This window comes from Daktulosphaira vitifoliae, unplaced genomic scaffold (assembly GCF_025091365.1).
Source record: "Daktulosphaira vitifoliae isolate Bord-2020 unplaced genomic scaffold, ASM2509136v1 Scaffold_5, whole genome shotgun sequence".
Classification (NCBI taxonomy): Eukaryota; Metazoa; Arthropoda; class Insecta; order Hemiptera; family Phylloxeridae; genus Daktulosphaira; species Daktulosphaira vitifoliae.
This window is the reverse complement of record NW_026099576.1, coordinates 11,029,764-11,173,942: the sequence shown is the minus strand read 5'-3', so window position 1 is coordinate 11,173,942 and position 144,179 is coordinate 11,029,764. Positions and strand designations below refer to the sequence as shown.

The 144,179-nt window shown below is 31.6% G+C and overlaps 9 protein-coding genes and 1 long non-coding RNA gene across 14 annotated transcripts in view; 5 read left to right on the top strand and 5 right to left on the bottom strand.

Annotated features, from left to right (window-relative positions):
• Window positions 1-9,624, top strand: part of LOC126907808 (polyprenol reductase) — a 38,418-nt gene extending 28,794 nt beyond the window's left edge. For 2 of the 4 annotated variants that reach the window (XR_007704620.1, XR_007704621.1), the window contains one exon: window positions 9,584-9,624. The gene's annotated coding sequence lies outside the window, so the exon portion shown is untranslated. The remainder of the gene's footprint in view (window positions 1-9,583) is intronic. The other 2 variants (XR_007704617.1, XR_007704622.1) reach the window with 2 other exon arrangements.
• Window positions 9,625-19,703: 10,079 nt separating this feature from the next.
• Window positions 19,704-27,363, top strand: LOC126907800 (histone-lysine N-methyltransferase, H3 lysine-79 specific-like). The gene is made up of 2 exons (XM_050689404.1): window positions 19,704-21,068; window positions 26,301-27,363. Exons 1-2 carry the CDS (start codon window positions 20,438-20,440, stop codon window positions 26,792-26,794), a joined length of 1,125 nt encoding a protein of 374 aa, XP_050545361.1. The 5' UTR covers window positions 19,704-20,437; the 3' UTR covers window positions 26,795-27,363.
• A 4,172-nt stretch (window positions 27,364-31,535) lies between these two features.
• On the top strand, window positions 31,536-71,530 carry LOC126907815 (uncharacterized). Its single transcript, XR_007704624.1, has 5 exons — window positions 31,536-31,935; window positions 32,131-32,214; window positions 44,047-44,185; window positions 44,256-44,394; window positions 70,127-71,530. It is a non-coding gene; the product is annotated as an uncharacterized LOC126907815 (long non-coding RNA).
• A 2,985-nt stretch (window positions 71,531-74,515) lies between these two features.
• LOC126907801 (uncharacterized) lies at window positions 74,516-77,759 on the top strand. 2 transcript variants are annotated; one of them, XM_050689406.1, is made up of 3 exons: window positions 74,516-75,592; window positions 75,669-75,993; window positions 76,071-77,759. In XM_050689406.1, the coding sequence occupies exons 1-3, from the start codon at window positions 75,404-75,406 to the stop codon at window positions 76,223-76,225; spliced, it is 669 nt and encodes a 222-aa protein (XP_050545363.1). In that variant the 5' UTR covers window positions 74,516-75,403; the 3' UTR covers window positions 76,226-77,759. The 2 variants fall into 2 exon arrangements, with proteins under 2 accessions (XP_050545363.1, XP_050545362.1); XM_050689405.1 differs by lacking the exon at window positions 74,516-75,592 and having other exon boundaries at window positions 75,630-75,993.
• A 4,898-nt stretch (window positions 77,760-82,657) lies between these two features.
• LOC126907804 (uncharacterized) lies at window positions 82,658-83,823 on the top strand. The gene is made up of 2 exons (XM_050689408.1): window positions 82,658-83,576; window positions 83,642-83,823. The coding sequence occupies exons 1-2, from the start codon at window positions 82,700-82,702 to the stop codon at window positions 83,710-83,712; spliced, it is 948 nt and encodes a 315-aa protein (XP_050545365.1). The 5' UTR covers window positions 82,658-82,699; the 3' UTR covers window positions 83,713-83,823.
• Window positions 83,824-86,816: 2,993 nt separating this feature from the next.
• Window positions 86,817-88,721, bottom strand: LOC126907809 (uncharacterized). Its single transcript, XM_050689414.1, has 2 exons — window positions 87,171-88,721; window positions 86,817-87,109 (listed from the first exon to the last, which is right to left on the bottom strand). The coding sequence occupies exons 1-2, from the start codon at window positions 87,535-87,537 to the stop codon at window positions 86,823-86,825; spliced, it is 654 nt and encodes a 217-aa protein (XP_050545371.1). The 5' UTR covers window positions 87,538-88,721; the 3' UTR covers window positions 86,817-86,822.
• Window positions 88,722-91,651: 2,930 nt separating this feature from the next.
• On the bottom strand, window positions 91,652-92,890 carry LOC126907807 (uncharacterized). Its single transcript, XM_050689412.1, has 2 exons — window positions 91,942-92,890; window positions 91,652-91,869 (listed from the first exon to the last, which is right to left on the bottom strand). The coding sequence occupies exons 1-2, from the start codon at window positions 92,819-92,821 to the stop codon at window positions 91,817-91,819; spliced, it is 933 nt and encodes a 310-aa protein (XP_050545369.1). The 5' UTR covers window positions 92,822-92,890; the 3' UTR covers window positions 91,652-91,816.
• A 10,020-nt stretch (window positions 92,891-102,910) lies between these two features.
• LOC126907805 (uncharacterized) lies at window positions 102,911-104,056 on the bottom strand. The gene is made up of 2 exons (XM_050689410.1): window positions 103,146-104,056; window positions 102,911-103,061 (listed from the first exon to the last, which is right to left on the bottom strand). The coding sequence occupies exons 1-2, from the start codon at window positions 104,023-104,025 to the stop codon at window positions 103,000-103,002; spliced, it is 942 nt and encodes a 313-aa protein (XP_050545367.1). The 5' UTR covers window positions 104,026-104,056; the 3' UTR covers window positions 102,911-102,999.
• Window positions 104,057-107,478: 3,422 nt separating this feature from the next.
• Window positions 107,479-108,637, bottom strand: LOC126907806 (uncharacterized). Its single transcript, XM_050689411.1, has 3 exons — window positions 108,195-108,637; window positions 107,677-108,129; window positions 107,479-107,592 (listed from the first exon to the last, which is right to left on the bottom strand). The coding sequence occupies exons 1-3, from the start codon at window positions 108,619-108,621 to the stop codon at window positions 107,531-107,533; spliced, it is 942 nt and encodes a 313-aa protein (XP_050545368.1). The 5' UTR covers window positions 108,622-108,637; the 3' UTR covers window positions 107,479-107,530.
• Window positions 108,638-110,527: 1,890 nt separating this feature from the next.
• LOC126907803 (uncharacterized) lies at window positions 110,528-111,882 on the bottom strand. Its single transcript, XM_050689407.1, has 2 exons — window positions 110,962-111,882; window positions 110,528-110,890 (listed from the first exon to the last, which is right to left on the bottom strand). Exons 1-2 carry the CDS (start codon window positions 111,839-111,841, stop codon window positions 110,820-110,822), a joined length of 951 nt encoding a protein of 316 aa, XP_050545364.1. The 5' UTR covers window positions 111,842-111,882; the 3' UTR covers window positions 110,528-110,819.
• Between the last annotated feature and the right edge of the window lie 32,297 nt (window positions 111,883-144,179).

Sequence of the window (144,179 nt, the reverse complement as noted above, 5' to 3'; positions counted from 1 at the left end):
AAGGTTGCCGTGTTTGAAATACGGCGAAGGGATAAACGTGATACAAAACATCGTTACAATAAAATACTCGTCGAGCTAATCGATAACCGCTCGCGCATTATGACCATTTATCGAACTTCCGGTTTGCTGGAGGATGGCAAAGTACACCGGATGGTATTAATTAAAAATCCAGATGGTGTGTCCGACTCGCCTCCTTGTGCACACAGACCGAACGTACATGTCCTTTCCGGTCTTCAGTGCCCTTGATGTGATGATTTTTGCGTTTTTCTCTGTGTGTACTTACCAGGCACACGTTTTATTTATTTACTCTGTGAGATTTTTACCCGGGCTCCATATGTAATCTTAAAACTAAATAACCCGAACAAAGGCTTTAAAATGGGGAATATTTACTCATTGTAAACATTAACAACTATATACATTTTTTTCAATGGGCCTAAGGATCATTCATAAGTAAGCGTTGATTGTTTACACAAGATGACTGTATAACGCAACATTCCACGATTCCCCGTAGCTCGGCTGTATATCTCAATTCTGAATAATTTCTCTTCGGATTAACTCTATTTCAAAATATCAAAAAGAAAAAAATAGCGCTGTATTACTTTTTATTAAAAAAAAAAATCATTTTATATCTTTATTGGTCACATTTTTCTATCAAAACTTCAGCATCAGAAACTATTGACGACGGTATTTGATGAAAAACTGATTATAAATATAGTTTTTATTTTTAATACTACTGGCCGCCTATTGTTAGTTCATTACTGCTAACTGAATACAGTATAATTAAATGAAAACTACAGAAAGTTTTTCATTAAACTTATTAATTTAGCTACGAGTTTTATAATATGGTTGAAATATTGAATTTTTATTATTGTGATTGCTATTAATCAATGTACACTTATTTTTCCGTCAGATGACCTCGTTTCAATTATTTAAATATCTATTTTAATATGTTATACTTCGTTTAAAGTATAACTTATTATTTTTCAGTCATAAATTTTCCCAAGGTTAATTTTTGTTACTTAATTTTACAAGAATGCGATTTGTCGTTTTTGACAATCCATTTTTTTATGTTTTAAATGAAAATCGTCCGACTAGTTGTTGTTTCAAATCAACTTCCTATTCTTTTCGTATTAACGCACCGGCTGTTAGTAAACATAATTTTAACAGAGCTAAATTATGTTCAATTTTTTTAACACAACATTTTTACGATAATACAAGTTGGATTAGCATATAATTTGTAAAACTCATTTATTATTTAGCATTATTAATATTTGATTTAATGAATATTAAACGAAAGCGGAGGAAAGAAGCACATTATTAATTTGGTGAAATTCGGTTACAATATTATAATATCAAAAATCTACTTATGACTCATTGATTATTTATTCCCGTGAACTAGGATATAGTGTTTTGCTGTGTACTGGTCATAAAATATGAATGATTATGTTATTTATGACTAGATTCTTTTGTATATATTATACAATTAGCATTGCTCTACCACGCCTGATAGTTTTTTACATGTAAGCATTACTACATTATGGTAAGTTGGCTAGTCGTTTACTAAACATAAAACCACCCAAGTTTAGTACGCATATATAGATATCGACTTTCGAATAGAAACATTGTTGAGAAACAGTTATATTAAATTATAATGTTTCCGTGTTTTGTAAATGGCAATCTCTTTAATTATCATTCTCTGTAAAATGTTATTTAAATTATTGATACTATAAAATTATATATGATATTATAATGTCAATAATTTAAATAGCCCATATATATGTGGGCTGACATGATTAATTGAATTTATCTGGTCAATAGCAAAAAATTGATAAAAATATTGAAAAAACCTTATCCAGTTATGACTTTTTTAATTATAAGCTTAGGAAACTATTTTTAATTCTTCCTTCTATTTTTTCGACTTCTATTTATAAATTAACATTATACTTGGACTTCATAACACGCAACGATGACTGCTGACTCAACTGTAATAATACAAAAGAGCTATTTTATAACTATGAGCTTATAACGAGTTTATACACATCTAAAACTTAATGCATCTTGGTTCCTCTAATGAGAGTTTGTGTCGACGTTGTGGGATGTACTCAAACTCGGTACGATCAGTTATTAATCATTTTTAATAATATGAGTGACCAATTTAGATAGTAGATAATTTATATTGAAAACCCGAAAACGAATCACAGAACAATTGTTTGGAATTTGCGGCAACGAATGCACTGAATAATTGGTATTCTTCGATTACAATTACTAATGTAATTGTAATTACATTAATTATTGTTAATTACAACATGAATTTGCTGTCATGGTCGCGTTTTAAAGGGTTTTCATGAATATAAACTATTTTGATAAATTTATACTTTACTGAAAAAGTACTGGAGCAAGTTGTGCGTGTGATGTGTACACGCAATGTACTTCAACCAGAAGAATATGACTCAGTGAATTTTTTACTGATGACATGACAAACCGTGAAATTTCTTGTGTTTATCCGTAATGAAATTTGATGATTGTTCAAAAGTGTTTATTTAAATGCGAATTGTAATGTAACTAATACGTCCTCGTTGAGTATCTCGAGAGATCATTCCATGGAATCTAATGCTGCAACAATGTTTCAAATCATTTATTCAGTTGAATTTTGTTTGCGCGGCCATCATTAATCACCTATAATATAACTGATGGGCACATAATAATTGCATTTATTATAATTATTATTGGAACTTAATGACTATGAATCATCTCTCTGGTAGGTAATTCATTTCATATGTAGAAGCATCAGCAGTTTCGTATGTATTCATTTTATTATTAATGATGGATATAAAAAAGTTAGCTAGCGTTTATGTTTTAGTTTAACAGCATTTGAGTTCTATAAATTAATGACCCTAGTAAAACAATAGTAGATTAGATAGGAAAATTAAAATATCTCAAATAACCATTAATTTATTGATTAACTTATTATTCATATTTAGCTCGGTCAAAGCATTCAAGTATGATTTGTAATTAGTCCTTGTCAGATTTTTGTAAAGTAATAAATAAAGCTTTTGATTTATAAATATATTTCTTAATGCATTAATATATTTAAAAAAATTAAAAATAAATAAAATCAATCCAACACCACAAAAGGTATCTATTTAGTGCTGATGATAAAAACATTGTTTTAGAAATATCAGTTAATAAGCACTGATATTTTTCTAATTACTTTTTGTGCTGTTGGTTTAATAAAATTTATTTTTAATTAATTAATTAAAAGTAATCAATTATAATTTTTTTCAGTTATTTTAATTATTTTTTTTAAACTACCTAATTGTTTGTTAATATTTTCTCGATTATATTATTATTAATTAACGATTGAAGTTAAAAAAATAGTTGCTTATCAATAATATTATAAATTTAATTAGTCGAATTAATTTTTCAATCTACGCATCTTTTAATTTTTACACTCGGAACAGTTGTACTGCGACTTCATAATACATATGGGTGATAATTTCCGATGTTTTTTTTCGAAACTCGTTTTAGATTTTAACGCGAATACTGAACCGAATGTAATGTAGTAATAGAGTGCGAAAAGTACCCTATAATCTTTATGGCTCTAAAGCACGTAACATGTAAGTATCGGTGGAATTACAAGACATTAACATAGATAATGGTCGGTAAAAATATGGAGATAACGTTGTTTGGAATTTAGTAATAATGCCTTAAGCCACAAAAGCTACAAAAAATTGCTCACGGCACGGCAGAAACAGCGTGGTACCATAAAAAAGCCAATAGAAACCTTACACTCTAGTACCGATAAAAAAGATTAAAAAAAAGTTTAATCAATAGACGGGTTCTATTAAGCTTGGAGGAATTTATAAATTATTAATAATTGCCACTCGGTCTGGTGAACGACGGATGATTTATGTGATGGGCATCGTTATCGCGGTTTTGAATAGTTTTGCTTCTTGAATGTCTTGATCAATTCAAACTGCCTTAGGTCGCGGCCATTGCAAGTACATTTTATCCTCGAGCGTGTTTTGCTTGCTCTCAATACCATTTATTGATCATTTTTGTAATGCTCGAGTGCGAGCAAATTGTAAATGAACGATTGTGTGCACAATTTTTTATTGTATTGAAAACGACGGTGACGTCCGCATAACGTTTGTGTGTCGTGTCCTTGGTGAAAGCCGTTGGCACTTTTTTTGTCGGTTTCTCCGACGTGAGACTGACTGTTTACAATAATTGAATTAATATAATGAGAATACTATTGTTAAATAGACATTTTATTGTACATTTTTTGCTGTTCTATTGTACGTAATTAATTAATATAAGTACCAAACAAGAGTAACAGTTCTATACTCATTATGTTTGTATATTTATTATGCAATTGTATTCTGTACTTATAGTTAAAGCGGATACAGCGCATCTGTTAGTTTTTATTATAAACTTTAAATGTCATATATATAGTGCCAGCGAAAAATAAACAAAACATTATAAAAATGTACATTTACTTACACATCATTTTATAATCGATGTGCTCAGAGTCTGCGTTTGTTTTTAATAACATAATTTAAATACTATAATAATATTCAGTAACAGCTGTTTAATCGGTAGAATTGCGTATGTTTACTGTTATAGATGAAAATATACGCTGCACCGTCAAATATTTGTTCGACCAGGACATTCCATACCCGTTTATTATTTTTTTGTTCATATTTTATCATTTAGTACAACGGGAAATGTCGATTTTGTCAGACGACTGTGGCGGCCTGTGCGCGATTTATCAAAAAATAAATGTATAAAAAAAAAATACCGAATTAACCATTTATCATTTTTATTAAACGACAATGAAAAAAATTCTATAACTGCCTCCCCTCCGCCTTCCTTATACACCCTACACGGGCATCGTTGTTCGTTTTTAAATCGTTCTGTGAATATAATAGTATTAATACCAGGCGATTATCATACTCACCGCTTGTGTGTATATGCGGCGTTTGTAGATCGAGTATAAATCAATATTCAGTGAAGTTTAAAAGCCGAGTCTTAAATTTATTTTTGGCAAACACAATGAATTTGTTGGAGAACTAGTTTATTTTGTTTCGTGTCAAGCGCACGTTATGGGTCAAAAATAATTGATGAGACAAAACTATTTAGTAATTTATTGTTCATACTGATACTGTCAAATCATTTTTATTGAAGAAGTTTGTAATTAAAAAGTTCAAAATGTTATTAAGTACTTTTCCCCTTACAATCGTTTAAGATTGTTTGCAGTATATTTTTATGGCGAGGAAATGACGTAGCCAGTCAAAGTTATGAAGTTAAATGATTCTTTACTCAACAATACACTTTAAGTTATTCAATATTTAACGAAATGGGTGTTGGCATCGGTTAACCTAATTGTCTTTAAAAATAAGCGGAGCCAATGACTTTAAAAATTCCTAATCGTGTGTTAGGTGATATTAATTAACACGCAGTCATATAATTATTTGAACAATCAAGACTAAGTAAATGGACATTGCTAGACCAGGCTAAATGCTTTCACGGTGTGTTCCTTTTCCAGGTTTCTTTTGAGCGATTTGATTGTAAAAATGTATTGAAGAAGTTAAGGATTATGCAAAAAATATTTAAATATTACTTGTTACATTAAGCTCATAATTAATTAATCTGCTATAACTTAAAACGAAAGACGAAAATGGCTAATATTTTTTCGAATTTATCTTGTATCATTCGGATTAAAAAAAGTAATTTATTAATTAAACTGGCGAAAATTAATTTTATTAATAACATTTTATTTCATATTCTTCCGTTAACACTAAAATGATAAGGTATCATTACTTAGTATTTAAATGGATATTTTGACAATAGTTAAATTTAAAACTAAAGGAATTAATGTTGTACTTTAAGCCTGTAATCAGTAAAAAGATAATGAATCTTATTAGAATAGTTACTCTGTATAAATTAAAATCAAGATTTTTTTCATTGATGTTTTGTTTTTATCGAATACATTGAAATGTTTATCTTACTTTTCATCTTTTAAACTATACATTCTTTATTTATTTCGGGATTTCTTCTTTGATACGATCTGATATGTTTTCATTCGATGTGCAAGTATATCTCGAATTTCTTCATAGGTAACTATCCCCTATGGAATGTTTGTTTTTGAAGTATTGCTCTTCCCGTTTCCGTTCCTTATCTTTAGATTCTTTAATTTCTTCTAGTTGTGCACAGCAATCGTCACGTCATGCTCTTTGAAAAAGTAAGCCCCTGGGATGTACCGCTATGGCGGGTGATGGGTACGCATTAAGGGATCTAAGATCTTTGGTTGATAATTGGACACGTTTTTTTCCCTTCCTTGTTTCCTTTATTGGTTCTGGGTTATATTTTCCTAGGACCATACCACCCTCGTATTATAGCGCAATGTGCACTCACGGAAAATCGTATATATATATATATATATAACCTATATAACCTCATTAATAGTGAGAGAAGTAAGTGTCGCATGCAATCCATCTTGTAGTTGAAATCATCGCGAAATATATACTCAGAGAATACAGCCCTTTCTAGATAGTAATTCACAAATATTTGACGATAGCATTACTCAGATTACACGTTTAACATCTTTCTTTGAAAAATATAGAAAATTTATAAGAGTTAAATTTTGGCTTGAGAAAATATCGCATGCAAACAAATGTCAACAAATTTACTATTTTTCGGTTTTGTATAATTTAATATTTTTATTTACATTCTGGTGATTAATTTTATAAAATAAAAATAACAACACAAAACCTATGATAAAAGTGATCACTGTTATTATTTTTAATTATGCGTTTGATTAGTTTTTTATAATGATTTTGCCGTTCTATCCAATAAAAATACTTACTGTCACAATGGCCGTGTCCCTCCTGAGACCTCTGACTCTTTATTAATGTATTTTATTTATAATGCACAGCCTGACTCAGAATTCCGTCCCCATGGGCTTCGGAGGGAACAGATTTCACGGAGAACCCCATGAGTTTTTATAATTGACCTAATGCGGTAAGGTAGGCGTTTCGTGCATGTGTATTTGTATTGATATAAGCCATAAATATATTTTTACAGCCTGTCAATTATGCAAATCGGCTGAGGGCGCAAGTGAATTTTAAAACCACGACTTGCAATGTTTATGATAACGTATCTATTTTGTTAGTTTCTATTAAAATGTCAACTAAACACGAATACATTAAAACGTTGCAGTAGATCTATGTGGGTTGCAATTGCTATACATTGATTTTTTATATATACACTGTCTACAGAATAAATACTAATATTGTAAATTTTTTTCGCCGGTAATAACGCGTTCATTAGTTTTAATGTAATCAGCTAAAAATGCAAAAACCATTACTGTTCTATATGTACACTCTACTTGATATTCTACTTAATCTTAGATTTAGAAACTCTGGCGTTTTAAATAGAATATACTTGAAACACGAAAGTGTAAGTATATATTATGTACTTAACTAAAAAAAATTCATGGTAACAGTAAATAGTTGTTAGGGTACGACGTATGCCTATCCTGACAACAATAATTTTTATGCATATATTCTAGTAACAATTTACATTAGTGTTGTGTGTAAATTTATTTTAATATATTTTGTGGTGTCTATGTACATTTTTAATGAGTAGTTTATAATACCAAACGCATTATTTAAATGTAAATTTCATTACATATATTCTCTATAAATATTTAATCTATAATTATCTTTAATTCATATTCATTGTGAATACTTTTATTCCATTCAAGAAAATATATATTAGGGTGATAAAAAAATAATTATGGGAACAATTAACGTATATTAATATTGTAAATTATTCATTTGATGTAAAAATCAAAAGTTTTTATGTCTATTCTCAGACGTTCCGTCTCATACTCAAATAACTTATAATACTTTTGAAACTATTAAAATATAATTTTAAGTAAAAATTAATAAAATTAACCCAAAAACACAAGAAGTATTTCATAAAAATCAGCAGATAGGCGAATACAATGTTTTTGTTATCAGTGCCTAACATATACTGTATCTGTATACGTATTAGTAGATTTTTTTCTAGTGATTTTTGATGTGTTGGGCTATTTTTATTTATTTTTAATTAATAAAACATAAAAAATCATAAATAAATTTTTTAAGTTTTACTTAATTAATTATTTTGTAAAAATAAATTAAAAATGTATTGTACTTCAATTATGAAAAATGATTAACACACACACAAAGTACAATTACGGGCTATACGTACATAATTTAAAAAAAAAATTTTTAGAAATATAATATAGTAAAATTTAATAAGTCGATTTTAAACAATGGTAAATTTGAAATAGAAAATTATAAATTTTGGTATTGAACATGTTTATTTGCTTCGGAAAAAAAACAAATTTATTTAGAATAAACCAAAATTGCAGATATTTAAAAGTTCAGTCATCAAAACCTTAAAAAGTACAATTGTTAAACAATTATTTTAAGTGTACAATTTTTTTTTTTACTTTGTCTATAAAAAATCTAAAAAATATTCAACATGCACGTAAAAAACACGACGGTTTGTTTAAATAAAAAGTACATACATTGCAATTTTAATTAGGCGTTATCAAGTGCAATGTATATGTATTTAAATCGGTCAACTTGTTGTACTTACGTTTCAAAAACAACTTATGAAAATGCCATATACTTATAAACGCCAAATATTAAATAACTATTTATACGAAGATAACCGGAAACAAACTGAAAAATGTTTTTTATCTACTGGACCTACTTAAATGCTTTTATTTATATTTTTTTATAAGCATAATGTAAACTTTCCTGGCTGACTTATTTTCCAAATGGATGTCGAGTATTTATACATAAATGATCGTTTGATAAAATATAAACAAAATGTGGAGAATAAAAGTAAAATAATTTTATGAATAACAGCCATTAACTGTTACACTTAAGATTTATGTTTACTCGTGTTTAGCTAACATTTTATAATGAAACTAACATTGTACGTTTAGGACTTCGTTGATTACGTCATAAAATCATTTTTTAGTTGTCTAGTCCGTATTAATGTAAATGTGTCAAGAAATTTAGCCGTAGCGATTTGCAATCAACCGCCTCTGTCTATGTAAACTCCATTATAGGTTTAACAAACAATTGTTAACCATCTCGGGATCCTCTAAAGAAAGTTGTTATTGGCACGTCTCCCTGACCCTTGAGGTGGTATCTAATGAAGCACTGGTATCTCTATACTCGGCGAGTAGTATTACTTACTGTAATATTATGCATTTTTTGATTCGTGCGAGTCTTGGTGATTTATAATAACGCCTTCGGGGTCGCAATATGCATAGGAAAATGACGCGTTTATAATCGTTGCAACATGGAAAAGCCATTAAAATTCGCAAATATAAAGTATACATAATGTCGTACGGTTATACTGATAGGGAAAAGTAAAAAAAAAAATCGCGTGTTTGCTAGAAAGTCTCTTGGAGCGTAAATTTACATTTAAATATAATATTAACGAAAAAGCGTTTTAATGATTTTATTATTTTTAGTTCCAAACTAATAGTGGTGATACGTTTTTTTTTTTACAGCGATCGCAACAGCTGTCTGACGAGGAACAACAATGTCGTCCGAGGGAACGGCAGTGGAAAGGGTGGCCAAGTTTGAAACATTTATCAACGATGTGCTCAAAGAAAGTCTGAAACAAATCCATCACGCCGTAGACACGGTTAACCAAGAAATTTCAGAGTTAAATCAAATGGAAAACACCATAAAAACAATGAGTCGATTGGCAGCCGAGCGACCGGGTAAGCCGTTAAAGACGCGGGTGAACGTGGGCTGTGACTTTTACATGCAAGCCAACGTCGAACCCAAAACTTTTTTAGTTTGTGTGGGCTTGGGCCATTACGTCGAGTTCACCGAAGCCGAAGCGGTGGCGTTTATTGGCCACCGAAACAAAGTACTGAAGGAGCACGTGGACGAATTGCGGGACAAAGGCGCCAGGACTCGGTCTCAGATCACTTTGGCTCTTCATTGCATACAAGACATACAAAAAATGTAATCACAGTACCGTTACAGTCCAATAATGTATTGTTCTCTCTAAATTGTTAATTTTTTAATAAAACTCAATAAAAATTTTCATGCAGGATATTCGCGATGTTTTATTCTGCCAACGACCATAACAGCTGTTGGTCCCCCAAAAATAAAAATTAGCCAATCGTTATTGTTTACCCGGGCCCGCTATTATCCGGAATCCGGCTTTTAGCTGAGGGCGTATTATACGGTCCCGCGGTGCTCACGACGCACACAAAAAGCGTTGCTAATGACTGCAGTCAGTTGGCCGAGTGGAATGGGGCGATTCAATTTTTTATTTATTTTTTTTTGTCATACCAATTGATTTTGATTGATCAAAGCGTACAGTAATCGTCGCATCGCGGTATTTAACGCCATGCGGACAATATAATACAAGTGGCGGTGCCGGATTCCCGTCGTCGTTGTCGTTCCCGAATCAAATCTTAAACGTTTTTAATTGAAAAATATTAACGGCATTGTTGCAGTAACAAGCCGATTAATTTAAACAATACGAGTACCCTCGAGTCGGTCGTTTAACTCGATAAGTACGGAATAATAACAGTCTATCTCTTAGCCAGTGAATTGAAATCATCCGAATGTAATGACAATGTGCCGTCATCGTTTACGTTGTATTCACCGATTGTTTTCTAACTGCGTTTGAATGTATTTCAAAGTTTCGAAATCCGTCTTAGCCTTTGCTTTTCACATCGATTGTGTAAAGAATATGCACTGCGCTCATTGTGCTAACGTATTTTCGTAAGCCCAATGACCGTTTTATAAAATTACCACGCGTATCATAACACCAGCGTATAAATATAATTTCAATTGGTACCCACGTCGAAAAGCAGAAAAAAAAAAAAAAAAGAGTTCAATTTATAGCGCTGCGCNAAAAAAAAAAAAAAAAAAAAAAAAAGAGTTCAATTTATAGCGCTGCGCGATCAGCATATTATTATTTGTGCGTGGAAACGCCGAACGGGGGCGGTTAAACTCGGCGAATGTTAAAAACCTTTGCACATGTTGTGCTCTCTTGTTATGTACTTACCGAAAAGATATTTTTCGAAACGTCGGCGTACAAGAGCCGCCCGAGTCCTTTTTGTTGTTGTTCTATGTTCTTCTTAACGTCAGCAAAACCAATGGACCATGTCACTTTGTATTGAAATGTGTTCTCGGTCAATTTACATTTTGGCAGTGGTCGACCCTCGGCAAAGGGGTTAAAACATGAAAAGACATGTCTTGGAGGATCGGGGGTTGTACAAAAACCATCTGGGTGTGCGTTGAGCGTCTTCTCTTTGTGTGTGAGAACTTTGTCCGAAAGAACCGCCCGGACGAGGCCGACACCTTTAAAACCGATTTAGGGCGTCCGTCCCCTCCGCCTGTGCGCAGTTGCTGCAGATGTGCTTAAAATTTCGATTTGACAGATGAATGGAATTGCCGGTACTGTCGATGGAACGCTAGAGAATTCTTAATCAGGTTTTACAGGAATAGAATGTGATATTGCAGTAGACCTTCTTACCGTTGTGTATGAAACGCACGGCAAAGGTCGGATGTTAGCCGGGAAAGGTATATAATATAATGCACATAAAATAATACAAAATGAAATACGTGAATAGACTTCGTCGGCGGATTAATAATAATATAATAAACCAGAGAGGCTTACGAAACATATTTTTTGTCATGTTCTCCCCCTCGTGAGCATGACGGGCCGTAGTAAAAAAAAAATGTCTGTCGTACCAGTGTCGATGTTGCGACAGAATAGGAATAGCATAATGTATTATTATTAGATACGTGTAGACGGTGTTTTCAGTATGTTGCTCGGGTAAAAAATGATACAATGAGAGAAAACAATGCGTTTATTATACGGTGACCGGTCAATAAATAAGCGCTTACACGCGGTATTTTGGACTGCAGCAACGATGTACAAAGGAAACCAACGATGGCACATATTACATTATTATATGGGTACCCGTGCAGACATCACATGCGTCACGCATTAATACTGCGACCGCACGTCCTTTGGCGACGTCCTTGACGTTATCTATAACATTGTAAAATACAATGCTTAATTCTATGGTTTCTCATTCTCATGCCATAACTGTATACCGCCCGATGGGTTTAAAAGTGTATTATTTCCTATCCATATACACACGGTTTCTAATTAAAGGACGCTATAATTGAATGTTTCAGGTATCCCCTCGCGTGTTTTCAATTTTTTTAAATGCCGGTTCATTTCATAATCTATTTGGAAATATATAAGAAATGACAAAATAATCGAGAGCCCTACCCTACTTATTAAATTATAAACTTCATCAAGTCGATAAATACAGGTTGTCATCACGAAAAATACAATTTTTTATCAACAGTCACTCCGCATCTATTAACTTCATACGTTATGAACTATTGCTCGAGGGTAAAACGCATTGAATTAAATTGCAAAAATCATTATGTTCGTTGTTGTATTTCATTGCTAGAGTTTAATGCCCAATTTTGAACAGAAATTGTTATTTAATATAATAAAGTGATAAAACGGGTATCAAAAAAAGTCATTAGCCTACTTATTTTTTTCAATAATTTTTCAATTTAACGTTCAACACGTTTCTTATCTGTAGGTAGTAGCATTAACTGATTAAACGTGAGCCTATACTTACAAAAATATTTATGTGTTTTTTACATTATCTTTAATGTGAACTAAAATGAGTGTTGTGTTGTTGCTGTGAAATACCATTGAGCAATTTATATTTGAGGAATTTAATTATGTTGTGTTTCATTAAGTGATTGCATGTTTCATGAACAGTTTTCAATTAGACTACCCTCAAGTGTCATATTCACCTGTGAACATACATAGTTTTGTGCTTTTATTATGTCGTTATTTTTAACTAACTATTATATCAACTTACAAAAACACCACCATGTGTTTGAAAATGACGACAGTATGTCGATATATAAACATTATGAGTTTAACATTAAATTCACTCGTTTCAAAATCGTCAACGTCAAGTGTCTAGGTTAACGTGAACGTTGTTTAATCCGAATGATATACACATCTTTTTATTATAATTATTTATTTGATAGTCAATGACAACGAACAATTGTTTAGAATGTATCATATTACATCAAAATTGCTATGCCTGTACATACACTTTTATGTAAATTGAGTTTATAAAAGGTTTAGTAGTATTTTAAATATTTTTCCTATTAGAAATTTAATTGTGTTTATCGATAGATTGAAATTAATTTTGTTGTAAAATATGTTTTAAGTTTTCGTATTTCATTTAGAAAGAAAATATATTGTTGTTATTTTAAACAATCGCGTTTGGTTTTGTATCTTTCATCTGTTATCATTATATCAGTTATTATCTTCAAAAAATCGAAGCTTACATAATAACTGTGTAAAAAATACAGTTTTGTATTCATTTTATCTATTAATTAATATTGATTGAACGATTGAAATTACTTGATTTAATTAAAATATGGCATCTATAACTGAAATAAACATGTTTTTTACAATTATTAATTAACTCTTTGATTCTTCGCGTTTATTAATCAAATGAATATAGATTTCCATCACGCTAAAATATATCTTCAATATTTTTATAATTAAATTTTTGTTTGCAATCGATTTACAAAAAATCATATTTCATGTAACAGTAAATTTTTTATTGTCTGCTTTTCGAATTTTTTATTATAATTTTCTTGAAAAGTTTGCGATGGTAATAACGTGGGTACCCATAGAGCATAATAGTGTCTAATTGTACAGTTTTGTTTGTATTGGCTTAATCGACTTATTAATTATCCACACGGTCACGCAGTCATTACACAGTGGGCGTGTTAATCATTGTCCCTTTCTGAGGAATTTGTGCAGCATGTTTGCCATAATTTTAATTGAGTATAGAATTAAACGTGCCGTGAATTGAGCATAGCACACACAAATACACATTTCGATTTTATTTTTTCATGTGTTTTTCAAATATAAGATTCCCTGCTGATAATTTCACTGAAATACTATGTGAATTGAACATATCAAAAACCTTATTGTATCCTCGAGAGCCGAGGGTAACGTGAGCCTTTTATGAAAGCATATCAAAATGGTGATTCATAGCTATTTGTAAATTCAAACGTTCCACTACTTTATAGATTTGCACACAAAAGATTTTTTCTAGCATTCAATTTGAACGTATTGAGATTTATTATTATTTTTTTTTGCTCAATTCTCAGCCGCGACGTTGATTACAATAAAAATATATTTTTCCTTGTAAATCTTTGGATACATAAGATATGATATGTTGACTACAAACTTTGATTACTTATATCTGATGAACCCGTTTAGATATCTTATTTTTAGTTTTAATCGTAACACTTGCTATACAATATTAATGTGATATTAGTGTCACACCCTTAGCCGCTTGGAATAATGTACTGTTATCATATGACAACAATATTGTCACTTTACAAGTATTACGTGTGATGTAATATGTAGACTTTTTTACGTAATAACCTAAATGTAGTGAATGTAAATGCAGTGCAGTAAATGAGTATTGAAGTACTTGAAGTATATGCTACAGTGCTTAAAAAAGTCATAGTGTTGCAGACGACCGTGGTAAATTAGATTACTCTTATTATTGAAATTCAACAAATGACAAGCTCTTGACATTAATTATGTCTAATTTACGATGGCTTAATAAAAACAAACCATGAAGTGCACGGTACTCCATTCTCGAAATGTATTTTCTCTTTTTAATGTTTTTTCGATTATGAGATTTCGTTATCTCATTGAATTAATACACATCGCCTATACATTTATGCCTATTTTCGAATAAACAACAACTCGTGGTACAATTATAATTGTATCGTTCAAACAGCTTATGGCTGATAACCTTGGCAATAATTATTATCCTCTGTATTAACTTGATGAAAAACAATAAGTACCTATTCTTCATTCATACAATAGACAGTATCGACACGAACCTTTGTTTTCGGTTTAAATTCTTAGTAATTTTTATGTAATCTAGATATTTATCGATTAAATATACAAACACACGTTGGTGCGCCCAAACCCGACCTGACTCTTCGCCGAGTTCACTTTATTCAAACTTAATGGTCGTTAAGATTAACAAATTCCACAATTAGTCGGAGCGCACTTTGAATTGTTCGGTTTAATTAGCGTATGTACGCACACAAATTTTGGAATGACCTTTCTAAATGGCTAGTATCAAACAAAAGTGATGATGGACGACTGATAGCAGTTCAACGATAATCATTGACTTTATATAAGGAATATAGCAATTAAGGAANTGACCTTTCTAAATGGCTAGTATCAAACAAAAGTGATGATGGACGACTGATAGCAGTTCAACGATAATCATTGACTTTATATTCCTTAATTGCTGTTGTTTAAATTTGAATTTCGGCTAGACCGTTCGTGCAAAACCCAATGAAAATGTTGCTTTCCGAAAGAACAATAAAAAACGTTATAAATTCATTTTAATGGTTTGCCACCACCAAAACACGGGTATCTCATCATCGCGGTTACTCATCCGCAGTCCCGGACGCTAAAAAAATAATGAAGTGGTTCTGCCCTGGTGACGGTGGCGATTCGCATGATTCGCCGGAGAACCGTCGAAAACTAAATCCGGCGTTACATGTTATTCGAAGGCCGGTGCGGCGTTATAGTGATTTGTATCCGAAAAACATCTGTTGTCGGTCTTAAATAGCGTGGAAAACATCACAAGAGGGAAAAAAACGCGTCTTTTAGATTATAAATCCCTCAAAAACCAATTTTTAAGACCCGCCCCATTAGGAATGAAAAGGTTCGGATATAATGAAACGTTTTCGAAATCGTTTTACTCGAAGGCGGCCTCGACTAAAAGCACAGAGATACGGTCTAGTCTTTATTTACGATAACGATTTACGTGCCTTGAGTTCCGTCGGCAGACGAACCGATGATTAGCAGACACACACGCACAAACATAAAAAACATGCAAAACACTCATCGAATCGTAATTACACTGCGACTCTTGAGTCCTACGCTCTCCACCGTAACGGGCCGAACAAAAATAAAACATAAAATACTTGCACGCTTCCAACTAGCCGTACAGATAAACGACTTTTATTTATTTTTTAAGGAAACCAAACGTTAGATTTAACTTTTGGCAATAACGGTGCACATTATAAACGAATTAAGTAGGTGTCCGACGACGTCGCTTTTTTTCTTCTCTAAATTATGTCAAAAAAAAAGTGTCATTTTTATTTCTTGTTTGGGCGCAGACTTATTTTTAATGGTCCAGGCGCATGGCAAGGAGATGTTAAGCAATCGTAATTATGAATCGGTTTAATTCGAAACGTTGTTAAGAGACGTATTTTTAGTATTTTTTATAGACTTAAATGTCGTGCCAAAAGGCAACGTGTGTACGTGCCAAGTTGATATAATGTGAGCGCACGTGTGTTTAATCGTAAGTCAGTACTTTATCAGGGAAGTTACGAAATTCCCACGACCAAATATTGTGTATGATTTATAAAGAAATGTTCAATCATGCTCGAAGAAACTTTTGTGTATTCAACCGTGTATCACACGGACGGTGGTCCGCCGAACAGTAACCGACGGTATATGTGCATGCACGTGGCTACTTCCTGCTGTTTATTTTCCGTATAAAAAATAATAATGAATGAAGAAATACATTCTGGTTGAGTGGCTCGGATGTAAAATTTATAAGAACGGTACTGAGACGGTCTTTGAGAACGTGAACAACATGAATTAAGAAAAATACCGAAAGGACAACCATATGGTTTTTTTATTTTAATGGGAAATCAATAGGTATAGTGCTCGTTTTGTACTCTGTATAACACTCCATAAAATTACATATTTTCTATTGCGATACCGAGCGAATATCAATGCACAGCAAGAAAATGGGCAGAAAATTGGAACCGGATAGTAGTTTTTCTGTAAACGGATTTTATGTCAAACATTTCATAACTATAATTTATTGTACACGATAAAACGTACAGCGTTTCAATTAAAAAATAATAATGTTCTTGATAAAAGGGTTTGTAGTATGGCGCGGCGGCGCCACTCGACTTCATTCGAACGATTAATTACTATGAGTTAGTCGGATGGTATTATTTTGTCTCTTTTTTTTTTTTTCTAATATTACTTTTGTACATATTTAAATTTTTATAAAAACCAAACCGTTGGATCGATCAATCTATTCGTTTGAAATAAAACGTCTTCGACACTATGAACACTACTAGAAGTGTACTAACGAATTTTCAAATTGAATTTATTGTACAAAAGGTTGGCGCAACAATTCCGCCAGACGTTATGTTTCGGACTGTATACACTTAGTAATTACTTGAGAATACATTAAACGCGACTCCGGTTCGGTCACGTCTTCGGTATATTTTAATTATTTTCTCTAGCACGTACAAGGTTACTTAAAAATAATTAAACAGTTCTTATTAAAAATAAAAAATTCCATTTTCCATTTATATATAAACTCGAGGTATACAAATTAATGAGAAAAGTACAAACAAACGTTAGAGAAATCCGATAAGGCAATGTTTTTTGCGAACTCGTTTTTTTCTTCTTCTCGTACAGTCTAAAAAAGAAAAAAATAAACTGTGTATTTGATGAGAAGCATTTTTCAGCAAAGGCAGAACAATGAGCTCGTTTTACGCACAAGTATAATTATAACCGGTAAGTAGGGTGTTTTTTATGTCGTGCAAAGTAATTCAGAGAAGGGTAGCCGGTGATTAAATTAAAAATGTGTCCAAACGCAATTGGAGCTGTGCAACTGCGTAACATCTCTTTCTTCTCCCGTCCCGTAGAACATTGGCCGCAGGTGGATCCCAACACCATGTGATACTATTGTGTGGCATTATGTATTAGTTTCCTTTTTTTTTCCACGGAGCCCTTTGGGTTGCGTCCTGTTACTGGTTACATGTCATTATGGGTCCCGCAGTGCGTGTGTCGCATCATGTGTCAAAGGCCTCTGCAACGATCACGCGTCACCTTACACGGACGGAAAGGAAACAAAAAAATCAATACACTTTTCTTATGCTCTCGTATTTATTTCATATCCTGAAACCTGTCAAAAGTAAGCATACCCACACAACAAAACACCGAGTTAGTTTTTGTCACAAACAACGCGACGATTGAAAATAATTCTGTAAACAACAAAAGTAAATACAGTTTGATTTCGAGCGAAATCTATAAGAAAATCTTATTAAAATACTCGGAATCGACTTAGAATTAATGGAAGTAATAAATGAAAATTATATTTTTAGTGTATTTATATATATATATATTCGTGCAAAAAATGAAACGGGGTTTCGTCAAACTGTTCTAACCGGAAGCTATTTTGACATTTTCAAAAAATAAAGCTGAACATTCTGTGCACATTTTTTTGGTTCGCTTTATAATATCAAATTTACTACTCATTATCGTTCTAGTATTTACTGCAAGTGATATAATCGTTTAGTAAACAATGATAAAAAGCTCAACATTTACAAATCATGTTGTATGAATGTACTTTTCTCAATATTATGTACGAAGTCAATTAAATATCTAAAATTATATAAACTAATTGATTAAATAAAAAAAATTCAACTTGTACTTTTTTGGTTCGAATGCAGTGGGTTTATCAACAGTTAACGTGATTATTCAAAGACACCGTGTGAACATTAGTGATTTCAGAGTAACAAACAAAAGACCTTTCTCTGTTATTCAACAAAGTAACAATATAAAAACCATTTGGACGATTAATCGCGTTTGTGTTATTGCAGGACATTTGAATTCGCTTTTGAATAAATCAAACTATTTAAAAGTGTGTGTTGAAAATCAGTCGGCAGCGGAATACATTATTACGGCAGCTCATTTTCTATGCATCAATAAAACAAAAACAAAAGACTTTCGAGTGAGTCACTCTGTATAAATAATAAATTAGCAATTTAAATTTATTGACACATGAAAATATAAACAACGTCGGTGTGTTTTAATGAAATTTATTTATAATATGATACGTATGTACGTAATGTGCTTACTGTTAACTTACCAAAAAATACTCATTATGCCAAATACCGCAAACGCTAATTGGCAGTTCGTGTGTTGCATACGATAACAGCGTGTCGAGTTTTTTTTTGTTTAATTAGTAATTATTACCTAGTAGTTTATTTGTGAATTATTTTCGGAGCTCTAGTGCAATACAGTAAACCCGCTCACGGTCGTACCGTTTGAGATTCGCAGATATCTGTCTTATACTTAGGATTACTTAGGATGACTTCGATTTATTTGCAAAAAGCACTGCAAGCGAATCGTTGGCCGCCCATTTTTATGAGATGTCTTCCGACGCAGCTTACTCTCAGTTGGATTTTACGGTCCGCAGAATTTATAGTGTACGAAAATTCAACAAATTCCCAGTAAACACGTTTACGGAGAAAGCGAACAAACGATCACAATGCACATTCAGCATTTACATAATAAAATGCGGTATGACAGAAAGGAACGGTGGGCATCAATGATAATTTTAATTACAGATTTATTTTCATCGAGTTCTTCTTGACCGACAAAAAAAAAAATAATAATATTAAACCGATTACAATTAAGCGTTATAACTGCGGTACGCTATGCCTATTATATTTTATTTCGTTCCATAGAAATTTTACAGTACAAGTTCTTATTTAATTCCGTTTAATTGACATTATTAAAAAACAAACAAAAGACAGAGCTGAGTGGATTCGCAAGTCCAAATTCGTTTAGTCGGTGTTTTTTACCATCGAAAATCCGATTTTCCACAGAAAATTCGTTGGAAACAGAGAAAATAAAAATAAATCTGTTTTTAAACTGATTATGAATATTTTATTTAAAGTGAATATAATAGAATTTTTAATGATTAACTAATAAAGGCACATCGTCGTGTGGGATGTAAACGACTTGGTCGAAACAGCGGATCGGTAAACGGTAGATAATAATAATAACATCATCAACAACAATAATAATAACGATTATTAACGCCGTAAACGTTGTCTGAAGCCGTCTAGTGGGTCTGCTCCGACCGACGACCGCTAGTAGCGCCACCGTCGACGACTCGGTTGAAATTGTTCACTATCGTCGAATATACCGAAGGAGCGACTCCAGTCCGGTGTCCGTCGTCCAGCTGTTCACTGTTTTGTTGTACGAGTGTGTCACTGATTGTCGCCGAATACTCGTGCGATACCTAATTTTACGAATTTATCTGTACCATTTAATTATATTGTTTGTGGTGCGCCGCGGCATTAAGTGTTGTTCGCCCTTATGACCGTCTCAGGAGGAAACAAACGGTAACCGTAAGATTTACATAGCGAGTGTTTTGTGATTCTGTGCCAGTGCGGGAGTGTCAAGTGCGATGGCGTTAAACGCCACGACGTGCTACAACAAGTCTGCCAGCTACGACCCGTACCCCAGTCCCGGAGCGACTCCATCGGTCGTAGCCTCCTCGGGCTCGTACCGCGCAAAGGATTTCCATGTGCCCCTTCATGTGGATTGCAGCGTCGAGTACGAAATGCCCAGTTCGGCCAAACCACCGACCGGCGGCAAGATCGAACCGTTGCTCATGATCCACCCGTCGTACTACCGCAAAGCCGAAAGCCGCACGCGACCGCTGTTCGTCAACAATATGCCGACCGCCGCTACGGTGTCGTCTTCGTCCGGTAGTCGCAGGATGGCCGCAAGATCGGTACCTTCCGGTGGTGCGGATACAACGTCCATCGACGGTCCACCGCCGGCCAAAAAACCCTATGCCGGGCCCGCTCCAGGCGTGACCGCTTCGACTGCGTATGGTATGGTTGCTGGAGCCGTGGCCGCGGCCGCGGGTGCATCCCAGTGGCCTCCGTTGGGTTCCAGCGCCGAACTCCAACACCACGACGGCAAACGTACGCTGGATATGGTACAACAACAATATCAGCAACACCTGCCGGCTAGCCTACCGCCGCCGATGATGACGGCTGCCTTACCAACGGATAAAACTCACTTGACCGGTAAGCCGAAAAATGATAAAAATTCAATTTTGATACTAAAAAGTAGATGACGGTTATAATAGGAATCTTATGGGAAACCCGAGTTCTTATTTTTGAAAAATATTTGGTAGATTTATTGCTCGAGATTCGCCCTCTTTTTCATTGTTCTGTCCTAAATCAAACTTATCAGAAACTGTTTATTCCATACAAATAGTTTACTTAGGTGTATGAGATAAATAAAATATTTGATATATTTTAGCTTTTTATACAAGTAACATTTCAGTAGTTGAAAAATGTACCAAATGTACATTAGCTAATTCAACAAAAATACAAGTTGATTTACAAAACCATTATCGTTATGCTTTTTATAAAGTTTTTCTTGATTTGTTTGGAGCATTTGTCAAGTCGATAAAAAATCTATCGGTATTGTAGTAACAAAAAATAAAAATAATTGTTCATTTAATAATAAATTATTTTAAAATTGACAGCAATTCAGTTTAATTACCAGATAAATTCTCAAGTTCTTTCTGAAAATAATTTAAAAAATGTTTTAATTGAATTTGCATAAGATATATTTTTAGGAAGTTTAATAATAACTTTATGAACGTTTCTTTAAGTAATTTCATAATTTATTGTGACACGAAGCAGAGTTCTTTACACTCTAGCTTGAATAAATAAATTATAATTTTAATTTTATTAGACTAAATGAAAAAGATTTATTGATCGATTAGACATAGTCGATATGTGTACTTTTTGTACGCCTAATTTTTTCACTTAAGAAACTTCTTAGAATATTTAATTGAATTTTCGTAATAGCAAATATTTGACAATTATATATTAATATAATGACAATTTATATTATAATTATGCTACCATCGAATGCATGAAGATTTTATAAAAATCCAAATTATTATTTTTATTGGCATAAATAAAGATATTTTGCTTTTTATTGCATAAATATATTATCCAACGACTCGTAAGTAAAATTTATTTTTTTGGTTCTATTCGGGATTAACATTAATTTATTGACTTTGAAACGACTTTTTTAATGATAGTAAGAGAGAGAGAGAGAGAGAGAGAGAATTAATTATTTTAGTACTGTGACTAATCTCTACCGGTTTGTTTCGCATTGAAAATAAATGTTAATTTATTTTTTGTCATCCCCGTCTACAAAGCGATGATATTTAGAAACGGAAGTTGTTTTTTCATTTTTATCTATACACATAAATTATGTAGGTTTTTTGTTTTTAGAGAATTTTTGTGGATAGTCACGCTTATCAACACATGTGTGGCAAATGGTGTTGTTTTTTTAACGCGCAGGAGGGTTTGTTTTTTTTTTCCTAAAAATTACACCGGTGCAAAACGGCTATTGTTGTAAACTATTGGGAAGTTATTGCGTTCCTTAAAAAAAAAAAAATACATACATCAACTCGGGCAAACCAAAAGTTTTTCAACTCTCACGGGCAATTCTAACATTAAAACGACCTTGTTATTGGCTTTTTTTTTTTTTTTCGAATATTTCCGCGCCTAGCCTGAATCTCGCGTGCTAAAAAACACAATAGAAATAACGCCTCCGGTCGTCGTTAGTTTGGATAATAGCAATGTGTAATAATTAAACGATTTGAACATTGTAATCATAAAATGGGCGTAACAATTTATCATTATTGTAATAATTGTAATTATTCTCATGAGAACACACGATGGCTCCGTTCGGAATTTGTAGTAGGCATAATTAGTATTATTATGTTTTTGTTTTTTCAATCCACGTTCCGATTTATTGTTCCAAACGACCGTCGACGACTTTGGTTCGATAAAAATAACATCACTTGTGTCCGGACCTGGCGCGATCACATTCCCAATTATCAGTTTGTGTTCATCGACCACCGCGGCGGTCATCATTCGTGAAGAAGAGCAGCGAGTCCGTGAAAACAAACGATTAAAAAAATAAAAAACATTGTGTCGATACGCCAAAAAAAAAACCCCCGACACCATTACTTTGTGTAGAAATTCGGCCGGCATGACTCATGACGCTGCGGCCCGTTGAGCTCTTTCGACCAATGTAATAATAATAATAATAATAATAGCCGTAGTAGTGTATGCATAATACATAAAAAAAACTCGCACAATGGTGTCACATTTAGCCCGTGTGAAACGGATACTACTCCGGCACGTCCATTGTGCGTGTCTGTACCGCCTGCGAATATTTTATACGCACAGATATTGTGTTTTTTGTTACTGTACACCGACAGCGCTTACTACTCCGTGTGTTGTATGTTTGGAGTTATTCTCGTACATCGTTCGGTAATTTATTTTTCGACCCGTCGCTCGTTAATTGTTTTGACGACTGCTGGGGCTAGATTAGGTGCGGTAAAAAAGTTTTTACCGAAATTTACACAGCGTTTCAGTGAAGTCGTTGTACGACTATGTGCGGCAAACCGTTGAGAATATTGTGCGCTGTGAGCGTTTTCCAATTTACGATTATCTCATCGTATCGATATTTTCACTTGTCACGTTTCCCACAGTCGATCGGCGGGTCCCCTCTTGCGAGGTATTTAAAAAAGATAAAAAATTGAAATTGCCCCTTTAACGACTACTACGGTCGTGCATCGTGTGAGCTTAATACGGCCCTCGCAATGTTCGTCTCCTGCCCGGCGGCGTTTGACCCTAATTTTTCATCATACTCGATTTGCTTTAATTTCCTAAACGCTGTGCCTTGTGCCGCGCGCGCACATGTCGTTTATATTAATTTTCAGTAGTTTGGACCTCATTAAAATCAATGCACAGGCCAATCGTAGTGCTGCACATTGCTCTCTCGTCCGCGTCGTGACCGTCTCTGTTATAATATTACACGGAACGGCGGGCTGTTGTTTTTTTAATGCGCATAGCGTGTACAAGAAAATTGTGTACATTACACACACTCCGGGCCAGGTGGTGCACACGACCAGATGCGACTGGACGGCGGCGGTCGCCTTCTTTGGATNACTGGACGGCGGCGGCGGCGGTCGCCTTCTTTGGATTTCCTGTTTACTGAGAGCGTATAAAATAGGAAACCCGACACTTTGTCGCGTTTATAACGCGTAAAAAATATGACTGCTGCTGCGTTTGCCCATTTCGTCGAAGCCGCCGAGATTTTTTACCGCTCCGCTATAACTATTTTCTCCAGACGGAACCTTTTTACCACATTCACGGACCGCACAAAAGGAAACCGCGAGCGAACCTCCGCAGCGTGCAGGTTTTTTTTTTTTTTTTAATAATTTCGCGAAAACGTACAGCGATATTCTTCTTTGTCTTGTTTGTCCGTAAATATCTCTGTCCGACTTCCTCTTCCATCTCATTTGAAAATGCATAATGTGCGCCGGCACAGTGTTCTGCGGAGACCCGAATTTCGCAGTACGACGATAAACACAATACTTTACTGTAATGGCTGCCATTATTATTATTCCTTCTTGGCGAATTCCATCGCCATTTTCTTTCTGCCGGTACATTTCACCTTGTGTTCAATAATAACAACAATCGCATGTGCACCGCCGCCAGTGCGATGCGCTGAACGCGTTTGGTCGGAGAAGGTCTTTTGTCGACAATTTCCAATATTTTATACGCACATAACATTATTTTTGTTGGTCTCCCGGGTGCGTCATCGCCGACGGTCTTTAAAAATCTTTTACAATTTGGCAGCACGTCCTCCATTTGACTATTATGTATAATACACACCTACACCTCTCTCGGTTGGCCATCCCGAGACATGAAACATTGTGTACACTGTGCAGCAGCCTGGCGACGACCGGTCGATTTATTGCGACAATTTTCCATCGTTACACATTTTATATACAATAATAATAAAGTGTCATCGCAGTCGGGTCTTTCCTGTGCCATTATGTATTATACTGGCCGTATTATATTTATTCGGAATTTTGCATTACACGATTCGGTCGACTGGAAAAATGATTATTTTCCAAAGAAATAAAATACATATACAAAGCGGTGAATTGAGTTTGAAAATGTATAAGCGTCCGTGGCGGGTTGTTGGCTCCTAGAATTTCACAAAGCAAATTTTAATATAATAATAATTAGTATTAATAATGTGGTGGTGTTCGATTGTAGTCGACTTTTACAATATGTCTGGCCAATGGTATCGTATTTCTAGATTCTGTTGTAGTGTCGTCTCTCCTTCTCTCTCTCTCTCGCACACAGAGACATTAAAAAAATTAAGTATAACACGAGAAACGAAACACATGGTGCTTTTTTTTTCTTTTAAAACAATTAAATTACACGATGAAACAATCGCATCTGTGTTCTCTGTTGAACTGTGGGAACCTTATAGTAATTGTGTGGACTGTTGTAAGTTTTCATTATTAGGCGTTTACTCATTTTATAGATTGAAACGCGCATTTAGTCGGGTCCATGCTCGAAAATAACGACAATAATTCTGTTTGCTCGCACGTTTAATGATACTAAAAGCGGCAATAATAATTATTAAACCTAAAACAAACGCTGTGTAATTTATACATGTGCTTTGTGACTACTTTGCATGCTCGGCCGTAGTAAAATAATACTAAATCGTTTTTGAACGCGTACGCTTTTTTACCTATTTCGATTAAAGTTCAGAACGCATTCGACTCTAAACAAATAGCGTGTCGCGTCGTCGTCCTACACACACAGGCGGCCGTCGCGATTGTCTGAACGATAAAAACCACTTTAATATTATCATAACGTGCGGTGGTTTTATAGCGAACCTTTAACGATAATTTACTATGTCATTGTTTTATCAAAAGAACAGTAATATATTTTAAAGTATAGACCGATTATTGGTGGTATTTGTATAGGGATTGCAATAAAGTTTTCGTATTAAATGGCCTCAAACATAATAAAAAGTAGAAATCTAGGATTTAGCTTTTTTTTTTTTTTACGGATGTCCTCCGTTACAGTAATGGTATGGAAAGAGATAAACCTACGTTGTAAATACCGTGTGATCGTTTAATTTTCCTTAAAACCTTTTTCGGAGACTACGTGTTTACTGTTGGGTCCAGAGGAGTAATTTAAAATAGGGACTGTAGTTAATTTGTTACTCTCGTTAGATATCCAAATAGGTTTTCAGTGTCTCATACGGTTATAAATATGGTAATAAAAGACATCCGATTGTTCTATGCATACACTGTGGTATACTATAAGTATTAAAAAGCATTTAATCGTTAAAATATATATTTTAAGAAAAAACAAATTGCTTATGATTTTGTTTTTTATGTCTCTGTTTAGTTTCAAAAGGGTGTTCTTGTTGCCAAGTCAAACTAAAACGTAAAACCCAACAACAGCCGCAACCTCAACACCTGCAAATGTCTCAACTTCAACAACAACAATCTCATATCCAACAACAACAACAACAACAACAACAACAGCACCACCACCATCACCACCACCACCACCAACATCAACAACAGCAATTGCAGCAGCAACAACATCTCCATTATCACCAACAACAGCAGCAGCAGCAGCACCAGCAACACCTCCATCAAAACCACTACCAGCAACACCACCAACAAGAATATAACAACAACAAAAGGATGAACGACCAGCAACAGCAGCTACCTCTACCTCAGACGGCCGTGGCCGCTCCTACGCCCGCTCTCTGGGGCTTCAACGGCACCATCGCGGCCGTTCTCCGTAGCGACTACGGTGGCAAACCGGCCAAAACGTTGGGCCGCATTACCGAACCCATTAACAATATATTGACGCCGACGTACATGTTCTGAACGACGGGACGGCCACGGAGGACACACGCTGCGGCGGAAGAAGGCACGGCCGCCCCGGCCCGAGCGAGACTTGCACGCGGTTGATACCCCGGGGGCTGCGATGTAGGGGTTGTATACGGGTTGTTGTTAAATGAGGATTTATTATTATTGTACTATTGTGTTTTAAATTAGTTGATAAACTCCACTAAGCACGAGAAGTAGTCTCGTATTGTTAATTTGTGATAGAAAAACAAAAGAAAAAAAAAAAACTTTGGATTTGCACGTTTAATACTCAACCATAAAAAATGATTTACATGTATTTATAGTTATTATAAAATATATGTTGGTGTTGACTCGTCGTGAAAAATTGCCTGTTGTATAAATACGCGTTTCGGCAATTTTTTTTTTTATTGTAAAAAACGTGAGTAATACTCGACGGCCATTTTTTTTGTATTCGGCAAACATTTTATTCGTTACCTTTGATTATATTTGTCGGGTATAATTTCGTTTTATTATCGATCTGCTCGAAACACCACACTGTTAACGTGAATCGAGATAAGTTGGATATAAAAAAAAAAAAAAAACAGAAATTTTAAGATAAAAATCCAACTTTTTTTTTTTTTTAATTCGTGCGTGTAGCTTTTTGTGTTGGCTGTGAAATATTGTGATAATAAAAAATAATGAAAAAAAAAAAGATAAAAACGCACGAAGAATTAAATTTTTGATTACTTAGGTATCAAAAAGAAAATAATGTTATTTATTTTTTTTTTTTGTCAATAAGGGTATAAAATTTTCTTGCGTAAAGACTGAACGAATAATATCTTCAAAAAATGGTATAATATATATATATATAAATATATATATGAATAATAATGGGAAAAAAAAGACTGTACCCCTTTGTCAGTAATATGTATTGTATTGTATTACGTTATTGTTTAATGAATCGAAAACAGTCGTGGGGTAAGATAAACAAAAACATTATGTATACCGATTAAGTTCCTTATATGATGTATAACATGTAAAAAAGTAACAAACAATAAGATGTAAAATGTTGCGAAGTACCCTTCATATATTATCACCGACAACCTCAATACGATAATTATACTTTATTATTATTATTATTATTTTTTTTTTTGATATGGTATATAAATATAATTTACATTATAAGTGTACATTCCTATATAATTTATCATCATTATAAACATATTTATTTATAATTATAAAATTATGGAAAAAAATAAATTAAAACGTACGACTTATTAGGTGTGCCTGTTTAATTTATGTAATTTTTATCTAGTCTGGTTGGATAATGGGCCAAAGAGCGCTATGCAAACGTATATATTTACAAATATATATTTCCTACGTTAGCGTACACAAAAAAAAAAATAAACCGTAGAAACGAGCTTCACTCAAAATAGTAAAAAATACACAATAGTGTTAAACACTCACAGGCCTAGGTAGGTCTTTGGACTCGGTAACTCGGATTGCAAATAAGTGTAATGTTTTTAATGTGTATTTGCTCTCAGTAATAAACGCCATTGTATTAATGTTTACTGTTGGCCTGTGATATAATATTTAATATTATTATCTGACATGATATTATTTTTGTTACATTTCTCATTTTTTTTTTCTCTCTGTTATGACTATGATAATGTTATTATCTTATAAACGCAACTTTAAAATTCAAATAAAATGATAAAAAAAATATTAATTTTTAAAAATATAACTTTGTATACCGTAATTATATATTTATATATATTTTTTAGATACTACACGTAATATTAGATATTTCTATACGCATTGTAAAATAAACGTTAGGTTTTTTTTTTAGTCTTGTACAGAATTTTTTTGTAATAATTATCCTATTTTCAGGACTTGGTTAATTTGTTAAAAATGAAAACATATATGAAAAAAAAAAAAAAAGATTTAATGAAAATATACACGAGATTATAAAAGTAATAAAATAAATCTGATTTGTTTTTATTTCAATTGCATCGTTTTCGATGATTAATTATCCTACGTGGTGTAACAAAAAGGTCAATGCAAATAGTAGTGACCTTTCAAAAGAATCAACTACATAATGAAATATTTATTATTTTAATTCATAAAACTGAGCGAACGCCGCTCTAAAAGGTAACGACTTTTTAGTTTTGTTATGGTCTACGGCGAAAATCCCGTAACATTTAATACTCGAACCAGAGAGTACGGGACATTAGTTATTACGATCTTCATAATAATACTTAAGATAAAACAGTTACTGCCAAAGTTTCAACAGCCCGCGGCCACTACGGAATTCCGTTGCAAACAACGTAGTTAAAAAACAAATTCCATAAATGTGCATCTTAAATAACAACAACGTGTACGCGTTGGTATATTTCCCGTGCAAATATTTAGTGAACCATTACATAAAAGTGTATATTGGTTTGTTCAAATGGAACAGTAATATTTATACATGCCAGTCGGAGTGCAAATAAAATCTTTTTTTTGTTATTCGAATAAAATATTACATTATGTTTGTGTTGCGCTCACAAAACTAGTGGAAACCGTACAATTCAGACGACAATCACATGACGTTTGAAAAAAAGGTACAAGAACGTGTCACGTTCAAATGATTTGTGTCGCACGGCATGTGTACTCGTGTTGTCTTGCCGCCGACTGGCGTACAATCGAAAACCACACGTCGCCGCCCTGTTATAGGAAGACCGTTTACTAATACAATTTTTTTTTTTTTTATTCTTTACCTTCAAATTGTCCCCTGTAATCGACGGGACGGCGGGTAAACGTGCAAAACGTGGAGCCGTCCCGGTCGTTTTGTTCGCTCCGGTACCGTTCAAGGTAATGTGTGCGCACGATAAAATGATGTACGCTTCAATGGATGTCCGCCGCGTGTAATTGTCGGACAGATATCACGACGATATAAATTAAAACGGATCGTGGACGTCAAAAAAATGTTGTCCGTCGATCATTGAAACGATAACGAGAAATAGGATTTCTGGCCGGAGCGGTTCTTATAATCCGCGGGACCCGCCGGTACACGACGGTCTACGTTTCCCAGTTATTATTGTCCCGTCGCTAATCGAATTCGGAGCGACGACTTTGTCGATAATCCGTTGGCGGTTAAAAAAATAATAACTCCATAATTTACATACGTGTGCGAGAACAGCTGTCGTCGTTAATGAAATCGTATATTTTTATTTCATCGGCAACGTAGACTCTACAAGAAACTAGATACCACGTCGCTGTTAATTTATTTAAAAAACGCATTAAGCGGCGGCAAAGGATGTGGAAATCGTTGCCAAATTTCACGGTTGATTTGAATTTTCTTTACTTTTCTCCGTAGGCAACATTACTCGGAGATGACGTAAACGCGTCTCGTTTTTGAAACGGATTAACTCGAGTCGACTGTGGAGAATAATAACCATTAAACGAATGTTCAATTAAGCGCTCGGCTTACGATTTGGGAGAAAACATCAAAGTTATCAGTTTTAATTTATCGCGATAATAAATAAATAATAAAACGCAATATTAGGATTAGAGATCGGAACGAGATATTCCGATGTGTAATAAAAAAGTTTATTATGTAAAAAAAAAAAAACATTATATACATTAAAATACGCTGCTGTGTTGGACTGGTTTTTTTCACGAGTAACACGTCGGCGTATGGTAAACACAATTTTCGCCTGATGTACAGACAATTATTTTTTTGTGTGTCGTTTGAAAGTGAAATTAATTTACTCGGTTTCTTTGGCATCGAGACGCCGCCGGCACAATATCGAGTTGGCCATTTGATTTCATTTAGTCCCGACGTTGTACCGTTTTAACGTTACTCAATAGACACTCTGCCGGTTATCGGTGTGCACAGAAATAATGTTATTAGCAAATGGACGCCGTCCTGCGAAAAATTGTCCGAACCGCGCGGGGACGCGTTTACGTCGTTTTCCACGAAGTATTCTCAATAGGTTTGCGTGCACTCGTTGTGATGCGCCCCGACCCAACCGATGTGCCGAATCCGAAACGCGCTTACCCGTCGACACTGTGGTGACGCAATGGCTAATAGAGTTTTCATATTTTTTACGCAATATCCGTTCGATTAGCCAAAGGGTGGAACGCGTTCACTGGCCGACTGGGTACGAGTCGCCCGGCGTTCTGCGGTTGTGTTCGTGTTCCGTCGTCAAAAGCGGCTCCATAATACGCCACTTAATCGTGTTCATACCAAACATCTTTTAGCAAACTCGATTTGCCCGACGTCTAGGGACACCTCTGTAAACGAACCTATTGACTATATATGTTTGTACGCCATTATTTTGTGTATCTATGCAATATCAACTACACGGCTCGTTTTCAGACACCACATTGTATTTTAATTACGAGCATTGTGTGTCTCGTAAACTCACTGAGAACACCAGTCGAGTTGTCGGAATATTATGTGACTCGTGCAAATGCAAATTTCAGGTGAAAACTGGGCGTGGGTTTTTTATGATGATTTAGAAGAGTCGAGTCTATTCAAAATTGTAGTATTCGTGGAAATCGTTGCCAGCAATTGTAAAAAAAAAATATATGACATTAGCCCTTGAAAATATTTTACCGGAATTAAGCGAGTTCTGTGCGATTTTAGAATCTATTTGAATTATGTGTTTGCGGTTGAGTATATTTTATTAAAGGCAAAGAAATAAAANTGTTTGCGGTTGAGTATATTTTATTAGAGGCAAAGAAATAAAATATATATATATATATATATCAATATTTGAGTTTTATTTGAAACAATAAATGTAAAGCGCATGACTCATTGATTTGAAAAAATATGACGGTCCCGCTATTTGTTATTTGTGTAGAGTACTTTTTTATTTAAAAATATTATTTGCTAAAATATAACATTTGTGCGAGTGTAAAAACTCGTTTAGTTTCAGTAATCAAACATTAATAAGTGTTAAATTTTTGTTTTCTACGCGTTTATTCACACACGATTATTTAAACGGAGAGAGCGGAATTTTATTGTTTAGTTATAATGCCTGTTGCTGACATCTTAAAATATTAATTTACTCGATTATTTTTGATATAAATAGTAATTATTAAAAATAGAGACTATCGCGATCACGTGTTAAGTTGCCGTTCGCTATTGTTTATGAGTGTTTCGTAAAATGTTTTAATATAATATCGTTTAGGTAAATATGTTCAATGTTTACTTTAGCTCGGGTTTTTATTTGTATTATTTTTATAAATTAATTTTAAGAAATCAAGTGTTAATAAATAATATTTTTTGACATACTTAACCTTGTCAAAAATGTACCTAAAACTTTAGCAGAAGTATAAAATACGTTATTGCTGTTTAATTTATTAGGAAAACATATATTTTTTAGTTAGAAATCTATTGCAGAAGAATAGTCCCTATTTTCGTCGAGGTGGACGTCATTTTATTATTGTCGAAAAATAAACACACGCAGGTAAATAATGTCACATACAATCTAAATATAATTTTAATGTTTTTCTTTTTTTTTTTCATATGGAAAAAGTAGCTCGTGCTATTTGATGGCATCAGTACGCTATTTTTTATTTTTATGCGGTTATTTCTCTTCTTTCTACACATGTTTTTCAATTTAAAATACATTTATTACGATCTAGGTCTACATACTGAATTGTACTGCCATTATAACAACGTTACCTACAATTTTTTACACTGTACGAAAACTCTTTTTATTCATTTACACCTGCTGGAATACTCTGTTGTAAATTCAAACGTTACAAGTGTAAAACTCGGTTATAAAAAGTAAAATTTAGTAAGAATTGTTACGGCTGTCAGGTCAAACGCCATTATTGCAAATGTTGTGGTGTGCTTAGTCAAGTATAAATTTCAAGTTTCAACGATAAATTATTATAAATAATACAATGATTACATTTGAGTTGTTGTTTTTCTGCGAGGCCTACGTTAAAAATGTCACAATATTATTGTCGTTCGGATTTTTTTTTATTTTTATCTAGAAACAATATTAGTAAAAAAAAAACATTGCAACTTTTGCGCACAATAAATATCATGTTTTAACAAATTTTATATAAATATATTACCGTTGTTGTGTAACCTATTTATTCTTTTTACTACATAATCGTTGTTTTATTATAATATAATGACAATATATTACCCTTCCATAGATTAACCTTTAGATTTTATGGCCATTGTCTCGAATTTCTTCGATACAATAGTAAAACATAAATGTTATTCGAAAATATCCAGCTATCTATTATCTGAGATCCCACAGAGTGATTCTACTAGAGAAAATTCAGTCCCGGTCATTATGCCGAACTATCAGATTTTGATATCTACATTGGGTAATGTTTCACACATGAATCATACATTATACAAATCATCTATCTTGGTTAGTAAAAAAAAAACAAAAATCTCGTCATGTTTGAATTATTAATTTTTTTGCAATTTTACACGCCCCACGCGTTTGTTTTATTACTAAAATACGTAGCCATACATTCTCCGATATATTTTTTTTATCTTTCTTGGAAATTGTTAATATTTTTTTAAAGAACTACATTGGCGGCTTTTGAAGTATTAAACATAATTACCAAACAAAAGGTATTCAGCCGGTCGATTTGTTAAGAAAAAAACCAACTGTCACGTTTAAGTTTAGGAGAGTAATCAATAACAACAGTCGAACAGTACGGGTCGTGCTAAAAATAAATACAAACGCTGTTATTGAAAGGTAAAGAGTAATAATATGGCGTCGTTGCAATTTTACCTCGCGGCAGACGACTAAAAATAAATAAGAAGTATTTAACCCCAAAACCCCCCCCCCCCGCCGCCCTTATCGCTGTGTAGTTTTGCCGGTGGATGTTGCGGCCGTTATCGTTTCAGCCGCCGCCGTCGATCGACCGGAACGACTGACTGCGGTTTTTTTCCCCTTTCGTTTGTCGGCCCGTGCAGAACTTTCCATTCAAACCGAGATGAAAATGTTATTATTTCGAACGCAACATCAAAAACTGTCGTCCCTTCCCACGAGTAGCTGTTAATGTCCCACAAACGATACGAATCATTTTCGGATGGAACGGAAACGCTTTGCGTCTGAATCTACGTCGAGACGGTTCCAATACGATTGTGTCTATGGAACTGATGTTTTGTACCGTAAAACAGCCAACGCATTTGCGAACAACCGCCGCGTGTATTCCTACGACACTCGCAGACGGCACGTTGAAGTACGACGGTATGCGAGCGGCCAGCGGTACGGCGTCCGTAACGACCAGACGTTGAAAATTTAATGGTGTTGTCCGTGGGACGCGGTGCGTGCGGCGTCGTCCGTGTGATGTTAGTGACAACCGAACGTGTATTATTTTCCAAGCAAAAGTGAAATATCACATTACACACAAAAGCGAAAATGTTTTTTTTTTGGCAACCTCGATTTGCGTTAGTTGTGCTCGCCCTAGTGATTTGCCATTATAATAAGTGCGACATTCGTCGGCCGAAATTTCTCGCCGAGGAAAAAAATAAAACTAATATAATTTCGTACGACCGCTTGTCGCGTTTAAACGAAACCCGTGTAATTTTTGTACACGGTCACGTACGACGGTCAATGGAAAATGTATAAATTTTATTATGTACGGCTCAAGTTGGTGTGCACAAAGCGTGCTGTTGTTGGCCGTCAGTCGGCCGGCGTACAAAACGAACACGGTACACTGACGACGACGACATTTAGTTTACATAGAAACACACTAATGTCGGAGGGAGACGCACAAACGGTCGTGTACGGCGATTTCGGAGGTAGTAAAAAAACCCATTAAAAATAAAAGCGTTGTGTGTGCACCGGAGTATGACCGGACGGACCACGCGGTTCTCGTTGCTCCCAAACGAGTTACGCGCAGCCGAGCTCGATATGTAGATACATTTGTTATCATAAGTCATCGCATTGTAATGGCCGAATGTTTGTTTGTGAGCTTCACGACGCGCCAGCACCAGCAATACATCTGGAACGTCCGCCGTCGCTCGAAATGCGTATCTGTGCACCAACCGATGGTGCGCCCCGGTCGGTGGGACCAGCGCCGCCGAGGTACCATTAGGTACGCCAAAGCCGCGTACCGCGGGCACCGGAGCTAATGCACGCGCACATTAATTACGGTGTACTTATCTCCGTACCGACATAATCCTCCGCCGACTGTATCATTACGGTCGTTATCGTTATTATCATCGTCGCGGCCACCCGAAACGAGTAACGACTGTAATTATAATAAGTGTAATAACTATTTTGTTGTGTATACAGTTTTTTTTTTGGCTGACGATTAAAAAATCTACTTCTTTTATTATATTTGTTGATTGTGAAAAATCGTTCATACGGGTCCCACCCCTTCGTCATTATGATTTTTTATAGACAATAATAAACATTTAGGGAGTTTATTTTTCCTCTTAACGACCCCCGCGGTATTTTCGTTTATGATTTTTATGGCGGCCATAACACACGAGATTAACGGCTTAGTTTTTTTTTTTTTTAGAAAAATAGAACGTTGCGATATTTTGTTTGTTTGTTGAGCGTGTCGGTTTGCCAGTTAACGTCGTTTGGGGCGTTTTGTTTTTTGCAAATTTCCAGTGTGATGGTTACTGGTAAAGTAAGAGTTGTTACGTACCGTAGGACGGCTAGTGTTGCAGAGCACTAGGATGCCGTTTTACCTTAAGTCTGTTTAAATCGCTATTATTGAAGCAAGAGAGGGGTCACCTGGGAGGATAACGACTAACCGCACATCCCGATAAGTAACGAGAGTAGACAATAATTAAATAACAAATATCCACATATATTAGAAGTTTCGAAGAAGAGTATCTTAAATTTAAGGGGTACTAATAGCCGGCGAAGCGGCATTATACAAAATAGTTAAACTCAATTAAAACGATTAAAAAATAATATAAAAACTCAGCTGAATAGATGAAGTTATCGATAGTGGACTGTATGGGATCTTGTGGCAATGGTGTCGAACATCTGAGTATCACGAGTCAGAGTGTAGACGCAATGGCAGATGAAAACAGGCGGCGGAAAAGCGACTGCGGCAATGGAAATTGCACTGGTGGCATGCAAGGGCACGAGAACTTTGAGCACAATGAACAAATAATAAGAATAACGGCGTACAATGGTCGAACAATTTACCATTCAAGCGAAGGCGCTTGCTACAAAAAAATACGACACATAAAACAATTGACTTACTGACTTACGACGACGAACTGTACACGGATGACAACTGACACGGAGGTCATCGATTTGCCGTGCTGGGTGGGCAAGGGGGTGAGTAAAGCAAAGACGCTAGAGGAGTTGTGTACCAAACAAGAGTAAAAAACTGTCCGACTAGATTTCCTTACTTGATTACATTGACTAGATTCATTAAGTTATCAGGAATGATCTCGGTATAATAAGAAATAGGCGTACGGAGAGAGATACATTATTCACTCGCTTGCTCGCCCAAAGCACACACACCGCAAACGATTTGCGTTTACAATGATTAACGATGAAATAGTTATTTTTTTTTGTCGTTTTGACTTTGAAAATGAATTCAAAAGAAACACATTTATTTAGTCGGCGAATTATTTGCCGCGCCATTGTAGTAACGAGCAAACGAAGGTTTTTACATTTTTTATTTCTTTAAAGCCGTTCATTTCGACACTTAATTATATATGAGCTCGGAGGCGGTGGGGTTACACACAAGAACAGGTCGTGTCTTCCCAACAAAACGCAGTGGGTACTATCGCGCATTTCAATCGATGTGGTAATTTTCGCATTTCCTACGACTTTGTATTATTACATTTACAAAGGTCAATTGCTTACTACGAACAATTTCAGTTATTTTATACATGAACGAGTCTCACGTTTTATCTAAGCTCTCGGGGGCGTTGGGAGTACACGGTGACGAGCAAAAAGCGATTCGACCGAATTTATCTGAGATCATGGATCGTTTTTTATGTAACGAATAAGAAGAAAAGTAAAACGTATTAGGCACAGTCTGGTTGTCGCAGTATTCAGGGCAGGCGGTTTCCCTTTCCAATTCAATGTCAGTTTTGACGACCTTCAAAAATTACAACAAAGCTGAGATCTTGAAAAACGCGATCAAAAATCAACTATATCATTTCTATTTTCGTACAACAGCTCGTACATGACTGAGATAATTATTGTTTTTCTCTAAAAATACTAGTTCGTTTCTATCTGATCGAAACTAATTAATATATCGGACAAACAAAACANCTGATCGAAACTAATTAATATATCGGACAAATTTGTCCAGAAATATTAGAAACTTTCAACGACCATAAAGAAAAAAGCCACTCCGTTTAGTTCCATTGAAACAGCTTTGATATAATTATTAGTATCCATTTTCGTGTATTTTTTAAATTATAAGTGAACCGCTACGATAAGAATTTATTAGCATGTTCAGATCGTGTTTCACGTTTAACTTCACGCGTTTGTTCGGCAAAATGTTTTTTCAATCATGAAAGTAATTATTGTATCTAAACAAAAACACTCATTATTTCTTCGTTACATAACTATAAAGTATTTAATTCGGTTAAAAGTTCATCCTTGGAATGCAAAGCTTTAAAAAAACGACAAAAAAGTTAAATGATAATGACTACTTACTAATGATATCAAAATATCTAATCGCAAAAAAAAAAATATCGAGGCTGTAAATTGGTACAACGATAGAGGTTATGAATTTATACTCATTGCATAATTATAATGTAATTATAGACCGAAATAACAAAAAAAAAAAAAAAAAATGTATGTTATTTTAATTAGTCATTTCATTAGCTTGTGAAGTCAATGAAATTCCTAATATGCATGTTAAATATTTAAGAGTTTTGATTAACTATTCTATAAATCACTTTGTTTTTTCTTATAAAATTTAATGTGTTATTGTATTTAAATTATCTGGGACAAATATGAAAGAAAACATCAACAACAAAATGTAATAGATAGTTAAGAATAACAAATAGTTTTCTCAACAATTACGTTATACGAATTGATAAGTTTTGTAAAAGATTAATATTCTCCTTTTTCCAAATTTACTTAAACTAGATTTGATAGAATCTTAATTACAATCTCAAACATTAATTTGAGAAATCTATGTCAACCCGTAAATTACATGCCAGTAGTTAAAACAGTCTCTGAGAATATGAACTTTTCATCAATAAATTAATGATAGCAGTGATTTTCAAACAGTTTCTTTAATGAAAGGGTACAAGAAGGTCGCTGGCGAGTCACATTTTTCATTATTACTCATTGCGCTATGTTAATTGTACGACATTCAGATTCAAAGTTCATAGTTTTATGGCTATTAAATTGAAATTAAATTCATCGTAACTATTTTTACTGCCTTGTTATGTTCACTTAGGAACGCGAGTATTGATTTCCAAGAAAAAGTTGTCTAAATGTCATCGGAGTGTTATCTTTTGACTTCTGAGTATTGTCGCGAGCAATTATTATTGGCAACAGCAGACACTTTTAAAAATCTAAATTTCATTATTTTTAAATTATGATTTTAAAACATTGTTTCCATTTAAAAGCAAATGGCTATTAACTTGAACATTTTTCTCTAATGACGTCTAACGGATGCGCTAAGCGACTGACTTAGTGTACGACTGTTTTTATGGTTTTTTTTTATTAAATAAATTTGCGCTTAGCTTGCACGACCATCATAGCTCATACTAATAGTGAACATTAATAACCCAAATAGTTCAAGTTGCGTGACAACTTAGTGTTGTGTGCTATTACATTATTTTTTTTGCACATAAAACCGACCGATTAAATAAAAATACGAAACTGCAGTAACGTTTTGACGTGAGGAGCTTACCAGTCGCATATATCGGCTTATCTGTTAGGAGAAAAATAAATAGGACGGTTTTGTTGCGAAACCCGTCGTTAAAATAAACGAGTACGGTTCCTGAAAGATTAACGACGACAAAGATTTTGGCACCCGGTCGCCTGCATTGATTATATTATTATGTGCATATAAAGAAGCCCATTTGCCATTTTGTTTATAATCCGCACGACGTCGAACCCCAGCCGACCTGAAAGGCATGGCGGCGGGGACGGGCACCGGTACACGGTAAATCGTTACATTAAACGCGCGTTCGAGAATTTCGTCCGAGCAATCATCTGGGAGGGATTCATTTTTTTTTTTATTTTATTAAAACTTTTTTTTGTTATCTGTCCGCTGGTGTGTTAAAAAAAGCGATGGACAGGAGAACAAACAAAACGTAATCCGACCGCGCTCGTGTGTGTGTGCAATACTAGGAGGTTGTGACCCTTTTTTTTTTTTTTTTGACGGCATGCTGGCAGTCCACGCAGGTACCGGCATTATTATTATTAGGAATACATAATAACGCGTGTTATACATAATGACACACGTACAATGTTCATTGTAGCGACTAGTGTTTGTGTGCGTACACAGAATTCGGTGCGAATACAATCAGCAGATACATATTGTGTAAATGCGGGTCGGCGAAATTTTTTCCTAGACCAGACCTCTATGTGTATGTTCACCTCTAGTCCGTGTCTGAATAGCAATGACGACAAGAACACGAGAATAGGAAAAGAAATTTGTCCACCGTTTTTCGCGGTAAGCGCTTGGCGGGATCTATTTGTGGAAAACTGTCGGGTTCCGGGCGGCAAACGCAGTTAGTGGACGATACGCGGTGCTTAGCCGGTGGATTCCGGGAAATGAGAAATGCCGGGCCACGTGCACAATGTTCTTCATTACCGTTGTCATTACAGCCGTTATTATTATTATTACGGTTCGTATGAAGTGCACTCGAAAATAATATATTGTCGTACGACGGAGTGCGTGTGAAATTCCTTAGCGGCCCCGTATGGGGTGACGGGGCAATGGGTAATTACGGAGGGTGCCAAAGAGCGAGCCGGCGGTGTCGATTAATTCGGTAGCGGCAACACGCCCCTGCAACAACGTCACTCGGGAACGATTGATAACAACAGCGGTATCGCTTGGGGGAAACCAATGGATTTTTCCCGGACATTATCATTTATACACACACTACAACAATAATAGTCCAATATACATTAACGTCACGCGCAGAGTTTTACAAATAAGTACTTTTTATTTCCACGCACATATATCTATTATACGCTTGTATAGGTTTTTTTGTTGTAAATCCCACGAACTTCTATGTATCCATTTGGACCGTACCGAGAAATTATTACTTTGCTGCGTTGTTTCGCACTCTAGTCCGGAGAGATTTGATAATATATATTTTTTTTCAGATTAATTTACAATAGGTAACGAAAATCGAATACCAAAGGTCGGCCAAAAGATATACCGGGAATTATCATTTTTTCCTTTGTAATTACGACAAAAACAACAAATTTTTATCGTAATAAAGAAATATTTGTGAGTAATAAATAAACGACCGACGAAAGAGATCAAATGGGAAAATGCGAATCCCGAAACGCATTTGTTTTGCAATAGTCGCAGTTTAGTTCGAAGAATTTCTTTGTTCTCGCCAACGCAATCATTTCTCAATAGTGGTTTATTAGACATTATCATTTTCTGTAACGACGCTTATTTATTGGTATCGATATAATAATAAAATGCCTTCAAATGATTTGCCAGAGTACTTGGAATTTTAATTGTTATCAGTAGAAACCGCTATTTTTTCGTTGCCGTCATTATGATAATAGAAATTTGTACGATTTAATTCATTAGGTTTCGAAAATTCCAAGACTCTTAATAATAGTTACATCGATACAATTCCGCGTGTCATCACGACCATCATAAGCCGTGTACAGTGTTGCGTAACTCGATGCATTTGATATCCAACAAATGTTTGATAATCGCTGTTCATACACCTCGGCATCTATAAGTGTACACCCGTCCACAATCAATCACATCATATCAATTCATAGAACGGGCAATTATTTTCCATCTGTAATTACATAATTCTTTAATGGCTCGATCAGCGAAATTTCTAGTGTTAGACAGGCCATTAGGTTGTACGGAGGTGTATGAATCATGGTGCGCATTTTTTCCCATTATTAAACGCATTTCGATCGCTATTTGCGCGTACACGAATGGTGACCCTCATTATTAATTCAACGTGTGTAATGGTTGGCGAATATGGTGATTGCCGTAATGTAATTACTCTCCGTCAAGTTTAATCTGTTGTTGGTAAACCCTGAAGTTCTCTCATTGGTTATTGTGTATTATTCGGTTTTTATTTTAATACGATGCGCGATGTCCGCTCTGAATGCATAAGTCGGCACACGGCTTAAGAACCTCCCCTTCGGCAAACGTTCCGAAATTATTTGCATTCTGGTGTGTGACAGTGTGTACTGTCGCACACACACACAACGGAGTTCGGTTAAATTGCCGGGATATATGCAAAGGGATCACGGAGAAGACAAATTGATGGTGGACGCAGTACGTGAAAGCGACTCATGCAAAACGGCCGAAAGGTTAGTGTGTTTTTAGCCTTTAGGCGGGTCGCTACGAGGGATGCATTTGAAACAAACCAATTGTGTGTGTATCAAGGGTGAAAAACAACAACGTTGATAATGCATTTAGCCCTTGTTTGCGAAATAACAGCAAACTCACCCTTATTACGGCTAAGCGCTAGAATCAATATGAAGACGGTGGTGTGCACGATTCAGCAAAATGTTTAGAATGTAGCGCGTTAAGCTATTTTAAGTTTCTCTTAAATCGTTTAACCAAATTTGCTATGCCAACAGAGTACAACGTTAATTTAACGTATTAACGAAATTATGCTAACGGTTTCGATGAAATGGCGTTGAAATAAAAACGATCTCTGCTGCTCACGCTGTTGTCGCGGTGCGCCGCTTAAATACATTTGCTGGTCACGAAGCAGAAATATTGCAATAAACGGTGACACGAGCACAGGCACTTTGGCGCATCGTGTGGCTCATCCAATATTAATATGAACACTGCGTTTTGTTTGGAGCAAATACAAAATATGAGACACATTTACAATCGACTTTTTGTGCCGTTCGGTTTTTTCCTTTTATAACAGAAGATTTTTATCACTTTTCTGAAGAATACTCTTCAACGTAATACTCATAAACGGTTATTTACGAATTACAAATATTCATATAACATTTTATTATGTAAAGTGTTTAGCTGTAATATATTATATTACATCAAGGTATAGTCTACGAGGGCCATAGCTCCCATAGCTCCCCCCCACATACGTCACTGTCAGTTATCTTACCTGAAATTATTGTAATGACGTCTGGACGAATAGTTTATGCGTAGAAAATATAGATATTTTTTCAATAATTTATAAGATGCTTATACAATTTATTTAATTTTATGCAAATTTTATACTAATACATAAATATTTGTCGGAATTTCAGATTGTATGAGATTTATATCTAATTTAATTAATAACACGCTAATGGTCGGTTAGGTGAATAATAATTGATAATTATGCGCCTTATTGATATTTTGTTTAGCCTACATTTAAATGAAATTCATGACATTAATTAACTTTGATTATTTACATTTATCTGATAATGGGTCAAGGAGACCGTTTGTGTAAATGATACACGAAACGCCACCGATTATGTTGATTTATATGATAAATTTGTGAATTCACGATAATTAAGTTGAAACAATTTTTTATATTTGAGTCGATGAAACGATAAAACTTTTAAAATAACTTTCCAACAGTTAAAATATTGTTAATACAAATTGTACATGTTTTTTTCATGACTCAAAATAAATTTTAAATACATTAATTTGTCAATTATTTTTTCAGATTTTAGGCTACGCAAATGTCAGAAAAATATTAGGCAGAAATAAAACTAATAAGTTTATTTTTTGTTTTTATAATATGAGTTTGGCGAAAAAGTTTTTTCGCTTCGAATATTTTTCGGTATTCATCTCAATACTGAAGCAAGTTAAGTGATTTATTATTTACAGTTTTTTAACAGTAAACAAACTCGCGCCTTCCATAAAGTACGCGCTGCAGCCCTCACTTTCATCTCAATTTCAGATTCTTTTTTGAAAAGTTTACACAAATATTTTAATTGGCATTACAATTATTTCTCTGTTTATAAATACATCACTTTTAGTTTCATCGAAATTAATTATTTGATGCTTAAATAAAACTTTTCTTTAGTTGTCTAAAAATAATTATATTAGTTTTTAATTTTATCATTTTCAATCGTCTGTTCAACGTTTCCGTCGATTAATTGGAGAGAAAATATTGTGATATTTTTTAATGAAAAGAAAACTTCCTTAAATAAATTTTTCAAGTAATATGGGGTACGTTTATTTTCGTATGATGTTGAAAAATCATAAAACGTAATTTGATTAATTTAATTTAACAGTTTAGGTGGAAATAATAAGAAACTTAAAAGCTTTGCCATCATTTAGTTTCCAATATGATTCTGATGAATTTTTATCGCACGAAATGTCCTCGAATTATTTATTATATTTTGCTCAAAATTATTTATATAGTTGACTTATTTTTGAAATTGTTATTTACTCATGCATGACTGATTGCCACTTTTTAATAATAACACACAACATGTGTTGTCTTTTTAAATTGTTTATCAAAATATTCATTTTTATTATCCAAAGACCATATTTACGGTGACAATATGATCGATTGTTAGGAAACATTTTGTTTGCACTAATTTTCATTAAAGACATTACGATTATAACTAATATTACTCATTCTCTCGCTTTATTATTTGCTAAACATTATATAAATTGTGACTAACGCAACACATTGTTTTCTCTTTAATGTGTACATTTGAATTATTATAATTTTACACTATTTTTACTTTTTATTTAAATTTTGTGTACATTGCATAATGTGCAAAACAGCACCGCTCTATCAAGTTTAGATGATGTATTTGTTTATTGAACTTTTGCACACCATTATGAATATATTTATATCTATTTTAAATATAAATTGTGTATGTGTTTTTAAGTACAAAATATGATCGGAAAATAAATTATTATAATATATTGAAGGAAAATTATTTTAAAATGTTCTTTGATAAATTGTAAGTACTGAATAAACAGCTATAATTATAGTAAGCTCATGATTAGTTTGATACATAAAAATGTTTTTAATATTCTTTAATGATTAGGTTCGTGTCAGTCATCATCAAAGTTAGAAATCACTTATGTGAAAATTATTAAATTTTTAAATAGGAATATGATTAAATTTTGTATGAAATATTGAAAAAACAGTAAAACTGAAAATTATTAAGATTTATTTCAAAGTTGAATATGAATAGCTAATATTTCAATTTTTTTTTTTACAGTGGTTAGGTGTGATGTACATGAAACTGTTCCAAGTACATAATTCAAACTAAGATTATAAATCAGAAATATTATTAGCTATAACTCATATTTGACACATATCACGTGACGAGACTCTTGTTGACTTCCAACTACATTATTGTACTTATCATTATTATTATACATGCCAAACTAGAATGGTTTTATTACAGTAAAAAAAAATTCATTTCAGTTGTGACACAAACCTGTAATTGGACATTCGTAGTTTATGTGTAATAAAATATTGTTGCAGTTATCTTTCTGAAGCTTCAACAATCTGGAGACGTACAACAGCAACAGCTGGAAAGTATAAGTTGATGTATTATGTTAATGTACAGTTATGCGGAGTATTATAATTCATTTATTAAATTCAAAACAATACTTTTATAAATATGTTAATTGATTTTACTGTTACTACATTAAGAAAACGACGGCGGTAGTAGTATACAATAAATTAAACTATAATTAACAAAGCTGGTTATGGCGAGTTTAATTAATGCGTCGTGTCTACTGTAGTACTACCAAGTTTGGTCATATTAAAATTCCATTATTTTAGCAATCAAAATATCTTTTTAGTGATATTTTTTTGACAGTCTTATATTTTATTATTGTAACGTTATTAAAATGTAAAAAGGTTTTTAAGCTTTCAACTGCCAACTGAATTTCATTGAAAATAAAAAAATATGTTTACTACATAAAAATCAATCACTTTTATCGTCAAAATATAATGTAAAATATTTCTATCTTAGTACTCAAGTCCTATAGCCTTGAGGTAAACCAATGATCTATATAAACCCATTTTTTATGTAAACCTTGCGATTTTTTGACGCATCACTAGTCGGGTGGAGTTCATCAGAGCTGAACAAATTGATTGCCATGACCATTTGATCGGAGTTCAAATGAATCATCAAAAACAAATAATGTTTTTGCAACTCACTCATTAAACACAAATTACATTTGAAAAAAAATAATGAAGTTAATTATTATAATTTTTTTTTATAATTTTAACGCTTTCGTCGGGGCTTTCATTCGAGTGTACGTTGCTGTTTTAATAATTCTCTTCTAAACACAACGCTAACAAAGTAACACTAAATATGTTCTTATTTTAAACGGAGCCCGTAAAAAAACAATATCCATTTCTAGTTTTAATGATAGGTGTTATTGTAAATTTAATTTGAGTCTGTTTTTAAGTCGCCAAGTACTCGGTTGGAAATAATTAAATGGAGTTTTTTTTGTGTCGTTGCGGTCGGCTTAAAATGTTTTGACATACTAATGGGAATTATGTGTTAGATAATGCACATGTGTTTTTTTTTAGTGAACTTATGCGTACGTTCATTAGTTGCCGGCCAAGAATGTGTAATTTGTTTACTGCTAAACTTAATTAACATTGAATATGAAATGTGTTTGACAAAGTTACAAACATCCATCGGATTATAATCACAGTCGATTACCGTTTAATTTCGTTTAATCCGAACAGTTTATCGGCAACGCGATAAGTGATAATATGTTCGACGTCTAGAATTTTGTTGTTGGGAAATTGGCGGGACGGCAGGACGAGCACCCCCTCCCCCCAGCCACTCAGAAACGGAAGTTTTCCGAAGACGGTCCGCGGAGCACTTAATCGTTATGATTTTAATTATTATTCGAGGTAGTTTGTTGCGGTTAAAGGGATCCAATGAAACGATCGTTCACCGCACAATATGTACTCGCCCAATGAAATGTGCCTTTGTTGTTCTTGCACGTGATGTGGTCTACGGCAACGATACAACCTTTTTCGGAGCACCAGTTCCCCGGCCATGATTGATAATCGAACGTTTTAAACGCGGCCCGGAGCAGCAGTCGGACACAAAATTGTGAAGTATAATTTATACGCGTATGTCCGCTGGTATCAGTTGTGTGTATCTGTACCCAGTCGACTCGCTGCTCGGTATTCGAGACACGCACCGAGCATGTTGATAGCGCTACGTTTTCATGTATTAAACGTGAAATTATTGACTTGAATTGGCCCTGGGCGTATGTTCTCATTATAATAACATAAATTATCCACACCGATAAAGTCGTACCCATTCGTTTTCACATTGTGTACAGGAATTTTTTTCAGACGTTTCCAAACTTGCACAGTGTCGTCGACAGACACCATTATGAGCGGTCGCAGTTTCGAAAGTGTCAAAAATGACATATATGTGTACTCGGCTAACGACCACACTGTACAGGTAACTGTTCGTGAGCGCTCATTAAAATAACGTGTTTGTACAACGCGTACACTATGCAAATTAAACGTTACAATTTCTGGCGTTTCCGTGAACCGTGTTAAATAATCATTTCTAGTGTTCTATGCGGCGTACATGTATTTAATCAGTTCGAGTTACACTCGAAACGTGTACGGGAATTCCAAACTCGGACCGATAGCGATTGTTGCGCATTAAGTATGCGAAAAACACTTCATTTGGGAATTCCTCCGTCCCGATGTGCTTGTGCGTACGCTCCGCGTCCCCGCCGTTTGTCGTCCGCCCTCATTGGCGGGCCAACACAACGGCGGCGCATGTGTCCGCCGATGTACGACGTCGTGTGTGAATGAGAAGAATGAAAACGATTTTTGACGGCCTATTCAACGGACGACTCATTATCGTCTCGTAAAAGCACCATAAAAACCCAATGCGGCCAGATACCGATGGAAAACCGCCGCCGACGTCCTTGGCCGACACCGCGTGTGTCTTTATTTTCTCCGTACATATGCCTTTTCAATGTGCTTATAATAATATTCTGCTCCGTAACTATCTTTAATGTTGTATACATCCGTCGCGGACGTAACAATGTGATTTTCCCCGAACAAAGGGAGCTGGTGGCCAACCATGACGTTTAAGAAGTTTTTTATTTAATACACACGTAATGAGTGTGTATAGGATAGATTATTTTTTCCAAGTACACACGCATACACGAAACGTTGTGGTTTTGTTGTGTCGGAGATGATCGTAAAAACTTTTTTCCATTTCATTCTCTTCGCTTCCATCGTAAATCCAGTGTCTTTTTTTATTTTTTTTTTCATTCACCCTATTCAACGACGGCCGACGACGAAAATTCGTCGGCCGAACAAAGAGACGAACAGGTCTTATTATACGTTCACAATGGACACCCGAAATATGTCAAAATATAAAATATATCATACGTGTGACGAGAATCGCCACAGAATTCTTCTATTATTGTGTTACCGTGTAAAAGGATTATCGTCTATTTCTGTTAAATTTATAAGAGTTTTGACTTTACGATGGAACAGCGCCTTAGAGGCATATGAACTGTAGGGCTGTGCATCTAATAAATTAAGGGAAACGTTTTACATTGTTTTTTTGGAAAAGAAATAGAGCAGTCCAACCCGGCCGTCAAACAGCTGACTACAGTTGTCAAACGTATCTAAACGCGAATCATAACTATTTTCTATATCGAGCGATTTTATAATGAACTGTATTAACAAAACGACCAAATAATCAATTATTACAAGTTCTATAGTTGATAATAACACGATCAAAACTGTATAAAACCATTTTGCTTACTTCGTTAGTTAATAGGTTCATTATATCCGATTCGAATATTATTGATGACTTAAGCGCACTCGATTATAAATTTCAGCGATGAGCGGTTTTCGGTTATTCAGATGTTGGCTGCACGTAATGGCTTTTATAATTCATTTATATTTAATTTAATATCTTGTTAGCCGTAGCAAATAAATTCGACATTTCACGCGTGCGACATTATCTATCTGTATGAGAATATAAAAATAAATGTATTTTTGGCAGGTCTGTCATGATTTACGTTCTGAATTTTATTGATTTTGTTTTACCGTACTTGAGTTATCTTTCTGAACGCGAGCTGTCGCAGAGAAATGCATTCGTTATGAAAGTACGGTTTTGTGGAAATACTCTGACGAATGGGTCGCGATTACGACGGTATTACTATTGTTGTGAACGGCATCGTCATATTGCAATACGACGACGTTGTTTGAGATTAGCTGTTGAATTGGCTGTTTTAACGTAAGGGCTTAATTACAATTGGGGTGCGAGGGCGGCCGGGACATGGCAGTGTAGGCCTGCTGCCGTTGCAGCCTACAACGACTGTTTTATCACATAAAACGCTTTTGCGAGCGGCAAAACTTTATTAAGGATTAAAACGGTACTATTATATCCGAATATTGTTTGCATATAAAGTATTATTAGTGCTCGAGGGTAAATTTTTACGTGCATTGATTGCCTCTCTTTAGAAATGAAACTGGCATTATGATAAGTTCAGTGCCTCGTTTTATTTTTTATTAATTGTTGTGATAAACGTATTTATCATTATACCGTTTCAGCAAAGTTGTCTTTTTATTTTATCTCGGGCAATAAAAAAAAAAGTAAATGCCATCAAAATATGCGGTGGTACGTTTTATGTCTACCGCCGTGACGGTTGTTAAAAGGTAACGATTTCTTTATAGAGAATGTCAAAGCAGACTTTTTTTTTTTTTTGCATAAAAATTATGGTACTGTCTATCCGTTCGCGGGCCGTTGGAATGTTTTCGGAACAAGTCGACTGCAACGTGTTTTTGGAATGCCATAGATTATCTGGCAGGTTTTGTGTGAATTTACCCTCACTATATGGTGTTGTTTGGCGTTTTAATCGAACAATGGGTAATAATTATATACATTTTCCCGTCTTTTATGAATTGTGTAATAACATTGTGTCGTGCGATATCTGTCATTATGTCGTTGTAATGAGTAGGTTAATTTATTTTAAAACGTTTGCCGTGTACTGAGAAACCGTTTTTGCGATACGGTAAATGATAAGTCGTAACGTTGTTGGTAAATGACAACGTGACAGATGCATAAGTGGATTGACTAAATATAATGCACAGATTATTTCTAAAAATGACCAACTGTGCGTTTTTCACTATGTTATCTAGCTAATGTTATGGTTAGTTCGCGGTACTGAAATGCATTGGACTGACTTGTTAATGTGCTTTTGTAAATTTGCTGTCGAACACATTACGCAGAAATTCTACACATTTCGAAAAACTATGCGCGTACATTTGATTGGATATTTGCGCGATTCGCATTTATGCGATTTGATTTTTGATTGTGCACTATTATCTTCTACCGCAGAACCGCATTGTCGTGTGTTCGGTGCTCCGAGGTCCGCATACGTGCACGTGACGTATAGATCATCAGATAGGACTCTGTATGCGGCAAGTCCGAATACGATGTGTGGTTTGGACACATTAAATAAGTACGGCGTGTAATGACAAGTGCGGATAACAAGTTTGCAACGTACAGTCGCATTCGTTGTACACCGCCGCCAATTCAGCCTCGCCTCTTCAATCCTTTGCTTACGACTACCAAGTTTGCGAGCGCTAAACTTTGGCCGAATATACAGTCGTAAAGCGGCACATAAAAAAAAAAAAATACCGAGATAACCGTAACGAACTATAAAAAGTTTTTTCTTTTCAAAAAACATTTCGCTCGCAGCGGTCGTCGTTTTTCCGGACGCGACTTTTCCATTTTAGAGTTGGTATACACATTTTATTTCTATTGTGTAATTTGCTTTCATGCCGCTAAAGATATGCTCGAGATCCCACGGGACTGGTATCGCTTACATATAAAGGCTATGCAAACGCACGAGCACTCGGAGACCGCGAGTAAGCGTAGGGCGATGGGATGGCGGTAAAGAACAGGCTGATAAACTGAACAGCGGCATAATTTAAATCCTCCAAACTCGAATACTCACATCGGCAAACGATTGATTTTAATTAAAAACGCCTTTACGTGCAGGTTATTGTGCTGTCGGATCGGATGATACGCGGAGGAACGCGCACGTACGGAGAAAGAAACCTTCCCAGGGGGTAAGTCAAGACGTTGGATACACCGAGGGAAAAATTATACCAGCTCGTTTGAAGGATCGAGAAACGCAACACGTCCGACGAAAATTTAATTTAATGCCGCACGAACCAGTATTTTTATAATATTATATTCCACTGGAAACGTGAACCGTCGTGGGTTTGCCCGATCGGATCTCCACAAGTGAGTAGTGTGTGTTTGCGTGATCTCTGAACCGTCGTTTTCATATCTCTAGACGACCAAAGATTACCTACCCTTCAGGCCCCACTCCGTGTTTTTTTCTTTGTGTAATCGCACTCGGCTCCGGTCCTCGGATCTCACGGGTTAATTCCGGTTTTATTTTCCACGCAGGAATAAGTTTCGCCGTACAAAGGTTTTTCTGCGCCAAGTAAGAAGGGCTGCATACTATTTTAATATCTCGTTTGTAAAGCTTTGTAGACCTCAGGGGTTAACATTGGTGGGGAAGTTACCCTCAATAAAAATAAAGAGAAAGGCTTTTCGGTTGCCACTTGTGCAGGTATAATCTGTAAATAGCAGCAGCGTTGCTGAAAGTACTCACGAACAAACTCTCCCATCCGTTTTGCCATTATTTTTTTTTTTTTCAAATTGCCGCTGCGAAACCATGTCAACCTGCTTTTTATTGATTGTGTTTTCAAACCAATAGTTTCGGTTTAAATGATTTCTTTGGATAGATTTCGTTTTATTTGCCGAATAATATAAGCGTTGGCTTCCAAGTAATTGCCCTCCGAGAAATTATAAATGAATTTCGAATAATAAATAGGTAACATTATACTTGGAATGGGCCTAGTGCTGGTGCTGTCCCAAAACATTTTTATTATTCAATTCGTTCACCGTCCATACAAACTGACTGAAATAAATTATAATCCGACGAACTTTATGGCCCGTAATAAAGATATGTACACGATATCATTTTTTCGGCAGTCCAATATATTAATATGTAGCTCACAAAAGGGGCGATTATGCGATTCCATCGTTGAACGAGCGTACATCGGTGTCTGTTCGTGATGTATTTTCAATAAAACGGTTTAATGGGTTAAACGTCTGTGAGTTTATGTCAATTTCCCTTGCCGGGGACCGGTGGTACGCAAAAGGTAGCGTACGATTTTATACCACGAGTTAAGTATAAAAAAAAAAAAGATATGAAAAAAAGGTCATAGGGTTGTAAATTCCATCAGAGGTCAACGTTTCCAAACGTGATATTGCCGTCGCGGCTTGAGTCCGGCGCCTTTACGCAATTTTTGTCGGACCCATTGCACGTCAGTGCAAACGACAGCGGACGGAATCCCAACGGCGACCGATACCCGCGACCCTCGTCCGAGGAAATTGGGATATTGTTTTTCGATGCCAATACATGTGTGCGTTTTACACAATTCGCTCATAACAATGAATAATGCGCTATGATTGAATATCAGAATATAATTTTTTTTTTGACTACAATGAATATTTTGGGATTGACTCAGACGTGTCTTGTCTAAAGTGTATTTGGTCGTAAAAAATGTACAGGTTTACCGTTTTTTATTGCTGTCCCTCGAGAAAAAAACAATCCTTGATCATCAATTATAAATGTAATATTGTATTATATTTTCGTATGGGTACATGGTGAATAGAGAAATGAGGTATCGAATTAACATAGTCAGACTCCAGTACCTTTGTGCGCGGTGATAAAGTGGGATTTATTTTACCACTATGTAAATCACATTAAAACACAACCAGGTAAAAAGAGGCGTTCAGGCGGCTCATTGTTTTTTTTTTTTTTTTTACGACGAAGTGCAATGTTGTTTTGATCATCCTTCTAGGAATCTGCTGTCTCACTAGTATACCCGTCAGCTATAATTTTAATGTTCGTTTCTTTCAAGTGCTCACATTTTCGTGATACCACGTACTAAAGTTTAATTAATAATAGTACAGAATGTTTTATTCTACAACAAAATTTTGCATAATAATAGTCAAACTACCTATAAGTTATATTACATATAATTGATAGTTTTTATAAAACATAATCAAAATTGCCTCCATCGAATAAAACACATTTGCAGCACACTGGACTGCAGCTGCGAATATTTCAAAGGATAGGAGGATCACATAAAATTTACAATAAATTTAACCATATGGTGTTCGTTTTAGAAACAATTAGTTAACAAGTAATATATTATCACAGCAATCAATTTTATTTTGCAATCGATATACCCATTTTTGGCTGACCGTAACGACTGCATTTTATTATACCAAGAAAGTTAATTAACGATATTATTGATAATATACTGTTGGGTTTTGTAGGCTTGTACGTAATTAATGGTCATCATTAACGAGCCAATAACGGGCTGTGCTGTAAATATATATTAAAGGGCATGTAATGATTACCGTGGTCACCTCAAAACGGATTGAGGTTATGGGGTGGCGGCCAATCGGCACATACCCAACGAATGAGATGCCTTGATAAAAATATAGTCGTTCGACTTCGGTAACCGATCGAATGCACCGTATTTAGAACAGAACGCGGAAAAGGGGAGAAAAAAATTGTACTGGCAGTCCCTCGAAGGTTAATTTATAATAGATGCTGGCGTCATGCACAGGCGTTTTTAACGATCAGCTCTTTTTTTTTTTTTTTTGAGATTACTCGTAATTGATGCTTTTGTTCTCTATATTATTTTCTTTGCTCTTCTGAACACACGTATAAGATGCATTGTGTACCCTCCCGAGGGCGTACTACAATGTGTATACGTTTTTGGGGCGACTCACTCGAGATATCCCGGTGCTTGATTTTAATCGGCAGTTCGTTCGGTCTTCTTGAGCGTACCGTTATATACTTTGATAATATATACATATATATATATATTGCCAATTTCGAGTGGTCCGCTTACAAAACTATCGAGTGGATTCAGGTCGTAATGCGACGAGTTTACGCAGTGGTGGAGTAGGTAGTTGCAGTGTTATTTCGGAATAATGGGTTTTGTGTGTAGGGCACGAGGATATCTGCCAGCGAACAGTATTATGGCGGAGGGCAATGACGAAGTGGAGAGCATTTAAAATTCACGGTAAACGCCCTTTGAGGTATTTTTAATAGACGTATATCGGTCAACCGAATTGCGTTTGCCATATCGAAGACTGTGATTCACCTTTGTGCAATGCATTTAATTTCAACTCTAAGATTCGATACCACAAAATGGTTATTATTATACTTATTGGTATTTGTTTCACGACATAATACCCAAACTTACTTGGTGTGTAATTTGTCGACGAAAAAATGTAATAAATAATGTAAGGGGTAGACCAATATTTGCTTATTGATGAAGTCGAAGAAATCGCCCGTTCGTTAATACCGACCGTCCAGTAGGAAGAGTGTGCATTTTTTACGGATTAAATTCTGGGTAGTATTATTAGAAGGTCGGGTTAAAATATTCCGTCACGGAAACATAATGCATTATTGATTATTAAATGATACACTCCTTTCTGTTTTCTTGGTCTGAATTATTATGCTTTGCACGATCGTCGGAAATATAAAACTCTTTGTACTTACCTATTTCTTGTATCTTTTAAATTATGAAAATGATTCAATTAAACTTTAATCTATTGGAAAATTGTTGTCTGAAGTTTGTTCGTTAATAGTTTTGTCAAACCGAGATAAGAAATAACGGGAAAATGTTTGAAATTGAACTTGGAAAATCTAAAAGTGACTGGTCGATAGGGAAGACATAATCGTTCTCTTTACTTCGGCGTTATAATTAAAGATAACATTATAGTTGAGAGAGCGTTTAAAATGTTTTTAAAAACAATAGTCATTGCCAATGATTAAACAAAATTTAAATATAGCGATGAACGCTGCTGCACGTTTAACGAAATTACCAAAATATAATAATTAGCTACAACAATTATGATGGCGATTGTTGTAAATTAGTACAATGACTGTAACCATCAAGAACGCTACGTGATAAACAATATAAACGTTTCGTAAGTTTTGTTGATAGGGAAACAATTTTATATTTGTGCAAAATTTCACTTATTTATTATTTTTAATGACAATAAGTACGGTTAAAACAGAAAATTATCGTTGTTATCATTATTGTTTTGTACTTTTACGGCGATACTACTGATTGCCTAATGTTGTTGTATTTTAAGCACAAAAAAACGAAAACTAAGTCTGATAAATCGGTTTACGCATTTGGGATGTAAGACCAACTGGCAACTGCATTACGAGATGTTTTGTAGTTTTTTTCGTCGTACATTAACTGCTTCCCGTGACACAATACGCTATTGTACGGCCATTCCATTGTATGAAATGTGTTGACTTTTATTTCGTACGCTTTATCAATTCAAATATCAAAAGCCATATTATACGGAGTGTTATTATTGACTTTAATAAGACTTCAAAGACCGAACGGAGACAAACGAGGTAGTATTCGAGAAGAAGAAAATATATTACAACCTAATGGTATTTTTATCGACGGAATATGATAAACATTTTTTATTGTCAATACCAGAATTAGTTGTGATGGCAAATAATGAATTAAATTACAATTGTAGTTTACAAGACGTGCTCTTTGTATGGTAGTAATGGTTTTTTAAAGTACCGACCCATGAAAACGACATATTCTTGTAATGATGAAAATTGACGATTTACATATACATTTGTTGAGACAGTATCGCATAGTTACTTATGTTAATTTGTTATGAATAAATGCATGTATTTAAAACAAACAGTTACACAATATATTGTCATAACATTTCCATACGGGGTATGTTAATGCGCTGAAGTGAAAAGGAAGTGCAAATAAAATTTTATTTATATTGTTTTGCAGATAAAACTTGATCGAGTATGTTTAATTTCTTCGGTTCACTATTAATTTTTTACAGCATACAATTTTAATCCAAAGTTTGTTTAAAATGTTAAACATAAATTTATATCGAATTCTGTTGGTACAAAAGCTGAAAAGTTATTTTTAGCGCAAGTTTCCTATAAACTTGTATTTTATAACATAATTTAATATATGGATCACCTACTCTTTAGCTGCCATGCATTTCCAAGTCTCAGTGAAACGAAAAAGCTTTAACGACTGTAATAAAATGTTCTTTTTATTTTTATTATTGCTCTGTGGATATATATATATATATTCTTTTCTACATTTAAATACGTTCAAATGCTACGTAGAGAACAATAAAGATAAAGTTGGGCCAAGTGCTGTAATTTTATTATTCTTCCAACTTTTTGTATGTTTAATTGCATTTGGTTTTAACTTACAGTTAGTTATCGTGTGTCGAATCAGTTGAAACTTAACCGGTATGTGATTTCATTTTTTTTTTTCATACTAAGGACTCATTACCTGAGACATCGAGTTTTTTTTTGAAACTAACACTTATAATTTGTACCTCGTATTTTGACAGGTCTATTTCATTCCTAGGTACAGCCCTTTTTTAGTGATTATATTTAATTAACCGAGAACATGATGTATATATATATATATATATATACACTGTATCTTCATTTCCGTAATTTTGAAATGGTCGTAAAAAATGATTTGATAGTGTAATAATATTACCCTAACTAAATCCGAAGAAACTACATGAAGTAAAATATACATTTAAAACACGCTCTGGGGTAGTAATTCGAGTAAATTGAGTACTTTTGATACATAAGAAACGGTTCATTATAGTTGTCCGCGGTTAAGTCGCCTATGCCCGTTGACCACTTCCCTGTCTGTAAATATATTATTATACGCGGTGGTACTCATTGGAACATGTTCGCCTTAAGGTTTCCACGTCAGTATTCCAAGTCTCGCCTCATCCGTATCTGCTGTAACAACGGAATCACCTCACCCTAATCTATAATACAATGTATCGTAGAGTTATTAATAACACGATAGAAAATTTTAAGTAGACGTTCATGCCTCTAGAGAATACGGGTTATACTTGAGAGTATTATTATTGTCAATTGTAACAAAATATTGGACGTCTCGTGTACCAAACCGACCACATCATTATTATTCATATCATTGTTATCCAGAAATTGATCCTGTTTGTCTGAGTTGGTAATATTGTTTTGTTTATCTCGTTGAAACGAACCGCCTTGAGTTCTCCGCTGATGAATGTTATCGCTCGTCAAAGGCCCCACACTTAGGCCGTTGAGTACTTGAAGAAAATGAACTACATGGTCCTTAATACAAGGGCAAAATGATTACTTGCAGTAGCTCAAAGTTAACCATTGAAATATTAGACCTGTAAGTTGAAGCTTTTAATCGATTTATTGCTAAATAAACGGAGAGGTTTACGGTTAAGAGGTTAAGAAAAACAAATCAAACTCCACCAGGGAAAGACGAGTGTAAATAAATGGTGTATTTTGTTTATTTAATACATTTATCTAATGGTATTTTTAAATGGCCAACAAATAACTGTCCTATTGTTTTTGTATTCGTGCCAACACTAATTCGTACGATTATTCTTCATTTATTTATGGAGTGTAAACTGTCGTTGTCAATTAAGTGTATTCTTTAATACGACAATATTTTTTTATCTCAATATTTTATAGGACTTCTTTAGTCGCTGAAGCTATAACGTGTTTGGTGTAGTTCATGTCCTGTTGTAATTTAAAACCTGATTCCGCGATATCATTTTCCCATCCATATTGACAAAATCTCATAACATGAGGCCAGGCCTCCATTTTTTCACTTGACTGTCTTAANAACATGAGGCCAGGCCTCCATTTTTTCACTTGACTGTTAATAAGTGTACGCTTGTCGTGTATAACCTGAATGGACTAATCTTTTTTATGTATGCATTTAGACATAGGCGCGGCACAAAAATCTATGACGGCATATCTTGGGAAACTGGTTCTTCAATAACCCTATTAACCCTTTCGTGCGTCTGTCCGACCCTCCTCTTTCAAGTGTACGAATGGAATAAGTAAATGTCATTGTTGGCCTTTACTTTTTTTCTACGGCCGGACGCGCCCCTGCATTATAGGCTCACGTTATACGTCTTTTTTATGCACACGAACAAAATCGATCAAGCAGTTTCCTTTGCAGACCTATTCTTTTGTACGCGTACTAAATTGAATATTATTCGAGTGTCGTTTTATTTCCGTTCGACTCCGGAGCGCGTAGGGCCGAGAAATCGGCTTTTTTCTACCCAACGCCGTTCGTTTGTCCTGAACAAAAATTATACATACATCAACGGTCGCCCGTGAAGAGAAACTATTCAAATGCTTCTTGGGTACTGTGTCACGACGCGTACCGACCAAATCCAAAGCAATGATGACAATGCTTTTTTTTTTAATACCGACTGCGTTGGGTTTAGAGTAATGCAACGTGTACGGCCATCTGTTTCAGTTTCAATCTCCTCGAAATTGGCTTTAAGCTTATGTTTTCTCCCTCCGCGTATGATGGAAGCCTTATTGAATTTTCAATAATCGTACGACGGCTAAGTGTTATGCGAGAACACCGAGAGACTAAATAATCTATAGAAAATTCATGGCTATAGACCATCGATAGTGTTGAGGCAGGTGAGAAGAGGCGATTTGTGAACGGGGATTTGAGCGATAATAATAGTAATAATAAAAAACATAGAACTAGAAGCCCCCGATCACGATTTTTGATTACAGGGACCATTATTATAATTGGACATTTTAAACTATAATCTCATCTCTTGTATTTTACATTGTGATTTAATTCAGTATTAATTTGTTGAGTGAATTACAGTGTAAAAATCGACGTCAGTGAAGTGTCCCCTGGACGTAATTCACGAAAGAATACTGTAATCGCTTTTATAAATTTTTACTGCGGGCAAATGTTTTTTTTTTTTCAAATGTCAAAGAAATGAACCCGTTGTCAGTAAAATATTTAAAATGAGAGGTTCAATTTTATTTTGTACTGCTATCTATCAGTGTTTTTTGTGGGTCCCCGAGAAAAATGAAAATAACCCAATATGTCGATCATGTGGACGCGTTTTAATGCGGACACATGGTGTTTTTGTACAGTTTAACGGGTCATCGTTAGTTGTATACAGTAAAATCCAAATGTCTTCAGCCGCACATGCTTCACGAATCGTGTCGATTTTTTCCCAACTGTTATTATTTGAGTTAACACACCCTCGTATTATCCCATTATTTTTATCTGTACGCAGTTGTCTGGTGTTTATTATCTTTTTTCGGTCGGTTACATTCATGATAATTACCACTAAACTGCACGGAGACAACAGTGTTATCCGGAAAAAATATACTAAAAAAAAATTACTACATTTTAGATAAATCATTTGCCTGGCTACAGGCGAATACTCTTTCAGTTCTTAATGAAAATCACACAATCGAAAGCATTAGCACAAGTGTTAATGAGAATGAATGCTGTTGGATATTGAGTTACGAGGCGAGTCGATTTTTATTATTTTTTATGTATTAGGACTCAGGTGCAGTATACAACAACGTTTAATTAAAAACTGGTGTAGCTGATAAAACAACTTTGCCTTTCAGCTATATCGTTTTTCAATTATTTCTATTTGCGTTCGTTTTGGTTTGGGTCAGATAGAAAAATTAATAAACAAAAATCCAATTAAAAGTGTTTGAGAAATGGCGTACCAACACAACCAGTAGCTTCATCAACCGAATCAGATAGATTGGATATTATTTACATGCTTTGTGATGTTATAACTCTGTTATGAAATTTAATAGTCAAAGTATTGAATTATGAAAAATAAAATGATAATATGTTATTTAATTTCATTTTTCGTTATTAGAAACTAAATATTTTGTATAATTTGTTTACGAGATAATAGAAACACAAAATTCGCTGTCATTGAATTTTTCATAATTTTCTTTAAAAACATAAACTATGTAAATAGTGGAAGGATNAATTTTTCATAATTTTCTTTAAAAACATAAACTATGTAAATAGTGGAAGGATTAAAATTTTTTACGCACATGGTAGGGAACAGGTGAAACTGGTAGATTTATTCTGGGGGTATACTCGCATAATTATTTTTTCCACAAGGTTGAATTAATTTTGAACGTTAATTGAACGCGAAAATGTATAGAGCGTTTTTTTAGAGCGTAGACCATTTAAGCGTTATAAAAACAGCGCGGGGGTTTTCGTAATGACCGGTGTTTGTGTTTGACTTGTATAAAAATTATTATTTAAATAATCATACTTTTTAATGACTCTATAAAATGATGGTGGAATTGAGTCATTAAAAATATGTTTATGTCATTTTCTTCGGTTGACCCGTCACACCCGTAAACCGTTCACAGTCAACTTGGCTTCGCCTACATAAATCATTAACAAGATAATACAATGTTTCACCGTAACACATTTGTTACACGCATCGTATTTCAATAAAAAATTTTACTGTACGCGTTTATTATTTGATTCGATCGACAATAACGCGTAGCACTCGGAATCAACCCAAGTTAATCTTTTTAATATTGCGCACATATGGACTCGAGTCAGGTGTAGACTCCAGGTTTCCATATCACGTACAGCGTTGTATTACGTTAACGGTTTTTTATTTTTACTGGCAGAGTTATTGAAAAGCGTCACTGGGGAAAAGTGTCGTGGCCACACCATTTGAAAAGTATTTACACTTTCGAGAAGGTTGCAGGCAAAAGTAACGCGTTTTTGTGATTGGGCTTCAAAAACAGTTGTAAACATTCGGTTATATGACACTCGTTTTTTTCTCGTGTTTACTCTGTTTAGGAGAAGAACATAAAAGAATTTCTCCATTATGGTGAAAATCGACCCATATTTATTTTCATCTCACGACCGGCTATTGGTCCGATCGGCGCCACGCCGAGTGGTTTGCAGTGGCGGTGCTCGTCTATCCGTTCAGCCGTCCATATCCGTCCACTCATCCATCCATCCATCAATACAACAACACGGGACTTAAGCCTTTAGGACGCTTTCGGCTCGGCCGCCATGTGTACCTGCGCGTACAACAATCGTTTTCCATTTCATGCGCTCCAAATTGCATTTCATACACAATGCTCCCCTCGAGCCCCTTCTAAATTACCTATATATGTTATTAAACATTTCATACGTCCGTTGTCCTTATACACACATCACATAATACGCGTGTTTTGTACACATACGCGTCTAGGTGCCTAAGTAATATATTATTAGTGTGCGTACCTGGAACAATCCATTAAGAAAATGGCTGTCAGAAGGCCGTGTACTTGCGTGTGTGGGGGTCAAAGAGACGCCTAACAGAAGAACAGTCGGCAGCGCGACGGGATTTGCGTACCGTGTACGACTAGTACGGCCGTGTCAAAGAGGTAATCCGTCATGGTCCAAACACAAAGACATATATATGCGTGTGTGTCTTTCGAACGCAGATAAATCATCCCTATCCTGAACTATCAACCGCCCCTCAAGTTTTTTTCTTCTTTCCGCTGACGCGCTACCGAGTTTATTTTTTATCATTTATCAGAAAATCGATTCTCCGCGAGCACCGTGAACCAAATCTAATCCATCAAAACTCGGTGCGCGTTACAATACAATCATATTATCTGTAACACAATTTATATCACATGTTCAATACCAGCGGTGTTTTTTCGTAATTAGAAAAGGTTTTTGCATTTTTGCCGCGCGTAGCTGATGTGGTTTCGGCTAAACACTATAAGGCAATAATTATTACTATGGTAGTTTATTATTATTTTTCTTTCGAGACAGCCGGCAGGTGAAAAAATAAACGACGAAATCTCTATGGCAATTACCGTGTTATCGAACACACTATTATTATTGTTATAAGGCCGGGGCAGCTATAGCAATACTGTAAGAGCGCCCAGGGAAAATAATAATAATAACGAGTTAACCCCGCGGCTCCCCGGCGGGCTTTTTACTAGTTCGGAAAAAATTGCTTATAAATCACGAGCCGACAAAACAAACTTGTCGGGTGGACACGGCCCGGGTGCCAATGAAGTGTACGCGTTTCGTATCCAACAGAATGAGGGGATGAAGTCTACAAGGGCATAGTAAAACAAAAAAAAAAAAAATCATCGGTTTGATCGTCTGATTAAATAAATTTAATCAGATTTATTGTATAATGAAATAGTGTTGTTATTTTACATTAAGACCGGGTTTATAGTGGAAAATGCTCATATCGAATAGAATATACACAATATCGTTATAGTTGTTAAATAGGCCTGTAGCGAATAGTTTTTCCTAGTTAGCGGAATATAAACCGGCATTATGTAATTAGTGCCTTGTTACATCTAAATAATACATTATAAATATTGTACAGCTATTAATTATGTATAAACTTTCAAGGCTATTACGTCGCGTCGTAGATTGTTTAATTAAAAATATATTATCTCGCGAATTAATAGGGGAATGATGTTTATAAATAATTAATTATTAGAAGAAAGAAATAATTAAACAGGCCGGATATCTTTTTTTTCTAATTTGCGTTTTATAGCCAGGTAGAATTTAATCAAGGGTCTTTATAACTATAATTATAATATTTTTTTTTTTTACATTAAAACATGACCATACAGTATCATAACTATCAGATAAATGCAGTTAAACAGAAGGTAAATGGTTAAGGCTTTAGCAGTATGTATATGTTCACTTGTAAACACACACGGTTATTATTTCTGCACGTTTTTGAATTTGTTTACGATTAAATGTAAGTGATAATAAAAAAACCTTACGAAAATCGCTACCACGGCTCTTAGTGACGCGTTCGAGCGCAGTAAAGTATTAATACAATAATTTTTCCTTAAGGTCGACCGCAACGCAATTCAGTTCTTTGTGTACATATTCAGAACATTTTTTTTTGCTTAGTTCACGATTATCTAATCTATCAATATTATTAACTGGTATTTAAATACAAGTATAGTTGATTTTGATATTTGTCCAATATTAACCTCCTTTTCTAGAATTTAATTCTAGGCATTTAATTAATTTGTACTTTATTAAGTAATTTACTCACAAATAGCAAGAAATATCAATAAATTCACTAATAAACAAATATAGTATTATGATGTATTCATAATTAAAATAAATAACACGATAAAAGAACTCAAACATTTTCCTGAATTAATTTGCAAACATAAACAAAGTATTTATGGAACAAAATAAACGTACAAACCAATAATTCTCTTAGAATTAATTGAAAATTAATGTTGATGAATAATGATTTTATTCTGTTTTATATATAGCTGAATAATTTAGCTAATATCAACAAGGGAAACGGCACCACCAGTCATTTGCATTTTCCCAATATTTATAATAATTGTAATATTTGATATGTCGTAGAGACTTTTTAAGGTTCAAAAAAATAGGCTTTTGTTTCCCGATTAAGTGTCATAGTTAATTCAAAAATCAAAATATTTTATAAATCATTTATTAAGTGTTAAACTCTGTTGATGAAAATTGATTAGTAAACCGAAGACTGTTGGCTATTACCCTATGGTTAATTAATATCTGATATAACGATAGAGTATTTTTTCAAACTTAAAATCTTAGTACTAAACAAAAAAGTATAGCAGTTGATTAAATAATCATGCAAAATTATAACTATTCATTAACTTCGATGACTAGCAATAACAGACTGAATAATTTTTTTTTTAGAACTACAGGTTTGCTGTGCGCAATTATTAGTTGTTATTTACATATGAAATGTGACACTATAATCCGACTTACAGGCAACCCTTTTGGGGTTTAGATCATACCGATTATCTCTAGTATGTTATATGTGAACGGAAATCAGTGGTAACTGGCGGGTCCGCTTATTAAGTTACACAACTTGTAATGCGTTTGCTCATATTACCCATACATGTGGGTTTTCTTTTAATGGTAATCGTGGTTTAAAAAACCTTACGAGGTATCTGTGTTTTAATTCAATGTCAATGGGTTAAAAAAATATATTATTATAATAATTTATAAGTAAATCCAAGGATGATATTACATATGGATTGGAATACTCGAAGAAATCGTGCGAAAATACCACACGTAGTCATTGGCAAGTGGGCAACATGTGTTGTTCTTTCGAAGATATTATTTTTTACTATATTTGTCACACATAGTATAGTAATGATTTATTAACATAATAATCGTTAAAAAAAATTACACATGTGAAATCTTCATGTCTGCAGAAATAAAACACACTTCTTCTTAAGTTACAACTTTTCCAAGCTGATTATTTGAAAATATCCGTTCCCTCGTGTAACACAATATAATCAGCACACTTGTAAAATCGACCCAAGACATAGTCTGTAACAGGATAGTTAATATAACGTATTACTCTTGCAAAAATGTAAAACAAGTATAATGGATTCTACCACGTTTAAAATTGATATCAATATTGTCTTTGATTTGCTACTTTAAATTTGTCGATTTTAAATCTGAAGGGCTTTCAATTTTCCTGAGTTTACAACGATAAAAACTATTACCGATAAAAATAAAATTTCAGTTTTATGAACTTTAATAGATTGGTTCAAAGAGCAAACATAAATACGTTTTTCACTGGTATTTTTCTTTTAATGTAGTTAGTTAGTACTTTCAATGAGCACTTTATGGAAAACCTGCCTTTTCGGGGGATTTTTCTAATGTACAAGATCTATTATAATGGTATTTCACGAGGTAAAATATAATGCACGCCAAAGGGGAATGAAAACGCTATGGCTTTTTTTATTCGCCATTCAAGTGTGGTTCACCAAAATTGCACTCAAAGTATCGGTTTCTATTCATCATCGACTATTTTTAGCTTTGATGTGAGATTGCGAAGGTAGTGATTTTATAAAATGGTATGTATGTGTAGTTTTTTCATTTTTACTCCAACTTGTTATATTATCGGATGACCTCGTCTGCCTTAATGTGATGAATAATAAGATAGTGACGTTTTAAAATTTATTAAATATTTAAATATCATAATATTTTTATTAAAATGTTGTTATGTAACAGATAACTCAATAAATTTACTACGTAGTTACATTGTATTTAAGTTAAATAAGTGCATATAAACAGCCGCGTTCAAATAGTAGTATAATAATTGGATTCTACAAAACTCACTTGAAAAACAACGTTAATTCCGGTATTCGACCATTAAATGTCAAACGTTTCCTCCATTAGTTCTTGTTAAAAATAAATAAATTGCAATTTATGACGGGGAAGTTTCTTGCAATGCGACTACATTCAACAGTACTTTTCTAAACTCTTTTAATAAAGGAAAAACGACAGTAAACGCAAAATTGTTTCCTCGGTCGGCTGCCAGCTAGTTTTACTCACAGCGTATGAAGGTATTATAACCATGTTCGCCATTTGAAATATGATCATAGGCAATGCATGTCAAACTTGAAAATTAATAATATTTTTCTTGTATTATTGCAAAACATACGCGTCGGAAAGTTTAAAAATAATTCAATTACAGTGTTGCAATAACGCTGCACACATTGTTACCTCAGAGGAGATTAATAACGGCAAAGCTGGGTAATCGTGTTCTGCACGCTGTGTGCATTGGGATATACTTGGATTCAATGTAAGGGGAGGCCAACGTCATCCGATCAATTCACCGAGATAAAAAATCACTTTATTTCAAACATAAAGCGGATCGGAGAAATAAAAATGTTATTTATGACGTTCTGTACAATGAATAAACAGCGAATTGAAAATAAAAAAAAAATTAGTATCGTTATCATAAAAATAATTATTCTTATACATTAAGCATGGAACTGATGCCAAAAACAAAATTGCAAAAGCGTAATACACGCGGCCAGTTTTCAGTCATCAGTCGATGAATCAGAAACGTTGTAATCAAACACTAGTTTCTCCGATATGACTTCAGTGTTTTTATTTTTTTATTTGTACCCGCTGATAAAATAATTTGAATATGGTTAACAAGCAAATGGCCCGTAGGTGTATACTGAATAGTGTAATTAGTCAGCGTTGTTGTGTATTAGTTTTATGAGAGACTGCGCTGTACAAAAATTAACTGTCAGACATCATTTTTCGGTGTATTTTTTATTCCGTTCGTTCGCCGAATGTAATAAGTCAGTCAAAGTGTTCCAATGCCTCGTCAAAAGTCTCGAGCATAATATAATAAGTTGTTTACGGCAGTAGCTATTTATAATTTTTTGCGTTCAAAGAATTTTTGCCGAACTCTGGCATGATAATATGCGCACAGTGACTCGTTTTTATTTAGCGGGTCGAAGGGTAATTTCGGAAGCTGTCAACTGAACGCGTCGTCTGTCGCTTTGGTTGTAATGCTGCGCGGATGACATGTGGGGGGGGAGGTGGTGGAGGAGACATGTCCGGAGCGCCTCGTCGCATAAATTAAAAACCTTTGATACCGTAGGCTGTCGTGACGGTCGTCCTAATACATTTTCTTTATTTTAAATGGGCCGTGAAAAAAAAAAAGAAGGGCACGAGGAGTGCCGGGAAAATTATCATATTTAATTTCTTTGCGGACATTTTTTCGAGTTCCGCTCTTTTACTGGGCTATTGTCTTTTTTTTTATTCTACTTCAGTAGGTAATGGTACCAAATCGCACGACTCTTGCACCGAGCACGCACACACCAACAAACTCTTAGGGGTACGACCACCACACCTCATCGTGCGGGCAAACGGCTGTGGTTTAGTGCAGTTTTCCCCCATGTGTTTTACACGGCGAGGGACTGATGCGTCATTCGACATAACACCGGCGGGTGATTTATAGCCGAGGTACGGTCGGAATTTCGTTGTGTGCCGCGACAAGTGCTTACCGTTGGCATTATAATTTTTTGCCTATTGTCGTGCCTCACCGACGGGAACACATCCTGGTGCGGCGGTTCTTCGAAACACAACGGCAAACGGTACCTCGGCCATCAGACACCAAATGCTATCTTTTCGGATGGGATCTCGCACGACCGTATCGTTTGTTCAATCTTATCTGGTATCTAGACAGGGCTCAATGTTAAAGGTGCACCGTTGAGATTTATCTCATTCAATAGGAGAATGCCTACTTAACGCAAATCTCCATTGGCAAATAAACTGTCATTCAGCCGACGGTCTTGGAAACTCTTCGTGTTTTGCGCAGTATTAACTAAAATTAATCAATTTCGTTGGCCCGTATGGGAAAATAAACCATCTCATCTCTCGGGCATCCTCTTCAGTCATGTTTGCTCATTTTTTCCTTTTCTTAAATCAATTTCCGCCGGTTAAGCCTTGTTTGCTTTGCTCGACAGAACGATCGCTGTGTTTGAGCAAATTAAATTTTACAACGTTAAACATATTTGAGCGAACCGGACGACCGGCGGTAGTTTGTTGGCTGCGCTCGTCAGAAATTGTTTGCCCTCCGTCATCCATTCCATAGCGAGTGGTGTTTACTGTTTCGAGCTACTCTGAAAAAACAACAATAGTAATAACCGATTTTAAAAATGAAACAATAATTACATTTCTGTGAAGTCGCCGAGATGGAAATGATTAACGTTTTTTTTTTGATTTCGTTAAACCTGCACATTTTCACGTATGACATCATCGAACAGCAAATAGTACTTTACTTATTTATACTGACAATTTAAGTCTAATTGTTTCTTATTAAAAACAGTAATCAACAATGTCATTCGGTGGACTTTTATTTTACTGAATTTTTATTTCTCATATGAAATCTAATACTTTTTTACACAGTTTTATCGACATGATTGATATAGTCTCGAACATATTTCAAAGAGCAGATAATTAAGAAATATCTAACTTTTTATTTATTGTATTTCAATTGGAGACATGTTTTTTTATTAAAATATTTAAAATTGCAAAGTTCATTTTTTCACTAATTTTTATCAAACAAATTTTCTTTGAGCTAATCCCAGTAATTGAATTTTGAAAAATTACAGCAGTTTTCATGAGTTTTTAAATTTATGAAACATATATAAATATATTAATTAGAATTGGAAAGATATTGTTGGATTTGTTTTTAAACGAACAAAAATTACGCGTATTTCTTGATAGATTGTTGGTATTTGTGATTATTCTTCCACTTTGCAATGATCAAATTTTGGATTACATGTGATTGAGTAACTAATGTCGATCCCGTTTGATGAAAGTTGTGCATTACAACTGTTACCGTCGGAGGTAATCGAAAAACTGTGTACTGAGCACAGAAATTGGAAGTCTGCCCGTTACATTATTGTGTGTACAAAAATATTACATATAATGATCCGGCGCCAACCGCATCGAGTTGTCCAGACTTCGCATGTGAACTAGACAAAAAAAAAATACCACAATATTATACATACACAATACACAACGCACACACACGAATTACTGCATTTGACGACGACAATTTATCGTCGTCAATATAATATGTACCACGAAAAAAAAAAAAAAGACTTGCTCTCCGAATAACCACTACGGCCGCAGAGTACTACTCGTTCGGAATAATAATAACGACGTTTAATAAACTCTCCAAAGGGGGTCGTCGAATTACACACCAATTCTGCCTGGGTCCTTTATAAATGCTGTCCACCTCCCGGCGGCGTACACAATATATCTTCTTTGTATGTGTTAGCCAACAACTTTTATCGTCTTGCCGGCGCGACGTCGTCCTTTCCCCGCGCGCGTTAACTATAACAATGCCCGTACAATACACTTCACATTTATAAAGCTTTAGCTGTCTAAGCCCTCTTTTAGCCAATGACTCACGACGATTGCAGTGGTTGTCCCGCGAGAGCCGAGGTGTGTCGCAACGGGACGGTATCGCCGTATAAATGTATAATGTGTTACGCGGGCGGTAATAAAGACATGCGAGCAAAGTTTGAACATTTTCGCGTCGTACAACAGCGATTAGCTTAGGAGTTATACACTGTACGGCCGTTAAAAAATATCTTATTATGANATGCGAGCAAAGTTTGAACATTTTCGCGTCGTACAACAGCGATTAGCTTAGGAGTTATACACTGTACGGCCGTTAAAAAATAATAAGATATTATTACTGCCGGGCGGTACCGTTGGTTTGTGCGGAGAAGAACATTCCGAAATTTCGTTTCGCTAAACACCCAAAAAGGTTGTTTGTTTAATTGCTTTCTTTGAGCGTTTTAAATTAGCATTCCATGTGCGCGATTTCCGCCGTGAACTTTTTTAGCGTTGCGCACTGGACTGGAATAATCAGGGTTTAAAATACACTCCGTCACTGTGCTAACAGTTGTTCTTCATAAAAATCAGTTCACGTTCAGTTCACTACAAACAAAAAAATTGCGATAAACTAAAAGTAACAATTAGTCGTTGTAAGATCTCGACTTGGAAAGTTTCGTACCGTTGTTGTTGTTATTTTTTATGGCCCGTCAGCATTTCGAACATTATTCACGTATGCAAATGAATCAAACGCTGCTCGTTGTTATTTGGGCTCCGCTGCGATTGTCGTCGTGTATTTTAATAGACAGTGAAACGCTTCCTGTTTTGTACAACGCATTTGATTTGTAAGTGCGGCGCTGAATTTACGGCCGCAATAACTGCAACATCAGACCAAAACGTCGATTCGGTTTATCATGTGAAATTCACATGCATAAAAAAACGATAAAGCCATGCGGTTTGTGCGGAAGAAACGGATCGCGATTGTTATTTCTATTCGCGTGTGGTCCATTTGTGGAAATCGCTTGGTATGAATTTATAAACGTATGTGAATATACACTCGAACATAATCTACTCCCACGAGCGGCGGTTTATTTATATAATGCGTCCCCTCTCCGACGCACCTTTGTTCTGTTGGATAATTATAAAATATCAAAGGTAAATTCCGGTATTGAATTTCCACAATGGACTCGCGGTGGTTCGGCTTACGGGAATTTTTTTACACAGACTTCGTTTTTATTGTTATATTTTTTTATTCAGTTAAAAATAAGTTTTATAACGAGGCCAACCGAATTTCATTTTATTAATCGGCCGTAAACTTTCAAAGTACGTTTTTTTATACGTTTTCGCGCTTGAAAATAAATATCGACTACCAGTTGTTCTGCCAAACTTCGTTTATTGTTGTAGCGCGTTAGTTTACGACACAGGAAGTATTTTTTGTTTTAATAAATTCCATCATCTGTACACACGACGTATGTATCAATCAATGTTAGTAAACTAATTTTGAAAAACGCCGTAGAAATTTATTTATGACGGACGAACGATAGGAGTGGCCACCAGCACAGATACGTTACGATAAAAAGAATATTATTGCTTGTTATGTTTTTAATGTAACAGTTACAGGAAACACTAAACAATTATTTATACGTTCCAATGGGTTGTGGAAGTAGCGCTTCACTCTCAGCCTCTCCTTCGAGTACACCACTGATTTATAGCATTCCATTTCCGAGCTCTTTTTCGATCAAATATTAAAACGTCACTATAACGTGTGGATCACTCTACTTGCACTTTTTCTGTCGTTTGAATTTTGACACATTGCCTAGCCGTTTGAAATTGACGAGCTGTTGCCGTCCATTTTTGTTATTGATGATGATTGACGTGAGCTAAGATCATACTTGTTATTATCATCTAATCTGTAAAATAATAACAATTGTACGTTTGACAACAGACGTGTATAACGTATACCATTGACGTACTATAAAATATTTTGCATACATTCGTTCAGCTCTGTCCGGGACACTCTTTTCAATCAAGTGACACGCGTGAAGCTGTGAAATCGTCAATTCGAACAGCCTATTCCTTGTCACGACTGTTTCTGATATGATTTGGGAATATGTCGATTAAAAAAACATAGAGCAAATAAGGTTTTTGCGAATGTTTCAGTAGAAAGGCGGTCATCTCAATTAATGTGTGATGTATTAAATGATTACACACACTTAGTTGTTTGTACTTAATATCCGTGACTATCGTGTTTCAATGTTATGATAATACACAAAAAAAAAAAAATGACTGATGAATGAAAAGTAAAAAGAAATTGTTTGTAGAAAAACTCGGGTTTGTTGATAAGTTTCTCGTAGGACTCTTAAAAGTGATACTTTAAAACAACACTTATCATACTAGTAAACTTTTATTATTTTAAATACACATGGACTTAACAGTTACTTAATATTGTTTTTTGACATTTTTTTTTTGAATACAATATATAACCAGGAGACTCATTACTGCATAATTTCAACTGTTTACTATAATAACATAAGCAAATGTTGCCAACACGTAATAATTGTTTTCTTTTTTGAAATATGGAAATTCTATTCTTATATTTAACTTGGATATCCATGGAAGTGTTTCGGTATGATCAAGTTTGATGATATTTATTTTTTCAGATTTTTAATGAGACCAATAAATAATGAAGAGGTTATTACTATGACGATGTTTCAATGCGCTGATAGAACTGTAGAAGTACTAATGATTATACATGGAGTATAAAAACAAATAATATTCCACTAAACAATTTCAAAAATGCCTAAGAGTCAAATTTATAACTTAACATAAATTGAAATTTGCCAATATTATCATAGATTGTAAATGAAAAGACATGTTAGAAAAAATTAGCAATTGTCATCATCATTTATTGAAGGCAATGGATAAAAATAAATATATATAGTACTTACGAAACAAAATTGTGTTTATTCATAAAATTAAAATTATGTTATGGCAGATTAAAGATGAAGAAATAAAATATGAAAAAAATATTTTAGATACAAAAATAGCAAGATTACCTTTTGGTGTAAAAGTTGCTATTTTACATTATAAACGTTTTTGTAAAATATCATTTAAAATATTATCAAGCAATAACTTTTAAAAACTACTTTAATTATAATAATCTATTTTTTTTCCTTCTCTTTAATTTTACTATTATGGTTTTTTTTTGTGTATGTTAACACTTTTTTTCAGCTCTCATCATAAATGATTTTTTTTAACAGTACGTTAAAACATCACAAATGGTATGTTATCAAAGAAATTGACCTTACAATTGAAAAAATTTCCCCCGTTCCCTTTATATTGGGCAAATCCCCGCGAAAATAACAAATTTAAAAATCGCTAATTTTCGAATTTTTTTTCTCTTTTTTTATCTTAAAACTGCCATAACTTTTAAAAATAATTTTTTTTCTTTTAAAACCTTGGGCATTTCTTTTTTATATGATCTCATTTTATGATATCACAACAACTAATCTTCTATGTACAAATTTAATTTGCTATAACTTTATGTCAATTTACGTCAAAGGAACACGATTTTATCTTCTATGTGCACAAATGGCCGTCAAAGCTGCACAAAAAATAGGAGTTCATTTTGCTTTTGGAATAATCTACCAATATCTTAAAATTAATCACTATCTACAGATTTGCATCGTAGCGTTTTTTATGATAGTGATTTGTAGATAAAAGTTAGATTTTTCGTTAAATTCGATGAGCATTTCCCCATAGAAGAAAAGGTATCGGGAAAATTTTTTTTTTTTTTTGAACTTAAATTATATAATATAACCTTTAATTTGACATATATTTAAAGCTCGGAATATTTCCGGAACATTTTCAAAAATTAAATTGAATAAGTTCTACATTTACTCGCAAGATTTCAAGTTTTTAACCCCAATGTATAAAAGAAAATGGCACAATTTAAAGAAAAATAGGTCGAACGAAAGGTATATTTAATTTTTTTTAGAAACAAACATTTGTATTGATAAAATTTTCTACTTAAATTTGAAAGTGTTCCGGAAATATTGACACTTTTATATATATCTTAAATTAAGCTTATGTAATACAATTTATTATGGAAAAAAAAAATTTTGGACTTAATTTTATTTCATGGTGAAACCCTACCGTATGCTATTTTTGTGTTAAAAAAATTTTCGATTCTGTATTTTATTTTAAAATATCTTACAAAAGTTGTTGAGAATTTTAAATTATTTGATATTTATCTCATTTAGATTCAATAATTTAAATATATCTCATGGGGCCCATCACTGTAGTCCTCCCCGTTTGATCAAATTTCTTATACATATTAAAGATCTCATTTATTTTTTCAGTTCTCACTTAATCAACTTTATTTAACGATACATCAAATGATATTACCCTCAAAAATTGAAAAAATGTCCACTTTATCAATTAAAAAGTTACTTAGCCCACATTCTCAATACAGACAATTAAATCATTAATTTTTAATGTTTTTAATGTAATTATTGTCGAATTAGGTTTGACATGATAATATGTTTCAACTACAAAATCAAAAGTTTTTCTTTGTAATATATTAATTTTTTAACTTTATTTATGTGTAACTAACAGTCTATAATATTATAAATCATTATTAATATTTAACAAAAAAATTTTACAATTATAATCAAATTCTATAATACACTCAATTGAGTCAATTTTTTTAACAGCATTTTGATTGGTTTTTTTATTTAAAGTAAATATTTAAAATTAATAAAGTTCTTAATATTTCAATTGATGAATTTTTTTAAGCGCCAAAAGTTAATTAGAAATGATTGCTATAATTTCTATTTAAGTGATTTATTATAATAAAAATGCAAAAAAAAAAAACATTAATATAACTTAACAATACTATTTTTTTAATTCTCATTAAATTTTCTATTTAATAATGTAAATTTCAAACTTGATGTTGAGCTAAAAGTTATGGTAACAAATTTAACTTTTTTTTATTATAAACATTCAAAAAATCAACTTTATAATACCAAAAAAATAAGTTAAGAATGATATTTTACACTGACTATTTTTAAAATATTAAAAATTAAAATGTGTAATAATTTAAAAACAATTTTTTGAATTTTGAATTATTTTTTTATCGTTGTAAATCATAGTAAAAGAAATATTGATAATTTCTATCTAACTCTTGATGTTTAAATAGATGATACGATTGAAATATTCAGAAGTATTTTCCTTATAGTTAAGTATATCCTATAGTTTTTAACTTTTTATAATACTATCAAAAATGATTGGTGATGGAAATAGAGAGATATATAGAAATAGGAGTTAATTTTGTTTATGGAATAATGCCCTGTGGTCAGGTAAAGAGACAAATGTTTATAAAAATATATCAAATGATAGGAAAATACCTAAGACTTCAATATAAAAAATAATTGTGTTGATTCGTTTATTTTTCAAAAAGTTATGGTAGTTTTAAGAAAAAAAAAATTTTTAAAAATGTCGAATATAAGCGATTTTTAAAATCGTAATTTTGTTGGGGATTTCCCCTATTCACAATGAACAAGAGAAATTTTTTCAACTTTTAAGAGCAATGTCTTCAACTAGATACGATTTGTGATCTTTTAACATATCGTTGATAAAAATCGGTCCAGTGAGAGCTAAGAAAAAGTGGCGACAGACATGAAAAAAAATACATCATATTAAAATTATTACCTTATTAGCTTCGCATCCACTAAGAATAGTGTGGACGTGTCATAATTGGGACAAGTATAAATGATATATGACAGTGATTAAAATCACTATTATAAGAAACGCTTGGATACAAATCTGTAGATAGAGTTTAATTTAAAATTTTTAATGAATTATTCCAAAAGCAAAATTATCTACTATTTCTTTCATTATTCCTAGTTAGTACTTCTGTAATTTATAAGTATAATATATAATTAAATATCTATTATAGCAATGCAAAGTAGTATGAAATTGATTTTTAATCATTTAGTATTGTAATTTTTACGTTGATTTTATAAAAAAAATTATAAAGTAATTGCCCTTTTATTGCAAACGTGTATAAATATTGAAGGGCTTGAAACAAAACTTTTCAAAGGATAATTTGTGATTAATTATGAATAATTTATCTACAATGAATTTTCATCAGAGTCAATTATATACTTTTCTTAACCCATTTTTCGTGCAGATTTCAAATCTGTACTTAGATTTTTTCCATCACCACGAATTTTTGATATTATTGATAATATGTTAAAAATGAGTATTAACATATAAAAAAATAATCAAAAAATATGAAATTTATGAAACAGCGGACGAGATCATAGGTAAAACTAGGCACGGTTTACTTTTTAATATCAGTATATTATAGAATACTATATTCTATAGTATTCAAAAAATTTTTTTTTGAAAAATATTGCATCAAGTCATTATATTATTATATATGTTTGTTATAAAAGTAACCAAATATACTATTACGTTATAATATTTTTATAGTTTATCTATAAAAATTATAAAAATTTATAATTAATAAAAATCAATTTCATACTATATTTAACTACTAGAATAAGTATTCATATATTATACTTATAAATAAAATATATACTAATCTGGTATAATTAGGGAAGTAGGAGTTGATGTTGATTTTGGAATAATTCAATAATTTCTTCAAATTATACACTAACATATCTGTAAGACAGATTTGCATCGAATGGTTTCTTATGATTATAATAACTGTCAGATATCATCAATACTTGTTCAAACTATGTCACGTCCACGCTGTGCCGCGACCCTATCATGCTACAGTTTTTTAAAATATTAAATAAAAAATAGACAAACTATCATTAAATTTTTAGATTTGTTTTATAAAACCAAAATGAAAAATGTCATGCAGTTTATTATAATACAACATATGTTTTATTATTAATATTTAATTTATAATTTATAAAATTTATAAATTACGTAGAACAGAATAAATACGTGTCTTTTATACTTAATCAAATGATATTTTAATCGAAAATTTTTAGTTATAGTTAAGTGTAATTATATCACAATTTTTTCATTTAAAGTTGTCAGTTATAGTTTTTTATTATTTTACGTGGTTTTGTACATAAAAGCAGACCGGAGTACAAAATAAACAACAGCAATAGTAGATAATGTGATACAGTAGGGTGGCCCTCAAAAATCGAATGTCTTTTTTTTTTTTACGCTACCCCTTAATTTTTTTTTAATGGTCAAAAAAATGAGCTGTGCAAAATTTGGGACCGATCCGTTAAGGTTAACCCGTGCCCCGGGCCTATTAAGTTGAGTCGAAGAGTCAAATTTAATAGAAATAACTGATCTATGTCTCATAACTTTTTTTTCTCTTAACTTAGAATTATTAAAGTAAAACTCAAGTAAAGGAAATTTTACAAGGAATTCAAAAATAATAATTTCAATGTTGTTTTCTCAATAAATAGCCCACAAAAACACTAAATACAGTAAAAAACACGTCATAGTCTTAAAAATATGTTATAACGGATTTTGTTGATTTTTACTAATTTATTTTCATTTTATTCTATGGAAAACTCATATTCGTTCAAAAAAAGGTTCTAAAAGTTTAATTTTTTATGCCAATTACGATAATTATATTAGATTTATTATTTTATGGACAGTTAATTAATGATTAATTACAAACCTAACAAAATTTATTGCAGTATTACATTTTGTCGTATTACTGTATCAATTTTGGTTTACTGAATTGCTTTAAGATAGTTCTAATTTTATTATCATTAAAGATAAGTATATTTGTGTTATTTTCATTCGACTAACATAAATTGTGCGGTATAAATGCAGCAGACAGTTTGTGGACAAGTTTAATCATATTTTACCTGTTTATTGTTACATATTAAGTGATAAGTTTTAGTCACAAAGGTACACTATTATTGCTCTTAAAGATGTCTCTCAAAGTATTACGAACTAATATTTATCTTATTGGTAATTATTCCCACGAAATAACTGGTAGTAAATTACCATCTAATTTACAAGTGTTGAAAACATTGTTTTTTAATTTAAGAGTTGTAAAATTAAATGTTCGGCAAAGTGCGTTGTTAGTTTTACGTGAAGTAATGATTTTTTGGGATAAGGCGCGAATCCCAACTATGTTGGAAAGAAATNAGTGCGTTGTTAGTTTTACGTGAAGTAATGATTTTTTGGGATAAGGCGCGGATCCCAACTATGTTGGAAAGAAATTGTGTTGAAAAAATAGAACGTTTGTATGAAGAGTGGCGACTTCTACAAAAACACACTGGTCGAATTACAGTTAGCCACAAAGAAAAAGTAGATGCTTTTACATTAAAGTTTAATAACTTGTTTGATATTGCACATACTGATGCTTTAAGCCTTATAAAAATAGATGAAGATAGACTATTTTTGTTAAGTCAAAGAGAAGAAGGGCGACCAGGATTTTTGCATGGGATTTCTAATGAAATTAACTATAATAATGATAATGAAGAAATAGAAACTGAAAGCATAAACGTCTTACAGGGTATGTTGAATTAAAGTTTAAATTATCTAAAAATTTACATTAAAAATAATATAACTTATGATTTAAATTATTTTTAGATTTGGAAATTTCAATGGCATCCACTACATTAAGTGAGAACTCCGATACTGATGTTACTGATAACAGTTATGAATTGCCACCACCAAAAAAGCTGAAAGGTAAACGACAAATAATTACTCCTAAACTAGTTTGTGTTATGACAGTCGTAAAATAAGTGATAGAGCTGCTGTACACATACTTGTTGCCGTTGTTGAAGCGTTAGGGGAGAACATTGATGATTTTATTATTAATAGATCGTCAATTCAACGTTGTCGAGCAATCTTACGAAAAGAGAGGGCAGCTTCAATTAAAAATCAATTTAATGATTCCGATTTAAATGCTCTAGTATTACACTGGGATGGTAAGCTTCTCCCAGATTTAGTCGACAGTAAAATAATTGATAGAATGTCAATAATTGTTAGCAATAGTGATTCCGAAAAACTTCTCGCTATACCAATATTAGAACAAGGGACAGCTAAAAATCAAGCATTAATGCTATATGAAACTTTAGTCCAATGGAACATAAATAAATCAGTAAAGGCTTTATCTTTCGATACAACTGCTGTAAATAGTGGTCATTTAGGAGGTACTTGTGTTTTGTTGGAACGACTCTTAGAAAAAGAATTACTTTATTTACCTTGCCGCCACCATATATTTGAAATTATACTCAGAAGCATTTTCGATAATAAAATTAGTTGTTCTACTGGTAAAGACGTACTAATTTTCAAGCGATTTCAGCAGGCTTGGAATAATTTAAATAAAGAAAATTTTAAACCCCATATATTTGATAGTAATATTAAAGAAATGATAGAACCAGAACTTCAGAAGATAATAATTTTTGTAGAAAATAATTTAAATACAGTACAACCAAGGAATGACTATAAAGAATTCCTCGAGTTAACATTAATTTTTCTCGGTGTAAAAAGTCATAATAGTCCATTTTTTCATAAGCCAGGTGCTATTCATCATGCTCGATGGATGGCCAAGGCCATTTATAGCCTCAAAATATATTTATTTAGAGACGAATTCAAACTTAATAGCAGAGAAACACAAGGATTACGCGATGTTTGTTTGTTTTTGGTACTAGTTTATGTTGATTCATGGTTTACAGCAACTTCGGCGATTGCAGCACCATACAATGATTTGAATTTTGTTAAAAAATTATACAACTATAGATTAATAGACAGTGAAATATCCCAAATTGCGCTTTCTAAATTTATAAATCACTTATGGTACTTAAGTCCACAATCCATGGGCCTGGCATTTTTTGATAATAAAATAGATGTTAATATTAAAAGAAAAATGGTCGCTCAACTTAATTCAACGCCAAGTCAGACATCGAAACGTTTGAAATTAAACGAATCCGATATAGCCGATTTTGTAAAAAAAGATATTGAATATTTTTCTAAGATATGATTAACATTCAGATTATACACTTATAGGGAGTTCTCAATTAGATATAATTTATTGGTAAAAAAAATAGTAATCAAAAAGCATAACTTATAACGAAAAAATAAATTATTTTCTTTAATCGAAAAATGTAATAATACAATAATTTTAATTACATTTAATATGTAACAATAAACAGGTAAAATATGATTAAACTTGTCCACAAACTGTCTGCTGCATTTATACCGCACAATTTATGTCAGTCGAATGAAAATAACACAAATATACTTATCTTTAATGATAGTACAATTAGAACTATCTTAAAGCAATTCAGTAAACCAAAATTGATACAGTAATACGACAAAATGTAATAATGCAATAAATTTTGTTAGGTTTGTAATTAATCATTAATTAACTGTCCATAAAATAATAAATCTAATATAATTATCGTAATTGGCATTAAAAATTAAACTTTTAGAACCTTTTTTTAAACGAATATGAGTTTTCCATAGAATAAAATGAAAATAAATTAGTAAAAATCAACAAAATCCGTTATAACATATTTTTAAGACTATGACGCGTTTTTTACTGTATTTAGTGTTTTTGTGGGCTATTTATTGAGAAAACAACATTGAAATTATTATTTTTGAATTCCTTGTAAAATTTCCTTTACTTGAGTTTTACTTTAATAATTCTAAGTTAAGAGAAAAAAAAGTTATGAGACATAGATCAGTTATTTCTATTAAATTTGACTCTTCGACTCAACTTAATAGGCTCGGGGGCACGGGTTAACCTTAACGGATCGGTCCCAAATTTTGCACAGCTCATTTTTTTGACCATTAAAAAAAAATTAAGGGGTAGCGTAAAAAAAAAAAGACATTCGATTTTTGAGGGCCACCCTAGTGATACAGTGTTCGGGATAGAGAAATTTAAATGATTTGATCTTTATAAAATATTACAATAAAAAACATTATCTTCAAAGTTTGATTGAAACACCAACAGAAACTTTTTTTTTTTTACACGACCGACATTATTGTGGGCCGCCCTGGAACTACTGTTAGGCATTACTTCAGGGCGGCCCACGCCTTCTTAATAATTCACACCACCACGTTGTGAATCAGCCCGAAATTAATCTAGAGCTGATTCGCAACGTGGTGTGGCCCCCTCCTGTTAACCGGATCCCAGAGTAGGAACCGTTAAGGAGGTTTGTCAAAATAACTCACAAACAAAAACAAGAACCTAAGGCACTGGCCTAAACCAGCGCCTCAGGTCCTTTTGTGCCGGGCTACGTGGCTGCCTCTGTCTCAGGCATTCCGCTTCTTCCTTCTTTAACAAGACGGATTCGGCAAACGCCTGGACGAGCCTCCACGCCTATCGGCCCCTTAACATCAGGTCCACCATAGATCCGACTCGGAACATAGACCCTAGTCGGGACTCCAAAGGGTCCCGCTCCTGGGCCCACGCATCACATCGGAAGAGGGTGTGCAGAGTTCTGTCAGCCTCTCCCGGGCGATCCGAACAGTGGTCGCACGTCGGCGCGGCTGCTTTACGAATACGGTACTAGTACTCGTTAAAACAGCCGTGGCTGGAAATTACTTGGGTGAGACGATAAGTCAACTCACCGTGAGTCCGGTCCAGCCGATCGGGTCCTATAAGGGACCTGGTCCTCTCGCCTTTCATCGTTTTCTCCGAGATGCGAGTCTGCCACCGGAGCATGGTTATCCGTCTGAGCGCCAGCCGGTCCTCGGGTTCGAGGTACCGGCGGCGCGTTCCTCCGTGAGCAAGTTGGCGGGCGGCAGTGACGACAAGATACCCGCCGCCATTCCGGACACCTTTCGGTACGCCGAAACTGTCCGGATCGCCGCTCGCCTCTGTACCCTGAGCAGGGCTTCACGGTTTTTGGACAAATACACATGAGTATCCGCTCAAACCCGGGACCTATACAGGAGAACCGAGTGTACGACGGTGACTAAAAGTCTGCGCCACATCTCCCTCTGCCCTCCAGATTGGGCATGAGTTCCACCAGGCATTTCATGACTTTTTGGGCCCGAACTTTAGACGTTTGTCTATGACAAGGCCTAGATAAGTCATGGAGTCCTTAAGCGGTATCTCTTCCCCCAGCACAGCGAGCTGTGGAGGAGTGAACTTGTACCTGCCTGTGAACAAGATCGCTTCGGTCTTGTACAGGGCCAGGTTCAGTTCACTCCCCTTCAGCTGGATCTAGACGGTGATTGAGCTGAGCGCGCAGTTCGCACGAGATTCAGCCTCCTTGGACGAGGCGCCTTCCTCGTCCTTCTTCGATGAGACGAGTTCCGCCACCACCAGCGTGTCATCCGCGTAGCAGACGACGCGCACGTGCGTTGTACGCGATGTTCCATAGCAGAGGCCCGAGAACACACCAACAGATACTAATAAATGTCAAAAAAAAAAAAATTAGAGCTTTATCTGTATATCTTAGATGTACATATGCAAAAGTTTTAAGTAATATATTTTTTGTTATTAGAAACGTCTTACAAAATTGTGAAAAAAAAAAATTATAGAAGAGTTTGATTTAATAATTGGATGTATTTATACTGAGAAACTCTTAAACATTATATATTGTTCGACTGGCAAATTTTATGAAAGACGCCATTACTACTTTGGATTTATTACTTACCAATTCACGGAGAAGTAGCCCATGGTTTAATAACGACTGCGACATGAGTAGTAATTTATTAGAGGAAATGGGATATATTCATAAAAAATTTAACGAAAAAACTCTATCATGTAATGTAATTTCTACATACTTTTGGATATTAAATACTATAGATAATTTTTTTAATAACATAAAAATGATGTACGCGCTAAAAATGTGGTCTATTGTGTGTTTGTACCTTATGATACAAATTATTTATGGAAGGAATGGAATCTAGAATACAAAGCCATTAATGACCAAGGTATAAAATTAGTGTTTTTTGTATTCATAAACAGAAAAATAAAGGATTATATCAAGACAATATTAATAGAAAAGTATTTTCAATTGGGACTTAAATTTGATTCAATCACCGAAGAAACGTTTTTATCAACATCAAACGAATCAATTGAACACCCTGTATAAAAAAAAAATTTGTTAATTAAAATATAATTTTATTGTTTTAAAACATTTGTATTTTATAAATAAAGAATTGGAATTAGAGAAAACAGACGAAGGACCTCCAATGCCAATATAAATAGAAACTCATTAAATATTATAATAAAATTAATTTTGTCTTTGATTTATATTTTAAAATTTACCAAACTTTACATAATTACTTTGTAAACATTTAAATAAATATTTTTAAAACATAGTAATATTATTTTATTTTTAGTAACTGAAAATAAATTTTATTATGTAAAATTGACTTGAAAACTTTTTCTTTCTTACTATCAACATTTTTTTGTATTATTTGATGTACATAAAGAAAGATAGACATTTTTGTTTGCATTAATGTCTAGAGCTCATTAGAGAAAGAAATATTGAAATCAATAATTGTTTTGTTAGTTATCTTAGTAATAGTTATAAAAGAATAATTAATGTTATGTTTATAATTATGTTGTTAAGTTGCTCAGTGTTTGTGAAATTTTCAGGTATTCGTTATCGCATCCGAACACAATTGAATGTTTGTTGAATTACACAACCATACAAAAGAAAACCAGTTTTCGATTTCGGAAATCTAACCATGTTTACTATTTGTTTTTGAGGTTGCTGAATCCCGAATCTGAGGTCGCAATCACCCCATCGGGCCAGGGTTTTTCATAACCTTAACAAAATCCCTTCGCCGAGTCATATAATGATAAACCTTTTACATCAAACCTTTTGAAATCATAACACAATCACCCCATAATATCTCGTTACCATAAGGACATAAACATATAACCCCATAATTCCATTGCCCCCAAGTCAAACAAAACAGTTAATCTCAGGCAATTTGTATCAATGCAAATGATATGTTCTTAAAATATAGCTAATGATTTTGTATCTCTTTAAATAATTATTAAATACGATCAGCACAATTAAATTAAAATGATATGAAAACTTTTATAATTAGTTAGATATTAACCATAATTTTAAAATAAAAATAATTTAATAGCATTAAAAATAAAAAGCTAGCACAGGGTGTCGCGGCACAGTGGTGACGTATCATAATTGGGTCAAGTATAATGATATCTGACAGTAATTAAAATCACTATCATAAAAAACGCTTTGGTGCAAATCTGTAGATAATGTTTTATTAAAAAAATTAGAAGATTTTCCAAAAGCAGAATAATTAGTAGTTTTATGATTTAGAAGAATAAAATAAATATAATATAATTTAATAAAATATAAAAGGTAGCACAGTGGTTTTTTTTAATATATATTAAAGTATATTACATAAGCTTTAATTTAAGATATATATAAAAGTATCAGAGTTTCTGGAACACTTTCAAAAGTAAAGTTGAAAAAGTTAATTTTTTGTAAAAAAAATTGTCATTATGAATCGCTTCTTGTGGGCAGGTGAAGGGTCAGATTTATAAAAAAAATATACCAAATGAAAGGTAAAACATCATGCATCTATAAAAAAAAAAATAGTAATTTGGTCATTTTTGATAAAGTTATGGCAGTTTTAAGTAAAAAAAATTGAAAAAATGTCGAAAATTAGCGATTTTGAAATTTGTAATTTTTTTGGAGATTTCCCCCATTTACGGGGAATAAGGGAAATTTTTTCAATTTTTGAGGGTAATGAATTCGATTAGAAACAATTTGTGATTTTTTGACGTATTGTTGAAATAAATCAGTCTGGTGAGAGCTGAGTAAAAGTGGCGACAGACATAAAGAAAAATCACAGATTGTATCTAATCGAATTCATTACTCCCAAAAATTGAAAAAAATTTTCTTGTTCCTCGTAAATGGGGGAAATCTCCAAAAAAATTACAAATTTCAAAATCGCTAATTTTTTTTTGAAAATCAGAAAATGTTAAATCACTAATTTTGAATTATGTCTTATATAATCAAACATTATTTTTGAAAACTGTTTTAATGTTTGTTTAGACATTATTTTAAAACATTATTCTTTGTAATAAAAGTTTAGTAAGATCTTTTTTTATACTTAAAAGAAATTTATTTTTAACTACATATGTTAGTATAAATATTTATTTTATTATTTATAAATGTTGCATAGAATATATACGGGTCTACTGAAATTTTTTGTATTATATTTAAATAAAAAACTTTTAGTCATATATAAAATTAATAATTTTCTAGATGTTTTTATTAAAACTTTACATATTTAATTTTGTAATGTTTTCTGTGATGATGTGTACAAATTCAAAGACGAATTTAGAAAAAGTAGATCAGTTAGATACTATGTTAATGTATTCGGGATGGAAAAATCTAAATGAGTTGATCTCCGTAACATATTACAATAGAATATATCATCTTCAAAATTTGATTAATACACCTACTCATATTCATAAAGTTGGTCAAAAAATAAGAGCTTTGACTATATTTATTGGATGTACATACGCAAAAGTTATGAATGATGTATTATTAATTATAAGCAAAATCCTAAAAGAATGTCAACAAATTTTTAGAGAAAATATTGACATTACAAAGGGATGTATTTGCACTGAAGAACTCATAAACATAATATCATTATTTATTACTCCATTGGCTACATTGTTAAAAGGAGCTATGGATACTTTGGATTTACTACATGCATTACCTTTGGCATATCAAAAACATAACTACCTGGTAAGTCCTGAATTAGGAAGAATGGGAGATATTCTTTTCAATTTAAATATACAAACACTATCACGTAATGATATATCTTCATACACTAGGACATTATATAATATAGAGGTATTTTATGATATCACATTGAAATCTTTATATCATGACACTGAAATCTTTTGTGAATTTGTAAATTTTAATACGAATTCTGTATGGAAAGAATGGGAAGAAGAATATAAAGCCATTATTTACCACAATGTAAAATTAGAGTTTTTAAGATTCTTTAAAAGAAAAATTAAGAATTATATCAAGAAAATAATTATAGAAAAGTATTTTCAACTGGGATTTAAATTTGACCCAACCACAGAAGAAACGTTTTTATCAACACCAAACAAATCAATTGATCTTGGTATATAAAAAAATTATTTTTTATAATATATATACAATGTTTCATACATTTTTTTATCATTTTAGAATTGGAATTTAAAGACATTGATGAAAAGCCTCCAACGTTAATACAAATAGAAAATCATCAATTGTTTTAATAAAATAAAATTTGTTTTTATTAATGTTTAATAATTAATCATAATTCACATAATAAATGTATAAATATTTAAATAATCATTAAAATATAATAATATGATTCTATTTTAAATAAAAAATAAATAATGATATTATCATTATTTATCAATTTAAAAAAAACAGAAGAAGAGCCTTTAACACCAATAATAATATAAATTCATTAAATGTTTTAATTAAGTAAAATTAATCACAATTTACATAATGATTCTGTAACTCTTTAAATAATTATTAAAACATAAAAGTTTTTTTTATTTTTAGTAAAAAAAAAATAATAAAAAACGCAGCACAGGGGAATCGCGGCACAGTGATGACGTGGCATAGTTGGATAAAGTATAATGATATATGACAGTGATAAAAATCCCTATAATAAAAAAGGCTTCGATGCAAATCTTAAGATAGTGTTTAATTTTAAAAAATTGGTGGATTCCTTTCCTGATAATATCCTGATTAAGATAATGTATGTAGAATGAAAAAGGGATATAAATATTATTTCTCATAAAAAAATTGTGTTGATCCATACACTTTTCAATAAGTTATAGCATTATAAAGTTAAAAATGTAAAAAATAAAATCGAGAATTTATACTCAAAAAAAGCATTCGGTAGCCATTATCACTAGGAAGACAAAATAAAGTTCAAACTTTTTTTTTTCTGTAATAATGTAAATTGCATTAGCTTTATTTTAAGATATATATAAAAGTGTTAGACTTTCCGGAACACTTTCAAAAATTAAGTAAAAAATTTTATCAATATAAATTTTTGTTAAATGTAAAAGTAAATTTTTTGTGAAAAAGTTGTCATTTTAAATCTCGCCAGTAGGCAGGTAAAGGGTTAGATTTATAAAAAAAATATACCAAATGATAGGTTAAAACATCAAGCATCTATAAAAAAAAATTATATTGATTTGTTTATTTTTTAAAAAGTTATGGCAGCTTTAAGAAAAAAAATTGAAAAAATTGAAAAAATTAGTGATTTTTAAATTTGTAATTTTTTTGAAGGTTTCCCTCATTTAATGGAAAGGAGGGAAATTTTTTCAAATTTTAGGGTAATGTCTTCGACTAGATACGACTTGTGATCTTTTGACATATCATTGAAAGAAATCGGTTCGGCGAGAGCTGAGAAAAAGTGGTAACAGGCAAAAAAAAAAAAAAAACACGTCATAGTAATACCAATATCTTCTCAGCTTTGCATCGAAGCTATCGAAATATTTGCATCGAAATATTTAAGATAATTTTAATAGAATAATTTAATTCACTTATTTTATAAAAAAAAAAATAAATAAAAATTGTTATTTAAAAAGATTAATATTATTGGAATTACTTAATTAACTAAGAAAAAATATATTTCTATTGATTAATTTTCACATAACTTGATCATTATTTAATAAATAAACTATTACACAATATGTGTTTATTAATAATTAAATTTGACCATTTATAAGTTATATGGAACAATTATAAATCGATATTATTTTTATTTTATAAAATAATCTGCTGGTTCATTAAATGTAGATAACATTATATACTTGATAATAATTACATTAGTTATTTGATTTTGACAATGAATAATTGAAATTTTTAATCAAAATGATAATTCGATATACATGTCATGAATCAAAATTAGATTAAATATCATTTAATTATATTTAATCTGTGATAATTAAGTATTTTTCCAAGTAATTCCGCCTTTAAAAAAGAAATCAAGTAAAAATTTCTATTTCAATTAAAATTGTGTTTATATATTTGTTAAGAATACTGTCATTTAAGATACTACCACTTTTTTATTTAACCTACAGCTTAACAAAATTTCTATGGATAAATTATTATTGAACTTACAATGTCATATAATAATAGTTTAAGAAAAATTTGTTCCACATATTTTACTTAATTTTCGTATTCACTCAGTTTTTCATTTATAATGTTATTTAAATGATTTATCCCCATGAAATACGCCACAAACATTGAACTAGAAACTTCTTTGTGTGTCACAATAATCCCACCAACTTTTAAATCACCATTTGTTTCCCTGCCGAGTTTGCACATAAAAATGGAATAAATCTTTATTTGCGACAACTTAACGGACAACGTTATTCACATAATATCAGTTGTAATATTGTATAATAGTGATTCCATATGAACTTCTGCAAATACAGTTTTTCGCCATGCAAATGTTCAACTTCAGTATTGCTATTATTGTTGAAAATAAACAACAGTATTAATTAACTTTTATCATTTTGTGTTGCTATTTATGTTACGACTGCTGAGGTTATTCGAAGTTTCAGGCGCTTGTATTAACAAAGTAGTTCTGAATCATCGACAGTGTCTATAATTATTTGGGGTAAAAGACATGTTTATAATGAATACTGGTAATGCAAGTAACTTACTGACTAATTCAAATTAATTATGATACTCGTTGCGATTATGAATATTTAATTAATTAGACGATTGTGGTGTATCAATCCGTAATAATTCTACTTCCTAGTAAACTTCATTATACTATTTTTTTAACACATTTGAAACATTAACCGTAACATACCCGTCAGGTATTTATATGATTTTGTACGCATACACTAATGAACTGCTTTTGAATTTTTAATATTCAATTGCTTCTTGTCTTATATTACACAGGGAAAAATAATTTTATATTCTCACACTCTTAATTGTCATATTCCATGAATAGTTTATTATTTTTTTATTCATAACAAAATAACACATAGTATTTGATATGCTTACAATAAATACACTAACATGTTCATAAACGACAAAATAAAAGTGTTGTATGTCGTTTTTTCTTCATCGGGTTAATTACTGACGGATTCGAGTTCTAATCCACCTTATTCGTGATTATGTACAATATCAGAAATGTCATTGTAAAAATGTTAAGTCATTTTTAAAATATATAAATAATGTTCACTGAAAAAACAAAAAGATTTATAATAATTTACTATCAATTTCAATAAAAACAAAAATGAAATTTTAAGAGATTTATTTTTAATTTAAAGAAACGAAATGAAAAATTATCAATTAGAAATAATAATTCTTATAAAATAAATAACATTTCAATGGACAATACATATTATATATCTTTATAAATAAGAGCAAAGCCTAAGTCTTCTTCTTCAGCGTATTCATTTATAACGTCTTCAACAAACATAGGATCTCTCACCATGGATCCAAGTAGTTGTTTTTCTATCGCTATCGATGATAACAAAGAAAGTCGCTCATTTTCCATAGTATTTCTTAAAAATGATTTTACGCGTTTTAATGTAGTCAAAGATTGATTGCTAGGTGCACGAGTAATAGGTAAAGACAATATTAACTGGCACAGTTTGGTGTATTGGGAATATATTTCATGTAAATCATCTGAAAAAAATTATTGATTTTCAAATTATTTAAAATAATACTAATTTTTTAATCAACCTACTTTTAAAAAAATAATCTAACATTTTACGAGAGGATATGCGTTTTTCAGTATCTGAGTATACTACTTGCAACTCATTACGTAAACGATGTTCATCAAAGTAACTTGGATATTGATTAAGTAACTGCGATAGTTTGACTTCAGGAAAAGTTTTTGAATAATGTTTATATAAGTTTTCATTTGTTAATTCAACGAACTCTAGGTATGAAAAATCATTAAATCTAATATCAATTTGTTCAATAAATGAATCTAATATTTCATAAGTTAACTTGCGAAGAAAGTTTTTTTTATGAATATCATAAATCAAAATATTATTCATCATATTTGATTCTTTACAAAAATAGTCTACTAATTTTTTATTTTTCATCATCAAAATGTTTTCTCTTAGATTTTAAATTTTATTAACACAACCATTAATATCAGACATATTTTTGGATTGCAAAAATTAAGAAAATATGTTACAATTAACTGATATTTGGTTAAATAAGTTTATAAAGTAGACAAAATCAGAATCGTTTAATTTATCTAATAAACTAGATGCAATCGCAATAAACATTGGATCCCAGTTCTTAACTTCAGTCACATATTTTGCTGTATTTATAATTTTTTGAAAATAAAATTTAATTGTTGAAGCACCTTGAGAATATAAATTCCACTCTGTGTCGTATTGAAGTGGAAGTTTAAAATCTTGTTCTCTAAGAAGTTCACTTATTTTAGTTAATCGGCTAAAAAACGTATGAAACATCCTTATACTACTTATGAACATTTTTACTGGCTGCATCGTTTTTGCACCGTTTATTAATACTGAATTTTTATCATGCCATAACAATGCATAAGTAACGCACTTGGGTATAATTTTCTTATGATATTTTGAATATTATTTCCATTAGCCATTATTAAAGCTCCATCATAAGTTTGGCTTATAATTTTATTTCCTATTTCCCATTTTAGGATTTGAGCATTTATCACTTCAGCTAAGCCTGATTCAATTTTATCCCTAGAAATATCAAAAAGTCCAATAAATCTCTCTACAACATTTTTTCCACAACATATCGAAATATTATGCTCATTTGTGATCGACATAAAACTGTTGTGATACCGTTCATCGCTCAAATTTAATATTATTCGCAATGTTTATCATAAAACAAATAATTATCTTAAATTGATATCATAGCATAATCACTAATGTAATTAATACAATGTTTGTACTTGTTCAGTTTAAAATTAATATCTGTATCATAAATGTAAACACTGTAAATTAATCTACAAAGACAATGTATTAAGTAACAGTATCCCTAACAAAAATCATATGTACCACAACCAATGCAATATATTATCCCTGCTTATAATTTTCGTTTCAATAAAGATGAGAGCTCTGGTGTTCAATTCCTACATTTTAGTGACATATATAGATCATAGATTCCATATAAAAAGCCGTAAAAAGCTATAAAATAGGGACATTCCACTTCTCAAGCCTAGAGTCAAATGAAGCAATAGACCACCAGTCTCTCAAATATTCAGAAAGAAAAACTTGTCAGTCTTATTCATTTCAATTCCGCACAAACATTATAAAGTAGGTGATACATTTTAATTCCAATAATTTGGAATTATTTAATCCGAGAAGAAAGTGACAAAACAATAGTAATTAATTTATCTTTACACATACTAAATTTATTAACTGGTTTTTCATGAGAATTATTAAATGCGTTCGAAGTGCTTGACCAAAGATCGAACCTACGCATTTTCTTATTACGTTTCATAGTTGCCGACTTAAGCTCGTGCCTTTGAAACATGAGACTATTCAAATGATTCACCAAAGTTTATAAAATTTGATACACACATTAATTCTCAATATTTATCATAACCCTTTTATTAAATTGTATTGTCATTCTCTAAAACCCTCGGACTCCACGACCCCAATAATATTAAGTAAACTGAATTATAGTAACCAAAAGTAAGATGAGTGATTTTATTCAAGTGCTCAAAAATTCAAAGTAATTAATCAACATACCCAATTTTATTTATTATATTATATCACAACCAAAACCTTACTTTTGGCTCACTATAAAACATCGGTAGTTTCATCTGCTAGTATAGAAACAAAACATGCAGATTTAATTTCTTTTAAAATTCTCAAGTTTAAAACTTATGTCACACATTGTATTATATCGCTTTGAACCGATGAAGTTATAAACTGCTCTTTAAGAAATTGTTCTTCTTGTGGAAGTAAATCAAGTAATTCCAGACATTTATCTCCAGTAAATGATTCGATATTCCCTTGACGACTGTGAAAATCGAGTTCTTGTTTTCCCAAATAACAGACTACATGAACCATTCGAGCCAACATTCGTCTATTAACACCAACCTTTTCGTTATGTTTTTGCGTTGCTAGTCTTCGACCATCTGAAACTGCATGTACAATACGAGTTCTCCCTAAGAGATGAAAAAGTTTAAGATTTTTCAAGTGAGTTTTTGAATAGAATGTTTTTCTGCTTTTCTTGTAATATTTTTTATATTAGATATTTCATCCAGACTCCATTGTTCGTCACCCCCAAAAAACACACAAATGAAACAAAAAAGTTTGTTGCATTTATCACAACCACTAAACCACGAAAATTTACTGTACCAACTACTCTGAAATCTACGTGTAAAATTTCCGTCTTTATGTTCCAACAACAAAGGAGGGGTAGGCTTTTGGTTTTTGAGCTTACATTTTACATCGTATGTCACTGAACGAAAACCATTGTCTAATAATTCGTCTAAGGCACAATGATTTAGTTGCATAACTCAAATATTTCGATATAAACGAGAAAATAAATGACGATGGATTTCATGGATTGTCATATTATTTGAAATCCTCAAGCTTTTCAAATAATGTATTACTTAACTATAAATACAAACTTTGTTTTATAACCTCTAATGTTTGATATTCGGCACTTTTAGATTGCAATATATTTTTAAAAATTTTGGACCTCCAACCAATTTTATGTACCAAATCTTTTAGCATGTTTTTTGTCAAGGACATGTATGCAACTCTATCTATCTCTTCATCTAAAATGTTGTGCATGTTTAATATTTTTATTTATTACTTGTGAAAAACAAGCTTTATTTTTCCTAGGAATGATTATATATATTTATTTTTCATAGTATTATAAAAAACATTTATATTTTTTTTTACCGTACGAATGTCAAGTTTTTAATTTATATATTAAAACTAAAATTTATCAACATTTAAAAATACAAACATTTGTAGGTTTGAATAATGAATTGTATTATTAAATATTGTATTCTACAATTAATGATCATTTGTTTTATTCCTGTGTGATACTCTATTTTAAAAATCATTTTATTTTAATTTAAATAAAAATTTATTTTCATTGTTTTACTAATTTAAATATATACATGATTAATATTTATATTAGACGAGCAAAATTTTAACAAAATTGTCATTTTTCTACCGTTGATCATTTAAAAGAATTCAAAGAACAATTATTTTCTCTAGTAAATATATAATTTAATGAATACTTTTCTTACCTTCAAAAGTTCGAATTAGCTGTTCAAGATTTAAATCTTTCAACTTATTTTAAATCCATTCATCCATTATTGCAATTATTTTATAATATATTGTTAAATTATACAATTATATATGTTAATTATCAAAATCAAACAATTAACGGAAAACTATATTAATATATAGATCAGATTAAGTTTTCGTCGACTATCGTTCTCAATGGAGCAACGAATGATGAATCGTTCATATATATTGGCCAATAAGCCCGACGCGCGTCTTTGTCTGGAAAAAGCTGCAATTTTTCCATCGATGAATTCAAGCGCGGTCCATAAAACAGAAGTTTTATAAAGATATCTGAATAGATTTTTCCCGGGTACTAACAATTAACTCCTTGTGCAATTATCATACTATCAAAATCGAATAGCGCTTTAATTAACATATCATTGTACAAGTTATAACACTACTTACAAACAATAGCAAATGCTAAATGCCATTTTTATTTTATATGTATTGTCCAGTTTTCCATAATAATATGGTTGTATTACCTATACTATATAGTTGCCTTAACTAAATACTGGTTATTAATATGGTATATAATATGGTAAAAATAACCATGTATAATGACTAAATTAATTTGGCTGATCCAACCATACGTTACTGGGTAGAATTACTGACAAAGACAGTTGCAAATACTATAATATGGTTCTCCTAACCATAGTATTTCTAACCATTTACCATACTAAAATCATTTTTTTCCGTGTACTGATTTTTTTAAAAAATAATTTAAAAAATATTAAATACATACTGATTCATACTGATAAATACATACAATTTATACTGACCACGAAAATTTACATTTATTTGTTACTTACTGAAATATAATATTGAATTTTTTTGTGTTCTTATTATAAATATAATGACAATTTCTATTAAACAAGTAATTGAGAGTCGGTGATAAAAAGCCTAAAATTTTATTTAATTTTTTTCCAATGTCATATTTTAGATTATAATATTCAGATGATTTCAGATAGATAATAAAATTGTGTTTTAATTAATTATTTAAAGATATAAAAATTGTTTTGAAAATTTTGATAAATCATAAAATATTTAATTAAAAAAGAATAATTATTATACAAATTTAATAATTTTCTATTTTTACTGGCGTTGGAAGCTTTTTACTAATTCTCATTTCTAAATTAAAAAAAAAAAAAAAAAGACATTAACTTATTATTATAATAAATTTTTTATTTATATTTTAAATACCTCGTTCAAATGGATCATTTGCTGTTGGTATAAAAGATTCTTCAGTAATTGGATGAAATTTAAATCCTAGTTCAAAATAATTTTCTATAATTATTGTCTCGATATAATCCTGAATTTTTCTATTTAAGAAGGTGAAATAATCTAATGGTACGCCATTGTCTATAGTGGATGCATATTCCCGATTCCATTCATTCCATAAATAATTTCTGTTATATGATACAAAATTACAATAAATGTTAGTATGACAGTGTAAACATTCTATTATGTTTTTAAAAAAACTATTTATGGTTTCTAATGTCCTAAAGTATGACGATAAATTATTACGTGATAAAGTTTGTTTGTTTAAAATATCTGAAATATTTCGTATTTCCTTTAATAATAAACATATCATGTAATTATTTCTTTGAATAGTCCATGGAGAAGTATGCATATAATGTAAATTATCTATAGCTCCTTTCATCAATGTTGCCAATGGAACAATATATAAGGATATTATGGTTATGAGTTCTTCGGTGCAAATACGTCCTTTTAAAAAGTCATGTTCTTCATATAATTTTTTTTTACATTTTTGTAGGACTTCGCTAATTACTAATAATAGATTATCCATAAGTTTTGCGTATATACATCCAAGATATATAGTCAAACCTCTTATTTTTAGATTACATTTAGTGGGAACTGTTGGTGTTTCAATCAAATTTTGAAGATAATATCTTTTATTGTAATATGTTATGGAGATCAAATGATTTAAATTTAGCCATCCGGAATACTTTAGTAACTCATCTAATTGCTTTGTAGTTTCCATTGAATTTCGTTCTGATTTTGTATATAAAACCATGTAAAATATTAAAAAACTATACTTGACAGGTTTTAATGAAAACATTGCAAATAATAATTCCTGAATTTTTTTATTAAAATATAGTTTGATAAAGTGTTAGAAGACTCATTTAATTTATACAACTTTTAAAAATAATATGATAATCAATTAATAAAATATCTGTCATTATATAATAAATTTCTGTTAGTTTTTAATTTTTTATTTTTTATTCTAACTAAATATTTGACGAAAATTTTTCAATTTTTTATCTATTATTAAGTAATAAAATAAGACAATTAATATAGTTTTCAAAAATATTGCTTGATAATATTTAACAGAATTTATTTTAAATTTTTTTAAATTTTCATACTGATCAATACTACTTATTCATATGTTGTTTTTTACCGTATTTTTAATTAATATAAACAAATATAGTTATAATATAGTTAAATATCCATCGATTTACAGACCTTTAAGTATGATCGACTCTTTTTGAAAAATTGTTGAATGTGTTATTAAACCATAATTTATATAAAGGTTTGGTTTTTATGGAAATTAAACAGGCAAATCATATTTTTTTAGATGATGTCCAAATATTTACTTGTCTCACAGTAGATTAATATAATTAAAACAGAGTTAAAAAATTATTGCGTTATTATATTTTACTCAATCAAATGAATATTTTAACATTTATATTGATCATTATAATTTATATTTATTTATAAATGAAAAAGTAAATATTTCCTTCATGTTAGAAAAATCTATTAAAAAAAAAAAAAATACTCAATACCTTAAGTGTATTATTATTATTTATAAATACATTAAATAAATTATTTAATCTGCAATGAATAATCCTGGCTGGTAAATGTATGTTGAAAGTTAGATAAATTGCAGCAGAAAAATGTTTGAACCAGTGAATAAACCATATAATATATTCATTATCTTTAGTTTAGTATTATTGTTTATAAATATAATAAATAAATTATTTAATCTGTTATTTTTAAATTAAATTATGAATTTCACGGATAGTCAGAGCTTTTATTGAAGATAAATTACCCCTATTTAAAAAATAATAATTTTTATTTAATATATACTTTTTAAATACAATAGTTTAAATAAAATTGGGTATTGTGGTGATATGATAAATATAAATATATTAAATATTAAATAGTTTATGTTTATTATCTGATATTGTTATTTTATAATGTGTAAATAAAATGTCTTGCCATTACCATCAAAATGATCTACTAAAATCATCACTTTCTCCAAATAAAAATAATAAAAACTCTTAACAGAAAATTTAAAGGCAAGTATAAATTATTAAAAGAAATAATTTTTGATATCCTATAGTTATCCTAACTATTGGAATTTTTCTATCAATATCCTATTGATAGAAAAATTGAAATGATGAAATATTAATTTTACTGTTTACTGTAAACTCGAATTTTGTAAGTCTATAAATAACATACTTGCACTATTCGAGTTTACAAAATTATATGTATATTAAATTTTTTTTAAATTAAAAGACACACACCCACATATATATTAAATGTTAAATGTCTTATTTTAAATGTTAAAAATAAAAAATAATTTGTAACATTATGTTAATCAAAAAGTTTTATTTCAAATCAAGCCAATGTATATATTTATATTAATAACACAAACTAATAAAAACTTTTTGAGTTCACAAAATCTTTATTATACAGATAAATGTATTAGAAAAATAACTTCAATAGAACAAAAATAAAAATATTTTCTTTAATGACACCACAAAAAGTAAATCTTTCTATTAATGTAAATCTTAAATTGTCAAAATAATGAATTTTTATTTTTTGAGTATAATTATTTATATGAGAGACGGATAAAAATAAATCGAACTAAAAAATAATTCTTATATTCGTGTAAATCTTTAATTTTTGTGAATTGAAGGTAATTATGGGGCAGTATAAATCTCTCAAGTTTTTCTTGTAGCTGTGAGAATTTCATTTTAAGTTTGATTATTGTTACAAAATGTATAAATAGTTGCACTTTGATTGATAGATACTGTAAAATTTTATATAAATTAAGTAAAACATATCTAGAAGTGACTCAATCGTATTATTGAAGTTTTCAGTTAATATACTTGTTTTTTTTTCTTTTTATGAAATCGAATAGATTTTTAAAATTCATCTAATGTAGTCATGCATAATTTATTTTTATTTGATTTACAATCATATATCGAAATTGCAACTTTGGTTATAGCCAAAGTTAGAATACCATGCAATATAGAAGTATATTTAATGTTTAACCAACTGCACCGTAACACATGTTATAAAATAGTTCAAATATTTGTGATTTTTCAGGGGGTATTAGGGAATGATTTCATTAGTTATTTTTGAGTGACGTATTTATATACTTTCGAGGTTATTATATTTAAATTTAAGATGATTCAGAAGGAATATTTTTTTTTATCATAATTTCATGTTTATTCTATACTAGAAAAATATCACTAGAGACCAAAAATAGTGATTTATATTACTGAATGTTATAAATAAATGAATAGATATCTAAATGTGAACTAATCAAACTCAGATATCTATCAATACATAATATAAACATTTAATACTTGTAGTTAATCATGTAACTATCATAAGATATATTTCACTTCAATATAATTATCACTGTGAAAATTATTTATTAATGATATTGTGCATAACTCAAGACAACTTTTTTTAAATATAAATGAAAAGTATTTAATTTAAAATTTAATTTTCTACGAAAAAGCAACTTACAATGTTTAATTTTAAAAAGTTTTGTTAGTTACCATAATTTTCACCATTTCAATAAAATGGGAATAATACAATCATTTCTATATCAGTTTATAAAATATTAGTTAATTTCCAAATTATTGTTACCGATATAAACCGAAAAATATAATTTTTAGAAATAAAATTAGTATGTTACTATATAAAATTATTAAATAGTTAAATTTTAAACTTTTAGCGTTCACGGAATAAATTAAACTATAAGGTTAAAACTTTTAAGGTTCATCGAATGAATAAAGTTATAACGTTATAATTTATAATGTTACCGAAAAAAATAAGGAATATTATTATATTTTTGAATGATATTGTTCATGAACGTTTGATATAGAGAAAAATTAATTAATCATTAACGGTACCCTGTTTCAAAAATCAAGGTAAAATGACAAAAAAAATAATAGTTATATAATTCTAAATCAAAACGTCAAGTTTTGAGGAGAAAGAAACGCAAACTTTTTTAAAATTATTTTTAGCTAATACATAAATATTAAATATATTTTACCATAAATAATTTTACAAATAAATATTAATATTTAATAATATAAATTTTAACTCTAATTGAAGACTTTGGTTCAATAAAGAGTCCTGTTTATTTTTTCAAATTCTTCAGGGATAAAAAAAAATGTTATTCTACAAATAAAAATTTGAATATTAGCAAAAAATTGTACATAAATTGCTGGTTGGGACAGTAATTTAAATAATTTCCTTGTAAAGAGATTCATTTTCTATGCTTCTCTAACATCAAACCCAGATAGAATGTAGTAGCCGTGTTTATTCGATATATAAAGTAATTTAATTGTATTCATTATCTCTTTACATCTACACCCAGAGAAAAACCTCGATCTATATAATAAATTCATTGTTCAATTTGATAAATATATCATTACTATTGAATCAATGATATATTTATCAATATGATATTTTTTTTTCTTGTCTTGAACAATAATTATTTATAAGAATAGTTATTTTGTTCGTATTAATAAAACATTATCATAAACCCTTGATAAAATTTCTCTTTCAATTTTGATTGAGGTTTTTCTTTGGGTATAATGTTGCATCTTAGAACAGTAGAAAACAACTGTTTTCCGTTGTTATCACGATCAAAGATAATATTTCATCGTAGATTTTGGTTGTAATGAATTGAATAATAAACGTATAACAGGGGTGCCAACATTAAAATAAGCAGCTCAATTAATAAAACAAAACTGTGATAATTTTTTTTCATATTTGCAAAAGATTACAAATAACTAAATAACTGTTTACTGCAAAATTTTGTGATTGAAAAAAATCACATTTAAAAGCTCTTTTTGAAAATTCTCTATATATATCCGATCATAAATCGGTACTTGAATAGTTAATAAGTAAAATATATTTTATTTATAAATACATGTAATTTAATATTTATGTATAACAGATGATAATTATAAAATCATCGATAAGTAAATGTTACATGACAACTATATTTTGAAGTATGACCAATTTAAAAATATGTTGATTTCACAACTAATCTACAGTTAATTAACTAAGACATTTGATTGATAAACATCACACTGTTTAATTGTCGTTTTAATCACTTTTGATTAGCTAACTGGCAGTTGAAATATCGATTGATAACCGCCCTAAGGAAAATGAATGAGTAGTGTTAAAAGTATCACTTTGTGTATAACTATTCCTCAATATTTAATCTTGCCTAGAGTTATAATTTTACTTAAAAATGATCTATTTCAAAATGTATTGTGTACATTTGTTATGCAGGATTAAACTCTGGTGTTTCATCAGAAAAAATTTTGGAAACAATGGATATCGATATTGATAAAAAAATATTTCACAGATTTTTATGAAGTGACTGTTTATAGGCTAACTAATGAAGAAAAAATTGGGACATAATTACTACTTCTAAATATGAACAAATAATGTTTTTAAATTTCAATGTTAAAATTATAAAATAAAAATAACAATGTAAAGTATAATAGTTAAACAATATAACGCAAAAATTGTATTAACATCCATTTATATCTAAGAAGCATAAAAATTAATTAATTATTTCTATTTATTTATATGATTTATTTTTACTTAAATTGAACTTAAAGTTAAAGTTATATTATCACAATATAACATGACATGACATCAAGATGTCATGTCATCATTATTGTAAAATGTATGGAATAAATTCACACTTCCGAAAGCAGCGACTGTTGAATTATCAATTAATTTAAAATACAACTATGTAATCAATTTTAACACATCGAAACTGACCATCGTAGTTAGTCGACTTCAATACACAATATTTGTTTATGAACAGCTATCATAATCGGTCCCAGTACTTTGTTGTCGCTGTCCGTCTTTCAGGTGTACGTTAAGTTTTTTTTTATTTATTCTAAAGGACTTTACCTACCTTGTTCCTCTCTCAAACTGCAAAGTGTTTGTGTCTTACACTTAATTTACACCTTATGTTTAGGTGTTATTCGCTCATCCTACACATAACGATAGCTCTATGACAGTGTCGATAGTACAAAAGCTTACTGTGACTTTTACACTATCACATGTTTTCTAGTTATGTAGACTGTTCAGTAAGTAAGTAAACATGTTTATACTGATCTCATCGTTTCTGTTTCGTTATTTTTCAAAAACATTGTATATTTCTTCTGTACATTGTATTTGTTAATCCTTTTGTAATTACACTTATTAATAATTCATCGCTACGCTAATTTTAATTAGTTTTCCAATAAGTCGATTATACGATATATAATTGGAATATAATACTTTTTGATATTTTTAGATCGTCGAAAATACTAAACATAACAAATATTTGTATTCATAATAAGAGATCTTCATATTCACACAATGCTAAATATAATTAGGGGGGGGTGTATTAATAATTTATATGCTTTCAGCTTCTATGCGAAGCTGAAAAATTATTAATTTTACTATTAAGTGTTTTTTTTTCTTGTGTCTGCTGCCACTTTTTCTCAGCTCTAACTAGACTGATTTTTTTCAATGATACGTCAAAATCGTATATAGTAGAAGACATTGCCCTTGAAAATCAAAAAAATTTTCTCTCATTTCCTATAAATGGCGTAAATCTCACAAAAAATTACGATTTTTAAAATCGTTAATTTTGGCATTTTTTTCACTTTTATTTCTAAAAACTGCTACAACTTTTTTAAAAATTAACAAATTGGCATATTTTTTATTTATACTAAAACCTTAAATATTTCATTTTTATTTGATATCAATATTTTGAAAATTTAACCCTTTACTTGCCCACAAGGGTGGATTCAAAGAGCAATTTTTTCATAAAAGTCAATTTTTTCTACTTAAGTCATGAAAATGTTCCGGAAATACTGCGTCCTTTAAATATATATTAAATTAAAGCTTATGTTACGTACTATATATAAAAAAAAAAAAAAAAAAAAATTGTCCCGACTACTTATTTTCTACTTGCAAATGGCTACCGTAATTAAAAAACATGCTATTTTTGTGTTCAATTTTTATATATTTTTTTTTACTTATTTTAAAATACCTTTTGCCATAATAATGAGTCCATCAATTTGTATAAAATTTACATGAATCTAGCTTAGATTAAATATAAATTTAAACTTATTTTGATTATTTTACCTCCTCAAAGTTAAGAAAAGTGACTTTGAATTTTTGAACTAGCTTAAATAGTTTTTTTTATCTACCCGCCTATGTCGATCACAGTGGCTGCGTTGTATATCACACAGTTTTATAAGCTTGGGGTACAAAATACGAACCCCATTAACCAAATTAACTTTTATTGCATTTTGTTCTTACTTTTTTTTTGAGGTAAAAAAAAAAATTCAAAAAGAATAATAATTAATAATATTCAATGAACATCAAATACCCTATCAATTTAATCTTTCTTTGTAAGACGGAATTTCTTATTCTTATTAAAATATTTCACCATATAGTTTTTGTGTCTGTCATTCATTTTTTCAGCCTTCAATTAACCAATTTTAATGACCAATACGTCAAAAGAACACAATTTTAATCATGTTGAACTTGTGATCACCAAATATTGGAAAAAAAAATTTAATTCTAACAAAATTATGCTATTGTAAAAATGGCTACTTCAAAAATCTTTTTTTAATTAAAATATCTCCAAATTAACAGAAGAATAAAAAAAGGTTTTTATATTGAAGTACACAGTAAAATATATCATTAAAAAATTGTATTTTCTATATTGATATGTGATTAGGAATTTATATAATTACTGTTAACTATAAATTCATTAGAAAAACTCAACATTTCGTTAAAATCGCTATATTTTAGCTGAGAAGGTATTAATTTTACCATGATGTGTTTTTTTTTTTTTTTTATTTATGACTGTTGCCACTTTTTCTCAGCTCTCACTGGACCGATTTATTTCAACAATACGTCAAAAGATCACAAATCGTATCTGTTGAAGAAATTACCCTTAAAAATTGAAAAATTTTCCCTCGTTCCCCGCAAATGGGGGAAATATCCAAAAAAATTACAAATTTAAAAATCGGTAAATTTTGTCATTTTTATCACTTTTTTTTCTTAAAACTTCCATAACTTTTTCAAAAATAAACAAATTAACATAATTTTTTTTTATACTAAAACCTTAGATATTTCCCTTTCATTTGATATCATTTTTTTGAAAATCTAACACTTAATCTGCTCATTGGGAGGGATTTAAAATAGCAACTTTTTTATAAAAACTAACTTTTTCAACTTAATTTTTGAAAATGTTCCGGAAATACTGCGTCCTTTAAACATATATCAAATTAAAGCTTATTTTATGTACTGTAAAATGAAAAAAAAAATTTGTCCCGACGACCTATCTTTTGCAAAAATGGCTACCATATTCCAAAATATGCTATTTTAATATTAAGGTTAATGTTGCTTTTGTAATTATCCATCAATTTCTTAGAATTAAACATTATCTACAGATTTGCACCGAAGCGTTTCTTATGATAGTGAAGTTAATCACTGTCAGATTAAATCTATACTGGACCCAACTATGCAACATCCCCACTATGCCGCGACCCCACTGTGCTGGGTTTTTTTTTAATATATATAAATACTTGTTTTTTACTATTTATTAATACTATCAAAAATTAGTGATGATTGAAAAAATTAAATTGCAGATTTGAAATCAACACGAAAAATGGGTTTAGAAAAGTAAATTATTAATTCTGATAAAAATTCCTTGTAGAACAATTATTTATAATTAATAACAATTATCTTCTGAAAAGTTTTAGATCAAGCACTTTAATATTTATACACGTTTGCAATAAAAGTGGCAACTATTTTATAATTTTTTTTATAATATTTCCATAAAAACAATACTAAATTATTAAATATCAATTTCGTACAAAAATTTAATTACTATAATAGTTATTTGATCATATATTATACTTATAAATCATAGAACTCTTAATTAGGTATAATAAAGGAAATAGGTGTTAATTTGTTTTTGGAATAATCCACCAATTTTTTAAAATTAAACACCCTCTACAGATTTCATCGAAGTGTTTCTTTTGATTGTGATTTTAAGCACTGTCAGATATCATCTATAATTATTCCAACTATAGCACGTTTATAATGTGCTATTGTTTTTAATGTATTTTTGATAATAATAAAAAAAAATGATGTATAATGGGTAATCAGTCAGTAACGTGGTAGTGCCCGATTCGCATTGTCTCGTTTTCGAGACTAGGTCACATGTGTGTCCGTTTGTAGAATGAGTCATCAAATTAGTAGTTGTAGTTGCCACCCCTCTCTTTGGCGATGGACTAACTACCCATTCTGGAGTATTTATGATTAGGAAACTTAATAACAATGGAAAAATAAAATTGAATTTTTGAGCTATATGTATTTTTGTCTAATAATTTCAGTTGTCAACATTTTAATACTTCGGAGATTAGAGGTAGAAGTGAAGAATTGTTTAGTGACTTAAAATAGCCACACATTATCTTCAGTCTTCGTTTAAAATTTTACCTGTTAACGACCAATAAAAAATATACATTCATTTATTTATTATTTATCACATCAATCAAATTATTTTGATAATTTGATTACAAAGAAATTTTAAATTTATAAATATTTGATTTTTTTATAACTAATAAAAACCAACATAATCAAGTAAGTGTACAGAAGATCAATTCATTTATATTTTCATACTGATCAAGAAAATGTATATTAGCTTCGATGCGAAGCTGAGAAGGTATTAGTTTTATTATGATGTGTTTTTTTTTTGTGTCTGTTACCACTTTTTCTCAGATCTCACCCAACCGATTTCTTTCAATGATACGTCAAAAGATCACAAGTCTTATCTAGTCGAAGACATTATCCTCACAAATTGACCAAAATTTCCCTCGCTTCCAGTAAATGAGAGAAACCTCCAAAAAAAATTTCGATTTTTTTTCAATTTTAGTTTCGATGCGAAGCTGAGACGGTATTGGTTTTACTATGATGTGTTTTTTTTTGTCTGTTACCACTTTTTCTCAGCTCTCACCGAACGGATTTCTTTTAACGATACGTCAAAAAATCACAAATCGTATCTGGTCGAACACATTATCCTCACAAATTGAAAAAATTTCCCTCGTTTCCAGTAAATAGGGGAAACCTCCAAAAAAATTACAAATTTAAAAATCGCTAATTTTCGAAATTTTTAAAAAATTTTTTCTTAAAACTGCCATAACTATATTTAAAATGAACAAATCAATGTAATTTTTTTTTATAGATGTTTGATGTCTTTACCTATCATTTGGTATATTTTTTTTATAAATCTGACTTTTTACCTGCACACAGGGAGGATTTAAAATGACAACTTTTTCACAAAAATTTAACATTTTCAACTTAACTTTTGAAAGTGTTTCGGAAAGTCTGACAATTTTATATATATATCTCAAATGAAAGCTAATGTAACGTAATTTATTATGAAAAAAAAAATTTCTTTATTTTGTCTTTACGGTAAAAATGGCTACCCAATGGCTATTTTGTGTAAAAATTCTAGATTTTATTTATTACATTTTTAACTTTAAAATGCTATACATTTTTAAAAAAATGTATGGATCAATACAATTTTTTCATGAGAGGTAGTATTTATATATCTTTCATTTGACATACTTTATGTTAATCAAGATATTAATAAGGAAACAGCAAATCATGTAGCTTTTAGAATAATCCACCAGTTTTTTAAAATTAAAAACTATCTAAAGATTTGCATCGAAGCGTTTTTTTGATAGTGATATTAATCACTGTCAGATATCATACTTGATCCAACTATGCCACGTCACCACTGTGACGCGACACCCCTATGCTGGATTTTTTTAAATAACAGTACAAAATGAATAATATTTACTTGTATTCGTCAAATGCTATAAAAATTGTTTTGCAAATTTTGGTAAATCATAAAATATTTAATTAAAAAAGAATAATTATTATACAAATTTAATGATTTTCTATGTTGACTGGCATTGGAAGCTCATTACTAATTGCTTTAAATTCCATTTCTAAATTAACAAAAAAAAAAAAACAAAAAATAAAAGAAATTAAGTTATTATTATAATCAATTTTTTATTTTTATTATAAATTACCTAGTTCAATTGTCTCGGATAGTGTTGGTATAAAAGATTCTTCAGTAATTGGATCAAATTTAAATCCTAGTTGAAAATACTTTTCTATAATTATTGTCTCGATATAATCCTTAATTTTTCTGATTAAGAAGGTGAAATATTCTAATGGTATGCCATTGTTTATCATGGATGTATATTCTTGATTCCATTCATTCCATAAATAATTTTCATCATTAGATACATATCTACAAAAAACTAAACTTTGATAGTCTACATTTACTTTTATTTTTTGAAAAAAATCATTTATAGTATTTAATGTCCACAAGTAGGTAGATAAATTATCACGTGTTAGAGTGCGTTCGTTTAAATTGTCAAGAATATTTTCTATATCCCTTAATAAAGGACTCATCATGTAATAATTTGATTGAAGAATCCATGGGTTGGAATGCATATAATCTAAATTATCCATGGCGCCTTTCATCAATTTTGCCAGTGGAACAATTAATAAGGATATTATGTTTACGAGTTCTTCGGTGCAAAAACATACATTTAAATACTCATTTTCTGTTATAATTTTTTTTTTACAAATTTGTATAATGTTGCTAATAACTAAAAAAAGATTATTCATAACTTTTGCATATGAGCACCCAAGAAAAACGGTCAAAGCTCTAATTTTTTGATTGTATTTATTCTTTGGTGTTGGTGTTTCTATCAAATTTCGAAGACAATATGTTCTATTGAAATATTTTACAAAGAACAAATCATTTTTATTTAGCCATCCTGAATACTTCAGTAACTTATCTAATTTATTTATTGATGCTATTGAAATCCGATCTGATTTTGTATACAAAATCACGTAAAATATTAAAAAACTATACATGATAAGTTTTAATGAGAACATTACAAAATAATTAATGATAATAATTCCTGAATTTTTTTATTAAAATACAATTTGATAAAGTATTACAAGACCCAAATATTTTATTCAACATTTAAAAATAATAGAATAAACAATTACGATAAAACATCTGTATTACATTTTTTATAGTTTGTAATTTTAGACTGATTCCGAATAACTAAACATTAGCTGTCAAATTTTCAATTTTTTTACCTATGATAAAAAAAAATAGTTTAATATATAAACAAATAGTCTTGAAAGGTTATTTCTTAATCATATTTTACACATTTCAAAGTTAATGTTTTAACATTATTATTTTTATTACTAGATTTGATTTTAATAATAAATTATTTTGTTATTTACTACTATTTCTTTCGTACTGAAAAATATAATCATAAAGAAATTCTTTATATTTCCTGTGTGCTATAATTTATAATTTATAAATACAATAATTAAATAATTTAATCTGTAACAAATAATGATTATAATTAAGAATGTTAGCTTCGATTAGAAGCTGAGAAGGTATTGATTTTACTAAGATGTGTTTTTTTTTTTTTGTGTTTCTATTATCACTTTATTTTTTTTATAAATCTGACCCTTTACCTGCCCACGGGGGGGGGGGAATTAAAAATAACAACTTTTTCAACTAAACTTTTGAAAGTGTTCCGGAAAGTCTGACACTTTTATATATATATCTTAAATTAAAGCTAATCTAATATATTTTATTATGAAAAAAAAAAATTTCGGACTTCATTTTGTCTTCACCGTAAAAATGGCTATCAATAGCTATTTTTGTGTGAAAATTCTAGATTTTATTTATTACATTTTTAACTTTATACCGTTATAACATTGAAAAGTGTGTGGATCAACACATTTTCTTATGAGAAATAATATTTATATCCCTTTTTCATTCGACATACTTTATCTTAATCAGGATATAAGTAAGGAAATAGCAGATCATGTAGCTTATAGAATAATCCACTAATTTTTTTTAAATTAAACACTATCTAAAAATTTGCATCGATGTGTTTTTTTGTTTGTGATTTTTATTACTGTCAGATAAACACTCTCAAATTGGAGGCCTCATATCATATACTACGATAGGAAACACCGAGCGAGGATCGTGCCTTCTAGACACAAGATAGGGTATTGTATTTCGATAAGGACAGCAGGTGCACAGTGATGAAGATTTTGAGTTTATGGATTGTAAAAATATCCGTTATTTTAACCGCAGTATTGCCTATGATAAAATCATTATCTTTCATACACTTTAAACTGTAAAGCGATCCTTATCTAACAATCATTATGAAAAATTCTCTTGTTATACGGTGTTGGAAAACGAATATTTATTGTGTTGGATATCAGTGACCCATGATTAGAATCAATGAGGTTTGTAAGATATGCGATATTATCGATTGAATATGATTCTGTTCCTTAACTGGTTTCCAGGTCTTATTCCATAGCTAAATCATATTGATTAGCTTAGTTGGTAAACCAAAATGTTCAAGAATACTTCATAGTTTTTCTTTTAGTCCAAGAATACAATATCCAGATCTTTTGTGAACCGGTGTCCTTTTTCCATTATATGTCTGATCACAAATATGTGGTTGATAGTTGATTAATTTTTAAACACTATTCTGAAAAAGTATTAGTATTATTATTTTATAAGGATAAAAAACAATATCCATAGTACTTCGGTCTTTGGCTGATTTGGCCTATGTTGGACCCTCCTCAAGCTTCTTGTTAATTTAGGCTGGTTAAATATTTAGTTTATCATACAAAGTAATTTAACAAGTATTTAATACTAGGCTTTGTCTAACTGGGGCTCCGAACCAGACCCGGTTCCCTGCGAGCCTCATACACCTACGGTGTGTTAGGCGCTTCAGGATGTCCTTACAGGTAGGCCACTGATTCCGGTAGGAGTAACCGGCTATGCCTGGCACAATATGTGTTGTGCAGGAAAAGTATTATTCTAAGATCAGTTTAACAGAAATAAAGTAGAAATTTTTTTATAACTTATAAAAACCAACATAATCATGTAAGTGTACAGAAGATCAATCCATTTATATTTTCATACTGATCAAGAAAATGTATATTAGCTTCGATGCGAAGCTAAGAAGGTATTAGTTTTATTATGATGTGTTTTTTTTTTGTGTCTGTTACCACTTTTTCTCAAATCTCACCTAACCGATTTTTNCACTGTGCCGCGACCCCCCTGTGCTGGGTTTTTTTTCTTAAAACTGTCAAAAATGACCAATAAATATATTTTTTTTTATAAATGTTTGATGTCTTTATCTATCATTTGGTATATTTTTTTTATAAATCTAACTCTTTACCTGCACACAGGGAGGATTTAAAATAACAACTTTTTCACAAAAATTTAACTTTTGAAAGTGTTTCGGAAAGTCTGACACTTTTATATATATAAATCTTAAATGAAAGCTAATGTAACGTAATTTATTATGAAAAAAAAAATTTCTTTATTTTGTCTTTACAGTAAAATTGGCTACCCAATGGCTATTTTTGTGTAAAAATTCTAGATTTTATTTATTACATTTTTAACTTTAAAATGCTATAAATTTTTAAAAAAATTTATGGATCAATACAATTTTTTCATGAGAGGTAGTATTTATATATCTTTCATTTGACATACTATATGTTAATCAGGATATTAATAAGGAAATAGCAAATCATGTAGCTTTTAGAATAATCCACGAATTTTTTTAAATTAAACACTATCTAAAGATTTGCATCGAAGCGTTTTTTAGTGATATTAATCACTGTCAAATATCATACTTGATCCAACTATGCCACGTCACCACTGTGCCGCGACCCCCATATGCTTATATAATACTTTAATTTAAGCAGAATTGTTTTGTATTTTTTATTATAATGACAATTTCTATCAAACGAGTAATTGAGAAAAGTTTTTAAAAAGTCTAAAATTTAATTTCATGAATTCCAATTTCATATTTCAGATTATCCCATAATTATACTATTCATTTTCAATGATTTCCGATAGATAATATATTTGTGTTTTTATTAATTATTTAAAATTTAATAAAATTTAATTTCATGAATTCCAATTTCATATTTCAGATTATCCCATAATTATACTATTCATTTTCAATGATTTCCGATAGATAATATATTTGTGTTTTTATTAATTATTTAATGATTACAGTAGAACTCCAATTATCCGAACTCCGATCATCCGAATCGCCGATTATCCGAATCACTTTCAGAAAAAATCAGAAAAAAATTTGTCCAAAGTCCGCGGCGTCAGTGTAGGCACAACACGTGGTAAGAGTTCCCACTCCAGTTCCGGCGCATTGCAGTCACCTGTCATTGTTTATTTTGATTAGTCAGTGAATGGGTCCCGGTCCCCATTAATTCGGATAATTGGAGTTCTACTGTATTTGTATTCGTAAAATGCTATAAAAATTGTTTTGCAAATTTTGGTAAATCATAAAATATATAATTAAAAAAGAATAATTATTGTACAAATTTAATGATTTTCTATGTTGACTGGCGTTGGACGATTATTACTAATTGCTTTAAATTCCATTTCTAAATTAACAAAAAAAAAAAAACAAAAAATAAAAGAAATTAAGTTATTATTATAATCAATTTTTTATTTTTATTATAAATTACCTAGTTCAATTGTCTCGGATAGTGTTGGTATAAAAGATTCTTCAGTAATTGGATCAAATTTAAATCCTAGTTGAAAATACTTTTCTATAATTATTGTCTCGATATAATCCTTAATTTTTCTGATTAAGAAGGTGAAATATTCTAATGGTATGCCATTGTTTATCATGGATGTATATTCTTGATTCCATTCATTCCATAAATAATTTTCATCATTAGATACAAATATACAATAAACTAAACTTTGATAGTCTACATTTATTTTTATTTTTTGAAAAAAATCATTTATAGTATTTAATGTCCACATGTAGGTAGATAAATCATCACGTGTTAGAGTGCGTTCGTTTAAATTGTCAAGAATATTTTCTATATCCCTTAATAAAGGACTCATCATGTAACAATTTGTTAGATAAATCCATGGGTTGGCATGCATATAATCTAAATTATCCATGGCGCCTTTCATCAATTTTGCCAGTNAATCCATGGGTTGGAATGCATATAATCTAAATTATCCATGGCGCCTTTCATCAATTTTGCCAGTGGAACAATTAATAAGGATATTATGTTTACGAGTTCTTCGGTGCAAAAACATACATTTAAATACTCATTTTCTGTTATAATTTTTTTTTTACAAATTTGTATAATGTTGCTAATAACTAAAAAAAGATTATTCATAACTTTTGCATATGAGCACCCAAGAAAAACGGTCAAAGCTCTAATTTTTTGATTGTATTTATTCTTTGGTGTTGGTGTTTCTATCAAATTTCGAAGACAATATGTTTTATTGAAATATTTTACAAAGAACAAATCATTTTTATTTAGCCATCCTGAATACTTCAGTAACTTATCTAATTTTTTTATTGATGCTATTGAAATCCGATCTGATTTTGTATACAAAATCACGTAAAATATTAAAAAACTATACATGATAAGTTTTAATGAGAACATTACAAAAAATTTAATGATAATAATTCCTGAGTTATTTTATTAAAATACAATTTGATAAAGTATTACATGACCCAAATATTTTATTTAACATTTAAAAATAGTAGAATAAACAATTACGATAAAACATCTGTATTACATTTTTATAGTTTTTAATTTTAGATTTATACTCATACACCTACGGTGTGTTAGGCGCTTCGGGATGTCCTTACAGGTAAGCCACTGATTCCGGTAGGAGTAACCGGCTATGCCTGGCACAATATGTGGTGTGCAGGAAAAGTATAATTCTAAACGCAGTTTAACAGAAATATAGTAGAAATTTAATTATTAAAATGAATAAAATAGTAAATAGTGAAATATTTAAGGTATAAAGTTTACATTTTTTGACTAAGGTCATCTCAATATTTTAATAATATTTCAATTTCAATCTTTGGTATCATCAATATTAATAAAATTCTGTTATGAAGTTCGGGCAATATGTTAAAATGAATACTATAATATAGAATTTCAAATAAAATACCATATATTTAAATTTATATTAGAATCTTATACATCAATATATATTTTCATTAACATTTAATGTAAAAACTGCAGGGAAATGTCTTACCACAAAGAAAAAGATTGTTAGTATGGTAAAGCATACTCTAATAATAAAAAATTTGTTCTAAAAGAAAAATAGGAGAAGGAAATAAAAAAATCTATTAATGAAAATAATAATAAATGAACTCATCAAACAATACTTTGTTTTTTATACATCTATACAATAATTTTTATTAGCTACATGAAATAATAAAAAAATTACTTAATAATATAACTCTAAAGTATCTAGGTGTACTCCTAAGGTATTTTTAAATTACGTGTTTTTAGTATACTTGTACACTGGCATAAAATTTAAACTAAATTGACATGCGAAAACCAAAATAATATCCAACTAAAAACTATGCGCATAGACTTAAAAAAAAAAAAGCTCGTAACTCGGTAAAAAATGAACAGATTTAAATGAAATTTTCAGTATATAAGTTTTGTAAAATTACAAATTATTCTGAAATTTAACAGATTCACATCGAAGTGTATTAAATAATAGTGACGTTAAACATTGTCAAATATCATATACTGGGCTTTTTTAATGTAATGATAGATGATTATTTTCATTTTATTAAAAATATTCCTCTTCTTTTTCCTCGCCTTAACGCCTTTATGTAAAAATAACTATTCTAATTAAATTGAATTACAAATTAAAATTTTTTTATTAGAATTGAAAAATATAAACTGCAGTAGTTTTTAAATAATTTAAGTTTATAAACGAGAGTTTGTTTTGACTAAAAGGTTTGATTGAAAAATAAAACCTACCGTTAGTATTCAACAACTATACACTACTTACTTTTAAAAAAATCGATTCAATAATATAAATATATAATTTAGTATAAAACAAACAAAATTTGTGAAAAAAGATTAAATATTTAAAAAAACAATCCGATAAAAAAAAATTGACTTTAAACTGTGTCATTTTTAATCAAATTCATACAGGTTATCTAAATTTAATGAATTAGCAGATTATTCGATAAAATAAAAATAATATTGACATTTATAATTATTTTAATTCTTTAGAACATATTTTTTTCAAATTATTAATCGTGAAGTATATTTATGTTTATCCCTTATATCACATAAAAATGTCAACTTTGATTTTTCAAATTGCAGCTTACACAATCGTCTTGTTTATTTATTAAATAATAATCTAATTAAGTGGATAATAATTAGTGGAAATCTATTTATTATATAGTTAATTTAATAATTAAAATGCTGATAATTTTTTATGTATAATGTTTTTGTTTTTAAATAGTTGAAATATATTAGTCATTTAAACTGTCTTTGTGTTCAAACCTTTTTTTTTAGTCATGATTAAAATAAATATTTTTTATTAAGATAAACCGTTTTATATTCTGTATTATTAATACAACATGTATTTCTGTTAAACAGGTAATTTTAAGTCGTCCATAAAAATGTCAACAATATAATTTTATTATCTCCAGTGTCCAGATTATATTTTAGATTATCCTCCAATGATTATAACATTATTATTTTTTTTTATTAAAAATAGAATCATATTATTATATTTTAATGATTATTTAAAGATTTACAAATTTATTATGTGAATTGTAATTAATTATAAAACATTAATAAAAAAATTTTTTATTTTATTAGAACATTTGATGAGTTTCTATTTGTATTGGTATTGAATGCATATCACCAACTGCTTTAAATTCTAATTCTAAATTCAAAAAAAAAAAATGTGTGAAACATTGTATAAATATTTTTAAAAATAATTTTTATTTCAAATACCTAGTTCAAGTGGTTCATTTTCTAATGGTAGAAACGTTTCTTCTGTAATTGGATCAAATTTAAATCCCAGTTGAAAATAATTTTCTATAATGACAGTATTAATATAATCCTTAATTTTACTCGCTAAGTATTTATAAAAGACTAATTTTATATTTTGGTCAATAATAGCTTTATATTCTATTTTCCATTGCTTCCATAAAGAATCCGTATTAGAATTTACAAATTCACAATAGTATTCAGTGTCATAATTTAACCCTAAATTTATTTTTTGAAAAAAATCATTTATAGTATTTAATGTCCTCAAGTAGGTCAAAATATTATTATGCGATACAGTTTGTTCGTTTAAATAGTCAAAAATATTTTCAATTTTTTTTAATCGAGGCCTTATCATGTAGGAATATTTCTGTAGAGACATAGGGTTGTTATGTAATGAATCCAAAGTGTCCATAGCGTTTACCATCAATGTTGCCAATGGAACAATAAATAAGTATATTATGTTTACGAGTTCATCGGTGCAAATACGTCCATTTATAAAGTCATTTCCTTTTTCAATTTTTTCTTTACAAATTTGTATTAACTTTTTAACAATTAAAATAACATTTTTCATAACTTTTGCGTATGTACATCCGAGATAAATAGTCAAATATCGTACTTTTTGATCAGATTTTTTGTAAGGTGTTGGTGTTGTAATCAAATTTTCCAGATAATGAGCTTTTGAGTAATATGTTATACACTTTACCTCGTTTAAGTTTTTCCATCCCGAATATATTAATAACTTATCTAACTGAACATCTTTGTTCAGTAAACTCTTCTTTGCTGTTGTGTACAATATCACAGTTATTAATGCAAAACTTAACGTGTAAAGTTTTAATGACAACATTTTAAAAATTACTAATTTTATTTATGACTAAAATTTTTTGAATAAAGTATAAGTGTCAGAACACCTGTATATATACTATTCAACATTTATAAATAATAAGATAAATATATATTTTATGAAATCTGTTATATTTTAATAAATCTCATTAAAGTTTTTAGTTAAAAATTTTAGTATGATTTAACTAACAAAATGTTTTATGACAAATATTAATTTTATAAAACTAAAAAAAAAAATTGGATAATATAATTTAAATAGTTTTCAAAAGTAATGCTTGATAATATTTTACATGATTCATAGTTAATTTATAATTTTTGACTAATGAATAAACAATTTTAAATTGTTTAGTAACTATGAACACAGTTTCATATTTAATTTAAACGGAGAATACATAAATTTATTTTTAATGATCAGGTTAGGCTTTTAATTGATTTTTGGGAAAATTAAATATAAACATATTACTACCTTTTATTTTTATTTAAAATGTGATATAATGTTACTCTTGCGTTAAAGCCGTGTAATAGGTATAGCAATAGGATTGATCTGTTGGCTTGTCAATTGATTTTAGAATAGTAAAATTTTTAGAAAAGTCCTCTATAATAAAAAGAAAACTATAAGTGTAAAATATTTTATTATAATATAAATTTTTGAAATTGTGTTTTAATATTGTATGTACAGGGGACATACAGTACTAATATTATTAATCCGCTTGTATATAGAACAAAATTAAATCATATTAATAGCTAATAGGAAATTTTACTCTCTTGAAATTTTGTAATCAAATTCTTTATTTTTACAACAGTATAAAAAAATTTGTGGGCTGTTAATTAAATAAATGCATAAAATACTTCATTCATTACAAAGATTTTTTTTTTTTACATCGTATAGTACTTTTTCTAGCATTGGCTAATTATTCAATGTTTTATTATTTGATAACATTTTTATCAAACAGAAAATTTTGAGTAGTTTATAAAAAAATAATTAAAATTTAATATTTCCAATGTGAATATTTATATTATAATAATTTGTAGATAAAAACGAGTTGTAACTCGGTTATAGTTTTCTATCTGAAAATGAGTTTCTACTAGTTTTTCTTCTATGCTTAATAATCAGTGTGGTATGTCCGTGTGTATAAATTTTATTATTAAAACAGCTTTAATACCAATGTGAGATAATAATAACGAATATAGATAGTTGCTTTTAAGTAATATGTATTATTCCATTGAACCCCGAAGGAAAAAACTACGAATTTCCTTATTCGACATCATCCCATCGTTATAACATACTTTTTTGTGTAACAGCCAATTCAAGAACATACATCAGTGAATAAATCTAAATACATTACAATAAACATGATGACTTAATTTTGTTGACCTCTAACGTCCGTTTTTTTTTTGTGTTCGCCTTTGTCGTTGCTGAATGTGCGATTCATATTCAAACATCGAGTAGTACGTACACCGTTGTTTTAAAAATCCGTCTTAACATAACCATTAGTGGTCTATGACCGTGTGGAATAACTTTACTGAGTTTACTCGTAGGATCCCACTAAAAGCTTTTTAAGACGTGCAAATTAAAAATTAGGCATTTATTTTTCTGGCGGTTACATTCATAGATTGTCGCGTCATGTCTCAGACGCTTTGTTCTCGAACGATCGTTGCCATTTAAAATTTTACTCGAGTGCAAGAACACATAAACTGTCGCATTACAGAGTGTCATACAAATGGGACGGTCGAAAAAAAAAACATACACAGTCGAAATAGAGAGACTTACGATAAGTAGGTAGTTTCGTACGGAGAACACGTCAATCGTTAGGTGTAATGCGGTCGTTTAGTTCCGGTCGAATCGTTAAAGGATCGCTTTGCACGACAACGTCTTGTACTTGTAGGGCGGACAAAAAAAAAACTGGATTCGGCAACGTTTGCGGCAAACTTTCGATAACCCCTCGCCGCGGGGAGGGGCGTTTTAATGGCCGTCTTAAAGCCGTGCGAACGGGATACGCAAAAACATTGGAGACGACCAGATGATTATTTACCGGGGCGAGCAAACAGTAATTTATATATACGTTCATATTAGCGAACAGACACGTTGCGTAAACACTGTCAACGGATGAACAACAACATGGCAAAACATCTCTAAGAATGCTCTCCGGCGGAATGAAAAAATGTAAATTTAATAAAATAGAAAGTCTTCCCGTGTAGACTGTTCCGTCGGCCCGTATTATCTCTAGTCGTAGTAGCGTAAGTTATTTAACTGGAATTCCTAAACCACTATCATTATTAAGCATCGCTCGACGAATAAATTTAGGTAATTCTCTTGAACTAACATCTGAAGTGTGTTATTTTTTCGTGTAGCTCGAGGAATTACTTATGCGTGACGTTTGTTTTCGCTGAGCAAAACCGGCCGAATAAAAAAACGGTCTGCACTCGACTACACCGTCAGAGTGTTTTGCCCAGATTTTATATTGCTTTAGTTTTTTAAAGCTCCGCCGACTGCTTCGTGTGTCGTTTATTCAACGAAAATCGACATTAACGATCGACGGCGAGACGCTTAATTGCCGTCTGTCGAAAAGCTGATACGGTCGGGCCTTCTCTTCTTCATTATTATATCGCAGTGCAACTTCCATGTTCCCAAGGAAACTTCTCGCCCTTCACACCCGGCCGCCATATCACTGGTCCTGTAATCGCATTTCGCAATCGCTTTGCCGCCTTACATACAAACGGCACTGCAGAACCTAATGACTTTCCTAGTTACTGCAGCAATATAAATGGCTGTAATAAAAACATTGCATTATATGTCTAATGCGTACAGAGCTCGCTGAGGGAGGTAATCCCGGAGAATGGGGTAGACTTGGAGATAAAACAGATGTTCCTAATGAGATGGCCATGCCGGAGCGTCTCGTGTGTACATTTTGTAAACGCACACGCAAATGTTATGGACAGCGGCGGCTCTTGGTTTGGACGACGGGACGATCGCACCCCTACAAAAATTAATTAAAAGTAGAAAATCAATTGTATGTTCTTAATTCTACATTTCGAATAAATATTTTTTTATTAAAAACGCAAGTTTTTAAATGGTTATTATACAGTTGTCGTGTGCGATACATTTCCCTCAGTATATGCGGATGATACACGAGCAGTGTTTGGACGACCGGCAGCGTCGTCCAACGGTAACATATTAGTATATATTACTGTATTGGGCAATTTATTTTTAGAATTAACTGCTCGTCGTTATCGGTTGCTGTAATCGTGTAATCGCTATTATTATTATTATTTCAATTTCTCTTTCCTACTGCGACCTTTAAAATAATAATATGTGTAATGTGTTTTATTTTATCGTATTATATATGACAGTTTTTTTATACCTATGACTAACTGTATTATATTTTAAGTCGCATCCCCACCACCAGCACTCACTGATTATGGGCAATGCTTTCAAAGTGCGTTCGTCTGATTTTCGGGTTTCCTCAGATGTCTTCATATTCTTTATGGATACCTTTTTGTAGTCACACATTCCCCTTTCGCTTTTATGTTTTTTATTTGCGAAGATTCTCGCTTTGGATCTTTATTATTATTTTCTTATCTTTTTTTTTCGGTAATTACTCGTGCCGCCCGTGGGACTTGGCCCAAGACGTGCGTCAAAACAATAGGACGAGTGACGTTAAAGGGGATAGGAAGACTTTTATGGTTGGATTATGTCCTGACTGAAAAATAATTAGAAACGAAAAGCACGTGGCGGAAAACGTTATTCTTTGTGATGTTTTCCATCGTTAAAGAAATAATAATTATAAGGAAAAAAAATACATTGTGCAACGTCTTGGCGATTAATCGCGCGTCGAACCATTTTAAAAGATAAACTGCAGATGTCTTTCTCCCTATTTGTTTGGGTATAAAAAAGGGGTCTTTGTAAATAAAATTTTACACTTAATAGCAATCTCGAAATGAAACTCTCCAGAAACAAAACGAGTGTCGTAGTTATTTACTTTTTTGCACGTCGTAAATGAATCTGTTCATTTTATAATCCTATTCCCAACAAAAAAACTAGTAATAGTGTTATATTGCAAAATTTGGTGTTAAAATCAAATCTATATTTGATTTTGTGTATGTAAATAGTATTTACATACAAACAAGTGCTTACTAAGTACTATTTTTTTTATATAATTAGCGAGATTTTATGTATAAATAAAAACAGATTTTCATATATGAAAATTATTATTGTACTAGAAAAAAAAAATTACTAACCTTTTGTTTAACGTATTTGAACTTTTTGAAGATATTAAAATATTTTCTTAAACATATATTGTAGAATATTTATTTATTTTTATCTTGGTCCATTTCAAAATATGTGTTGTTTCTTTTTTATTTTTATAATGATTAAGTACTGAGTACGTGTTTATAAATAATTACTAGAGTATTTACATTAACAGCGATAAATCTTAACCCATAATTTGTCTTGTAAATATTTTCTCATTACCATATATCTCATGTTCCTAAACATGGATTCTAACATTAATTTTACAGGAAGCAACTGGCAACTGCTATTAGATATATAGTGCGGTTTTGATTATTATGAATTTTACATTAATATTTCTCTGCGGTGTACTAAGAATTTTGTTGTTTAATGTGCTTAGAGTGTTTTAAATCGCTGAAATCATAACAACTAAACTGTTTAATAAAATTTCATTAGTCATTGTTTTAACTTTAAGTGCTAAAGATTTTCTTTTCCACGCTAATTATCTATTGAGGACGGCCATCTATAGCATTAAATACCAGTTGTACATCACAAATGGATATATTCTTTAAATATTTATAGAAATTTTAAGTGGGTAAAGAAGAGTTGTTATTTACCATATACGTATTTTAACTCGAGATGGCCAAAGTGGTCTGTTGTCTGAGACGATAGATGTATAGATAGCAAATATAGTAAAATAATTAAAATTATTTACACGTATCTATAATAAATCTAAGTGTGCGTTTTATGAAGAATTGTAAAATCGTGTAGTTGTAATTTATAAATGACTTTCACAATCTTATTTACATTTTCATAATACTGTGTTAGAGAACAGATCCCAAATGTGCGATCATACACAATGCTGTCACTCGACACAGTCTTAAAAAAAAGTAGCGTAGGTACGTAAATTTAATGCCCTAAATAGAGTTTTTGCATGGAACAATGTACATTTTTTTTAAATTGTTAATATGTAAATTTGGTTTATTAACAACCCATTGAGGGAATCGTAACGACACGGTATCATTGTCCAAGCTTAGTGAAGGAAACCGCTCTACCATAAAAACTAGTTTAATATAGAATGCTAAACTAGAATACATTTTTTTTTTTATAATTGAAATGAATGTAACATAAACATCATGTGATACGGCTGGTTTTACCATGGTAACTCAATGAGATTAAAAAATGTACAACACATAGGCCGTATAAAGAATAATATCTGTATGTTTCAAAATAAAAACTACGCCTTTATTAGTAATAAATTATTGGTTCGATTGGGAACAGTAAGTAAAGCTGCACAACCTTACTTTTGTAAAAGTTTATCAATTAAACTGCCAAAGTTTTTTCTCGAATTAAAAGTTAATGAACGTTGAATAAAAATAATTAGTTTCCGAACACAATTATTACATTTTTATGATATCATTTGTGTAGGTACTTTTTAATATGATTAATTAATAGTTGTAATGACCTACGAATTTATTATTACATATGTAATTACAACTTTTTTTGCTTACATCAGAATACTGTTCCTTCATTTATTGATTACATATAACACATAATTATGTGATTTCAAAAGAAAAAAAACAATTTTTTCGTTGTTGCAACTCATTAGATTTTTCACTTAAAATTTATATATATATTTAAATGAATTTTAACGATAAGGTTTAGATATTTCCAGTACATTAACATACTTCATAAATAAAATGTCTTGGAAATACTGTTTATGTATAACGACGTTATCGCAATGACTTTATACGTTTTTCTTCAACAAAAACTTTTTTTTTTTTTAACAAGCCTTTAAGATTTCTTTGTTCAAATGTCTCCCGTTAAAAACTATAGGTATAAAATAAAAATTACATGAATGTCGTGTATCGCTTTGAGAATAAAAATAAAGCGACAAATAATACCAAACTCTTCTTAATCTCTTGTTGACCAAAAAAGTCTTAGAAGTAAATTTGTAATTCAGCACGAAAAGTGTCATCACTCTCTCAAAGTTTTGTTATGTGACTTTAACCCCTCTTATTCAACAAAACAGAAGAATAAAAATAAATGGGAAGATTCTCTTTTTGTTACGAAAGAATCCCTTTGATCCGTTTCTTTTTATCGTTATATCGTCGCGCCGTTCTCAATTAAACGATAATACTTGCGGCAACAACAATAACAACAAAAGCAAACGAGGAAATTGCTAGCAGCCGATTTCCTCGTCACAGCTGATGTAATAAAACTTAGGTTGTCTCAAACGCATCGCCGTTTTTGCAGCATCAATCGTCATGGCAACAGCTCGTGTGCACATACTTTGACAAACTTCCATGTACACCTTTACAACACTTCTTCCTCGTGCCGTCAAAAAATTATGGAGTTGTGTATGCGAAAACAAATAGCGCTCAGTGTAAATAAATAATTGACGATCTCTCTTTTTCGACACTGCCGTTAAAAGCTGCCAGGCACACCCCACCGACTATTCTCATCAAGTCTCTACAGTTTTCGGTCCGCTGCGTGTCACCAAAGTACACCCATTGTATGGAACACGCATATTTTATTTCAGTAGCTTTACTAAATCCACTATAAAAACCATTATTGTTCTATTGTGCAATGTGTGTCACGATGAAAAAAAAAAAAAAAAAAAAAATGCTCTTATGTATGCTCGAGTCGCAAAAAATATCAATTCAATCGTCTATTCTATTATTCACTCTAAGCACAATGCGAAAACAAACTATAGAAGTGTATAATACTCACGTGCATAACACCGAACGTGGACTCGAGAATAACTTGAACTTTTTATTTATTTTTCGATAAAAAGCAACTATAGTTACCATTGTCTGTTCGACCTGCCTGTTATTCCGTGTTACTCGGAAAAATGTTATTGACAAAATTATGAACGGTCACAATTAAAACAAAAAATATGTGCATAAAATTTCAATAAAGTAAAATGAGCATCACACGAAACAATCATGTGCCCGGAAATAACGAGAGGAAATGCGGCTGTTTGAAAACAATATTAATGATTGTTACGTTATAGTCTTAAAACGTCTAGTTTTGATAAAAAATTCAAACTGTATATTTAGACAGAAATTCACTATGAAGAACTGATAATTATTTAGACAAATTAATGATTCATGTTCTTAGTTTTTCAGCTTAATGGTAGTGACATGGTTAGCTGTTTGAAGACCATCTAAAATGAATTATAAATACAAGTGTTCATTTGTTTCATTCTAGACTGCGCATCTATACTATATTTTTAAAACGCAATGTATGTGTTGGGAATGAAAGTTTAATTTTGGAGCAGTCACAATGAAAACGACAAAAGTCATAATTTGTAAGCGATAATAGTAATGAGTCTCCCTTGGACCATTATTTCACGAGCCAGACACGTTTTACCAAAACATTGTGCACTCTGCACTTAATTTATTAGATCTAACAACCTGCGATGTATGTGAACAGTTTTAAACGGAAGATATTTAAATACGAATATCATTTATCTTTGTGTAATGACCCACGCAAATGTCTAACGACCTTATTGCATCGTGTATGCGACAACGGTCTGATATAACATTACGTTGACTCCATTAGAGCGTCTTCGTTAAAAAAAAAGTAATTCAGATGTACATTATGTCTTAAAATACAAAGAAACAGTCGCTAATCTAATTTTGAGGGTTATGATCAAGATTGTTAACTTGGAAAACAATGACTGACCTAGTGGGTTAATTGATAATGTATTCATTTATTTTATAATTATCGACAGTAATAAGTTTAGACAAAGTTTATAAAAAAACACAATGAATTATAACGGTTAATGCCTGACGATAGTTTGGCGTCATTTGCTAGTAATTAACCTATGGCTAATTAACCTATGTCTTTTTAAATACATTAATGTATTGCATTAAACTCAATTAATTCCTAGTGAACGCTTATTATGTATAAATCATGCGACCAGATGTCAAATAAGCAAGTCTAAATGCGAATTATAATGATTTGATAAACATCAGTCGGCCGACAAAAATTATAATATTAGAGATGACCGTTGGTTTTAAATTTAAATTGCAAAATTGTCTAGCCCCGCTCAAACCTATAACAAAAAATACTTTATTAAATATATAAAACATCTGTCTTAATAATTGCACATTAGACACGTATAAATTAATGTTTTGATAGTATTACAACGAATGTGGTGCTCTTCCATCTAATGTTATAATGGGATTTTTTTTTTAACTCGATCAGCATTACTATGATTATGCATATACTGCGCTTCTGCGTATCGCCACATCTAAAGCGGATTTCACGTTGTGATTTATTTCGGCTGACCATTTGCCCCCACACCCTCGAGCCCGTGTATAGAATTCTACGTGATCGACGACCGTGGCGTTTTATAAACGGTCTGCATCCCTATATTTCTCTGTCGGGAACGGCCGAGGTCGTACACAGGATACCGTCCGCCATAGTATGCCGCCGACCCACATTATGGAACTGAGCCCGTTGGCAACACGGCAAGCGAACGAGGGAGAGTTACCGGACGCGAGTAAGAAGATCCTCTGGGAAAACCGCAAAAGGGCGTTTGTGATAGGCTCGCGGCAGAAACGACTCGGTTTTAATCCGTTGGCCGTGGCTGTTTTAATTAACCGACAGAGGTGACTGTAAGGCAAAACCAAGAACAAGAGACGCATCTATCAGAATTTCTTTAACCCGCTCATCGATCACACTACTCGCACTTGGAGCACGTTACACGAGTAATATATTATAGTATGTATTGCTAACGTTCGGCGCACACCGTAAACACACTTCTATGAGTTTAGTGTGTGCAGAGTCGCCAAGTCTAAATCCCAAGGCGAGCTGGTGCTGTAAGTCCTCACTGCAAGCTATTTGGACCCTCGCGGTACATAAAAACCTAGAGCTCGTTTACTACGTTCCTGGCACGCCACGTATGGGTGTAATAATAAAATAATGTACATCTTCTAGTGGTAAATCAAATTACTGCGTCGCTTTTATGTTGGCTTTTCTCCGATAGCACGCGGATTCGCCACTTTATCGGATACTAACACACGTGGCACTCGCGCAGACATTCAATTTGTTTAATTATAGGATATGTATAAAGTGCCCTTTGCGCTTGTATCTTGACACCCCTAAAGGTTACATAGTAACTTTTTGAAATTATTCATAAATCGTTATCGCACAGGCCGCTGTCTGTAATAGTGTTTACTCGTAGGGGCCGAACTACTGCTGTAGAGTAGAAGCCAAACTAATTTCTCTATGTATGCTGTGAAGTGGAAATAAAAATAATTCCAGATGAAACATTATCGATTGCCTCAATTAACATGGACGATGTTTACCTACGCGCACGAGTACCGGCTGCAGTGCGTTTTGAATTAATTAAGAATGTAAATATAGTACGAAATTACTGTGCATACAATAAACACCCGGTGTACTTCCCTTCGATGCTTTTGTATTTTCACATTAGGCGGGTACACGTTTGGAAATATGAATGTCCTGTTGGTCAAGAAAAAATAACAAACGCATAGTCCTCTCAGCGGGTCGAGTTCGTGACTACTTTTTACAAAAGTTTAGAGCAAACATTCCACCGCCTCATTTAGACAATACACATCTATTTTATTTACCTTTTTTTTTCAGAACTTAATTAGATTGTTTTTTTGTAAGCGTTCTTTCCCCGCGCGGTTCTATGAGACCGCAAAACAGACCTTGCTGCACTCAATGTCTACATACGCCCTCGGTGTGATCAATTGAATTAATTACACGTTATAATAATATACACTTTATACGTGCACGGTACGTACAATGTGTGCACGAGTCGGCGGATATGATCTTCGAACAATACGCTGCGTATGAAGCGTATTTATGACGTCCTATACTCACGAATAGGCGAAACGGCAGGGCGGAGATGGCGGCGAGGAAGATGTGCCAGCGGGTAGGTTCTGTTTGTGAAGTCCCGTCGTTAATAAAATACATACACATGCGGCTAAAGAGTTAAAAACGGAGGTCGGACAGCGCAAAAGAGTACTATAAAGGGTCGTATGACGTGAAAAGAGGAGGAAAATGATTTCCCTTTCACACGATTTGCAACACACCAGTAATCACACGTGTGCTTGGACTGCATACTATAATGTAATGACGGGATGCTATGATAATTATTATACATGTGTAATAGAACACATGCGAGTTAAATATAATTACATTTTGGTATTACGACCGAAATGTCGTGATGCAATCGATATATGTATTCATCTCTTTTGTACGACTCACTTCCATAGGAGATCCATCCGTTCGATCAATGACTACTTGGTATGTAAAATGTTGTTATTCACAACGTGTTAATGTGCAATAATTAAAAACAGGCACTGATCAGAAAATCAGTTATAGAACGGATTTCTACTCACATACCATGTACTCTATTACAATAGATTGGAACCCCAACGGTGTTCTCTATTCGTTCTGAAAAGCGATTCATTTAGTCCACGGAAGGACAGTTATTTTACTATTTCTTGGATAAACAATGAGCGGCCGCACTGTCGTACGTCTACTATTTCTATTCCCAGTCATTTGACACTGTAAAATTGTACGCATTCAAAATGCAAGGATTTTGGGGTGTGTACAGCTTTTATCAATTGATACAATGAATTCATTGTGCGATGCTGCAAGGGACGTGCCCCGGAGTAAATGTAAAAAATAGGCAAAGCTCAATCAGCCGTGCAAAAAAAAGAGTAAAATACATTATCAACACGGGTCTCTATTGCAGTGTACTTAAAACAGTTTTGGGAAAACGCACTATAAGTAATTGATGAAAAGAGAAAGGATGGAAGGACTTGGTTTCTGTTTGTAGTAGGCAGCTGCAGTTGACCGACAAAGGCGCACATAAAATGTTTACTCGCAGGTGATTACGTTTTTTTAATCGTTGTCCGTCAGTATTTGGTCGTTTACCGGGTCGACGACCCCTTCTGTGTACGTCCTAAGGCATCGCGGGGTTGTGATCTGTGCGTGCCCGTTCTGTACGTGCTCGTTGCCGGCCATCACGTTAGATGCAAATAATCACACACGTGAGTATAATGTAACGATAATGGTAATAATTAGAGTGGGCCGTTGCACATTTCACGTGCACGCGGGAGAGATGAGATCTCCTGGTGCAATTCCCGTTTGTTCGAGGGTATAAAAGAATGGGGTACGGTGCTGTGCGTCCATTACTCGAATTACAGATCAGTGAATCGTTTCGAGCTCGATAAGGGGAAATGGTACGGACCGCATTGATGACGATGATCCTTTCCTGACACGGAGGACAGCTACACCAGTCGCCATTATCCTATCTTATCCTATGTGCGTGTCTAGCCCACTATGGCGTTTGTTAGGCTCGTCCGCCGGTTTCCACGCGAGATAATATCTACTAAAAAAAATCACCGTCGATAATTATAATAACGAGTCTTTTATCTCTACATTATTGATCTAACTCGGGGCCGAGGCCAAGTTCACAGAGCATAATATATAATTTCTAGACGTTTAATAATACAATGTTATTTTTACTTAGTAATTGGCCGTGGTTAGGGTAATTTGGTTATTAAATGTAATTTAATCTCAAGACTTATGCTGATACGTTAATTTATTGCTGATAATAATGTTCTTCGTGATAGCAACACCATTATTTTATAATATTATTATCAGAGATAAATTGTAAAATATTACGTTATACTTATCATTACAACTCTTCAATTCATCGTTTACTTTTTAATAAACACTTTCAATATTGTTTCTATGACAAATTCCTCGTTCGTTCAATTTAAATATAGAAAAACTGGTTTGTTAGACTAATAGATTATTTAGGAAAATATCTAGTTAATTAAGTGTTTTTAATATTTTAAAATTTAATAATTCTTAAGTAAAGTATAATAAATCTTTATTTCAAGCTCAATGAAAAATTAAATGATATTTCAAATATATTTTTTTTTAATTTATAGTGACATGAGAGTATAATTTATGAACAATCCAATCAGTTGTACCTTGGACATCATTAAGCTAAAATTTAAATGACATAATTGATTTTTTCGAAATCATTCATCATCTGTGTACGATCTAGGCTAACGTGTAGAGTGTATAATAATTTTAAGTGCTTAAGTCGCCTTCGTCATTATTAGTTTCGCTAATGTAATGAACTAGTCGTGGTACTTTATCCATCACGACAGAGGATTTACGCACTTTTACTTTTTAATCTATCAAATTAAAAAACTAGCCTTCCTAAAATCAATTATTTTATTAAAAGAGGCAAGCATCGTAAAGATCATTTGTCATTATCAAAATATACCCAGTCGTTAAATTACAAAATCACTAATCCTATGAAGGTACATGAAAAATAATATTTTATCGACGTTCTTTCTGATACCTCACGTGCATTTGCTCCGATAACGATGGATTTTTTTTAACGTTTGAATAATTTTGAGGTCACCTTGAAAGTTTGACGGTAAGTATGATAAATGTGCTTTGAATCAACCGAAAAAGAAAATCACTGCCGTCACAGCAGGAGTAAAATTGATCGAACTTGAACCCACATCAATTTAAGAAGAACCCGTTTATCTTTTGCTTACCGTGTATAAATTCAATTTTCAATTAAAATTTCACTTAGACAACTCATGAAAGTGGAAACTTCTATTGACCAGGCAGTCTGGGACTTGCTAAATCCACTTCATCGGTAAAATATTTTATTTGTATACATTTTAAAAGTTTAGACTTTATGTCTGTATGATAGACTTTCAATTGGAATATTTAATTGAGTTGACTTTTTCTTTTATTTCAAAACATGTTTATTCGAATGACAGTATTTTACCAACCGTTTTGTTCTAACAGACTCGTTCTAGTTAAGAACAGAGTGTACTTTTAATCTTTATTGGTAATCGAGAAAGGAATTAAAAAAATAAAATATCGTTTGGACTAACAGAAAAGGTGTAATAAAACGACTTTCATATATTTGTGCATTGAATATTCTTAATTGGTAGTCGATAGATACAACCAAGTTACTGTGAGATGGTATCAAAGTAATGAACGCCAAGACGGATGTATATATTATTTTTTACTACCGAAAAATATTCCAGATCAGTTTAATCATACAACTGTTTAAAAACAGATCTAATAACATTTTTGTTGGCCTCTAACATGAAAATCGCGGTCGTAGCGTGCAGACTGTCATTATAAATTGTGTGCGTTTCATATCGTCGGATACACAGCAGTCAACATAAATAATTACCGTTTGGGATAGAAAAAAAATATTAGTTATTAAACACCCGCGTCCGTTGTATGAGTGAACCTATAACTAGTTAAAAAAAAATGTTAAAAACGGCTGTAGTAATGTTCCAAAGGAGTGGTAGGTATTCGCGTGTTTACGAGTAATATATTATATATGGTCTTATACCATCAATTGATAATAGAGTATTAATATTAATTATTTTTTATGAAAATAGATGTATTTTCACGTGTAAATTTTTTGTGAGCTCCGCAGCAGCTGTCGCTCTAGGCAAAACTTATGCAGTTTATTGTAGTTGACGGTTAACATCAATTTCGTTTTCGTTGTTCACTTGAATTAATCGACTCACTGCGGATATCGTGTGTAACGTATTTCGAGTAATTAAGTTCATAATTTTTCCTTACGGTTGTTGATTATTGGAGAGTTTATGAATAATCGACAGCAACAAATAACAGGTTTACCTTAATGATATTGTATTTAGCCGACGCACGTGTTACAATTTGTCAACACAAAACTTGTCCCGTAGAATTTTTTTACCGAATACAAAGTTTTGATCAAACAAAAAGTTCCCATCAAATTTTATCATTTCTGGTAATGTAGACATTTTTTGGATACAAAAGCCATTGCTTGGAGTCTACCAAAGTAGACATGAAATTTTAAAAACGTTTTACATTTACGTTATTAGAACTTAATTTACGGTGTAATAATGTACATTGATAATTACTGTGAATTACATGTTATCCTCAGTAATTACTGAAGTATAATATTACACCGTAAATGGTGTTCTAATAACGAAAATGTAAAACGTTTCTGAAATGCGCACTCGGAGCACTGAGTGCATTGTCTAAATTGTTTTGGAGCATAGACTATAATTTACACGTTGAACGAATGAGAAACACATATTTAAATGTTCCCGTATTTATTAGAATACACACATCTATTTTATCTCATGTGCTTTAACCTTGCGGCATATAAATTAATCATATACTATAATCTAATGCCAATTTTGTTGTCCGGCCCAAATTTTGAAACGTCTGTAGGCGTGATAATTAATAAACGCAAAAGTATTAGTGTCAATACTCATGAGTTGTATTTATGATTTGTGTGTATAGACATTATAATCCATATTAAGAAGATAAATTAAGACTTAATAACGTAATACTATAGTTATAATAACTTTTTTAAGGAACGCCTATCCAAATCGTAAGCCTAAAAACGGTATTGTAAAGACATGTGTGAAAATCGACAGTGACTTTAACATGACTGTGTAATAGTCAATAAAATAGATTGTTTGAATTATAAAATAATAAACATTTAGAGTTGATGTGTAATTTTTATTATTCGTGAACTGTTATCCAATACAACTTTTATAACTCGAGTAGGTACTCTTGATGTTAAGTAAAATTATAAAAAAGAAAAAGGTGTATTGTTAGCACAAAACATTCTCTCTTTATTCCTTTAACACGTTTAGCTCACAGTTTATGACTTTGCCTTTTCAAAAACCAAAAATACTGCGACCATCTATAATAAATAGAAACAACGAAATTTATTTTATATAGAATTGTCGTAAAGATAAATTACTAACTGGTTTTCGCTGTTATTTTGTGTTAAAATACATTTTTTTAGTTGTAAATTATAATTTACATAATTTGATGAAAACATTGTTAAGTTTAGTTGGATCATTAAAATCTCACTTTAAACTTTATACTAAGATACTTAATGACAATAGTTTATTGTATTTAAAAATTATTTTAGCACAGTACATTATAACATTTCACTTAAAGAAAACAACAGAATACAAAAACATAAAAACGTAATTATGTTTAAAATTTAAAGTCATTGATGCGAAAGAAATAATCACAATAGTGTTTAGCTAAAATTTTTTTAATGTCGTCTTAGAGTTGAAAGTATCTTAAATATCTCTTGAAATTAAAGTCATTGAAATGTATTGATGAATTACTTGACGTGTATTTTTTTTTTTTTTTGATTGTATCAATGGCGCTTTTGACTTTATTTTGGGCCTCGTTACAATTGGATAGTATAATGATTACATTATAAGTTTCTTTTGAGTAGCAAGGGAAATGTTTTAAAAAATCAGTACACATAATTTGAAAATGAAATTTATTTTTGATGATTATCAATGTATTATTCAAAAGTTTGAATGGAAAATAAATAAGTATTTTTTTTTGTATTATTCAAAAGTTTGAATGGAAAATAAATAAGTAATTTTTTTTATCGGTTTTCAATTAATGGTCGTTCATTAATATGGTGTGTTCGTGTTGGTCGTATCAAGAAACTAGCAAGCTGTCGTGAACAAGTAAAGGTACTTCTGAAAGTTTGATATACGACCTGATCTACGTCAGCAAACTTGAATTCAAAACTTGTGTGTTCGTTTTGCATTGACATTAATAATTCATCACGTTAAATTCGTGTAATATTTTTAATACTTTTAGCACGCCAAAGTAAAACCGACATATGCAAGCGAGAATAATCAAACGTATAAATTATAGTGAATACATTGCATTTTAATTTTATTTTTATTATTGCCATAGAATCTTTTATATATATATATAAATATTTTAATTACCTGCTGCCGTTAAAATACCATTAAAAAACGACCGCTGTATGTAAAAATGACGTTAGTTAAACACTAAAATGTTTGTATTAAGTAACCGTATATTGTAATGCTAACCAATAATATATACAAATTATAATTACCATTAAATCGAAATAAACGAAATGTATGTAAATTCTCATAGGGAGTAATATTACTAAATTACTAAATTTATGGGAATAATTTGATGGCACGAAAGACTTGTTTTTTATTTAAAATGTACAGCTTTCGATTCAGCTGCTGAATTAGAGTTAACCGTACGGAGTACGATGTGTTATTAATACAACGAAATGGTGTATGTATTAATGTATAATTATAATTCCAGTACTATTATCATAATGACAATAATAACCCGGCGTTTTTTATGTAGGGCACAGGATTATTTCACGTAATCACCATTGTCAATTAGTAGTTCTATTCAGTTTTTCAAATAGTAACAAATGTTACGTATCATTAAATGTTTGGTACTCTTCTTTGACTCATAGTCTACTCTTTATTACTCATTAATCATGTTTATTAAAAAGTTCTAACACCTCCACAGTAACTTGTTCAACAATGATGATTACAGTGCATCTGTCATATATTTGATTTAAAATGGAAGCCAACACTAAAACAAAATGATTTCCGGTAGTTTTTTTAGAGGAACTGCGAGAACACCACCATGTTATCACCTAAAAAGTGATAATATTGAGTTGTTAAATGTGCAAATAAAATGAGCTTGATTTTATGTGTGTAGTTGTGTAGTTAGCTTCTTGTTAAGATGCTGCATGCTAGAAGTAATTAAATAATAATAAGGTATGTTCTTTGTGGTGTAATAAATTTTGAAGTCTATCGAAAGACGTGGGTAATCGATGTCTAGACTGTAAATCTCATATCGGATTAGCACGTTTTGTGCATTGGGTGTTAAAATTACCTAAATTAAAAGCCATATGAAAAAACAAGTATCCCCTACATGAGGCAACTTATCCTATAATGCATTTCCTGTGAAATATTTTATGGTCAGCTCACACCAAAATAGTCTTCAGTTGAATTTTGACTTTTCGATATTGCATTTTCAATGCAATAACCGAATTAAATAACGCGTTATTAAAAGCACTCAGAGGCAGTGTGTATTGTATAGAAGTAATAAAATTTTCCATTTCTTTATTTTTTGTTTAAACTATAGCTTTGGGTCTCGAGGACCACCTCGAGGCCCACACTGATAATACAATAATAATAATAATAATAATAACAACTATAATATTATATAGGTGAGCACACAAAGAGCTGCAGGGCTTGGAATTTCTGGAGGGGTCGTTTGTCCGTTTTGGCGTGAGTAAACACACCTATATACGCTCCTCGGGAAATGTTTGAACAGGGTGTGAGGGGTGACCAAAAACCACGGAACGTTGACACGACTAAGTAATGTTCGGCATGGGACATTCCTTAATAAATTTGTACCCTCCCACGAGCCCAAGAAAATCGTAGGCTTCCAAAAAGGGCGAGTGGTGGAGACTACACTAAAACCGAGCATAAACAATGAACATAATGGGCCCATATACCCTGCAGTTCAGTATAATAATAATATAAAATGAACGCATGTTAATACACTTACGAGCACTCGACTAGGCGTGTTCACTCCCTTTTGCCGGGTGTTTCCGGTTCTCGATAAAGTAATATCGTATATTATTATTATCTCCTATCGACACACAGACAGTTCCAACCAGAGTACCCCTGCCTTATTACACAGTGTGAACGACAGATATCCTATTCAACTGTAAAAAGTATGAAAAGTCATAATAGCTTTTTTGGGGGCGTAATAAAAAGTTCTATTTGCATGGTAAAAAAAAAAATATATATCAAACTGACGTGTAATTTTTTGTAACGAATTCATGAATAATGACCATTCATTTAAACTGCAACGGTATCAATTTATAAACCGTTTTTATTATACTTATAGAAAATAATGAATTTCTTTATTGAAAAAACTTAATGGATTTTTTTTTTACCGGAGGCAACTTCCTGGTAGGCATTTAAGGCTACGCGATTCAAAAAATATGATAGGTGCTTTAATTTATCTGTCACCGATTCAATCAAAGACCATTATATAGTACACGTGTTTTATTTTTCGATCAAACACTATGACGGTCTACTTTAAAAGCTACTGGAAAATATAAAATTTCGTTTTTTTTTTAATATTAGACACTTAACAAAAATTATCCTGATTTTCACACACAAGTACTGGAAGTTTCAACGCATACATTGGAGAAATTTTGGTAAATAGTAATAAAAATGTTATATTTGTGTACGAATGATTGATTCTTAATTTCAAAATTACACCACCTATGCATAAAATTAACTTGTGTACGTATTGAATAATAACCGTTTTTAATGATTGCTATACCACGTTATGTACTATAATGATAAATAAATGTACACATTTTACAACTTTCTATGATATTGCAGTTTACAGCACACGATTTGTTATTACTTTACATTTAATATGTTATAATCCGGTTTAAAATCTGACTCGTTGGAAAAACTGCTCTTAATAATTGTTACTTTCGTGTTTGTTTTAAAGTGGTTCAAATTAAGACTTCGGTTTGGGATACTTTACAGCAATCATTTATTTGTCGGACACGATAAATAAAATTATTTTATTGGTATTTGAAAGTTCATTAAATTTTGGTTATTTACAATAACTTCCAAAATTAAAAGAGATTGTAAGCGATAAAAAAAATCTTGATTAATACCGTTTTATTATAGTCGATTGGATCAGAATACGATTTTGTAATTGACATTATAGCCAAAATTATATTAAAATGATTGACTAAAAGAAATAAAGAGAAAGATGGCCATTAAATGCTTATGATAGTAGAACTTATACGTTTTTTATTTCTACATTTTTACCTTTTTTTTTTTACAAACTACTATTACTTTGGTTTCCGAGTAGAAAATTAATGTGACATTTCTAAGTAGCCTTGAGAACAATATAAAAAATTTAGTATTCAGACGCTCTCAAAATTCATTTCGTTTTTTTTTTTTGTAAAATACAATGCTAATTGTTTTAGAAACAAAGAAGACCAATGTTGTCACAAAAAATTTGGACGACATTCCATCCTGAACACTGTACGACAATCGTATGCCAATAAATTCGTTCGCCTGAGAAGAAATGTACCTTATATTATTAGGTATCTTGTATTTTGAAAAGCTAAAAAAAAATGTTCCTATACAAATAATATGTGAGTGACTCGTTCATTTAATTATGATTGTCTGGTAGTTTATGTTTATAAAATTCAATAACGGTTAAAAAACATTACAACAAGACAAATTTTTAAAAAACACTCAAGGTGTATAGGGTGTTCAGTAAGTATGGAAACATATCAATTGTTATAAACAATGACAACAAAAGAAACCCGTTTCCTTATATAGTTAACACTCTGTATAATTGCGGATAATAAGATCTATTACAAGTAAGACTTTATGACCTGCACTTACATTGTATAAATGTTGATTTAATCAGCAAAGATTTTTAATTTTTGAGTGGATCTTAATAAAATGTGTTCCTTATTTGATACAATAACGCCAATCAAACAAAATTATTTTGTTAAATTGATCGTTGGAATTTTTATGGTGTAATTCTGGTTAAATATTTATTAGCATTGATATTGATGTTTTATGGACGTCATAGAGTTTTATACAGTTTGTCACACTTTAATAAATTTTATAAAGCTATCAATTAATCAGTTAAGTAAAGGCTGACAGATATTGTAGTCAATGTACGTAGGTAAGGAAGCAGGGGATAGAAATAAAATGTAAAAACACGATCCCAGTGAATGCTATACACATCTGAGTTAAAACGCATCGGCATATTTTTGTAATCGTTCAATAAAATACTTTCAGGCACTTTGAATTGTGTCATTATAATTCATTAAACATTCTTGTGTTCTGAGGTATTTCGGACTGTGAATTTAATTAAAGAAATAAGCAATAAAAATTAAGCGAAATTCGATTTTTGATAACTTGAACCATTTTGGTTTTTATATATAATCCAGTTTGATTTTATTGCTCTTCTGGTCTCCATTCGACAGATAATGATTTCTATAAGTATATGGCCAGCTTAGAAAACATATAATAAAATAACGCAACAGAAACCGGTCCACCGCTGTATTTGTTATGGGTAACTCAAAAATTGTTTCGTTAAATTCGACGCAAGTATAATATTTGTGTTGGTCATAATTCGATAAATTCTCTGCCCGAAAGAGATACGCGCCAATTGGGTTAGTCCGAAAATTTATGTGACTGGTCGACTGTAATTCGATGCATAAATTACAGTAAATTCGCCGTATCAGTTTGGGAAGAGCTATCCACATACATCACAATAGTATACAACAATATCGCTTTAAGGTACCGCACAAAAGGAAATCGCCTTACAACACACAAATGTACTGTTATGCAAATGCAAGGCGATCGCAATGTACAATGTATATTAATAGGTGTGTAAGGGCAACCGAAAAATGGCTACGGTAAAAGTACGAGTTTAGAGATGAGGTAAACTAGATAATCCGACGACGGTGTCCTGTTATTTATGCGCCACTGGTTTCCGGTTGTAAAAATGATATAAAGTAAACACCGTATTATTATTGTTCGCTTTTGTTTAGTATTGTATTTCCAGCTTTGGGTTAGGTATACTTATCGTCGGAAACGAAAGGTAAACCGGCCGACGAACGCGCCAAGTCCACTGCCTGTGTCGTTTTTCCATCTCCTAAGCATCGGCCTGACAAGAATTATTAAAAGATACATGTTTTTGTATTTACAACGAAAAAGGAAATGACGTGTCTGGTCGATTATAATTGTTATTGAACGTCCGCACTCGTCTATTTTCTTTAAGATTTTAATCCCAATCGTCATGTATATGAATTTTCATTTTTGTCACGAAATTCAAAAGTATCATTCTATGACATTTCCGATGAAGTCTTAAGCTTGTTGTCCAACATTTCATTAAATAAATTCTTACTCATTTGGTTCATATTAGAAACAATATTGAATATTAATATCACATTATTTAATTTTGTTTCTATCTTTAGTTCAATTTAATATACTTCGCCATAACTATATTATATCGCGTGGATGTTTTTCGAATTAGATTCAAGTGCCTTTGGAATTTTCCTGTTAAAAACAAAATTTCAAACATTTATTAACTTTTTTTTACCGATAAACAAAAATTAAAATAACAAACGCCGTAATTTTTGCTGTATAAAATTTAAAACATACCGACAATGAATTTTTCGACATCCTCAGTTTTAATTTTTAAATGTAAAATATATTCGATATATAAAGAAATTTCGAATTTCTCACTTCCATCTGATAGTAAATACGATTACTTTTCATCAAATGTCATCAACTTCAAGTCGATTTCAGGTTAACCTGAATGTTTGTTATTGATTATTCTTATGTGAAGTTATGATTGTAAAGTGGATTTATATTATATAAAATTATTAAATTTATATTTGGAGCACGTAATAAGATATTTCAAGTTTCAACCTTGGAGTGTATTTCTTATTCATGTAAAAATGTCTACACATGTAGTATTATTTTCGTGATAAAATCTACATACTTTATTAAATAGATTCACACGATAGGAGAAGGGAATTATTCCATTAACATTTAAAATAAAATTATAATGTTATTTTGTGGTAGTAAAATATCACTGATTAAATTTAATACAAGTATCTTATAATAGTAAGTGTCCATGAATATTAAAATCAAAATAATAATATTACAATTTTCAGTTTGACTTCAGATTTTTTAATGATATATTCTAACTAAAATCAATCAAAATGAAAAGTATTAAATTAAAAATCTTATTTACGTATTTAAATTTTCTATTCAGAGGCTAATATACATCACATATTGCCGTTACATGTAAACAAGCTGATATTTCTCAACGCAATAACTGTTTTCGACCTATAAAGAGAAATCTAATGAAATAATAGAGTTCAAACATAATTGAATATCATTGATTCGCGAGCCGCGATATTAAAATGTTCAGATTGAAGTGATAAAATTGAATAATTCGTATTTCTCGTCCATGTCGTGAAAATGAAATAATACTAATCAAGATGCCGCCGATTCAAATGAAATAGAAAATGATAAAACCACAACACAATGACGAAGACGTATTGAAAACGAGAGTAAAAAAAATCATAAAAATCGAGAGCGTATCTGTACGCTTTCGTGTAATGCTAATTAATTTAATAATAATCTGACTAAAAATAAAGATGATTTTATTTCTTTAGTCTCGGTTCATTGATTCATTGTCTGACTGTTCGACATTTCTGCTAACCATTCCAGCGAGAGATAGATGGACAAAATAATGAACATTCAAACAGTTGGTTTTCGAAGTTTATTTTTCAACTATGTGATTCTAAACTTTTATGTAAAACTTAAAGAACTATTTAAAAAATTATAGAGTACTCTATCACAAATACCACTGTGCGAGATTTCTCTAGTGTTGGGTGTGCTGCGTATTAACACGCGTATCAGAACGTTCAAACTCGATGGAAACAAGGAAACACTATTAAAGGCGTTGTTCCGTTAATTGGATTTTTAGTTTTTAATCGCGTTTTAATAACGATCGGTTATTTCAAGAGTTTCTGATAAATGATTTTAATGACCGCTTTATGATGTGCTCGAGACCGAATCCAATGAACGCGTTATAAATAATTTAGCTATCGTATTACAGTAGAAAAGTATTCAACCTCGACGCGGTGCATTAATATTCAAAGCCTCGGCCATTGATATAAAATTGTGTGTACAATGTAAAATCACCGTGTACATTAAAGTAGTCTGTGCGTTCTTTGTCGAGTGAAGAAACGACCCGACTGACTATCTCGTTGATAGTATCGTAGTACATTTTGAAGAGGGTCCAAAATTTCAAAGCAACGCTGAGTTGATGTTACACATTATGATTTTCTGGCAATGTCAGTGCGCCGGTGGTATCTACTGCGACCGAGAAGATAAAGGCTTTTGATTTACGTACCGCGTTACTTGAACGTCGAGTACAGTTGACGTATTATCTCATTGGTGCGCGATGTATTTAAAAATATTATAATGAGTTTAAAAAATAAAAACGGCAGTCCTCATTGCGTTTGTGTAAAATGGGAAAAACGACGTGCTGTGAACGTTAAACCGATGAATTTCAATGTCATACCTCTGTTTACAAATTACTTAAAAAAAAACAAAATAACAGTATTGTGTCGTCGACCTCTTCGTCTATTTTAAATATTCATGAATTTAAAAATAAAATAATGTTATTGATAATTACAGTAACGGCCGGACACAAAGGTACACCTCATCAAATCACGAGGAAATTAATTATTATGCGCAGAGTATTTTCCTGCATGCAAATAGTTTTTGGTTATAAAATATTCGTGGAACGATTGTATTTGTACTTATTATGACACGTGTTTGACTAAAGCAGATATGTGTTTCAAACAAAAACGTAGAACGATTTAAGGGTTTTTCAAGTGCACTATTTTTACTTTGATGTAATAATAATACATATCCGTTGATTATTTCAGGTAAACAGAAAAAAGTAAATGAGTCACGTGTAAGAAGTCTACAAAAGATTTTTTCATTTTGAATTAATATTATGACTTCGTGTTGAAGTAGCGGAATAATCCACTAATTGTCAGACCAAGAAAATTTATACTGTTTGGGAAGTCTCGACAAATCGATTTATAATTGAAATGTAATTAATTTGAGTTGCCGTGATAATTCTATGGTAAAAGTCGTGAAGTGGCCATAGTAATTAATGATAGTGTGCGTACAAACTGACGTAAACATTATTTTGTTTAAACAGTTCAATTACAGGTGAAATTTCAACGCAGGTTAATATTGCGGGCGGCACACCCTCACTGTTATAAGCGTTTCCAACAAAAACGGTTATTTATCGAAACGGCATTTTACAGTGTGTGGGTGGATCTGCACAGTGTACTGTCTCGACCATTTTTAATATGTTGTAGTTTTGACAAAGAAACGACGCGTTCGAAACGAAAATGTTTAGCTACATACTTTAAATGTGCATAGGCATAGTCTACGTGCATAGTAATGAGAACGGCAGCTCACATTGCGAGCCTGTACTCCCTGGGGGTTTAACTTGGTCGCAGGATTTAGAGTTTCTTGTGCATGATTTTTTTATTTCCGTAATACGCGAATTCATTTGAAAAAATTTATACGTGCAACGTAAATTTTAATATATTGGCGTCGAGTTTATTCAAACGTATAGAACGTATTTTAAAGTAATCGGATTCCTTTGCATTGCACGAGCTACAGACAATGGTCTGTTATTTTCAACTAGATGAGTAATAACGTTTGAACTCGACAGACGGTCGGATTCTATTGCCCGTACTCAAAACGATCACAGAAACTATTATTTAAATTTCCATAGGACTTTCATTCGCATAGAAATATCCAAGAACGTACAATATCAATGAGGTGTCGTAAAACTTCTATTAGATTTAATTGTCAACGCATAGCGATTGTCTCATTACATTCAGTCTGTACTTTTGTGAAATGTATATAGAACAACATAGAAACAATAATATGATTAATGCAGTAATTATTATTTGACCTCAAAATGTAACAGTAATAGTTGACTTCATACAATTATTAAACACTTTTTATAGAGCGAAAAACGTCAATTGCAATTATTTGTTTGTGAATTATTACGTTAGAAATTCTATTTCTGTACTTCGATTAATAGATAAATAGATCAATACTTGATGTACCGTAATTTTGTATTAATCAAAATATTTAGCGATAAGTTATTTATAAAGAATATTTCCTATAGATTATTCGAGGTCTTGTAAAAAAACTTTCGAATTTATTTAGCGATAAACAACAAGGACAACATTTAATAATGAACGTTTTACGATACTTTTACTTAATGGTGATTTTTTCAAGCACAATGCATTCGAATTAATGTATAAATTAAATTTTCAATAAAATTAATCATAACGTTACGTTTGTACGAAGTACATCAGTTTAGTTTACAGTTTCATAATTATCATATTCCATGCAATTATTTGTACGCGATTTAAAAAATTGTATTGTACACAAGCATTATTGAAATCGTATAGATCCTCAATACCGATAAATTTTTTTCTTTTAAATTATTTGAACAAAATTCGTTGTTGCTAGATTTTGTTAGTTTATTTTACTGGACCAATTATAATGCAAATGTTTAAATATTTACTCACTTGGCATTGAACGATTTTCTGTGTACATTCATACACTAAGTTTTTAAATGATTATATGACGTCATTTGAAATAAATCTATATAAAAAAAAATGATTTTTTTGAAAACATCAAGGTGGTAATATTGGATAACGTTTCTTGTGTTGAATAATGATGAATGAAACGAGAGATTAGCAAAATCAATTTACAACGAGTCAAATAATTTAAACGTTTTTTTTAGTTTAAAATTTTAAATAATATTAGTCACAAGTGATGAATTCTTATTTTACAATTTTACCATTCAATATGCATACATTATTCTCAAATAATTACTCGTGTGTATTATCTCAATTGGTTTTTGACCTTATTACTCGTTTAAAATGATATTTAAACACGTATTATTATTTCACGTGGAATTTCGGTGCAAACAGCAATTGCGTCGGTGTCGCGTTTAGGATTGTCGCAATTAGGCATCTACAGCGTTTAAAAAACACTCAATAGGCTGTTGTTACGTGACGAACTTATCACTATAGAACCAAGTTTTTTCTTTTAGATCTTTTTCTGACCGGTACTCACGTGTTGTCGGTCGATCAACTGCCAATAAACATTGCGTTGGTCGTGTGTTCGATAAAATAAATAACGAGCGGTTTGTGCGAGTGGAGCGTGTAACGTGATATTTCACAATTTGAAATTTTTTACCGACTTTTCTGAGTGTGCACAATGGAATTCGTGTTCAGTTTTGCACGTACGACTGCATTTTACATCGCAGGCGCATTTGCACCGGTTCCTTACCAACCGAAATGAACATTCATCACGCAACGTTCATTTACCAGAAACCACACCAACCGCGCACAGAAATCATTATCAACGGCGTCGGAGCGATTGTGAACAGTCCCGCGTGCAATTCGACTGCTCCGAGAATTAATGACACCAATCCAGTCCGTACGCCGTTTGTTGTTGCACTGCTAATGAGTACGTTTCTGCCGCAAACAGTGCCTTGGACACGGCCGGTCGGCTAAACGTAACTAACAGCCAAACGTAACTAACAGATCGCCGGACGTACCAAACCTTTGTCCTGAGTAGTGCTCGGTGACGCAGTTGATGACAAACACAATTTTTTCCCTTGGGGCTGTGTTTTCACGCGTATTACAACCTACGAACGAGGAGAACACATTTTTAACGGTTCCGTTATTACAACGAGATATTAAAAACTCGAATAAAAAAGCAAAAGTAATTATTAATGTATACGAGCCATAAACAAAAACCCATTGTTTCGGCGACACCGTAGCGTCGAGGAACGGCGAATTTATTCGAATGTACACAATAAAACCTGAAAGTAATGTAACTATAATATAATAGGGTATATACAAAAAAAAAAAATTCCACTAATAAAACGTTGTGGAAGAAATCTGCCGCCGGTCATAGGCGTCTGCTGCCTTAAGTGTAATAATTGTACACGCAATGAACAAGTAAGTTCATTAAATATAATCGAACTACTAGTTTTTACGCACACGTAAGAGTTCGCACAAAAGTTATTTTTTATTAAATTTCGTTGTTGAGTTTCCTCCCGACAAACTAAAGTGCTGCTCTTCTAGAAAATTTTAATGCACGTTTCTCTTTAAACGTTTTTTCGCTGTTTTCCAGAAGCAAACGGGACACGACACCAATCAATCGACGCCGTTTGCACTCGGTACAAGTGAGTATTTGACTAGTGGAGATTTGCTTTTGGCAAAAGTTTCGGCCAGAGACTAGTCGTTAAAAACTGTATGGAAACCGTGACACGACCAAGTACGAGTCGGCCGACAGAAGTGTGTGAAAATAATGACATTGGCGTCTCATTAGTAACGACATTGTTCGACCTTTTACTTTTTTCCGGACGATGAACGCCGCTCGGACAAAAAAAACTAAAAGCGTTTTAATGAAAAAATAAAATATTGAAATGAGTGGAGGGGAATTTCGGTTTATTATTATTACTTTTATTTTTTGTTATTGTTGTAATGCCGCTGAAGGCTTTCCCATTGTGTCCGGTGCGGCGGTGGCGATTATTATTACCGCATTGTTTTCTAGGTCGTATAATAATAGACGGACGGCGACAAGGCGGTAGCGGCTATTATTATTATCATTGAGGAACACGTCCGTCGGCGGGCAGCCGCCTCGAATTTCCACGTCATGCTCCGCGTCGCCCTGTCCCTCCGCCGTCCCACTCGCACTTGAGCCGCCGGGAGAGGCGCACAATGCGGCGGCCATGTATCACATTTTGTGTATGTTAAGTTTTCGGGGTGAATACGCCGCCGCCGCAACGAAAGTTCCAAACAATGTGATTATCATATTATTATAATAATATTGTTATGCGGGTTGTGGTCGTTATTTTTTCTTTGCGGTACACCCGTGACGCACTTGAATCCGCTCAAGTCTTGATGATGTTACATTGTCTCTTATGCCACATTACCATAGACCGCAATGAATTATTAAAAGTGTTATTTCTATTATAACTATGTCCAATTGATGCCCTTGATTTGCTATCGATGTGTTTTATTGATATTAATCTGATGATAAAAACATTTTTTTTTTATTTACCTGCATTGTATGGTATATTAAGTAAAAATACTTCAAGTAATGTCGTTTCGCTAGATAATTCAAAAAGAAATTTTGAAGTCTGAAACAAATTAATGTGTGATACCATTGAAAAATCGTGTACTCGATGGTTGATAACAATAATTTGTTAACATTTTGTTTGAATACGATTGTAGTAATTTTAACCGTGTGATAATCAAATTAGTAAAACAAATCGATAAATGTGGTACACACAAAACAAACACTTTCAATAATATGATTGTAAATAGTTATACAACAAAACTAAAAAGTTTTAATAGAAACGAATAAAATAAGTTTTAGCTACTTTGTCTGGAGTTTGATATTTGAATTCCAAGTTATAAGCCATAAAAATAACGTGAAGTTTTCTTTGTTATTAATGTAAAGTTACGAAAAGAAATATTTATCAATAAATGGTCATTCCTACGTACTATCCCTTTAGGCTAAATGCTTTAGCTCATAGTAAACAACAATATGCATAAGTATAGGAATAATTTGTTTGTTATTAAGATTTTTCTACATAGAAAAAGATATATATATTTTCAATTTCTTAAAGTTTTCTCTGTAAAACAATCTGAATTACTGACCAGAAAATTATGTTTTTTGTTAGTAAAACTATAAAGTGTAAATTAAGAATTTTAAACTAACTTAAAGTAGAACTAATTATTCCATAACTTAATTATAATAATTATAATTACTAGACGTACATAAAATCTAATTATTTAGTTGATTTCCTAGTTGATAGTCTCGCCACACTTTAAAACTCATTAAAGGGCAACTGTTAAACTATTCCACCAAAATAATAACAATATAAAATCTGTAAATACACTTTTTTATTAAGTCGTGTAACATATTATTAAGAAATAACATTGTAATTAAAAACTAAAAACCACCTTAAAAGATGAATATTAAATTTTAACAAAATCAACAATTTCATGAATCTACTTACTTTCATTTACTCATTTTTTTAAGTCAGATAAATTATTGGCAGAGCTTCTGATTATTTATTTTATTGATTAGAAAAACGTGTATTTCATCATTATTAATATTTTAATTATTTTGAATTTATAAAAATTTATTAAAATGTTGTGAATATATAATATATTAAAGTTGTTAGTATTTCAAATCCAGTAAAATATTTTGTGAAAGTGGTTATTAATATAATTGAGAAAAAATGATAACGACACGGTAATCATGACATAAATAATCATCAATTAAATGCCATTGATACTTCGGTTTCTAAAACATTTTTAAAATTTAAAAACTAATAAAAAATTAATTATACACAATTTTTTATAAGTTTATTGTTTCTGAAAAGTTACTGTTTGCTATTGATTTACATACATTATGAATAGGTTTATGTTCGAATGAATTATCATTCTTTCATATAAATAAAACTTGTTAAACTTATAAAAGTTTCGTTTATATTTTTTTACAATACTCACATAAATCAGATGGAATGTTGAAAAATCGAACGGTGAAATGTATCTTAGTGTTAAAAAAAGTTAAAAATGATTTAATTATTCTTAGCTAAAATCAACTTATAACGGCAAAGGAAAATATTTTTTATTACTTAATCATAATTTTATTGTTTTATTAACGTTCCTAATGTAAAAAGTGAATTTAATGAAATTACTTCAACATTTTGTATGTAAGAATTGTTCATTGTGCTGCATATTATTGATGATTTGATTAATAACTTATAATATAAAAGAAGACAGCTCCGTAGAATTACAAAAAAATGAATAATTCCTCTGGATAGTTCTGACGCAAAGGAATGTAATTAAGGAAGAAAAAAATCGCTGTTGTAGGTGTCAATTGACCTTTTCTGGAGAGATATTCAAATTGAATTCCGTTCGTTGGAAATTGTTCCACAACGCGGAAGTGACGAGTGGAGAAGCAACGACGTTTAATACTTTCGAACAGTTTTCATCCTTTGACACGTTGCGCTTTTCCGCATTTCATTGTACTCCTGTCGTTATTTGTGATTTTTCATTTCTATACTTCTTTCAGCTAAAAGCGATTAAGAATAACGCTCGTTCTTCGCATTTCAAATTTTTTTTTTTTTTTGTAATATTTAATTTTTTATTAGAAAAATACTGTCAGTATTGTATTTAGTGTTTTATTAATTATTTATTTATTGGGTGCGCTTCGAGATCCGGTGAAGGGATTTATAACCTGTTTTGGCGTGACACCAAACATTGTTAATATTAATTGCCAATCGGCCAAAGACAGTTCAGTTTGTAATTTTTAACGCGTTAGGAAAACTCATTTGTTGTAACTAATCCATTGTCGAATTAGCTTCTTTGCCACGACGTGCTTTTACAAAAAGGATACGCAACGGTCTTTCATGCAAGAAAACACTCATTAGGTATGTCAATGCATACGAGTTGGTAGTTACACGGTAAAAAAGTTATTCGAGTACATGAACGCATGTGTGTAATATTTTATTCATATGGCGCTACAGGCGGTAATTTTTTCAAGACTAATTGAGCAAACAAAATTAATCGGCGCACTCGAGTAGTACATTCTTTAGCAGCTCCAGAGTGACCAACTACATACTGCGCGTATTTACAAATGCTTGTCTTAATAATTATAACCGATGAAAAATGTGGCCGTCCATCTTAAACGGCCAACGATGGATTCCCTAAGGGTCTCTCGCCGTCACAGCTGACGTGGGTTCACAGTGGCCAGCGCCGCATGTGCACATAAGCACTTATACGCCATGTAATATTTCGCCTTTCCTTATATTGCTATGGGACTCAATTATGCGGCGGCATTAAGACTCATAATGCTCGTCCGACATTTAAGCGTACACGTGTTTATTAGGAGGCGCCCGGCAACAGACAATGAACGCCTATTTATAATGGATTTCCAGAGCCCTCCGTAATGACCTTCTTTAGTACCGCCGCGGCGAAATAAATGATCCGAAAATTCGTCGGCGGCCCACGTGAATCACGACTAATATCTCTCACCAGCTCCGTTTCGATTTTTTTAGGAAATCGATAAGATCCGCCGGATTTCGATCATCTGGCATGAGCCGGGGTCCGCAAACCACTGCCTATTTTCCCATGGTATCGCGTACAATCGCCTGTCATTCTTACGGTGCCAAGAGACGGAGAGCATTGACAACTAATAGCGATGTAATCCTTCACGGGCTGCTAGTTTTTTCATCGGATCTAACGTCATGTTGCAGCTGTCCTTAAAAACGAATTTATTATAAAAGAAATAAAAATTGGACTTGTTGCCGTCCAGAATTATACGTCGCATAGCATTATGTAGTCTATAAATTAATGACTTTACATCTGAGCGTATCAAAAGAGTACAAAACATTTCATTCGATTGACATTTGGTATTGTATTATGAAATATTTGTTCAAGGCCGTTCTAAGTAGGGGCAACGAGAGCCAGTGCACTAGGGAACCACACATTTGAGGGTCGCCAAATTAATATGAAAACATTTTTTTTTTTTTAATAAGCTGTACTTGATTTAAAAATATATTTTTTTTTCATATCGGTCGATATTATTGCTCTAGTATTTACAATATATTACACACACCTACACTTCAAATAAATCCCGACGTCAATGTAATTATTATTGTTTTTATACGATAGTCTATCTGATATTGTTTAAAACGATTCCGGCCAGTTTGACCGGAAGATTGGCCGTCTGCGAGGACTATAGCAACGGACAGAACTGGTGCTAAAAGTATATTAAGAAACCCATATTCTGTTTACTTATATCTGTACTCGTATGTATATATACATATATCAGCTTTTGTATACATTGTATGGCTGTCCCCGTAAAATAACTGTGATATAATATAATATAATACTATGATATTGATGTAGTCGTCAATGACTACCGTGTTCAGAATTTATCTATTAGTTGGAATTTTTTTTTTCTTTACATTTTATTATTATATTTTACAATGGACAAGAATAATTAAAAAAATAAATAACAGTAATAATTGTTAGTCATATATAACAAAATGTGTATTGTATAGTATTTAAATATATTATATTGTATATGTCGTTGAGATTAGGGAGTTATTGCAAACGCAACTGTCGGATTAAATAGAGAATTTAATGTATCATGTATTCAATCTTTCATGGTAAGTTTATTAAAATTCTACCCGTGTTAAATAGGTACGCCAAATATATGATTGCCTTAGGGTGCCAATGACAGTTAGCACGGCCAATACTACACATTTTTGTTATTAATTATTTAGTAAATTATATTTAGTTACACTCAATTGTTGTAATTGTATTACACGAGTACATAATAAGGTACTCTAAAAAATAATATCGTGTGCACAACCGTAGAAAATGATATTTTTATCTGAGTAATCATCGTGTAGACAGTAAAACTCTTTATTTTAAGTGATAGCTGTCTGCCATCATCGCAATAGACTAACCAGACTGTCTTAAGGTCTATTATTTTCCAGTAAATCTGTCACTCTT

Excerpts from the sequence above, each read along its gene's own strand:
- LOC126907800 (XM_050689404.1), top strand. The coding sequence starts at position 20,438 with ATGGCGTTAAACGCCACGACGTGCTACAACAAGTCTGCCAGCTACGAC. Across the intron at positions 21,069-26,300 it reads GGATAAAACTCACTTGACCG|TTTCAAAAGGGTGTTCTTGT; the intron begins GTAAGCCGAAAA and ends GTCTCTGTTTAG.
- LOC126907801 (XM_050689405.1), top strand. The coding sequence starts at position 76,456 with ATGTCAATAATTGTTAGCAATAGTGATTCCGAAAAACTTCTCGCTATA.
- LOC126907804 (XM_050689408.1), top strand. The coding sequence starts at position 82,700 with ATGTTTTTATTAAAACTTTACATATTTAATTTTGTAATGTTTTCTGTG. Across the intron at positions 83,577-83,641 it reads AAACAAATCAATTGATCTTG|AATTGGAATTTAAAGACATT; the intron begins GTATATAAAAAA and ends TTATCATTTTAG.
- LOC126907809 (XM_050689414.1), bottom strand. The coding sequence starts at position 87,537 with ATGATGAAAAATAAAAAATTAGTAGACTATTTTTGTAAAGAATCAAAT. Across the intron at positions 87,110-87,170 it reads GTTAGATTATTTTTTTAAAA|ATGATTTACATGAAATATAT; the intron begins GTAGGTTGATTA and ends AATTTTTTTCAG.
- LOC126907807 (XM_050689412.1), bottom strand. The coding sequence starts at position 92,821 with ATGTTTTCATTAAAACCTGTCAAGTATAGTTTTTTAATATTTTACATG. Across the intron at positions 91,870-91,941 it reads AAATGATCCATTTGAACGAG|AAATGAGAATTAGTAAAAAG; the intron begins GTATTTAAAATA and ends TTTTTAATTTAG.
- LOC126907805 (XM_050689410.1), bottom strand. The coding sequence starts at position 104,025 with ATGTTCTCATTAAAACTTATCATGTATAGTTTTTTAATATTTTACGTG. Across the intron at positions 103,062-103,145 it reads ATCCGAGACAATTGAACTAG|AAATGGAATTTAAAGCAATT; the intron begins GTAATTTATAAT and ends TTGTTAATTTAG.
- LOC126907806 (XM_050689411.1), bottom strand. The coding sequence starts at position 108,621 with ATGTTCTCATTAAAACTTATCATGTATAGTTTTTTAATATTTTACGTG. Across the intron at positions 108,130-108,194 it reads ACTGGCAAAATTGATGAAAG|GCGCCATGGATAATTTAGAT; the intron begins GCGCCATGGATA and ends AATTGATGAAAG. Across the intron at positions 107,593-107,676 it reads ATCCGAGACAATTGAACTAG|AAATGGAATTTAAAGCAATT; the intron begins GTAATTTATAAT and ends TTGTTAATTTAG.
- LOC126907803 (XM_050689407.1), bottom strand. The coding sequence starts at position 111,841 with ATGTTGTCATTAAAACTTTACACGTTAAGTTTTGCATTAATAACTGTG. Across the intron at positions 110,891-110,961 it reads AAATGAACCACTTGAACTAG|AATTAGAATTTAAAGCAGTT; the intron begins GTATTTGAAATA and ends TTTTGAATTTAG.